This window comes from Podarcis pityusensis (assembly GCF_964106645.2).
Source record: "Podarcis pityusensis genome assembly, chromosome: 13".
Lineage (NCBI taxonomy): Eukaryota > Metazoa > Chordata > Lepidosauria > Squamata > Lacertidae > Podarcis > Podarcis pityusensis.
The window spans coordinates 55,572,017-55,685,601 of NC_138038.1; the positions used below are offsets into that span (position 1 = coordinate 55,572,017).

A 113,585-nucleotide genomic window follows, 5' to 3' on the forward strand; every position below is an offset into this window, starting at 1 on the left:
CGCTGTTCCAGTCAACGTGGGCGGAGTTTCTTCGTGGTCGACTCTGGCTGTTCAAACCACGTGGCCAAAGATAAGAATCTCTTTGTTCAGCTTGAGAAGCAAGAGAAAGAAATTCATCAAGCAGATGGGACAGTTCTCACGAGTATGGCTCAGGGAACTGTGTTCTTAAAGAGCCTGAATGCAACTATTAAGAATGTCCTGTATGCGCCTGATATTCAGGACAATTTGTTGAGTGTTTCCCAGCTTGATCGTCAAGGGTTTAAGGTGGTGTTTGCTAAATCTCGCTGTGAAATTCTTAGAGATGGCAAGCTCATTCTGTATGCAAAATGTGTAAATGGATTGTACCAATTGCCTTTTGTTTCAGGTACAGGCACTGCAGAAGCTACTGAGAAAAAGTGTTGCAATTTAACTGTAGATAAGAATGAGAAGTTGCATGACCAGTGTATTCATTATTACCATCGCGTTTATGGCCATTTGAATTTCCAGGCTGTGGCAAAAATGCCTGATATGGTTCAGGGTATGAAGTTGAAAGAATGTCCCTACCACATGAAATGTGTTTCTTGTGCAGAGAGTAAGGCAAGGCAAGCTCCCAAAGGTACAGAGTCTGGGAGAGAGGCCAAGAAACCATATGAAGTCATTCATGCAGACTTAGTGGGGCCTCTAGCGCTCTCTAGAGGCAATTCAAGGTTTTTCATGGTTCTGATAGACTCCTATTCGAAATATGTTTGGGTCTATATGCTGCAGAAAAAGGCTGAAGCCTTTACCAAGTTTCGCCAGTTTTGTAAATGGCTCAGAAATGTACATAATGAGAATGTACGTTGTCTTTTCACAGACAGGGGTGGAGAGTTTTGTTCAGAAGAGTTTGAGAGTTTTCTTTCTGAACAGGGCATTGAGCATAGGACAGCCACGCCCAGATCACCCTGGCAGAATGGTTTATGTGAGAGAGTAAACCAGACTCTGCAGCAAGGAATCAGAACGCTGTTACATGATTCAGGGCTGCCCAATCCTTTTTGGGCTGAAGCTCTTTCGTTTTTCTGTCATGTGTATAACAGGAGATACCAGTCTAGTGTAAATTGCACCCCATATGAGATGCTTCACGGAAGAAAGCCATGTGTAAAGCATTTTAAAATTTTTGGTTCGGAGGTTTGGGTGCACACCTCACAGGGTGACAAACTGAGCAAGCGTGGAGAACATGGTGTTTTCCTAGGATATGAGAAAGGGTCTTATCGTGTTCTGATCACAGACACGAAAACCATAAGGCTGACCAGGAGTATTGATGACAATCCACAATGGGACAGAGTTGGCGTTTTTCAGTGCCATCCCATTTGTGATGATGGTGCAAAAGGGGCAAAGAAAGTTAAGAGAGAGGCAAGTGTTGTTGGTGATAATCCTGATGCCAATGTAGTTCCAGATGATGGCACAGATTATCAGAGCACAAAAGCCTCAGGTGAGTCTGACGCTGACTCAGACTTAGCAGCTTCATATACTTTAGCTCCCCATTCTCCCAAAGAGGAGGAAGCACCAGAACAAGAGAATCAGAGAGTTTTGCGCAGATCCGAGAGAACAACCAAGGGTGTACCACCGAAAAGGTTTTCTGAAGAGTTTGCAAAGACTGCGGTCACGAGCAACTCTGGTGGGGTTTTCAAACCTAGCATGAAGTGTGCTGAGAGTAGTAGCACAAAACGCTTTATTTATTTCCTTACCTGATATTTGAAGGAAAGCGTGTATTTGAGTTCTGAAAAATGGTTTGTTCAAATCTGCCTAATTAGAAATGTCAATTTGTATTTGAGAGAAAGAAATGTGTGTGAAGATTTTTCCAGAAGCTGCTTATTCAATGTGTCAGGGGTTCAGGAGCAGAGGCAAGGGCAAGGGAGGAAACAGAGAGCGAGGGGGAGGAGGCAGAAGAAAAGATGAGTGATGACGACGACCCGAGATCTCCGAGTCTTTCCAGTGAATCAGAAGATTCACAGAAAGGAGCACCAGTGGCCAGGGCAAGGGGGGAGCCTAGGGGGACACCCCAGGAAGATAGAGCCAGAGGGGACTCAGAGGGGAGCAGTTGGAAATCAGGACCAGCGTCACCGCCAGAGAGCAGGGAAGAGGAAGGGCGCCAGGGATCAAGCGCTGGCAGTTCACAACAGGGGGGAGGGCACGAGTCAGGAGTGGCCACACCTCCATCGGGGAGCGAAGAAACGGTCAGACGGAAGGTGGAAGGTTGGGCGCGCGCGACAAGTTCAAATGCACAGGAAGGTGGCGCAGTAGGCAGCCCGGAAAGGGAGCCAGGTCCTAAAGCCCGCCGAAAGGAGGGAGAAGAGTCAGGGGGGTCAGCGTCAGCGTCAGAGGAATCCCGGAAGGAAGAGACCCCGGGGGGCAGAGGGACCCAGAGAAGAACAGTCAGGCGGAAAAGGTGGAGCAAGGCTAGGATATTAAGTTGGTGTGAGGTAAGGAAGAAAGACCACAAACTGTTCCAGTATGCAACAACGGCAGCAAGAGTTCTACTAGCCCAAAATTGGAAACAAGAAGGCCTGCCGACAGTTGAGGAATGGAGACTCAAATTGTTAGACTACGCGGAGTTGGATAAGATGACAGGGAGAATTAGATATTTAAAAGACCAGAGGTTCATTAAGGACTGGGAAAGCTTTACGAAATATCTGGAAAATTTAAGTGAAGGACAGACAACACTAGTGGGATTTAAAGGGGCTCTGTAAAAGGGAAAGGGTATTGTCTAGGAAAACTGAAAGAACTGTGGAGATTAATGGCAATACAAAAAAGGAAATGCGAAACTATACAAAAGATTGGTACGAAAGATTTGTGGAACGGCTGAAGGAAGTCAAACCAAAAATTCTGTGAAAACAAGATGTTGAATTTTTGTATTTTTTATTATGTAAATCAATAAAAAATTATGCATGAAAAAAAAAAAGGATATTAAGTTGGTGTACAAGGGGCGGAGACTCAGATGGAGCTTCGCCGATCTAACCATTAGACGTAGGGTTGCACGCAGCAGCTTGAGAATGGAAACTGTAACTCAATAAAGACTTTTATTTAATGATCGCTGGCTAGCGTGATCCTCTGTGAGCTAGGATCTGGAACCAACTCTGACAGTAAGCTCCATCTCTTAAATTGTGGGCATCTACAGCCTCACGGAGAGGAGAGAAAGCGGGTGCCTACTAGCGAGCTCACGAACGGCAGACAACATGACGGCCGAACAGCAGATAGTGGAACTCAGAGAAGCAGTGTCGCGCCTGAATGCCGAGGCTCTTGCATCCAGGAAGAGAGAGGAGGACGCAGCTGCCGCCTACAGGGATCTCCAGGTCAGGTTGGAAGTGCTTACGAAGCAAGGGCAACTGACACCCAAACCGGAGGGGATTGGGTTGAGGAGACGAACAGGCGGTTTGGTCTCTCACTTCGATGGGAATTTGCAACAGTACCCCAACTTTAGAGCAGATGTAATGTGTGCACTGCAACTGCTGAACAACGACTTTAGAGATGAGCAAGAGAAGGTGGGATTCATCATGTCCCATTTGCATGGAGATGCTAAAGCATGGCTGCGCAATTTGTGGAGAGATAAGGATCCGGCGCTCCAAAATGCGGATGCCTTTATTAAAGCGATGGATGGGTGCTTTTTGTCAAGCATTGACGTGGATCTTGCTCGGCAGCAGATACATGGACTGAAGCAAGGGAGGGCCAGCGTAAGGCAGTACCATGCCCGCTTTTTCGCTTTGGTCAGTGCTCTGGAATGGGACAGAGATTCGGCTCCTGTAAGAGACCTGTTTTGGGAGGGATTGCACGGCTCGGTTAAAGATGAAATTGCGAGGGGGGAGAGACCCCGGACCACGCAGGAGATCGTTCAGAGGGCGCTGGCGGTGGGGGTGCGGCTGGAAGGACGTCCGTGGAGCAGTGGCGAAGGGCGTGGAGGGCGCGAACCAGCCAGGGGCTCCTCCTTCCTTCCCAGAGAAGCAGCGCGTGCGCAATCCACGCCTCCGCCAGGAGGAGGAGCGGAACCTATGGAGGTTGGAGGTGCAAGGGCTCAGTCAGCAGCCAGAGCCCTAGCACCGGCAGCAGTGAAAGCGAAGCCTCCTAGAGGGAACAGGAAGTGTTACATCTGCGATGATCCACAGCATATGGCGAAAGAGTGTCCCCAGAGGCTCCACAAGCACACTGCAGCCTCAGCAATGGTAACTGCAGCAACGCAGCAAGGACAACCACAGCAGGGAAACGACGGAGTCTGGTTGGAGGAAGAGGCACTGGGGCCCAGCCAGACGTGTCAGTGAAGCAGTCCCCAGAGATTTTACAGCCCATGGACCCCCTCCCGCCCAAACCGGTAGTGAGGCTCACCGCGTCGCTCCAGCTGCCCAATGGAATCACCATGGACGTGCCAATCACCATTGACTCCGGAAGCAATGCGGACTTTATAGGGCAGGACTTTGTCGACCGGCACGCTATACAGTTGCTGCCTGCCACGCTGCCCCTGCAGGTTGTCACGGTGGATGGCAGGGAGCTGCTAGGGGGGCAAGTGGTGAAGCAGACGCCACCAATGGTGATGCGACTTGGGAATCACAGGGAAATCATCAGCTTCAATGTCACTCAACTATCGGACACGCCCATTGTATTGGGCATGAGTTGGCTGGACAAGCACAGCCCGACGCTGGCTTGGTACCAGAGGCAGCTGACCTTCGGCTCTTCCTTTTGCGCTGAACACTGCATCGTGCCCAGGCAGGAAGGAGGGGAAGAGGAGTCACAGCTGCAGCTAGGCACGCTGCAAGCGGTTCCCCACAAGTACGCGGAATTTTTGGAGGTTTTCTGCGAGAAGGAGGCAGACAGGCTACCCCCCCACAGACCATATGACTGCAAAATTGACCTGCTGCCGGGGGCGGCGCTGCCCAAAGGGAAGCTGTATTCCATGTCTGAGGACGAACTGCAGGAACTCAAAGAGTTCATAGATCATAATTTGGAGCGCGGTTTCATCCGAGAGTCCAAGGCAGCGGGGGGCAGTCCGGTATTCTTTGTTAAGAAGCGGGACACGCCCCAAAAAAGACTTGTAGTGGACTTTCGCATCTTGAACAGTGTGACCAAGCCATCGGACTTCCCCATGCCCCGAATCGACGACCTCCTCGCAAAGGTACGGAAGGGCAGATTGTTCACCAAGTTGGACCTGCGAGGGGCATACAACCTCATTCGCATGCGGGAAGGAGATGAGTGGAAGACAGCCATGTTCACGCCCCTGGGCACCTACGAATATAGAGTTATGCCTTTTGGATTGCAAAATGGCTCCCACGTTTTTCAAGCTTTCATGGATCACGTGTTGGCGGGGCTCCTCTACAAGACGTGCGTCTGTTTCTTGGATGACATCCTGATCTTTTCGGAATCGCAGCAGGAGCATGACAGACACGTCAAGGAAGTGCTGAGCAGGCTACAGCAACATAGGCTTTACGCCAAGCTGGAGAAGTGCCAATTCGACGTGACGGAGGTGGATTTCCTGGGCTACAAGTTGTCTGATAAAGGGCTCGCAATGGACAGCGCCAAGGTCCGAGCAGTGTTGGATTGGAAAAGCCCACGCAACCGGAAGGAGGTCCAACGGTTTGTCGGCTTCGCGAACTTCTATCGCAAGTTTATCAAAGGCTTTGCCATGCAGACAGCGGCCATCACGGACACGCTCAGCTCCAAGAAAAAGAAGTTCATCTGGACAGAGCAGGCGGAGCAGTCCTTTCAGGCACTCAAGCGTCTCTTCGCGTCGGAAGAGCAGCTGCTTCATGTCAACCCCAGCAGGCCGATGAGGGTGGAGACAGACGCTTCGGACAGAGCCGTGGGAGCAGTCCTGCTGCAGAAAGACCCGCAGGGGGTTTGGAGGCCGGGAGCGTTTTACTCAAGGAAGCTCAGCAAGTCCGAACAGAACTACACCATCTGGGACAGGGAGTTGCTGGCCATTCATGCAGCGTTCAAAGCGTGGAGGCACTTCCTGATCGGCGCCAAGCACACGGTGCAGGTCTGCACGGACCACAAGAATCTAGAGCACTGGCGCACGGCACAGTTCCTGAACCAGAGGCAGATACGTTGGGCTGAGTTCTTTGCGAATTTCGACTTCCGAATAGAATATGTCCCGGGGGACACCAACATCATGGCGGATGCTCTCTCCCGTAAGCCACAGTATCTGGAGGAGGCAACGCCAGCGGCCGCCATGCACATCTTCGCACCGACAGTGTGGGCGTGCGCGGCGGCAACAGTTGACCTGGATGCGGTGCGACGAGCGTTGCAGGATGACTCCTTCGCGCAAGCAAAGATGGCAGAGGTGCACAGGGGCACGGCAGCGACCGACGAGTTCCAGCTGCGAGATGGTTTGCTCATCCGTAAAGGGGCCATCTACGTGCCGGGAGACGAACTTCGCGCCAAGGTACTGCAGCAGCTGCACGACGCGCCCACTGCCGGGCACTTTGGCAAGGAGAAGACGGTGGAATTAGTAGCCAGAGACTTCTGGTGGCCCGGAATGAGAGGGGAAGTCGCGGACTACGTGGCGAGGTGTGACACCTGCCAGAGGGCCAAACCAGTGCACAGACCGCCGGCCGGACTGCTGGAACCGCTGCAAACTCCGTTCGAACCATGGGAGAGAGTGGCCCTGGACTTTGTCACGGATCTGCCCAGCTCGAGGGGCAAGACGGCTGTGCTGGTGGTGGTGGACTTGTTCTCCAAGATGGCACATTTCATTCCGTGTGCGAAGGTGGCCACGGCGGAACAAACCGCCAAACTGTTCATAGACCACGTGTTCAAGGTTCACGGTCTGCCGCGGTCTATTCTGTCCGACCGAGGGCGACAGTTCATCTCAAACTTCTGGCAGAGGCTGATGGGCTTCCTGAACGTCAAGATCAACCTGGCGTCGGCTAGACACCCGCAGACCAACGGGCAAGCGGAGCGGGTCAATGCCATCATGCAGCAGTACCTGAGATGTTATGCGAATCAACAGCCTGCGACGTGGGTGGATTACCTGCCTCTCGCCGAGTTCGCCTACAACAACACGAAGCACGTGTCCACGGGGGTCACGCCGTTCTTCGCCAACAACGGGAGGCACCCCAGAACCTTCCCGGGACTGGAAAGAATGGGGGAGGGGGAGCCGCAGACAGCAGATGCGTTCGCGTCGGAGTTGCAGGAGGTCCACGATCAGCTGCGGCGGCACCTGGAGCTGGCTAAACACGCATACAAGGTACAAGCGGACAAACACAGAAGGGTTGGCGAAGAGATCCATGTGGGAGACTGGGTCTGGTTAGCAGCCCACGCAGTGCCGGCCAGGTCGTTGGCGAAGAAGAAACTAGGGCATAAACAACTGGGGCCCTACCAAGTCGAAGAACAGGTCAACCCGGTGGCTTTCAGGCTGGCTCTTCCGGAGGGTTCCAGAATGCATCCGGTGTTCCACAGATCGGTGCTCACTCCCTACAAGGCACCTCACAGGTTTCAGGAACCAGGAACGGCACCGGGTCCGCTCCGAGAGAGAACCGGGCAAGGGGGAGTGGCACAGGAGGAGCGCATCAACGAAGTCACGGAGATTTTGGACTCCAGATGGGGGGAAGAGGGGGTAGAATACCTTCTCGCCAAGGAGGGCACCCCGGCCAGTGCCAACAGCTGGGTGCCGGGCTACGCTTTAGACGAACCTCTGCTCAAAGAAGAGTTTCATGCCCTCTTCCCACACAGGCCAATGCCAGCAGACTTTTTCGACGACTGGCTTTTCACGCCCACGCTTTCAGCCAGCACGTTCCGGGGGTTCGACTCGGACGAGGAACCGACACGAGACGCCCGTTCCCCGGAGGGGTCACCCTCGGGATCTGCTTCAGAACCCTCGTATTGGTGGGATGATCGACCAGAGGAGCAGTTCCGCAGAAGGTGGCTGGAGGGTCCAGGACGAGCAACGTCTCCAGAAGGCAACGAGGGAGAGACGGACATGGACGTTTTCGGGGACGACCCGGGTTTCGAGCACGGCGGCACAGAGATGGAAGCGGAGGTGACCGTCGTCAACGAGAGCAGGGAGGAAGAACCGGAAGACTTCGGATGGCGGCCCGCCACGGGAAGCGAACTGTATCCGACATTTGTCCCCCTGACACAGCAGCACCCAGATCCCGCACCGGAAGGAGGGGAGGGGGGAAGAGGGGGCTTCGAGGGGGGGATGGATGTCAGGGGTTCAGGAGCAGAGGCAAGGGCAAGGGAGGAAACAGAGAGCGAGGGGGAGGAGGCAGAAGAAAAGATGAGTGATGACGACGACCCGAGATCTCCGAGTCTTTCCAGTGAATCAGAAGATTCACAGAAAGGAGCACCAGTGGCCAGGGCAAGGGGGGAGCCTAGGGGGACACCCCAGGAAGATAGAGCCAGAGGGGACTCAGAGGGGAGCAGTTGGAAATCGGGACCAGCGTCACCGCCAGAGAGCAGGGAAGAGGAAGGGCGCCAGGGATCAAGCGCTGGCAGCTCACAACAGGGGGGAGGGCACGAGTCAGGAGTGGCCACACCTCCATCGGGGAGCGAAGAAACGGTCAGACGGAAGGTGGAAGGTTGGGCGCGCGCGACAAGTTCAAATGCACAGGAAGGTGGCGCAGTAGGCAGCCCGGAAAGGGAGCCAGGTCCTAAAGCCCGCCGAAAGGAGGGAGAAGAGTCAGGGGGGTCAGCGTCAGCGTCAGAGGAATCCCGGAAGGAAGAGACCCCGGGGGGCAGAGGGACCCAGAGAAGAACAGTCAGGCGGAAAAGGTGGAGCAAGGCTAGGATATTAAGTTGGTGTACAAGGGGCGGAGACTCAGATGGAGCTTCGCCGATCTAACCATTAGACGTAGGGTTGCACGCAGCAGCTTGAGAATGGAAACTGTAACTCAATAAAGACTTTTATTTAATGATCGCTGGCTAGCGTGATCCTCTGTGAGCTAGGATCTGGAACCAACTCTGACACAATGGTATTGTAAAAGTGTTTTATATGCCGGGAGAGAGATACCTGCAGATATGTTAACCAAGGTTGTAAGCAGAGAACAACTTTTGGAGTGTGTGTGTAAATTGCAGTTATGTTAAAGATTCTTGAAATGGTCGGATGAAATGGGGGAGGATGAGGAGATTTCACCCCTCCCATACACAAGAATCTCCTGATCATCTCCTGATGGTCTCTGCTGACTCTCCAGAGAGAAGGAGGCGTGTCCTGCCTATCTACTTATTCTGCCCAGCAACATATCTGTGTGTGTGTGTGAGAGAGAATCAGTTAGTCAGTGTATCGGAGAGAGTGAGAGTGTTGGAGATCCTAGAGATAAGATTGCTGTTAGAGCAGCTGCAGACTCTTTGTGTAGCATTGATTTATGCTTAGAATATTCAGCTCTGTATATAGCTTTGTATCATAGTTGTAGTTATAGAATAAAAGGAAGATATTTTACAGAGCTGCTCTCCGAGTGGTTTATACTCTGCAAGACTCTGCAAAACTCTGCTGCGCAACGACTGTATTATTGAGACAGTGAATCCGGTGCTCTCAGCTCTGAGCTGTGAGTCCACAGCACTGTGACCGTTTCCTGTGAGAAGGAGGTCTCTGGCGGTGCTACCCAGCTCGCCTAGCCCAGTCGGGGTTGAGGTGCAAGAGTCCAGTTGGTGCACTGGCTCTAGGGCGATGCTGACAGCTTAGTCATGCTGGCCACATGACCCGGGAGCTGGACGCCGACTCCCTCCGCCAATAAAGTGAGATGAGTGCCGCAACCCCAGAGAGGGTCACGACTGGACCTAATGATCAGGGGTCCCTTTACCTTTACTTAAAGTGTCTGGAACTTAATCTGATAAGTGGGGCAACTTGACAAACTTGGGTATCCTCACAACTCTCCACCCTCCTTGTATACCAGTATACCCGAAGGATACCTGAAGGAGCCCAGTATACCTGAAGGAGCGTTGCCACCCCCATCGTTCAGACCGGACACTGAGGTCCAGCTCTGAGGGCCTTCTGGTGGTTCCCTCCCTGCGAGAAGTGAGGTTACAGGAAACCAGGCAGAGGGCCTTCTCGGTAGTGGCACCCGCCCTGTGGAATGCTCTCCCATCAGATGTTAAGGAAATAAACAACCACCTGACCTTTAGAAGACATATAGAGGCAGCGCTGTTTAGGGAAGTTTTTAATGATGATGTTTTAATGTATTTTTAATCTTTTGTTGGAAGCTGCCCAGAGTGGCTGGGGAAAACCAGCCAGATGGGTGGGGTATAAATAAATTATGATGATGATGATGATGTTGTATCAGTGATGTATGAATGATGCTTCTGGAAATGCATTCTGGGTAGTAACCTGTGTTCAGGGTTCTTACTCCTTGCTGGGACCTATTGCGCAACAATAATGGTTGTGGTCTACGGACTGCTGTTTTGCTTTGTTACTTGGTTAGAACGTCCTTCTTTTGCTGACCGCAGAGACCTGCGGGAGACTTGCACCCCAACAAGCTGGTCTGCTGAGTATCCTTGCACCCCGGAATTTCCCCTAACATTTGAAAACAGAAACAGGAGGAGCAGCTTGTAGGAGAAATTGGAGCATGGAAAATGGAGCAAGCTGGTTTTCTCCTGCTGCAGAAGTTAGGACTGAGGCCATTGATTCAAGTAACAGGAAAGGAGATTCCAGCTAAATAGTAGGCATAACTTTCTGTCAGTAAGAGCGATATCACTGGAGCACATACTCCACCAGAAAGTGCTGGACTGTTATTGATTGGAGGTTTTTCAGCAGAGGCTGAACGGCCATCTGTCACAGACAGTGCTATTTTTCTAGAAAAATGGTGCCAGAACACACCACGAACTTCTCCCTTGTTCTTTGAGAATGGCAATGGCACCCACCTGAGAGGTGCCAGAGCAAAGCTCTGGTGAACTCCAGTTGAAAAAACCCAAACACCTTTAGTTGAGCTTCCTGCATTGCAGGGAGTTAATCTAGATGACCCTCAGAGTCCCTCCCAACACTATGATTCTGCAATTCAACTATTCTCCCTGCCGTGAGTTCTGGGATGGAAAGTGGGCTTGGTCCTCTGAAGCTCTTTCCACATTCCAAGCGCTGTTATGGTTTCTCCCCATATGAATTCTTTGATGGGAAGTGAGATGGTCCTTTCTGCTGAAGCTCTTTCCACAATCCAAGCACTGATACAATTTCTCCCCTGTATGGATTCTTTGATGGGAAGTGAGATTGTCCTTTCTACTGAAGCTCTTTCCACAATCCAAGCAGTGATATGGTTTTTCCCCTGTATGAATTCTTTTATGGAAAGTCAGATGGACACTTTTTCTGAAGTTCTTTCCACATTCGAAGCATTGATATGGTTTCTCCCCTGTATGAATTCTTTGATGGGAATTGAGACTAGCCTTGTGAATGAAGCTCTTTCCACATTTGAAGCACTGAAAACGTTTCTCCCCTGTATGAATTCTTTGATGGGATGTGAGACCAGAGCTCTGATTGAAGCTCTTTCCACATTCCAAGCACTGATATGGTTTCTCCCCTGTATGAAGTCTTTGATGGGAAGTGAGATAGGATCTCCGACCGAATCGCTTTCCACATTCTAGGCACTGATACGGCTTGTGCCCTGTATGAATACTTTGATGGGACTTGAGACTTTGCTTGTGGGTGAAGCTCTTTCCACAATCCAAACATTGATAGGGTTTCTCCCCTGTATGGATTCTTTGATGGAACGTGAGATTGCCCCTTTGACTGAAGCTCTTTCCACATTCCAAACATTGATAGGGTTTCTCCCCTGTATGAATTATTAGATGGAAAATGAGACTTTCCTTGCGGGAGAAGTTCTTTCCACATTCCAAGCACTGATGTGGTTTCTCCCCTGTATGTATTCTTTGATGGGAAGTGAGATTTGTCTTCCAACTGAAGCTCTTTCCACACTCTTGACATTGAAATGGTTTCTCCAGTGTATGAATTCTCTGATGGGCAGTGAGACTTCCCTTCCGGTTGAAGCTCTTTCCACATTTCAAGCACTGATATGGTTTCTCCCCTATATGAATTATTTGATGAGAAGTGGAAAGGGTGATAGAGCTCTCTCCACACTCCACATATTTATGTGGTTTCTGCACTGTGTTGATTTGTTCATGTTCTCCCCTGTTATTCATTCCCAATTCATCACCACCTGCGATGAAGAGACAAATGGATTAGAACCTCAGAAATAAATGGAATTTCAAAGCAGATATTATTATCCAACCCTGAGCCTTACCGAGGGAGGGCATGTTCCTAAGATTCTCCTCCATGACTTCCTTATGCAAAGCTCTCTGGTCAGGATCCAGCAACGCCCACTCCTCCTCCGTGAAACGCACAGCTACATCTTCAAAGCACAGAGGACCCTGAAAGGAAAAAGACAAGGGTCCTCCTCTAAGGCAGCCTAAAGATTATCTACTACACTTTGCGGTGGTGTTTCCTGCCTGTTCATTTCTGTGTTGTGTTATTTGCAATGGGGATACTCAAAAATGATGAGCAAAGGTCCACTAGGCTGTACCACTTGGTCCCTGCAGGGATGGCGCTCTGAGGGTTGGCCACCACTGGGTGTTTTTGGACCACAAACTGGTACACAAGTCTTAAATCTTGGACCAGCCAAAAAGGATCTGGGGTAGAATTCAAGGCTTCTGAATAGGTAAGAGGGAGGTGGTATCACTGACATGGCTTGCAATTTTTGGTATAGAAAGTATTGGTGTAATATGCGGAGATCGTTCCTATTCTATTGATTCAAGAAGGTTCTGGAAACTTGTCTGGGTCTCACAGGCTAGAAGCTACTACAAGCTGCAAGTGGCAAGTGACTAGCTGGTCAGCAATTTTTCCATTCTGCCTGGAAACAAGCAGAAGGTTCCTGATTTTTGGGTTATTCCTTCAGAGAAGCTGAGTACAGCTGGTTGATACTGGCCCTGTTATTTTTCTATCCCAAGGCCATGCTGCCTATAAACAGAGGCCAGAGGAAACCTGGGCTTCATCTTTCTCTATCTTTCTTCCTGGTGGGGTGATCTGTACATAGTATGTCTGATTGCCAAGTTCTTAGTCTTATTTTAAGTTTAAGATTATTATTTTTATATTGCGACTGGATTCTTAAGTACTATGCAAATCCGAAAGAGTTGAATTCGTGAATAGTTATGCTCATTTGCCTTCAGTAAATAATACTGAATGAAGCTCCTGCGCCTGGTCCATTTTTTGGGACCCTGCATTGTGTTTACTCTGCCAACAATTCGTTGAAGTCTAGTCTGGATCTTAGTCTGGATCTTTATGGGGCACATCCTTGACAATTACAAGGTGACTGGAAGGGTCACAAATGGAAGGATCTCCTCTCTCCTCACCCCATCTGCTATTTTTTTTGGGGGGAGGGGGGGATTATAAGTTCTTTGTGGTGTAAGTGGGCATTATTGTCTTGGAAGATGTTTACTAAGGCCAATTCATGCAGAAGCCTAGTTAAGGTGAGTTGGCTATTCCTTATTTTCAGCAGATAGACTTTACTGAATCACACTTTCAGCCTTTGTTTGGGACAGCTTTGACAAAAGCAAAGAGGAAGAGAGGGATTTCTTCATTCCCAGAGGAACCCTGGCTGTCCCACTGCTGAACCTCTTTCCCCACTAGGCTCCTCCCTCCTACCTGATCTGCTTCTACAGCTGCTGCTTCCTCTCCACCACCAGGAAAAGACGGGTGAGGAGGTCTTGCCGGCATTCTCCTTTCACCTGAGAGACAAAGGTTAGTTGGAAGCCAGGAGTGCATGCTTCTCTGAAATGTACATTTTGACGGGCGTACAAATTTCATAGCTTTGTTGTGCTCTTATGGGCCCAAATGTCTCCCCCCCAAAATTGAAAAAACTCACAGATTACTTTCAAAAGCAACAGAAAGACCAAACAGTGAAGAAACTCCTTCCTCCTTACCTAGTGAACTCTCTCTGATGTCCAACAGAGTCCTCTCTGCCTCTGAGTAATTGGAGCCCATTTCTGCAACCAGATCCTTTTCCTGAAAGAGCAACAAGAATTCAAAACTGGAGAGAATGTAGAGAAAGGCTAGAGAAGTAGCAGCAGAGGCAAAATCTTTAGGTGTATCAGATATCTTTCCTTGGGTTCCAAACAAGAAGGGCCATTAGTAGAGCATTTGGGGATGTTCTCCGTCCTCTTTGGAGCTCCTTGGGAGAATTAAGAGGAAAGTCTCTCTCACCTGCTTCTTCTCCGCCTGCTTCCTCTCCTCTGCCCGACTCAGGAGGAAACCTTCGGCCAGGGCCACTGCCTGGGAACTGGTCTCTGCTCCGCATTCCCTCACCCAGCTTTCTATCTCTGATGGAAGGACAGCCAGGAACTGCTCCAAGATCACCAGGTCCAGCATCTCAGCTTTTGTGTGCCTTTCTGGCTTCAGCCACTGATGGCAAAGGTGGTGGAGTTGGCTGCAAACCTTTTGGGGTCCTTTCGCCTCCTGGGAGCAGAACTGCCTGAACTGCTGGCTCTGCGCATCTGAGCGAAGGGCGTCCACCTCACCCAAGAGCTTCTGCACTGAGTTTTCCCAGAATCTCCCACTGCTCCCAGTTTCCATGGCATGGCCTCTTCCTCCTTCAGGGCCAGTTGAGCCTTGCTCAGCCATCTCAGGAACCCTGCAAGAGATCAGAAGAAAACTCTCTTATTTCTGCCATTTTCTATCCATCCAAATTAGAGGTGCTAGCAAATCCTACGAAGCAAATACATTTTTTTGCTATAAAACTGACACATTGTCAGTAGAAGAGAAATGTTCTCTGAGCAATTGTGGATGAGTCTTGCTAGGAACCAGGGCTGGACTGTACCAGAACCCAGGGTGTGAGTACCACAAGGTCCAGGTTCCAGAATGACAACATAGCGCTTGGCTCCAGGCTCCTTCTACAGCTCAGGAGCAAAGGGTCTACTCATGAGTATGCAGTCCTTGAAACTCCTCTGATGATGACGACTTTGGCTAGTTTCTGGTCTGGAAGGCCATATTGTATGAGATTATATGGAAATAGCACAGCTTTCTGGCTCCATGTTCCTGATATTACCTATGGAAACACAGGAGGGCCTTTTCTGGCTCGCCCCCCCCCCACCTGCAAGTAGTGAAGTCAGAGGGAAGCAGGCAGAGGGCCTTCTCGGTAGCGGCACCCTCCCTGTTAAACTTCTTTCCCATTGCATTCTGGAGGTCCTTTCTTAACCTGAAACTGTTCTTAACCTGAAGCACCACTTTAGCTAATGGGGGCTGCTGTTGCGCCGCTGGAGCACGATTTCTGTTCTCATCCTGAAGCAAAGCTCTTAGCCCGAGGTATTATTTCTGGGTTAGTGGAGTCTGTAACCTGAAGCGTATGTAACCCGAGGTACCACTGTATTTTCCTACCTGAGAAAAATTGCAAAATTTCTACATTCAGCTACCTTCCAAAATTCTGTTCCTGCTTCAGAAACTCGGCTATGATCTTTTCATCTGGTCAGTGCCTAGAATCCATCCAGTTAATCCATTTCGGGAAGCCGCGCCCCCCCCCCCCCCATAAACCAGCACTGCTGCTGCCAACGTCCAGGCCAAGCTGCGCTTGATTTCAGGAGCAGGTAGAGGAAAGAAAGTCGGCTCCGTGGAGGGAGGGGTCTCAGCTCCCCGGCACCGGAAAACGAGGGGATCCTTGCAATGCCCTCTCTGCGGAGATGCCCTGGAAGACGGGCTGGAAACGGGCCACCATCCCGCGGCCACATTATGGGCTGGGATCCCTCTCTTGAGTCACGGCATAGTTATACTCCCCTTTATTTCTTCAATGAGCTCAAGGGGGCATCCATGGGTCTATGGCTGCACACCTCCTGGGAACGAGCCCCCGCCCCGGCTTTGCAGAGATGGAGGGGGAGGACCCTGGGCTCCCTGATTTGGGGGTGGGTGGGCAGGGGACCCCTCTTCTCCCCAATGCCCCCTCCGGGGGAAGAGAGAGGAGACTCACCAGCGCGCAGAAGGCGCCGCCGAGGCAGCATTTGCAAAGGAGACGACAGCCCCCTCCCCCTCTTGCAGGAAGGGGGGAGGAAAGCGAGGACCTGCCTCCCCCCCCCCCCGCGACAGATTTATATCCCGTCCTCTCTAGGAATCCAGCTCAGCTCCTTTTAACCCTTGGCAAGCCGTGCGCAACCATCTATTGAGTCCTGCCACCTTTGTTCATAGTCGCAGAAGCACTACATTACACCATGGCCATAAACCCGTACGTTAAATCGATCAAATATACGCTCAATATATAACTTTGAAATTATGTCACTGGTTTATGTATGAACCCTGTGTTTTATGAATGGATCGGTATTTTGGGAATTACCAAATATCGACTAGCGGGCAGACCCTCGACCTCTACCCTACAGGAGGGACTTGCTGCCACAGGGAGAGTTCCAGCCTCCAAACTTCTGGGTCCTAAGGGAATTAGGACTGACTGACCGTCCACCTGCCCCCCGATATTCCCACAGACAGCCCACCCAGAGCATCCACAAGTTCACCTGGCGAGCCTCCCTCAGGTGGGCAGGTAGAAAGAAGGCAGATCCCCTAGCAGGACAGGTACTGGACCTCCTGCCCTTCCTGAAGGATGCCCTGGATCAAAGGCTCCCCTGCAACACCCTCCACACACACGTGGCAGCCTTGGGCTCAGGTGAGCAGGAGTCCCTTTGGGTTCCCACTGCCTGGTCCAACGCTTCTTGCAAGGAGGCAGCACAACTAAAACCGCCCACAGGGCACAGGTTTCCCTCCACACAGTACTGAAGGTGCCCACAGGTCCCCCCTTGGAGCCCCTGCAGAAGGTCCCCCTGAAGCTTCTGAGCTGGAAGGCTCTTTCATGGGTGACCATTAACCTGCAAGGAGTTAGGTATCATTCAGAGGGATCCTGTCATGCTGTGATGAGACCCCATCTTCACCCTGAAGGCTAATTTCATCTTCCATAGGGCTCAGGAGGTGGTCCCTGCTTTTCTCTAAGGCAAAGTCAGCCAAAGTCAGAGATGGAGGAGGAAGGGCTCTCTCTAGAGGGGTGCAAGCCCTCAGGCTCCACCTCAAGTGTGTTATGAATAAATGATCAAAGATAAGTGCATTCACACGTACACGGGTGCAGAAAGACCCACACACAGACTTTGGCTGCCCCAATATCCATTGTAACACAAACTCTGCCAAGAATGTAAGGTGTGACATTTTCCTCCATGTCTTGATGACAATTTCAGTTCCCAGAAGGTGGAAGAAGCAACAAGGGGACAATCTATTATTTATTAATATTTCTTGTTTATTGAATTTATGTAGCACCCTATACCCAGAGGTCTCAGGGCGGTTCATAAACAAGATCACAATATATAAAATCAAATTAAAAACCACAGCGTCTTGAAGCTACCAGCATGAGTTTGACCAAACTGCAGGAAGCAGTGGAAGACAGGAGTGCCTGGCGTGCTCTGGTCCAGGGGGTCACGAAGAGTCGGACATGACTAAAGACTAAACAACAACAACAAACCACCACCCAACAACCCCCCCCCCCAAAGAGCCACATTCTAAAAGGGTATTGGGTGTCAATAAGATCAACCAAAGGCCTGGTTAAAAAGGAATGTTTTTGCCTGGCACCCAAAGGCGTATAATCTGTCTTGACCCGGCCCTCACTAACCGGGAGGAACTGATCAACAAAGTGGAAGTATTCACACTTGGGAGGAAGTGAGCATGTTCTCCTGGGTTTCATGATACAGAGGAAAGAGAAATCTGAGTGTAGTCTGGACTTTAAGGAGGCCAATTTCAAAGAGGAATAAGTACGGGAGAGATCCCATGGTCAGGAATGCTGAAAAAGAAGGAAGTCCAAGATGGAGGGGAGTTTCTTGAAGGAGAAATACTGAAGGCCCACATGCAGACAATTCCAGCAAGAAAGAAAAGAGGGAGGCATAAAAGGAAACCAGTGTGGCTGCAGAAGAAGCTGACAGATGAGCTCAGATTTAAGAAGGGCATTTATAAGAAATGGAAGAAAGGACGTACAAGTAGCTAGCAGGGCGAATGTCAGGTGGACTAAAGCTCAGAATGAGCTCAGCTTGCAAGACAAGTTAAAAAAATGTCCAAAGTAAGAGGAAGAACAAGCAAGTGGTAGGTCCTCTGGGTGGAGAAAACAGAGAAATGCTCTTGGGTGACAGAGAAAAGGCAGAACGACTCAACACCTACTTTGCCTCTGTCTTCACCCAAAAGGAAAGTGGTTCCCAGCCTGGTGATGACAGAATAAACGATGCAAGGAGGAGCTGCAGCCCAAGAGAGGAAAAGAGGGGGGAAGGGAACTCCTCGCTATTTGAAATGAATTCAGAACTCCCGGGCCTGAGGGGCTGCATCCAAGGGTAGTAAAGGAGCTTCCTGATATAATTTCAGAGTTTCTGTCTATGATCTTTGAGAAATCTTGGAGAACAGGTGAGGTCCTGCAGACTGGAGGTGGGCTAATGTCCCCGTTCTCAAAAAGGGGTAAAAAGAAGACCCAGGTAACTACCAACCAGGGAAGGTCCTAGAGCAGATAATTCAACAGTCAGTCTATGAACTATTAGAAAAGGATGCTGTGACTATTAAGACCCAGCATAGGTTTCTGAAGAACAAGTCATGCCAGACGAAGTTCATTTCTTTCTTTTTTTATGGAGTTACAAGTTTGGTGGATCAGGGGAATGCTATGTACCCTGACTTCAGTAAGGCCTTTGGCCATGTCCAGTGTGATATTCTTGCAGAAAAGCTGGTAAAATGTGGTCTGAACAAGGAAACTCTCAGGTGGATGGACTGAACAAACCCAAAGTGTAGTCATTCATCGTTCCTTGTCATCCTGCAAAAAGGGACATGTGGGGGGGCACAGTGTACTGTCTGGGGTCTGCTGTTGTTCAGCATCTTTATACATGACTTGGGCGGAGGAATTGAGGGGGGATGCTGACCAAATGGGATGGGTAGTTAATGCCGCAGAAGACAGAATCAGAATTCAAAATGACCTTAACAGACTGGAGAACTGGTCCCAAACAAAAAATGAATTGCAATAGGGACAAATGTGAGGTTCTGCACTTAGGCAGGAAGAAACAAATGCACCAGTAAAAGATGGGGGACATGAACAGAAGTATGGTGTCCAGGTAAAGTCACATTACCCCTCTATTCTGCCTTCATCAGACCACACCTGGAGTTCTGTGTTCATTTATGGGCGCCTCGATTTAAGGAGGATATTGAGAAGCTGGAAGGTGTGCAGAGAAGGGTGAGCAAGACGATCAAGGGTCTTGAAACCAAGTCTCATGAGGAAAAGTTGAAGAGTTCGGGGTGTTTATTATGGAAAAGGAGACTAAGAGGAGATACGAGAGCCATCTTCTAATAGCTAAAGGGCTATGCCATGGAAGATGGAGCAAACTGATTTTTTTCCTGCCGCAGATGTTAGGACTGTTTGAAGTCATTCTCGAAAGAAACAGAAAAGATGATTGTAACTTTAAGAACCTTTTCTGTGAGTTCTGGGTTTGGTTTTCTGGGCTGATTAGACACAGCTGGTGATGTGTATAAAAGAAAAGAAGTCACGGTTTGAATTTCACCAGCAGAGAGAGAACAGCCACATGCTTTGTGTTTGTTGTTTTTGTATAGCTGCAATAAAACCTTTGACTGTTTTACACCGGTCTCATGGTCTCGTGGTTCTGTCGTCTGCCACCAGAAGAAACGCCCCCTCCCTAACAAGGACTGAAGCAATTGACTTCAAGTTACAGGAAAGGAGATTCCAGCTAAACAGTAGGCATAACTTTCTGTCAGTAAGAGCGATATCACTGTAGCACATACTCCACCAGAAAGTGCTGGACTGTTATTGATTGGAGGTTTTTCAGCAGAGGCTGAATGGCCATCTGTCACAGACAGTGCTATTTTTCTAGAAAAATGGTGCCAGAACACACCACGAACTTCTCCCTCGCTCTGGTGAGCTCCAGTTGAAAAAAAACTCTTAATTGAGCTTCCTGCATTGCAGGGAGTTAGATGACCCTCAGAGTCCCTTCCAACACTATGATTCTGCAATTCAACTATTCTCCCTGCTGTGAGTTCTTGGATGGAAAGTGAGCTTGCCCATCTGAAGCGCTTTCCACATTCCAAGCGCTGTTATGGTTTCTCCCCATATGGATTCTTTGATGGAAAGTGAGAGTCTTGCTGTGTCTGAAGCTTTTTCCACATTTGAAGCACTGATAGGGTTTCTCCCCTGTATGAATTCTTTGATGGGAAATGAGATGGTCCTTTCTACTGAAGCTCTTTCCACATTCCAAGCATTGATATGGTTTCTCCCCTGTATGAATTCTTTGATGGGAAGTGAGACCGGAGCTCTGATTGAAGCTCTTTCCACAACCCAAGCATTGATATGGTTTCTCCCCTGTATGGATTATTTGATGGGAAGTGAGACTGGCCTTGTGGGTGAAGCTCTTTCCACATTTGAAGCATTGAAAAGGTTTCTCCCCTGTATGAATTCTTTGATGGGAAGTGAGACTGGCTTTGTGAATGAAGCTCTTTCCACATTCCAGGCACTGATATGGTTTGTCCCCTGTATGAATTATTTGATGGGAAGCGAGGTAGGATCTCCGACCGAATCTCTTTCCACATTCTAGGCACTGATATGGCTTGTGCCCCGTATGAATACTTTGATGGGAATTGAGACTTTGCTTGTGGGTGAAGTTCTTTCCACATTCCAAACATTGATAGGGTTTCTCACCTGTATGAATTCTTTGATGAAACATGAGATTGACCCTTTGACTGAAGCGCTTTCCACATTCCAAACATTGATAGGGTTTCTCCCCTGTATGAATTATTAGATGGAAAATGAGACTTTCCTTGCGGGAGAAGTTCTTTCCACATTCCAAGCACTGATGTGGTTTCTCCCCTGTATGTATTCTTTGATGGGAAGTGAGATTTGTCTTCCAACTGAAGCTTTTTCCACACTCTTGACATTGAAATGGTTTCTCCAGTGTATGAATTCTCTGATGGGCAGTGAGACTTCCCTTCCGGTTGAAGCTCTTTTCACATTTCAAGCACTGATATGGTTTCTCTCCTGTATGGATTCTTTGATGGGAAGTGAGATGGCCCCTCTGAGTGAAGCTCTTTCCACATTCTAAGCACTGATGTGGTTTCTCCCCTGTATGAATTCTTTGATGGGCTCTAAGTGTGTCCTTTTCACTAAACCTCCTTCCACATTCCAAACACTGATAAGGTTTCTCCCCTGTATGAATTCTTTGATGGGAAGTGAGACTTTCCTTCCAACTGAAACTCTTTCCACACTCTTGACATTGAAATGGTTTCTCCCCTGTGTGAATACTCTGATGGGTTGTGAGGCTTTCCTTCTGGGTGAACCTCTTTCCGCATTCCAAGCACTGATATCGTTTCTCCCCAGTATGAATTCTTTGGTGGGAAGTGAGACTATACTTCCTGTTGAAGCACTTTCCACATTCCAAGCACTGATAGGGTTTCTCTAATGTATGAATTCTCTGATGGACAGTGAGACTTTCCTTCCGGGTGAATCTCTTTCTACATTCTAAACACTGATATGGTTTCATCCCAATAAGATTTATTTGATAGGAAGTGGAAAGGGAGATGGAGCTCTCTCCATACTCCAAATTTTTATACGGTTTCTCCACTGTGTGGATTTTGTTGTGGTCTCCCCAGTTCTTCATTTCCAATTGATCACCACCTGCGATGAAGGGAGAAATGGGTTAGAACCTCAGAAATAAATGGAACCCCAAATGATTGGACAATGCTGATTTACTCTTGTGATAGTGGAAGAATGGGAGGGGGTTAGACATGAAGTGTTACTACAGGGTTCACTGCCTGTGTTGACTGGTATTCATGGACATATTTGTGGGAACCTGATATGTGTAAAGCCTGGCTCTTTTCTTGAATGGATTTCGTAGGGCCCAGTCATGGAATTTTCTGCATCTCTATTGTCACTCACCTGTTTGTTGCTCCATTTCCAAGGCCCACGGTCTCTTTGGTCAACCAAAAACAGACGGAAGCAAAAACAAAAACTCAAATCCTGACAGAATCTACTTTCACTTCCCTAAAAATTATGAAAACTACAGTGGTACCTTGGGTTAAGTACTTAATTCGTTCCGGAGGTCCGTTCTTAACCTGAAACTGTTCTTAACCTGAAGCACCACTTTAGCTAATGGGGCCTCCCGCTGCTGCCACGCTGCTGGAGAACGATTTCTGTTCTCATCCTGAAGGAAAGTTCTTAACCCGATATACTATTTCTGGGTTAGCGGAGTCTGTAACCTGAAGTGTATGTAACCTGAAGCATCTGTAACCCAAGGTACCGCTGTACATTTATAAAGGCCTGGGCAGTTGGTTTTAAAGCAGCCTGATCATGGTTTTAAAAAGCATAACTGGAAGAGGAATTTTCACAGATGAAACAATCCATACCCTTCCATTTAAGGTGACCTGTGCTCTGCTAGGATACTAGGTGCAGTAGGTGGTTCTGTTGAGCTTCATCCAAATCTGGCAGGCTTTCAGTTTGCTATCTCTCTCTCTCTCTCTCTGGAATTTCAAAGCAGATATTATCATCCAACTGGGAGCCTTACCGAGGGAGGCCATGATCCCTCGATTCTCCTCCATGACTTCCTTATGCAGAGCTCTCTGGTCAGGATCCAGCAACGCCCACTCCTCCTCTGTGAAATGAACAGCTACATCTTCAAAGCACAGAGGACCCTGAAAGGAAAAAGACAAGGAAATTTTGGAACAAGACGGAGATAGACTGAAATTGCAGAGTTTTGAAAAACTAAAAAACAAAGTGCGAGACTGGCTTCATTATTATCAAATAATGGAGGTATTTAAATTAGACAGGAAAATTGGCTTCCAGGTGGAAAGATCCAAATTAGAAACAGAATTGTTAGAACCCAAGACTAAGAATTTGTCAAGAATGTATAACTTGCTGCTGAAATGGAATACTCAAGATGAAACGGTAAAATCGGCTATGATTAAATTGGCACAGGACGTTGGACATAACATTATGTTTGCTGACTGGGAACAGTTATGGACCACAGGTATGAAATTTACGGCATGTAATGCCTTAAGAGAGAATATTATGAAAATGATATACAGGTGGTACATAACCCCAGTCAAGCTTGCGAAAATCTATCACTTGCCCGATAACAAATGTTGGAAATGTAAAGAAACTGAAGGTACATTTTTTCACCTTTGGTGGACGTGCCCAAAGATTAAGGCTTTCTGGGAAATGATATATAATGAATTAAAAAAGGTATTTAAGTATACCTTCCCTAAGAAACCAGAGGCCTTTCTCCTGGGCATAGTCGGCCAAATGGTGTTAAAAAAGGATAGAACTTTCTTTATGTATGCAACAACAGCAGCAAGAATACTCATCGCAAAGTATTGGAAGACACAAGAACTTCCCACGCTGGAGGAATGGCAGATGAAACTTATGGACTATATGGAATTGGCGGAAATGACTGGCAGAATCCGAGACCAGGGAGAAGAGTCGATGGAGGAAGACTGGAAGAAATTCAAAGACTATCTTCAGAAACACTGCAAAATTAAGGAATGTTAAGAGTGATGATGGACTGAAAACAAGTGGTTTCCAGCTGCACAGGTTAAAGTTAAGGATAGATTAAGATTAAAGATTAAGATTAAAGAAGTTTAAAGAAATGGAAATTTGATTTTAAAAGGGGAAACTTTAAAGTTATATGATATTAAGATTAAAGGATTAGGTTAAAAAAAAAAGTTGAAGTTATATATTTTAACATTTTATTAAATTAAAGATTGGGATTAAAAAAGTGGAAAAGAAACTGCTGGACAAATAATGTGGATTGGAATACAAAAGAGGGAGGTATGAGGAAGTCCAGAAAATAAGTAACTTAAAATTGGAAATGGAAAAGAGAGTTTGTTTTTAATGGTTTTGTGTTTATATTGTTAAGTTTTGTATTGTTTTTTGTGTGTGTTGTTTTTCTTTTTTTGTTGTTTAAAACTTTAATAAAAAATTATTTAAAAAAAAAATGAAAGGAAAAAGACAAGGGTCCTCCTCTAAGGCAGCCTAAAGATTATCTACTACACTTTGCGGTGGTGTTTCCTGCCTGTTCATTTCTGTGTTGTGTTATTTGCAATGGGGATACTCAAAATGATGAGCAAAGGTCCACTAGGCTGTACCACTTGGTCCCTGCAGGGATGGGGCTCTGAGGGTTGGCCACCACTGGGTGTTTTTGGACCACAAAATGGTACACAAGTCTTAAATCTTGGACCAGCCAAAAAGGATCTGGGGTAGAATTCAAGGCTTGTGAATAGGTAAGAGGGAGGTGGTATCACTGACATGGCTTGCAATTTTTGTTATAGAACGTATTGCTCTAATATGCGGAGATCTTTCCTATTCTATTCATTCAAGAAGGTTCTGGAAACTTGTCTGGGTCTCACAGCGTAGAAGCTACTACAAGCTGCAAGCGGCAAGTGACTAGCTGTTCATCAGTTTTTCCATTCTGCCTGGAAACAAGCAGAAGGTTCCTGATGTTTAGGTTAATCCTTCAGAGAAGCTGAGTACAGCTGGTTGAAGCTGGCCCTGTTATTTTTCTATCTCAAGGCCATGCTGCCTATAAACAGAGGCCATAATTCCTCCGTCATGGATGTGAGTTTTTTATATATATATTGCAAGTGGATTGTTAAGTACTATGTAAATCCCAAAGAGTTGAATTCGTGAATAGTTATGCTCATTTCCCTTCAGTAAATAATACTGGATGAAGCTCCTGTGCCTGGTCTATTTTTGGAGATCCTGCATTGTGTTTAATCTGCCAACAATTCGTTGAAGTCTAGTCTGGATCGGTATGGAAGTGTCACAAATGGAAGGATCTCCTCTCCGCACCCCGTCTGCTTTTTTTTGGAGGGGGGTGCATTGGGGAATCTTGGGCACTGTTTTTATGATATGTCAATTGCTTAGAAGCCCATCGTTGCACTCAATTATAAATATAGAAATAAAACTGCAAATACTGATAAATAATAAAAGCAACATTCAGATTACTTAAGGTGAGGAGGCTGTTCTTTATTTTCAGCAGATAGACCTCCTTGAATGGCACTTTCAGCCTTTGTTTGGGACAGCTTTGACGAAAGCAAAGAGGAAGAGAGGGATTTCTTCATTCCCAGAGAAATCCTGGCTGCCCCACTCCTGAGCCTCTTTCCCCACTAGGCTCCTCCCTCCTACCTGATCTGCTTCTACAGCTGCTGCTTCCTCTCCACCACCAGGAAAAGACGGGTGAGGAGGTCTTGCCGGCATTCTTCTTTCACCTGAGAGACAAAGGTTAGTTGGAAGCCAGGAGTGCATGCTTCTCTGAGATGTATATTTTGATGGTTGTACCAATCATAGTTTTATTGTGCTCTTCTGTGCCCTTGGGCCCAAATGTTTTCCTCCCCCAAATTGAAAGAACGCAGAGATTACTTTCAAAAGCAACAGAATGACCAAACGGGGAAGAAACTCCTTCCTCCTTACCTAGTGAACTCTCTCTGGTGTCCAACGGAGTCCGCTCTGCCTCGGAGTAATTTGAGCCCATTGTTGCAACCAGATCCTTTTCCTGAAAGAGCAACAAAAATGGTAGAGGCAAAATGCCTTGGATACTTCCTAAAAAAGGATGATCAATTCATACAGTATTTTAGGATCTTCTCCCTCCTGTTCAGAGCTCCTTGGGAGCATCCAGAGGAAAGTCTCTCTCACCTGCTTCTTCTCCGCCTGCTTCCTCTCCTCCGCCTGACTCAGGAGGAAGCCTTCGGCCAGGGCCACTGCCTGGGAACTGGTCTCCGCTCCGCATTCCCTCACCCAGCTCTCCATCTCCGGGGGAAGGACAGCCAGGAACTGCTCCAAGATCACCAGGTCCAGCATCTCAGCTTTCGTGTGCCTTTCTGGCTTCAGCCACTGATGGTCAAAGTGGTAAAACAGGCTGCAAACCTCTCGGGGTCCTTTGGCCTCCTGGGAGCAGAACTGCCTCAACTGCTGGCTCTGCCCATCTGAGCGAAGAGTGTACACCTCATGCAAGAGCTTCTGCACAGAGTTTTCCCAGAATCCCCCACTGTTTCCAGTTTCCATGGCCTGGCCTCTTTCTGCTTCAGGGCCAGTTGAGTCTTGCTCATCCATCTGTGCTCTCAGGAATCCTGCAAGAGATCGGAAAGAACCTTTTTTTCTGCCATTTTCTGTAGGTTTGAATTAGAGGTGCTAGCAAATCCTACAAAGCAAACACACTTTATTGCTATAAAATTGACACATTGTAAGGAGAAGAGAAATGTTCTCTGAGCAAGTGTGGATAAGTCTTGCTAGGAACCAGGGCTGGACTGTACCACAGCCCAAGCTGTCAGCACCACAATCTCCAGGTCCCAGAATGACAACATAGCCCTTGGCTTCAGGCTCCAGAGTCCTTCAGCAGATCAGGAGCAAAGGGTCTACTCATGAGTATGCAGTCCTTGAAACTCCTCTGATGATGACGACTTTGGCTAGTTTGTGGTCTGGAAGGCCATAATGTATGAGATTATATGGAAATAGCACAGCTTTCTGGCTCCATGTTCCTGATATTACTTCCCCCGTCTTGCTGTGTTGTACTTCGTGTGAACCCCCAGTGGAATGACGCTTGCATTATTTTCTGACCTTGCTTTCAGTCAGGATGGGATCCAGATTGCCTGTGCTTGACCTGGTTGTGGAGTTTTGTTTTGTTTTTGGACTCTGCTGCAAAGGCAACTCTGCTCGCACAGGTGGGAGGCTGAGATGCCCCAAAATGCCCACGGAAGCAGGCCTTCTTGGTAGTGGCACCCTGCCTGGGGAACTTCCTTCCCAGCAGATGTCAAGGAGATAAAGAACTACACAACTTTTAGAGGATATCTGAAGGCAGCCCTGTATCGGGAAGTTTTCAATGGCTGCTGTTTTATTGTGTTTATAATATTGTGTGGGGAGGCACCCAGAGTGGTTGGGGCAATTCAGTCAGATGGGTGCGGTACAAATATTATAACCACCAGAACAGCATTGTTTTATTAATATACTGAGTGCAGTGTGCATATATCCTGGGTTTCTGATGAAAATATATTTTCCCTTATTTAAGCATAATTTAATTATGTAATTTAAAACAAAGTAACATTTATTTGTGACATCTGATGTCTGGTAGACTATTTCTATATACGGGGGAGAGTCCATACCACACATTGAGATCTCTTTGTTCCAATATTTCACCAGTTTTCTTTTTTTAAATTCATTTAGAAATATTTCTATTGTTATTATTATTTATTATATCTGTATACCACCCTACACCTGTAGGTCTTAGGGTGGTTCACAACACACAGTTACAATATAAAAGGCACAAAATACAGATTAAAAATAATTTTAAAAAATTATGTATACAAACTTGGGGTGGGGAATACACTCCCCAACAAAAGCCACAAATAGAAAAGAAATCTAAGATTCCAAATTAACACCCAACATTCAAAAACAATTGAAAACAAACCCACCCCCAAATAAAACAGAACCCTCCCAAGTTAAAACATTCATCACCACTATAACAACCTGAATTTCTATACCTATATTCATCATGTAAAGCAACCTAGGAGTGGACTACAACCATGTGTAGTCACAAGCAACACATTCAGGGGCCAAACAGTTCAGCCAGATTCCTGGATCAGGAGTAGGAGTAGTAGCAGCAGTAATAATAATATTTTCCTTTCTTATTACAAACATTTTCCCACAAGAGAAAAACGCACACTTTCTACATTCAGCTACCTTCCAAAATTCTGTTCCTGCGTCAGAAACTCGGCTATGATCTTTTCATCAGGTCAGTGCCTAGAATCCATCCAGTTAATCCATTTCGGGAAGCCGCGCCCCCCCCCCCCATAAACCAGCACTGCTGCTGCCAACGTCCAGGCCAAGCTGCGCTTGATTTCAGGAGCAGGTAGAGGAAAGAAAGTCGGCTCCGTGGAGGGAGGGGTTGCCCAGGTGGATCAGCTGAACACGGCGCCCTCCGTGGGGGGAGGGGTCTCAGCTGCCCGGCTCTGGACCCGAGGGGATCCTTGCAATGCCCTCTCTGCGGAGATGCCCTGGAAGACGGGCTGGAAACGGGCCCACCACACCGCGGCCAGATTATGGGCTGGGATCCCTCTCTTGAGTCATGGCATAGTTATATTCCCCTTTATTTCTCCAGTGAGCTCAAGGGGGCATCCATGGGTCTATGGCTGCAAACCTCCTGGGAAGGAGCCCCCGCCCTGGCTTTGCAGAGATGGAGGGGGAGGACCCTGGGCTCCCTGATTTGGGGTTCGGTGGGGGTGGGCAGGGGACCCCTCTTCTCCCCAATGCCCCCTCCGGGGGAAGAGAGAGGAGACTCACCAGCGCGCAGAAGGCGCCGCCGAGGCAGCATTTGCAAAGGAGACGACAGCCCCCTCCCCCTCTTGCAGGAAGGGGGGAGGAAAGCGAGGACCTGCCCCCCCCGCGACACTTTTATATCCCGTCCTCTCTAGGAATCCAGCTCAGCTCCTTTTAACCCTTGGCAACCCGTGTGCACCCTGTTGGGTTGAAATAAAGCAATTCTTTAGCATGCTCTTTCTGGAATTTAGTCAGTTCCCCTCCCATACTCACGAAGTAGCGCGCTGAGACTTTTCCAGTCGAGTGAAGTATGAGGGCTGGCTGCGTAAGGGATCTGGCACGTCGGGGTCACCAGATGTTGGGTAGAAAATCACGACAGACGAGTGGCAGGTGTCATATGAGAGGCGTCTGCCGGAGCAAGCCCCGGGAACTCTCTTTTATTGAATATTACAAACATTGCCACAGGTGTGCTTGTGGCTGATTGGTTGATACAAACACAAAGCATCTTGTTGCTGATTGGTTAACATAGGTACAAGGCGGGAATTACATATAACCATTTATCACTGATGGATCAAAGGCTGAGAAACGGAGCTGGAACTAGACAGGCATGAATCCTCCTAATTAAATTATAACTAAAGATTAATATTGAGAGAACATAACATGAAAGAATACAACAATCACGTTCCGTAGATGTGGTCAGCAAAGCATTAAGAACAGGTCAGGGTACACTGTTTCATGAACTCAATGGGAACTGTTCAGAACATTCTCAGACTCTTGTGCAGAGGCAAAAACTTCCCAGCAGCACCCAGCTCACACTTCTCTTCAGAGCAGGAGCCCAGCAGGAGGCACGTCCGTTGCGCACAGTCAGAGAAGTTTTCTTGAGGGGGGGCCCCTCTTGGCTGACGTGCTAAGCTGCTCCCTCCCTTGTGTTACGGAAATGAAGGGGGGGGGGCAAATCTTAGATATCAGTTTTCCGCCTCCCTTCCAAACCCCTGGACGATGAGCCCAGCCACCTTTGTCCATAGTCGCAGAAGCACTACATTACACCTTGGCCATAAACCCGTACGTTCAATCGATCAAATATACGCTCAATATATAATATTGAAATTATGTTGCTGCTTTATGAATGAACCCTGTGTTATATGAATGAACTGCATATTTGTGAATTACCGAAGATCAGTCAATCAGGAGCTCTAAAATCAGAAAGCTAGCCAATCGGGTATTACCAAACAGTCACCCCTAGGGTGGAAAGTAGGTCAGCAGCAGGGGACGCGGCAAAACCTTCAGCTAAACAGCTCAGCCCTTGCACGGTCTTCTTTGTAAAGCTGGTAAATTGTATCTCTTCTGGTTTCGATTGCCAAAACCTCTTACATTGTTGCTAGAAAGTGTCAAATTGTATCTCTTTGTATTTAACAGTGCTTTGAAAAAGCATATAAAATCCATGCCTTAACCAATTCTCCCCATTTCAATTACATTTTGCTCCAAAAGGGCAGGCGGACTTCGCCATCACCTTCCTCCATAATCCTCTAAGCGAGAGGTCACATACGCAACTCAGTAATGCTTCTGGAAATGTATTCTGGGTAGGGAAGAAAGGTCTTATAAGAGCGTGTAACCTATGTTCGGGGTTCTTACTCCTTGTGGGGATCTCTTGCACAACAATAAAGGCCGTGGTCTACGGATCGCTGTTTTGCTCCATTCCTTGGCTGGAACTTCCTTCTTTTACTGACAGCAGAGACCTGCGGGGGACTTGCACCCCGACAAGCTGGGCTGCTGAGTATCCTCACACCCCGTTTGGAAACAGAAACAGGAGGAGCAGCTTGCAGGGGAAAAGGTGGATCAGACCAGTGACTCATACCCGCCAACATTAATCCCATGATGATAATTTTACTATTTATACCCCACACATCTGACTGAGTTGTCCCTGCCACTATGGGCTGCCTCCAACATAACAAAATATTAAACATAAAAAACCACTTCCCTATGCCGTCTGATGGTGTGAGGGTGCTGATAAGCTAGTAAAGCAACACTCCGGGCTTCACCCCATCTCTTCACAAGATTTATTGTTCAGCTTCAAAGCCGTTTACGAGAGAGTAAACACATCCATCCATACTCAGCCATCCAGATGAGTCACCTGACTTTCGTCTGTGACGCTGCCAACATGCCCATTCCCGGAAATGACGCTTCCTTTTCGTTTTGCCCTGTGAATGGCTGGGTCCTGCTTTAGGCTCCCCCCTGCCAGTCTCCCCCTCTGACGAGGAAGAGACACTGCTGAATACCGCCTTGGGCTCTCTCTATATTTGTCTCCCTCCCTCGTGGTTTCCCCTGCAGCCTCCAATTCCCTGACAGATTGCCTTCACGTGGCTCGGGGGTAGGATAACTCCATACCCTCCAACATTTCTCCAATGAAAATAGGGACACCCTAAGGGAAAGCGGGACATTCCAGAATCAAATCAGAAACCACGATGGCTTCTCTAAATCAGGGACGTCCCTGGAAAAGAGGGGCACTTGGAGGGTCTGGTGACTTCCTTGCAAGCTTTGTGCAAACAAATCCAGAAAAATACTCTACACGCAATCCTCAACCTCCTCAGTTGAAGGCAGTGATGCTTCTGAATACGAGTTTATGGAAGCTGTGGGAGAAGAGAGGACTCTTGCGCTTGGGTCCTCCTAGTGTTCTTTCCCACAGGCATGAGTGGAAGAGAAGAGAACGAAAGCGAAGAGACACATATATGAAACGATTAATGCGTGAAATAGCTAAAGCAGAAGGAGATAGGAGAAAAGCAATGAATTCTATGGGCGAAGCATAATCTTCTGGGAACTGCAAGGAGATTCACTCTGGGGAGAGATCATTGTAGCAGCTCCACTCTGGCCAAGGAGGGTCTGCAGAACTCATGGCCCTATCTGGGGCAGACCCTTGACCTCTGCCCTACAGGAGGGACCTGTTGCCACAGGGAGAGTTCCAACCTCCAGACTCCTGGGTCCTAAGGGAATTAGGACTGACTGACCGTCCACCTGCCCCCCGATATTCCCACAGACAGCCCACCCAGAGCACCCACAAATTCACCTGGCGAGCCTCCCTCAGGTGGGCAGGTAGAAAGAAGGCAGATCCCCTAGCAGGACAGGTACTGGACTTCCTGCCCTTCCTGAAGGATGCCCTGGATCAAAGGCTCCCCTGCAACACCCTCCACACACACGTGGCAGCCTTGGGCTCAGGTGAGCAGGAGTCCCTTTGGGTTCCCTCTGCCTGGTCCAACGCTTCTTGCAAGAAGGTAGTGCAGCTACAACCTGTCATTGAAATGCTAAACATTAGTAATCCAGAGTAGATTCCAATGTATAGGTAGCAGAGTAAAAACTTAAATGTTGCAAAATTCCAAAAAAAATTGACCAGAGGCAATTAATATTTCATTCAACAGAGCTTTACTGCTACTGAAGGCAAATGAGCATAATGGTCACAAATCCAATACATTCAGAAATCCAGTTACAGCACGCTTAACTTAAACTTCAATAAAACAAGAAGATTATACTTTAACACAATATACAGAACACCACACCAGAAGGGAGAGAAAGAGAAAGTGAAACTTGGGCTCCTTCTGGCCTTCCTTTTTTAGTCAGCATGACCTTGACAGAAAGAGATACGAGAAATGGTTTAAACCAGCTGTACTCAGCTTCTCAGAAGGTATAACTCAAACATCATGAACCTTCTAGAAGCTTCCAGAACCCTCTAAAATTAAGTAGAATAGGAAAGAAAAGGAGAGATCTCTACACATCAGATCAATACTTTCTGCACTAAAAAATGCAAGCTGACACACCCACCCACAGGGCATAGGCTCCCCCCCATACAGTACTGAAGGCACTCACAAGTCCCCCCCCCCCCGGAGGGGGAAGGTCTGGCTGGATCGCTGTCAGTAGTGTCTGGGATTGGCATGTGTGTGTGTCCTTCTGCACCCACATACATGTGAATGTACCCTCAAAGTCCCTTCCAATACTATGATTCTACAATTCAACTATTCTCCCTGCTGTGAGTTCTTGGATGGAAAGTGAGCTTGCCCATCTGAAGCTCTTTCCACATTCGAAGCACTGTTATGGTTTCTCCCCTGTATGGATTCTTTGATGGGAAGTGAGATGGTCCTTTCTACTGAAGCTCTTTCCACAATCCAAGCACTGATAGGATTTTTGCCCTGTATGAATTCTTTCATGGAAAATGAGATGGTCCTTTCTAATGAAGCTCTTTCCACATTCCAAGCATTGATATGGTTTCTCCGTTGTATGAATTTTTTGATGGCAAGTGAGATGGTCCTTTCTACTGAAGCTCTTTCCACATTCCATGCACTGATATGGTTTCTGTCCTGTATGAATTCTTTGATGGAAAGTGAGATGAACGCTTTTTCTGAAGCTCTTTCCACATTCAAGACATTGATAGGGTTTCTCCCCTGTATGAATTCTTTGATGGGAAGCGAGATGGTTGCTGTGACTGAAGCTCTTTCCACATTCCAAGCACTGATACAATTTCTCCCCTGTATGCATTCTTTGATGGGAAGTGAGATTGTCCTTTCGACTGAAGCTCTTTCCACATTCCAAGCACTGATATGGTTTCTCCGCTGCATGGATTCTTTGATGGGAAGTGAGTTGGGAGCTCTGACTGAAGCTCTTTCCACATTCCAAACATTGATATGGTTTCTCCCCTGTATGAATTCTTTGATGGGAAGCAAGATGGGAGCTATGACTGAAGTTCTTTCCACATTCCAAACATTGATATGGTTTCTCCCCTGTATGAATTCTTTCATGGGCAGTGAGACTTGCCTTCCAACTGAAGTTCCTTCCACACTCTTTACATTGAAATGGTTTCTCCAGTGTATGAATTCTCTGATGGGCAGTGAGACTTTCCTTCTGGGTGAAGCTCTTTCCACATTTCAAGCACTGATAGGGTTTCTCCCCTGTATGAGTTATTTGATGGTTGGCGAGTGTGGAGCTCCGACCGAATCTCTTTCCACATTTTAAGCACTGATATGGCTTCTGCCCTGTATGAATTCTTCGATGTAAATTGAGAGAGGCGCTGTGACTAAAGCTATTTCCACATTCCAAACACTGATAGGGTTTCTCCCCTGTATGTACTCTTAGATGGGAAATGAGAATTTTCTTGTGGGTAAAGCTCTTTCTACAATCCAAACACTGAAATGGTTTCTCCCCCATATGAATTCTTTGATGGGAAGTGAGATTTGACTTCCATCTGAAGCTCTTTCCACACTCTTGACAGTGAAATGGTTTCTCCAGTGTATGAATTCTCTGATGGGCAGTGAGACTTTCCTTCCGGGTGAAACACTTTCCACATTCCAAACACTGATATGGTTTCATCCCAATAGGATTTATTTGATAGGAAGTGGAAAGGGAGATGGAGCTCTCTGCACACTTCAAATATTCATATGGTTTCTCTACTGTGTGGATTTTGTCATTATCTCCCTTGTTCTTCATTGCCAATTCAACCACACCTGCAATGGGGAGAGAAATGGATTAGAACCTCAGAAATAAATGGAGCCCCAAATGATTGGACAATGAAAATTAACTCTTGTGATAGCGGAAGAAGGGAGGAGGGTTAGGCATGAGGTCTTACTACAGGGTTCACTGCCTTTGCTGATTGGTATTCATGGACGGATTTGTGGGAACCTGAGATGTGCAAAGCCTGGCTCTTTTCTTGAATGGATTTTTTTTGGCCCAATCATGGAATTATCTGCATCTCTATTGTCACTCACCTGTTTGTTGCTCCATTTCCAAGGTCCATAGTCTCTTTGGTCAACCAAAAACAGACAGAAGCAAAAACAAACATACAAATCCTGACAGAATCTACTTTCACCTCCCTAAGAACTCTGAAAACTGCATTTATGAAGGCCTGGGCAATTCAGAGCAGCCTGATCATGGTTTTAAAAATAATTGGAGGAGGAATTTTCAAAGACGAAACAATCCATACCCCTCCATTTAAGGTGCCCTGTCCCCTGTTAGAATCCCAGGTGCTGTAGGTGGTTCTATTGAGCTCCATCCATATATCATTTCCTTTTCAACTCTGGCTCCGGCCTGGTGGAACGCTCTGCCTCATGAGACCAGGGCCCTGCAGGATCTGATTTCTTTCCGCAGGGCCTGTAAGACAGAGTTGTTCCGCCTGGCCTTTGGCTTGGAGCCAATTTGATTCCCTTCTTCCCTCTCTTTCTTTTTTCTTTTCCTTCTCCCCTGCGATGAGGCTATATTTTAATATTTTAATGTTCCATTATTTTAATGTTGTATTTTATTTTTGTTTTTAAGTTGTGATCATTCATCCTGCTTTTATTATTGCTTGTAAGCCGCTCTGAGCCCGGCCTTGGCTGGGGAGGGCGGGGTATAAATAAAAAATTATTATTATTATTATTATATATATATATCTATGGAATTTCAAAGCAGATATTATGATCCAACAGGGAGCCTTACCGAGAGAGGCCATGATCCCACGATTCTCCTCCATGACTTCCTTATGCAAAGCTCTCTGGTCAGGATCCAACAACGCCCACTCCTCCTCCGTGAAATGCACAGCTACATCTTCAAAGCACAAAGGACCCTGAAAGGAAAAAGACAAGGGTCCTCCTCTAAGGCAGCCTAAAGATTATCTACTACACTTTGCGGTGGTGTTTCCTGCCTGTTCATTGCTGTGTTGTGTTAATTGCAGTGAGAAGACTCAAAAATGCTGAGCAAAGGTCCACTAGGCTGTACCCAGTATACCTGAAGGAGCGTCTCCACCCCCATCGTTCTGCCCGGACGCTGAGGTCCAGCGCCGAGGGCCTTCTGGCGGTTCCCTCATTGTGAGAAGCAAAGCTACAGGGAACCAGGCAGAGGGCCTTCTCGGTAGTGGCACCCGCCCTGTGGAACGCCCTCCCATCAGATGTCAAAGCAATAAATAACTACCTGATGTTTAGAAGACATCTTAAGGCAGCCCTGTTCAGGGAAGTTTTTAATCTGTGATATTTTACTGTATTTTTTGTTTCTATGGAAGCCGCCCAGAGTGGCTGGGGAAACCCAGCCAGATGGGCGGGGTACAAATAATAAATTATTATTATTATTATTATTATTATTATTATTATTATTATACCACTTGGTCCCTGCAGGGATGGTGCTCTGAGGGTTGGCCCCACTGATGTTTTTGGATGATGAACTGGTACAGAAGTCTTAAATCTTGGACCAGCCAAAAAGGATCTGGGGTAGAATTCAAGGCTTGTGGATAGGTAAGAGGGAGGTGGTATCACTGACATGGCTTGCAATTTTTGATATAGAAAGTATTTGTCTAATATGCAAAGATCTTTCCTATTCTATTGATTCAAGAAGGTTCTGGAAACTTGTTTGGGTCTCATGAGCTAGAAGCTACTACATGCTGCAAGTGGCAAGTGACTAGCTGGTCAGCAATTTTTCCATTCTGCCTGGAAATTAGCAGAATGTTCTTGATGTTTGGGTTATTCCCTCAGAGAAGCTGAGTACAGCTGGTTGAAGCCGGCCTTGTTATTTTTCTATCCCAAGGCCATGCTGCCTATAAACAGAGGCCAGAGGAAACCTGATTTTCACTTTCTCTCTCTCTCTATTTCTGGTGGGGTGATCTGTACCTAGTATGTTTAATTGTTTAGTTCTTAGTCTTAAGTTTTTTGTTTTTGTTTTTTTACTGCAACTGGATTCTTAAGAACTATGCCAGTCCTGAAGAGTGTCTGGCTTCAGGAAATCGGCTTCCTCCCCCCTTTGGCAGTAGATAAGCAGAATACATGGAAAGGAGACTTCCTACCAGTTAGAACAAAGAATCCATTTCCTAGGAATGAAGGTGCTCCCAATTAAGGGTTCCGCCCACTTCCGCCCTAGTCACCCACGTCACTACCACATCTTCTAACCTGATCTCCTAACCACTGTGCTCTCTGTGCTGCCACTTTATCTGCTCTTCTTGACTTCCGGCTGAGTAGATGAACACTTTCCAGTGACAGTGAGTCTGTTAACTCTCTCTCTCCAAGTGCTTCTTCTCCTAGCTGTTCCCCATCCAGTATTTCCCAATTTCTGCCTTCTGAACTATGTCCCTCTGCAAACCACTTTTCCAAATCTACCGTACTTTTTGCTCTATGATTCACTTTTTGCCTCCTAAAAAGTAAGGGGAAATGTGTGTGCGTCTTATGGGGCGAATGCAGGCTGCGCAGCTATCCCAGAAGCCAGAACAGCAAGAGGGATTGCTGCTTTCACTGCGTAGCGATCCCTCTTGCTGTTCTGGCTTCTGAGATTCAGAATATTTTTTTTCTTGTTTTCCTCCTCCAAAAACTAGGTGCGTTTTGTGGTCTGGTGCGTCCTATAGAGCGAAAAATACAGTTATGTTGTCCCACTGCTCCTGGGAAGATTCCTGATCAGGAGGAGGGAGAGGGGGAGGCTCCCACCATTCCTCCTCAGTGCAGCCCATCTCAGCACGGTCCCTGACAGAGAGTTGGATTCATGAACTGTTATGCTCACTGGCCTTCAGCAAATAATACTGGATGAATCTGCTGCGCCTGCTTCATTTTTTGGGATGCTGCATTGTATTAGGTCAACTGCACAGAAGCCCAGCAGAGCACTCAATCATAAATTTATTAATATAACTGCAAATGCTGATAAATAACACTACGGACATACAGAAGGCTAGTAAAGGTGAGGAGGCTGTTCCTGATTTTCAGCAGATAGACCTCCTTGAATGGCAAGGGGATGAGGCTGGGGATGAGGATCCACTCTGTACTTTCCCCATGCTCTGTTTTGGGGTGGGGGAACCTCACAATGACCAAAAGTCAACTTAACGGGTCATATGGAGGCAAAAATGAAAGGACGTCCTCTCTCTTCACCCCATGGTCTGTTTTTTTGGGGGGAGGGGGTATTGGGGAATCTTGGCCACTGTTTCTATGATATGTCAACTGCTTAGAAGCCCATCGGAGCACTCAATCATAAATATATAAATAAAACTGCAAGTATTGATAAATAATACTAGCAACATACAGAAGGCTAGTTAAGGAGGGGAGGCTGTTCCTGATTTTCAGCAGATAGACCTCCTTGAATGGCACTTTCAGCCTTTGTTTGGGACAGCTTTGACGAAACCAAAGAGGAAGAGAGGGATTTCTTCATTCCCAGAGAAATCCTGGCTGCCCCACTGCTGAGCCTCTTTCCCCACTAGGCTCCTTCCTCCTACCTGATCTGCTTCTACAGCTGCTGCTTCCTCTCCACCACCAGGAAAAGACGGGTGAGGAGGTCTTGTTGGCATTCTTCTTTCACCTGAGAGACAAAGATTAGTTGGAAGCCAGGAGTGCATGCTTTTCTGAGATGTACATTTTGACGGTTGTACAAATTTCATAGTTTTGTTGTGCTCTTCTGGGCTCTTGGGCCCAAATGTCTTCCCCCCAAAAATCAAAATAACTCACAGATTACTTTCAAAAGCAACAGAAAGACCAAACGGAGAAGAAACTCCTTCCTCCTTACCTAGTGAACTATCTGTGGTGTCCAATGGAGTCCTCTCTGCCTCAGAGTAATTTGAGCCCATTTCCGCAACCAGATCCTTTTCCTGAAAGAGCAACAAAAATGGTAGAGGCAAAATGCCTTGGATACTTCCTAAAAAAGGATGATCAATTCGTACAGTATTTTAGGATCTTCTCCCTCCTGTTCAGAGCTCCTTGGGAGCATCCAGAGGAAAGTCTCTCTCACCTGCTTCTTCTCCACCTGCTTCCTCTCCTCTGCCTGACTCAGGAGGAAGCCTTCAGCCAGGGCTACCGCCTGGGAACTGGTCTCTGCTCCGCATTCCCTCACCCAGCTCTCCATCTCCGCTGGAAGGACAGCCAGGAACTGCTCCAAGATCACCAGGTCCAACATCTTAGCTTTCGTGTGCCTTTCTGGCTTCAGCCACTGACGGTCAAGGTGGTAGAACCAGTTGCAAACCTCTCGGGGTCCTTTGGCCTCCTGGTAGCAGAACTGTCTCAACTGCTGGCTCTGCACATCTGAGCGAAGAGTGTCCACCTCACCCAACTGCACTGAGTTTTCCCAGAATACCCCATGGCTTCCAGTTTCCATGGCCTGGCCTCTTCCTGCTTCAGGGCCAGCTGGGTCTTGCTCATCCATCTGTGCTCTCAGGAGGCCTGCAAGAGATCAGAAGACAACTTCTACAGCTCAGGAGCAAGGGGTCTACTCATGAGTATGCAGTCCTTGAAACTCCTCTGATGATGACGACTTTGGCTAGTTTGTGGTCTGGAAGGCCATAATGTATGAGATTATATGGAAATAGCACAGCTTTCTGGCTCCATGTTCCTGATATTACTTCCCCCGTCTTGCTGTGTTGTACTTCGTGTGAACCCCCAGTGGAACGACGCTTGCATTATTTTCTGACCTTGCTTTCAGTCAGGATGGGATCCAGATTGCCTGTGCTTGACCTGGTTGTGGAGTTTTGTTTTGTTTTTGGACTCTGCTGCAAAGGCAACTCTGCTCGCACAGGTGGGAGGCTGAGATGCCCCAAAATGCCCACGGAAGCAGGCCTTCTTGGTAGTGGCACCCTGCCTGGGGAACTTCCTTCCCAGCAGATGTCAAGGAGATAAAGAACTACACAACTTTTAGAAGATATCTGAAGGCAGCCCTGTATCGGGAAGTTTTCAATGGCTGCTGTTTTATTGTGTTTATAATATTGTGTGGGGAGGCACCCAGAGTGGTTGGGGCAATTCAGTCAGATGGGTGCGGTACAAATATTATAACCACCAGAACAGCATTGTTTTATTAATATACTGAGTGCAGTGTGCATATATCCTGGGTTTCTGATGAAAATATATTTTTCCTTATTTAAGCATAATTTAATTATGTAATTTAAAACAAAGTAACATTTATTTGTGACATCTGATGTCTGGTAGACTATTTCTATATACGGGGGAGAGTCCATACCACACATTGAGATCTCCTTGTTCCAATATTTCATAAATGAGCACTGCTGCTGCCAACGTCCAGGCCAAGCTGCGCTTGATTTAAGGAGCAGGTAGAGGAAAGAAAGTCGGCTCCGTGGGGGGAGGGGTTGCCCAGGTGGGTCAGCTGAACACGGCGCCCTCCGGGGGGGGGGGGCTCAGCTCCCCGGCTCTGCTTCTCCTCGGATGGGATCCTTGCAATGCCGTCTCTGCTCTGCTCGCCCTTGAAGACGAGCTGGAAACGGGCCCACAATCACGCGGCCAGATTATGGGCTGGGATCCCTTTATGGCATAGTTCTACCCTCCTTTATTTATCCAATGAGCTCAAGGGGGCACCCGTGGGTCTGTAGCTGCAAACCTCCTGGGAACGAACCCGCGCCCCGGCTTTGCAGAGATGGAGGGGGACCCTGGGCTCCCTGATTTGGGGTTCGGTGGGGGTGGGCAGGGGACCCCTCTTCTCCCCAATGCCCCCTCCGGGGGAAGAGAGAGGAGACTCACCAGCGCGCAGAAGGCGCCGCCGAGGCAGCATTTGCAAAGGAGACGACAGCCCCCTCCCCCTCTTGCAGGAAGGGAGGGGGAAGGGAGGACCTGCCCCCCCCCCCGCGACACTTTTATATCCTGTCCTCTCTAGGAATCCAGCTCCTTTTAACCCTTGGCAAGCCGTGCGCACCCATCTCACCCTTCTCTCCCTCTCTGCGTTTTCGCCTCCAGAGCAGGAGCCCAGCAGAAGCCGCTTGCGTTGCGCAGTCCGAGAAGTTATCTTGGGCGGCGGGTGGGGACCCTCTTGGCTGACGTGCCAAGCTGCTCCTTCCATTGGAAGCAGAAAGAGGAGCAGCTTGCAGGGGGAAAGGTTCATCAGACCAGTGACTCATACTCTCCAAAATTTCTCCGATAAATTTTACTGTTTATAACCTATACATCTTACTGAGTTGTCCCAACCGCTCTGGGTTGCTTCCAACATATATAAAAACATAATAAAACATTAAACATTAAAAAATATTTCCTTGTGCCATCTGATTGCCTTCAGACGGCTCGGGTGTCAGATAACTCCATACCCAACAACATTTCTCCAATGAAAATAGGGACATTCTAAGGAAAAGCAAGAAGTCCCATGGACTGCAAGAAGTCCGTGACTCCCAGCTTGGGGTGTGTGTGTGTGAGACAACAAAATTCCACACCCGGGTACCACATGGCCTTGCTACACCTCTGAGTAAGGGAACTCCTAGCTATTTTAAATGAATTCAAATCTCCAGGGCCTGAGGAGCTGCATCCAAGGGTAGTAAAGGAGCTTGCTTATGTAACTTCAGAGTTTCTGTCTAAGATCTTTGAGAAATCTTGGAGAACAGGTGAGGTCCTGCAGACCAGCGTTCTCAAGGGGGGGAGGGGAATAAGACCCAGATATGTACCAACTGGTGAGCTTGACATTGATTCCAGGGAAGGTCCTAGAACAGACAATTCAACAGTCAGTCTGTGAGGAGTTAGAAAAGGATGCTGAGACTACTAAGACCCAGCATGGGTTTCTGAAGAACAAGTCATGCCGGACGAATCTCATTTCATGGTCATTTGAGGCTCAGGTGACCTCAGTGACTAGGAGTGCCCATTTCCAGCTCAGGTAGTTTGCCAGTCAGTCTGTCAGGCTTCAGGGAAACAGATCCCCCACCCTCACAGCAGGCTGCCAGTAATGGAAAAACAAGAAGCTCTTACCAAAGTCTTTTATTCAATGCTCACAGAGAGAGATGCAGGATGCCGTTTCTTGGATAATGGCGTTGCTCTGCGTAATCTCCTCCCTCCCCCACTTTCCTCTCAGTCGTCAGCAGCTCCACCCTTTTACAGTGGCTGCATAAGGCCCCTTGCCTATTCGCTTTCTGCTCTCCCACTTTCACTGCTCTCTGGGTCCTGGGGGAAGGGGGGTCTGGAATGCTTTCTAATGATAACATGTCAGCCAGCTGCTCCGGCTCTGCTGCTCCCCCCCCTTCTCCCATTATCTCCCAGCTTTGTCCCTCTTGTGTCTTAGAGTCATGACCTTTTGCAAACCACTGTTGTACATCTATACTATCCTCCTCTTCTAGGAAAGGTTCAGGAGAAGGGGGAGGACGGTCACCACCATTCCTCCTCTGATGTCCAGTCCCTGACACAGTCCATTTGGGACAGAGAGTACTTGACCATGGTATTCCATGCTCTGGATCAGATGGGATCATTGCAATGCCCTCTACATGGAGCTGCCCTTGAAGACAACTCAGAAACCGTTCCAAAATGCAGCAGCCAGATCATGGGTTGGGTTCCCTCTCTTGATTCACGGTATTTCTATCTCCCCCTTTTCTCCAGGTGGAGCTCCAGGTGGCATCCATGTGTCTCTCCCTCCTCACTGAATCCTCCAAACCCTTGAGAACATATCTAATTCCTGTCTTAAAACAGCTGCCACAGATGTCCATTCATTTCTGGGCACAATTCAAGGGGCTCACAGGAGGGGTCCACTTAGGCCTCCCAATATCTGAACAACCGCCTCCTTCCCCACAGACCCTCTTGGGGGTTAAGGTTGGCAGAAGGGGCGCTCTTGGCAGTTTGGGGTGGCCCTAGAGCGGCTATCCTGGGGCCAGTAGTTCGGTTGGGGAATTCCCTCCCCACAGAGGGGCGCCTGGCCCCTTCCCCTCTTGTCCAAGGCCTCTGACTCTTGCCTTTCCAGGACCTACCTTCCTATGGCTGTCCTTCGTTCTAGCTCCTTTGAATATGGAATGTTAAAATGCTTGTAACCTGCTCTGGGTAATAAATGTATTGTCATTATTATTATTATTTATTTAATTTGTATTCCACCCTTCATCCGAAGATCACAGGGTAGTTCACAACATAAAAAAACAGAATGAAAACATAAAATGCAAAACAAAAGCAAAACAAAAACAAACCAAACCAATAACCCCCCTTCCCACAGACACATCTAAAAGGCCATTTGACGTGGATCAGGCAAATGTTGCCTGAAGATTTGTAACAAAGGCGCCAGGTGGGCCTCCCTGGGGAGGGCATTCCATAAAGGGTATCAGTAATAAGAGTAACAAGGATAACAACCAGAACAACAACAACATAAAGCCTCAAGCCTGAGGGTGGAAAATTAAGCCTCAAGATACACACGGAGCCTCAAGGAAGCCAAGCATCTTCAGTGCAGGATCAGACCACTTCAAAGAGCCATGGCTTCCTCCAAAGAATCCAGGGAACTGGGAAAGCTTTACTTCTAACTGAAGGGCAACAGAGGACTTGCATCTGGAGGAGCTCAGCATCAGAGCAGGAGAGGAGCCCTGCAGGATCAGGCCATTGGGCCCCTCTGGAGTCTCCCCACCCCCGTTCCCAGTGGGGCCTCAATGGGAAGCCCCCCAGCCGGACTGGGGTGCAAGAGCCCCTCTCTCCCCCTGCGCTCCTTCCAGCAACTGGGATTCAGCAGCATCTCTGGGGAGACAAGAGCTCAGCCCTCGAGGATGAAGCCACCAGGAGCCTCTCCTCCTCCCTGCCCTGGTCCCAGCCTCGCCTCCTTTGGCAGGGAGTTCCAAAGGTTTAACTCTGCATTGCACCAAGAAGTGCTTTCTTTTCTCTGCCCTTCATCTTCCAATGGACTTTATTCACTAAATGTATAGGTCAGGTTTTCCTTTTTATTTCTTGCGTTTATTTTAAGTCCAAATGTTTCTGTTGGGCTACAGCCCCTGTTAATAAATGGGACTTATTCATTAATCTGAATTGAGTTTATTTGCATTACTGATATATCCACTGAGAGAGAGAGAAACTTTGTATCAATGTAACATTTTTATATGCAACTGTGTCTTTTTGAAATGTGTATTTGTTTACATTGTTGTTGCTGCCATTTCCTGTGCACCGTTTATATTTATAATATATTAAGTATATAATAATATATTATTATATAAATTAATATAATATAATATATTAATTTAATACTATACCAATACTGTACACAATCCCCCCTCTAAGCCAAAGACCCCTCCCCAAAATGTCAAGCAGCAAATGGATCCAAATGAAGTTGCAGATCTCCTGCGCAGGCAAAGGGCGGGGATTTCAGCTGCCTGACTTGGGGGTCCCCGCATGCACCTCGCCCCCCCCCCGCGCGCGCATGCACCCTTTCCTGCAGCCTTGGGACGCGCTGCCTTCTCCCCAATGCACCCTGCGCTATCAGAGAAAGGAGACTCACCGGATTCCAGAAGGCGCCAGCAAGGCAGCTGGTGCAGAGAAGAGAGAAGAGAGACGAAAGCCCCCACTCCCCTTTGCAGGAAGGAGCTTCGGAGGAAGGACTCCCCCTCCCCTGGCCTCTCTAGGAATGCAGCTCTGTTCCCTTTCACCTTTGCAAGGCGGCGCCCCCAGCTCAAGGTGCGTCTCCCTTGGCTTTCCTCTGAGCTAGAAAGAGGCAACCGCTGCAGCCTGTCTTCATAGGCAAGACTAACACACACACACACACACACACACACACACACACACACACACACCCCGCCTCGATCATTCGGGCGGCCCTTTCCTAAGACTATTTCTGCTCTGAGGCGAGGGGACTAGAACTGGACACAGGATTCCCGGTGTGGACGCCCCCTCGATCCGTAGAAGGGCATTCTGGTACTGGAAATGTAATGTTCAGTTCCTTTCCTAATGTTACGGGCAAAGCGGAGAGGGGCGCATCCGCCCGCCTGATCGGATCAGCCTGACCGGCAGCGCGCAAAGGCCGAGGCGAAAAGGCTGCCCAGCACAGAACAAGACTTGCGCAGGCACAAGCGCGTCAACTTTGGGGAGCAGGAGGGAAAGACCGCCTTTTCTTTATCTGGAGCGGTGGACCGACCAGGAGCCGTCCTGTTGAACAGCTGACCAATCACAGCCTGCAGAACAGACCTTGGAACCTTAATCCCACTTGCGAATCAGCAGCCCCATAGGGGAAAATGGGAGGCAGGCCGAAGAAAAGGCTGAATCGCCTCTGTCAAAGTCTGCAAGGAGCCGCCAAGGATCACCTCGCTCGCACTCGAAGGGCAGGAGGTCCCCAAGGGACGCGCGCCGAAGCGCCAGCCTTTCTCCTCTATATTTTGAATGGAAGAAACACAGAAACTCATTAGAAATAGCCGAATAAATGTTTTTACTTGGTTCCAAGGCAGAGGCAGAGGGGGGCTGAGTCATGAGGTGAACTGGGCAGGCAGGCCCCAATCCTGGGAGCGTGGCCCAGGATTACACCTTACCAAGGGCTAGACAGGAGCCCGGCAGACTTTTAAGTGCAGGAAAACCCACCTCAGGGTGGAGATTCACGAGGTGAAAACCCAAAAACTCATGATGCTTTTGCAGATGCATGCTGGGAAACTCTGGTTTTTTTTAAAAAAACGGAGGTAACCTTTGATCTTGGTTCTTCTTTGCTTTGCTTAAAGTTAGAAACTTTGTGGCAACAAAATAAACGATTTGGCGTGGCTGCCGCTGTTTTTCTTGGCTGTGGTCCCTTGCTTGAACATGACTGACTTGGGACCCACAGAGCCAGACCTATTGAAGTTGGAGAACTCCTCTCGCTGGGGCTCACAAGTTTTGTTGTTTCTTTTCCCCTTTAACACAAACAATTCCTAACACTAACATGACACCTTAAAATGTACGTATTATGTCCTGATACCTAAGTACTTATATAGAAAACCCAAAAACTGATGTTGCAGCAATGGAGCACTTTTTTTTTTACGTCAACAACTTCAAAGTAAATTCAAGTATGGGGTGTGGGGGGAGGGGGGAGGGGAAGAAAGGTGCTTTAAATGTATGGAGGACAAAGCCTCAATGGCTCTCCAGGTTCTCCAGCCTCAGATTTCTTGAGCTAAAGAACTGGAACACCCATCTCTAAGCAGGATAGGATTTCTGTGACCGGTTGTTTCACTGCGGTTTCGAAGCTGGGTGTCTTAGTTCAGGTTCAGGGACTCCTCTCTGGAAGCAGGAGAACCTGGCCCTCTCGCCTCTGTCTTTGGAGCAATGCTCCATCCTTGCAGGAACTTCTGAAACATTTCATTTTGATTTCATGTGGTTGTTTTGAAGACTGTGCTCTAGTTTGGTCTTGCATTCAAATGCAACCGTGGCCATTGCAAAAAGGAATCCTGTTAGTTTTGCGGCATAAACCATCATTTGTATTGATGCATTTATTTTAAAGATTTTGTGATTATGGGTCATATTAAGCAGAGAGGGAGCTGGGAGGGGGGGAAAGAGTGTGTCACCACTCAGCCACAAAGCTCAGTGTGCGACCTTGGAGCAGAAAGTCCCTGTCTCTCAGCCTAAAGTATCTCACAGGATTGCTTGTTTGTATGTTAATATTTATGGACAGCTGCATCAGAAAAATATGCCAGTGGTTTACAGCAATATAAAAACATAAAACCAAACAAAAAAATCATTAAAACTTAACAACAGGTTAAAAGCAAAAGGAAATATCTAAAACACAAGCATCAATAGACTCTTGTGAGGGATGTTCTCTTAATGGCCTGCAGGTGTTTAAAAGCTGGCACAGAAGGCGCCCCCTGAATCTCTAGTGGCAGGGGGTTCCACAGGACTGGTCCATGACACCCAAGGCTTGAGATCAACACTGGTAAAAGGAGACCCATGAACACCTCTCTGAGCAACTTGCAGGAGAAGTGGAATAGGTATAACTGCAATGCAGCTAAAGAACCACAAAAATGTAAGAAATGTGTCTCCAGCCCACATCCTGATTCTGAAGTGTGTGTGTGTGGCCGAGAATGGACTCATGAAAAGCCCTCCCTAAAAACCAAGCAAAAAAGAACCTGGACAAGCCCAGGATATTCAGGGCTACGGACTTGGGACCTGGGAGAGGTCTGCCTGCCCATTCTTCCTGGCAACTCCCTTTCCTCTGCTCCAGACTTAGAGCAAAGTCACAGCCACCTTTCCAGCTCAAGGCAGCATACCTAGCTCAATGCCCCTTCCAAAACACCCCCACTTTGAAATCACAATTTAAGAAAGCAATAATTATGAAACCCTAAAACTGGTTCAGCCAGTGCCGGCTGTGTGTGTGTCCAATACAGATGTCCATAAGCAACACAATTCAGAGTGGATTTTGTGTGTGCAACTTGCAGAGAACAGAGTCTGTGATTCGAACCCATCTCCACTCTCCATCCCTTCTCTCAACTTCCTGCAATACTGGAGAAATGCTGCTGGTCCACCTTATAGGGATACTGAAGGAATGTCTTTGTGACTAGCTTTGAATGCTTCAGAACGCCCTATGCAGAGGTCTAGTTTGTCTCCCAATGTTCTGCCGCCGCCGCCGCCGCCTTCTCTGAGAGGTGCTCTGGCACCATCCTGGCACCACCTTCCCACTGTATTCAAGAGGCACAGAGAAAGAAAGGAAATTCAAACATCAGGCAGAACTTTCTGGTGGTACGAGCTGTTCAACCGTGGGATGGACTCCATCAGAAGATGGTGGGACTTTGCTTCATTGGAGGTTTTAAGCAGAGGTTGGATAGTCATCTGTCATGGATGCTTTAGCTAAGATTCCTGCACTGCACAGGGTTCAGCTAGATGCCTCTCAGTGCCCCTTTCAACTCTACAATTTTATGCTTCTATGGTTTCTCCCCTGTATGAATTCTTTGATGGGAAGTGAGATGGGCGCTCCATCTGAAGCTCTTTCCACATTCCAAGCACTGAAAGGGTTTTTCCCCTCTATGAATTCTTTGATGATATGTGAGACTTTTTTTCCAACTGAAGTTTTTGCCACATTCGAGGCACTGATATGGTTTATCCCCTGTATGAATTATTTGATGGGAAATGAGACTGGCCCTCTGACTGAAGTTCTTTCCACATTCCAAGCATTGATAGGGTTTCTCCCCTGTGTGAATTCTTTGGTGGGAAGTGAGGTTGGCACTGTGACGGAAGCTCTTCCCACATTCCAAGCACAGATATGGTTTCTCCCCTGTATGAATTCTTTGGTGGGAAGTGAGATGGATGCTCTGTCTAAAGCTCTTGCCACATTCCAGGCACTTATATGGTTTATCCTCTGTATGAATTCTTTGATGGGCCCTGAGATGGGCTCTCTCACTGAAGCTCTTGCCACATTCAAGGCACTGATATGGTTTATCCCCTGTATGAATTGATATGGCTTCTCCAATGTGTGGATTTTGTTGTGGTCTCCCTTGTTCTTCTAATTCATCACCACCTGAAACAAAGACAGAAGCAGATTAGCACCTCAGGAAGAAATGGACCACCAATTATTGAACAATGCTAAAGACCACTTGTGATAGAGGATGAACTAAGGGGAGTTAAATGTGAGCACTTACTACCTTCACAAACATATTTATGGGAACAGGAGATCCAAAAAAACCTGGCTCTTTTCTGGGATGAATATTGTTTGGGGCAATCATAGTATCTGCTCCACCTTGGTCAGTCACCTCCTTGGTCAACCAAAAACAGACAGAAGCAGAAACAAAAACACAAAACCTGACAGAATCTACATCCACTTCCCTAACAACTCTGAAGACTACATTTAAAAAGGCCTGGGAACTTCAGACCAGCCTGATCATAGTTTACAAAGGCATAACTGGAGGAAGAATCTTCACAGACCAAACAGTCAATACCGCTTGATTCAAGGTGAGCTTTAGGGGTGTTAGAATCCTAGGTGCTTTAGGTGGCGCTGTTGAGCGCCATCCAAATCTGGGACATTTGTCACATAGAGATACAGTATTATGGAATTTCAATACATATATTATGATCCCACAGGGAGCCTTACCAAGAGACTCCATGATCCCATGATTCTCCTCCATGACGTCCTTATGCAGAGCTCTCTAGTCAGGATCCAGCAACGCTCACTCCTAATCCATGAAACGCACAGCTACAGCTTCAAAGCACACATTACCCTGAAAGAAAATGGGAAAGGTCCTCTTAGATAATATTACTGAAAACACATTGTTCTTTTCTTTTCTACCTATTAATTGCTGTGTCCCTTTAATGGGTTGTTTTGCTGGACATTTTAATTATGGATGCTTAACATCTTAATGGAATTCTTTTACTGTGTATTTTAATGAAGCCTATTTTAGTCTTCAACAATAAACATAGAAATAAAGATGCAATGGCTGATTTAAAGAATCATAGAATTGTCGAGTTGGAAGGGGCCCTGAGTGTCATCTGGCCCAAGTCCCTGCAATATAGGAGTCTCATCTGTGGCAGAAGGCCACCCAGCCTCTGCTTAAGAACCACCAATGAAGGAAAGTCCACCACATTCTGAGGGAGTCCCTTCCACTGTCAATCAGCTCTTAGCATCAGAACAATCTCCAAGATTCAGACTCTCCCTTCTTGCAACCAAGAACTTGAAGCCATTAGTTCGGATCCTCCCACTGAAAGCAAGAGGAAAAAAGCCTGCTTCGTCCTCCACGTGTAAGCGCTTTAGACAGTGGCTCTTGGCTACAGCTGGGTTCCTCCTCCCGGGTCTTCAAGAGCTGCTCTCCTGCCAACCCAACTTCAGGGCACGTTTGTCTCATTTTCTAGCACCTAGAATCTCCAGCGCTCTCAATCCATACCCCTGAGGTGGGCCACTTTTTATTTGTTCTGAGGGCCAGATCCTGATCCCAACCCCCCTCCCCAGATGTAGGGCCAAGTGGGAGGGGCCAAAGTTCATGTGGGTAGGCTCAAAAGACAGCTATCAAAAGTAAGTAGGACTCACCTTCTTTTGTGATTGTTAGTTTTTAAAAGATGTTTTTAATGTTGTGTTTTTATGTCATCTGTCCTGGGAACTTAGGGTGAAGGCAGGTAAATAACAATAACAATAGCAATAATAATGTGACACACAGCCATATCTGCTTGCAGCTAGTCCTATGGGATTATTGCAATGCCCTCTATGTGGAGCTACCCTTGAATTTGACTTAGAAAGTGGTGCAAAATGCAACAGCCAGATTATGGGCTGGATTCCCTCTCTTTACTTATGGCATTTCTATTCCCCCCCCCCTTTTCTCCAGGGATCTCAAGGTGGCATCCGTGGGTCTACCCCTCCTCAGTGAATCCCCACAACGACCCTTGAGAACAAATTTAATTCCTGTTTCAAAACAGCTGCATTGGTTGTCCCTTCATTTCCGGGCCCAGTTCAAGGAGGTCTTCACTTAGGTCCCCCAACAAAAGAACCTGAGGAAAGCCGGGGGGGGGGGCTGTTGAAGAAAAGAAGCCCCCAGAACACACACACCATCAGCATTTGGCTCAATCTGGTTGATCTAAATTTAAATTCACACATGAATTACTTTGTTCACTTTGAAGCTGACTCCCATGGTCATTAACAGACCAATACTTTATATGGTTTCATAGGTGACATAAGAGGAAAAATAACTATTGCACAACCACAAGGGCTGCTGACTTGGCTCTGCGGTGTTGGCTGTTCTCTGTTTACTCTGCTCTATCCTGCTCCCCCTTTTTCTCTTTAAACCAATTCATGAACCAAAAACCTACCGCATACACTGACCACTAAAAATGAACCACACAATGTAGATGTTCCTGAAAAATTGTTGTGATAGTTTTCTAATATACAAAGGACATGAGAAGACTCCATCTATTTCTTTGTATCATGATCCTTGTTTATTTAATTCTGTAAAAAGTTATTCTAAAAACAAAAAAAAGGCAACACATGCACCCAGGCCCTGTCCGCACTGTCCAGAACATTTTAAAGAGCCACGGCTTCGTCCATGTGATAGTGGGAACAGTAGTTTGTTAAGGATTCTGAGATTTGCTAGGACACACACACACACACACACACACACACACAGAGAGAGAGTTTAGTTCTTGCCAGGGAACTAGGACAGGTGCATAGGCTGTGGGGAGAGGGTCTCCCAGCAACTCTAACCACTGGGGGGGGGCTGACTTTTTCACCCCCTCCCACAGCACAGATTTGCTTCCTTTTCACCAAGGCCTCTGCTGCCTCGGATGGGAAGACCTGCAGTGCTTTTCCACAGGGCTTCCTCTTCAGTCTCCAAAGATCCTCTGAAGGCAGGGTAGGCAAACTAAGGCCAGGGCCCAAATCTGGCCCAATCACCTTCTAAATCTGGCCTGCGGACATTCCAGAAATCATTGTGCTTTTACATGAGTAGAATATGTCCTTTTATTTAAAATGCATCTCTGGGTTATTTGTGGGGAATAGGAATTCGTTCATTCCCCCCCCCCCCGAAAAAAATTAGTCTGGCCCCCCACAAGGTCTGAGGGAATGTGGACCAGCCCTCTGCTGAAAAAGTTTGCTGACCCCTGTCTGAAGGCTTGCATGCCTGAGCTGGAGCAGGTTTATCAGCCAGGAGTCTGAATAGCAACCTTGTCTGATTCATATGGGGCGGGGGGGGGGGGGAGCTTTACTTCCAAGTGAAAGACAACTGAGGAGTCTGTTGCATCTGGAGGAGCTCAGCACCAGAGCAGGAGAAGAGCCCTGCAGGATCAGGCCAGTGGGGCCTCCTCTGGAGTCTCTCCCCCCTCTCCCGTTCTCACAGGGGCATCAATGGGAAGCCCCCCAGCAGGACTGGGGCGCAAGAGCCCCTGTCTGACCTGCACTTACCAGAAGATGGGAAACAAGTTAAATATGTATACAGCACCGTCCTTCATGGGAAGATGAAAAGAGCACTTTGAATTGGGCCTGGAAAGTAACTGGCAGCCGGTGAAGTCAGGCCAGGATTGGTGTTAAATGCTTAAACCGTCTTCCTCCTCCAACGGTGGGGTCAGAGCACAGCCCACGTGGCCAGGATCCACGCACCACCCTCTCCTCCTCTGTGCTTTGGCCTCATTCTCCCGTTAAAGGCTGGCGGCCTTCTTGCCTCCTGCGGGAGGGAGTTCCGGAGTTTTCTCTCTGCACTGCAGGAAGAAGCACGTTCTTTTCTCTGCCCCCCCCCCCTTCAACGCACTCTGTGCATTTACTGCGTAAGCCAGGGTTTCGTTTTTATTTTAGGTCCAATTGCTTTGTACGGCTACAATCTCTGTTAATAAATGGGACTCGTTCCTCAGTCTGAATGGGGTTTATTGCCATTCCTCTTTTTTTTCTCCCGAAAGGGAGAGTCCAAAAGAGGACACAATTGCAGACCACCCACGAACTACCACCTAGGTGGCTTAACAGAGAGGAAGGGGGCAGGTCCCTTTGCTCCCTCACTTGGGGGTCGCCCCCATGCACGAGCTGAGCAGGACCCCCCTGCATCCTCCCATGCAGCCCCGGGACCCCCCCCCCTTCTCCCCAGCGCGCCCTAAGACTGAAGAGATGAGACTCACCGCATCCCAGAATGCAGCCTCTCTCCTCTGGCAGGAAGGGACGCAGGGGGGAGCTTTGGTTCTGGAGGACCTGATTCCCCCCCCCGCTCTTTTATTGCCTGTCCTCTCTAGGAACCCAGCTCTGTTCCGTTTAACCCTTGGCAAGCCGATTGCACCCAGCTCACGCCTCTCTCCCTTTCCAAACAGGAGCCCGGCAAGAGCCGTGTGCATTGCGCACCCCCAGAGAGGGTTTAATGGGGGGGGGGCTCTTGGCAGACGTGCTGAGCTTCTCCCTCCCTCCAGAAACAGGAGGAGCAGCTTGGGGGGGGGGGCGTTGAAGGCTCTGCAGGAAGCAGGAAAGCCCATCGCAGAATACGAGAATCCTCCACGATTTGCGAGCATACCCAGAGCGCGCCTGCACCCGCGCCCATCCTCCTCCTCCTCTTAGCCCAGAGGATCGCGAGGCGAGGAGGAGGAAGGCAGGAAGACCCCCTCCCCCGGCTCCTTTCCCAGCCCCTCGCGCGCGCACCCGCCACTCATCCTCCCGACGAGCCCCGGCAATAGCCCCAGGCACGCGCTTTGAGGCACAATGGCTTAAGGTACTCTGGCATGGAAGTTATTCTACACTATTCCTGTATTGTACCGGGGAAGCATGGCCGGAGATTTCCATGGAAGCCGAGTGGTTAATCCGGAGGTTAATCCGGAGTGGAACTGGTTAATCCGGAGTGGACCTGTATCACGGGACTACGTTAAATGCAAACGAAGTATCCAGAGGCACCTACCTATTTACAGAGGATGCTTTCACTTAGCTCCGTTATCCCGATGAAAAACACCTTCTTGGTGAAATATCACTTTAACCAGTAACACCTGCACGGAACAAGTCCTTTCCAAGTCCTTTGTATTCGTTTTGTAGCCCCCCCCCATGAGTAATTGGTCCTCAAACAGGTCCTAGGAATCCTCTCAAGGCCCAACATAGTCCCTTTCACTCTGTCGTCATATTGTGGGGGTTTCCAGTGAAAATCCCATATTTGGCAGCACTCCCTAAAATTGATTTCATGCAATGGAAACCCCAAAAAGCACAGGAAGTCCTCTGGGCTTTTAAAATATGGAATCTGTGGAAATAAAGCTTCCACCCCCCCCCCCCGTCTATTCTGTTTTCATTCACTCATCGCACATCTACACTTCTGGAATTTGTGGAGGTCAGTTTTTGCTGTGCTGCCAAATGTTTCGAAAACAGGGTTTGTGCTACAAAGCACCTCATAATAATTGCAAAAATTGCAAAACTGAAATTGGAACTGTAAAAGATAAAATTATTACTACAGTCAAACCCCGATTGTTGGCTGTTGGGTTGAAAATGAACAACAGACGAGCAGATAGGTGTCATACGGGAGGCGTCTCTCGAGCAAGCCTCGGAGACTCCCTTTTATTGAATATTACTGCGTTTGCCACGTGTGTGCTTGTTGCTGATTGGTTAACATAAGTACAAAGCAAGGGTTGCATATAAGACATTAATTATTGCATATAAGACATTAATCATAGACAGGTTAAAGGTTGGGAAAAGGAACGCGGAGTTTGCACAGGCATGGTTTCGGACTGCCCGGACCAGAGTGGTACGAAAAAGGAATGTACAAGGAGGGGTAAGTACAGATTGATATGGTGTGAACTCAAGGTGAACAGAACGTACCAGGGTGATGATGGAATGTCTTAGCATCAGCACGGTTTGTGCAGCGTGAGCAAAACAAAGCTTAGAAGCAAGACTTCCCATCATGCCACAGTTATGTGCAGAAGCAATGCTTCCCATCATGCCATAGTCATGTGCAAAAGCAATGCTTTCCTTCAGTTGGCAGCTCCATTCTCTCAGCCCCACGCCTGATCTCCAGCTTCAGAATCAGAATTTTATTATTACGGTCACAGACCAGTTCCGGGGTCCAGTTTCAGACATTCTGATATATTGGAATACCATGAGGTTTAGCTGCTGATACATCACAATGCTGAAAACCAGATATCACTCAGCCCAGTCTGTTTTTTAGTAGTCACACCTCGGCTCCCGAACACCTTGGGAATCGTACATTTTGGCTCCCAAACAACCAAAAACTGGAAGTGAGTGTTCTGGTTTTCGAACGTTCTTTTGGAAGCTGAACGTCTGGTCCTCTCCAGGAATCCAGCTCATCTCCTTTTAAACCTTGGCAACCCTTGGCAAAATATGGTCTGAAGCTCAACATTAAAAAAAAAAAATTAAAATCATGGCCACTGGTCCCATCACCTCTTGGCAAACAGAAGGGGAAGAAATGGAGGCAGTGACAGATTTTACCTTCTTGGGCTCCATGATCACGGCAGATGGTGACAGCAGCCACGAAATTAAAAGACTGCCCCAGACAGACCTCAATATCTCGCCCCCCCCCAGGGAGTGACGGCCAGGAGAGAGACAGGCAGGCGGAGCGGCACCCGCCCCAGGTTGCCACTGCCGAGTGCATGCGCAAAGCGGGAGCTGGCGCTCTCCAAAGAGGAGACGCGAAGTGCAGGCACCCAGGGAGCCCCCGGGAGGAGGAGGCGGCGGCGGCGACGGGGGCAGGTTGTGGGCTTCTTCATCGCTCCAAGCCCCGCCACACAGTCCGACCGGGGGGCGTGGGGCCACGAGTCTCCTGAGCTAATATTCCCCAGGCTTTCCACAACGCGTGTACTTCTGAGCGCACGCAGAGCGCACCTGCATCCACACACATCCTCCCCCCCTCCTCCCCGGGCCAGAAGATGGCAGGGAGGCAGCCAGCCCACCCAACCGCGGCTCCCCTCGCGGGCCCACCCGACACTCAGCGCCCGAAGAGTCCCGGCAGAAACCTCAGGCACATGCTGATAAGTAGAATTGCATTGAATGGGCGATGCCATTGTTATAAGAAATTTAAATGACCGTTATATGATTTATAAAGTCTCTAGGTCCTCTTGTTTCCATTGTATCATTTCGTATCATTGTATCTGTGTTCTTATACTGTATCACTGTATTCCTGTATCTTTTATTACATTCCTGTATCTTTTACTTTATACTGTGTCCAAAGTGCTTATATCTTTACATTGCATCCATGTATCTACAAGTATGTACTGTATCACTTTAACTACTATATTTTACCTGCTAGTGTATGCAGGCTCCCTCAGCCAGTAAAGTGAGATGAGCTCCGCAACCCCAGAGTCGTCCACGACTGGACCTTTACCTTTACCTTTAAGCCAGGTGTTCCCCATCCTTTTTTGTGCATCTGGTTGTTCCTGCCTAAGTAAAGAACCTGACATTTTTCCTATTGAAATTCATTTTGTTAGCTTGCACCCAGTTCTCCAATCTGTTAAGGTCATCTTGAATCCTGATTCAGTCTTCTGTGGCATTTGCAGTCATCTGCAGATTTGATGAGCATCTCCTCAATTCCTTCATCCAAGTACTTTATAAAGTTATTGAGCAATGGGCCCAGAAGAGAACCCTGCACTTGTTACTTTCCCCCAGGATGACGAGGAACCATTGAGGAGTACTCTCTGGGCTCGGTGAGTCAACCAGCTACAAATCCACCTAACGGTTACCTCATTCAAATCAGATTTACCAGCTTCCTTGCAAGAATATCATGAGGGACTTGGTCAAAAGTCTTACAGGAATCAAGATACACTGTGTCCACAGCATTCCCACTCCACCAAGCTAGTAATTCCTTCCAGAAAAAGAAATGAGATCCTTCTGGCAGGGCTTGTTTTTAAGAAACCCATGCAGGCTCTTATTAATCACAGCATCTTTTCCCGAGTGCTCACAGACTGACTGCCAAATTATCTGTTCTAGGACCAGTGCTTTTTTTCTAGGGAAAAAGGTGCAGGAACCTTTTCCCCGCAGTGGGGAGCTGTGTGCCTCAGCTACTCCTCCATTTCACTGTATGGCCTAGCAGCTCTCAACACTTCGCCCCCTCCCTTTGCACAAGGCAAACCTCCTGATGCAAGGAAGGTGGCAACCCTGCGCCCCAAATGCCTTCAGAAGAGGGACAAAAAGTAAAAGAGTGCCTTGCACTGCGCTTTGCCCCTTCCTTGACGTATCAGTTACTGTGCCTTTTGGGTAGCACTGCCAAACATGGGGCTTTTGCTGCACAAAAGGACAAAAAAAAAAATGGGCACAGGTTGGGAGTGAATCAGACAATGTTGGGTTTCTGGGGGGATACCTATGACCCCCAGTTTGAAGCTATTATCAGGTATCTTGACAGACAGGAGACAAGTCATACTGTCAAACTTCTGTTGTAGACCACACATGTATGATGCTTTTGGGTGGTCTTTGGCAAATCTCCAATGCCTTTACAAGTTGATACACACCTTTGCTATCAGGGTAAGGACTCCAAGATCTCCTGCAATGACTTTGCAAAGCTTTTTCCAGATAGAAGTGCTCAAATTTGGAAAGAGGGAGACTCCACCATGGCAGCAGGGCTGGGGTGAGAAAGTGCCAGAGCTCTGTCTAGTCAGGTTGTATGGGATCAGTTTCAACCTGTTATATCCAAGGATGTGGACAGACGCTTGGATGAGTGAAACTGACCAGTCTCCTTGATCCTTACCCATTCCGGCTCATGAAAGGAAGCTAGACAGGGCTGGGCAATGGGCTCTGTGTGGTGGTGAATGCTTCCCTCTGTGAGGAAGGTCTTCATGGACTCACTTAAAGAAGCGTCTTAAAAATATATATTTGGACCTGGCCATTATGGCCAACTATCACCCAATCTCAAGTCTTCCATACCTAGGCAAGGTGATTGAGCAGGTGATTGCTGAACAACTCCAGACATGTCTGGAGGATGTGGACCATTTTGATCCCCTCCAGTCGGGATTCAGGCCACATCATGGAACAGAAACTGCTTTGGTTGCACTCGTCAATGTTCTCAAACAGGCTAGGGACAAAGGTGAAAGCAGTTTCCTGGTTCTGCTGGATCTCCCGGCGGCTTTTGATACCATCAACCATTGTATCCTTTGGGACCACTTAAGGGGGTTGGGAGTTGGGGGCAATGTTATGCAGTGGCTCTGCTCCTTCTTCCTGAACTGTCCAGAAAGTGGTGTGGGAGGATGAGTGTTTGGACCCCTGGGCACTCACTTGTGGGGTGCCTCAGGACTCTGTCCTCTCCCTGACACTTTTTAACATCTACAGTATATGAAGCCACTGGAAGCGATCATCAGGGGAACTGAACTGGGTGCTCACCAGTATGTAGATGATACCCAGCTCTACCTCTAATTTAAATGAGAACTAGAGAAGGCAGCAATGTCCTGTGTGAGTGTCTGGAGGATGGATAGTGGTCAACAGATTAAGGTTGAATCCCAACAAGACATAAGTACTGTTTCTTGGAAATGGGACATCTGAGTGTGGGGGCTCCCTGGTCCTGAACGGGGTATCAGTGCCCTTGAAGGACCAGGTGTGTGTGTGGCCTGGGAGTCATTTTGGACTCACAGCTGTCCCTCATTGCCATACATGAGGTTACAGGGAACCAGAGGCCTTCTTGCTAGTCATGCCCATCCTGTGGAACACCCTCCTATCAGGTGCCAAAGAGATAAATAATTACTGTATACCATCTTTTGTAGACATCTGAAGGCAATCCTGTATCGGGACACTTTTCATGTGTGATGTTCTGTTCTGTTGTGTTGTTGTGTTTGTATATATTATTTTGGAAGCTGCCCAGAGTAACTAGGGTAACCCAGTCATATGGGTAGGGTACAAAACAGTAAGTATAATTAACTAACTAACTAACTAACTAACTAACTAACTAACTAACTAATTAATTAACCAATCAATTTAGATGTTTACATTAAAGTTAATTATTATATCTGTTGCCTGGAATCACAGGTGGCAGGGGGAGTGTTGTTGCTCTCAGGTGTGTTTCTGGGCTTCCTCAATGGGCATCTGGATCCAAAGACAGGATGACGCACTAGGTGGGCCTTTGGCCTGATCCAGCTGCAGAACTCTTCTCATGTTCTAACAAACAATGGGGCATTTTTCCATGGGGGGGGGGGAGATTCCCCTTGGGAGGTTCAAGTAGAGAAGCTCACACCAGATTCTCCATCAGCCAGACTTTATTCAAAAAATGCGAGAGCATTTCCACTGGGGCTTTTAATGTTTAATAGGTTATTGTATTTTAGTGTTCTGTTGGAAGCCGCCCAGAGTGGCTGGGGAAACCCAGCCAGATGGGCGGGGTATAAATAAATAATAATAATAATAATTATTATTAGCAAATGGATGTCTTATTAGCTATCCATCCTCCACCCAAGCACCTTCTGGCAAAACAACCCTTTCCCAGCCCTTATTTAACCACAGTCCATGATAAACAGCTTACGCTGTATGTGTCAGAACCCTCCTTAGTGCTTTTCACTGGGCAATTCACCACGAGGTTCCTCTTCAACTGGTTCTTGCCAGTCTTGTGGTCAGGTTTTATTCTTGCATATGTGACAATTGGCTTCACTAAGAATGGTTCTAACATTAATTCCACCTCACAATGAATGGAGAATAGTGGCCAGAGACCACTGTTTATTTGTTTGTTTGCAGCTACAACAGGTAGAACTCAAACCAGTGGCTACAAGTTTTAAGAAACAAGATTTTGGGAGATTTTGACAAAACGTCAGGAATAACTTTCTGATGATAAGAGTTGTTTGACAGCAGCATGAACTGCTAAAGACATTTAAAGCAGAGGTTGGATGGCCATCTGTCATAGGTCCATTCCAACACTATGATTCCGTGACTCTATGATTTCTCCCCAGTGTCAGTGCTTTGATGGGAATTGAAATGGGAACTCTGTCTGAAGTCCTTTCCAAATTCCAAGCACAGATATGGTTTCTCTCTTGTGTGAATTCTTTGATGGGAAGTGAGACTTCCCTTTTGACTGAAGCTCTTTCCACATTCCAAGCACTGATATGGTTTCTCCCCTTTATGAATTCTTTGATGGGAAGTGAGAGATCCATTCTGACTGAAGCTCTTTCCACATTCCAAGCACTGATATGGTTTCTCCCCTGTATGAATTCTTTGATGAGTAGTAAGATTACTCTTCTTACTGAAGTTCTTTCCACATTCAAAGCACTGAAATGCTTTTTCTCCTGTATGAATTGTTTGATGAGAGATGAGAAAGGCACTCTCGTTAAAGCTCTTTCCACATTCCAAGCACGGATATGGTTTCTCCCCTGTATGAATTCTGTGATGGGAAGTAAGAGCGCGGCTGTCCCTAAAGCTCTTCCCACATTCCGTACACTGATATGGTTTCTCCCCTGTATGAATTCTTTGATGGAAAGTGAGATGGCCCCTCTGAGTGAAGCTCTTCCCACATTCCGTACACTGATATGGTTTCTCCCCTGTATGAATTCTGTGATGTGACGTGAGAGTGGCGCTGTGACTGAAGCTCTTCCCACATTCTAAGCATTGGTAGGGTTTTTCTCCTGTATGAACTCTTTGATGGGAAGTGAGACTGTTCCTTTGACTGAAGCTCTTCCCACATTTCAAGCACTGATAGAGTTTTCCGCCTCCATGAACTCTTTGATGATAAATAAGACTGTTCCTCTGACTGAAACTCTTCCCACATTCTAAACACTGATACGGTTTCTCCCCTGTATGAATTATTTCATGGAAGGTAAGATTGACCTTCTGTGTGAAGCTTTTCCCACATTCCAGGCACTGATATGGTTTCTCCCCTGTATGAATTCTTTGATGGGAAGTGAGATTTTCCTTCCGAATGAAGCTCTTCCCACATTCCAAGCATTGGTGGAGTTTCTCCCCTGTATGAATTCTTTGATGGAAAGTGAGATTTCCTTTCTGACTGAAGCTCTTTCCACATTCCAAGCACTGATAGGGTTTCTCCCCTGTATGACTTCTTTGATGGGAATCAAGAAGGCCACTCTGACTGAAACTCTTTCCACATTCCAAGCATTGGTATGGTTTCTCCCCTGTATGGATTCTTTGATGGAAAGTGAGATTTCCTTTCTGACTGAAGCTCTTTCCACATTCCAAGCATTGATAGGGCTTCTCCCCTGTATGAATTCTTTGATGGGAAGTCAGAAGACCACTCTGACTAAAGCTCTTTCCACATTCCGTACACTGATATGGTTTCTCCCCTGTATGAATTCTATGATGGGAAGTGAGATTGACTTTTTGACTGAATCTCTTTCCACATTCTAAGCATTTATAAGGTTTCTCCCCAGTATGAACCCTTCGATGAGAAGTCAGAAGACCACTCTGACTGAATCTCTTTCCACATTCCGTACACTGATATGGTTTCTCCCCTGTATGAATTCTTTGATGGAAAGTGAGCGTTTCCTTCCGAATGAAGCTCTTTCCACATTCCAAGCACTGATGTAGTTTCTCGCCTGTATGAGTTTTTTGATGGAGATTGAGACTGCCCTTTTGACTGAAGCTCTTCCCACATTCCAAGCATTGATATGGTTTCTCCCTTGTATGAATTCTTTGATGGGAAGCGAGATTAACCCTGTGCCTGAAGCTCTTCCCACATTCTAAGCATTGATAGGGTTTCTCCCCTGTATGAATTCTTTGATGGGAAGTGAGATCAGTTCTCTGACGGAAGCTGTTTCCACATTCCAAGCATTGATAGGGTTTCTCCCCTGTATGGATTCTTTGATGGGATGTGAGATTGCCTTTTTGATTGAAGCTCTTTCCACATTCTAAGCATTGATAGGGTTTCTCCATTGCATGAATTCTCTGATGGGAAGTGAGATGGGAGCTATGTTTGAAGCTCTTTCCACATTCCAAGCAGTTGTAGGGTTTCCCCCCTGTATGAATTCTTTGATGGAAAGTGAGATTGCCCTTTTGATTGAAGCTCTTCCCACATTCCAAGCACTGATAAGGTTTCTTGTTTGTGTGAATTCCTTGATAAGAAGTGAGATTGCTGCTCTGATTGAAGCTCTCACCACACTCCAAATATTTCTGTGGTTTCTCCACTCTGCGGATTTTGTTGTGGTCTCCCTTGTTCTTCATTTCCAATTCATCACCACCTGCAATGAAAAGAGAAACAGATTAGCGCATCGGGAAGAAATGTAGCTCCAAATTATTGAACAATGTTGATTAATGCTTGTGACAGAGGAAGAACTAAAAGATCTTACATGGGAGATCCTACTAGAGGATTCATATCCTTTGTTGATGTGCATTCATGGATGTATTTATGGGAACCTGAGATTTGAAGAGCCTGGCTTTCCTCTGGAATGGATTTTGTTTGGCCCAGTCATGGAATCCCCTCCATCTCCAAGGTCAGTAGTCTCTTTGGTCGACGAAAAATTGACCACAGCAGAAGGACAAGCACAATGCCTGACAGAAGCTCCCTCAACTTCCCTAACCACTCTGAAGTCAACATTTAAAAGGGCCAGGGCAGTTCAGGACAGCCAGATCATTCTTAAGAAAGGCATAACTGGACAAAGAATCTTCACAGACAAAACAGTCAATAATCCTTCCATTAAAGGTGGCTTGTGGGGGTATAAGACTTTAGATGCTGTAGGTGGTGCAGTTAATTAAAATCTTGGGAGTTCATTACATATGGAATTTCAAAACAGGATGGGTGGCAGCTAACAGATTGAGGTTGAATTCTGACAAGACAGAAGTACTGTTTCTGGAGGACAGAAGGCGGGTGGGTGTGGAGGACTCCCTGGTCCTGAATGGGGTAACTGTGCCCCTGAAGGACCAGATGCGCAGCCTGGGAGTCATTCTGGACTCACAGCTGTCCATGGAGGTGCAGGTCAATTCTGTATCCAGGGCAGCTGTTTATCAGCTCCATCTGGTATGCAGGCTGAGACCCTACCTGCCCACGGACTGTCTCACCAGAGTGGTGCATGCTTCATTGTCCAGAAAGTGGGAGAAGCAACAAGAGGAACAGCCATTTTAGATCTGGTCCTAACCAATGTTGATGACCTGGTTAGTGGGGTAGAAGTGGAAGGATCATTAGGCGCGAGTGATCATGCTCTTCTGAAGTTTACTATACAGCGGAAAGGAGCAGCCGAGCATACTAGGACTCAATTTCTTGACTTTAAGAAAGCTGACTTCATAAAACTTAGGGAAGTGCTGGGTGAGATCCCATGGACAGTAATACTAAAAGGAAAGGGAGTTCATGATGGCTGGGAGTTTGTTAAGAGGGAGATAGTAAAAGCACAACGTCAGGCAATACCAATGAGACGGAAACATGGAAGGTGCCTAAAGAAGCCAGGGTGGCTATCTAAAGAACTTTTAACTGAGTTAAGATTAAAAAAGGATGTGTACAAAAAATGGAAAAGGGGGGAAACCACCAAAGAGGAATTCAAACAAATAGCCAGCACGTGTAGACACAAAGTCAGAAAAGCTAAAGCACAGAATGAACTCAGGCTTGCTAGAGAGGTTAAAAGCAACAAAAAAGGCTTTTATGGGTATGTTCGTAGCAAAAGGAAGAACAAAGAAACAGTGGGGTCACTCAGAGGAGAAGATGGTGAAATGCAAACAGGGGACACAGAAAGGGCTGAACTCCTCAATGCCTTCTTTGCCTCAGTCTTCTCCCATAAAGAAAACAATGCCCGACCTGAAGAATTTGGAGCAAATGATTCAGCAGAGGAAACACAGCCCAGAATAACTAAGGAGATAGTACAAGAATACTTGGCTAGTTTAGATGTATTCAAGTCTCCAGGGCCAGATGAACTGCATCCAAGAGTATTAAAAGAACTGGCAGATGTGATCTCAGAACCACTGGCAATCATCTTTGAGAATTCCTGGAGAACAGGCAAAGTCCCGGCAGACTGGAGGAGGGCAAATGTTGTCCCTATTTTCAAAAAGGGGAAAAGAGAGGACCCAAATAATTACCACCCAGTTAGTCTGACATCAATACCAGGGAAGATTCTGGAGCAGATCATTAAGCAAACAGTCTGTGAGCACCTAGAAAGGAATGCTGTGATCACCAATAGTCAGCATGGATTTCTGAAAAATAAGTCATGTCAGACTAACCTGATCTCGTTTTTTGACAGAATTACAAGCCTGGTAGATGAAGGGAACGCAGTGGATGTAGCCTACCTTGATTTCAGCAAGGCATTTGACAAGGTGCCTCATGATATTCTTGTAAAGAAGCTGGTAAAATGTGGTCTTGACTATGCTACCACTCAGTGGATTTGTAACTGGCTGACTGACCGAACCCAAAGGGTGCTCATCAATGGTTCCTCTTCATCCTGGAGAAGAGTGACTAGTGGGGTGCCACAGGGTTCTGTCTTGGGCCCGGTCTTATTCAACATCTTCATCAACGACTTGGATGATGGACTCAAGGGCATCCTGATCAAATTTGCAGATGACACCAAATTGGGAGGGGTGGCTAACACCCCAGAGGACAGGATCACACTTCAAAACGACCTTGACAGATTAGAGAACTGGGCCAAAACAAACAAGATGAATTTTAACAGGGAGAAATGTAAAGTATTGCACTTGGGCAAAAAAAATGAGAGGCACAAATACAAGATGGGTGACACCTGGCTTGAGAGCAGTACATGTGAAAAGGATCTAGGAGTCTTGGTTGACCACAAACTTGACATGAGCCAACAGTGTGACGCGCCAGCTAAAAAAGCCAATGCAATTCTGGGCTGCATCAATAGGAGTATAGCATCTAGATCAAGGGAAGTAATAGTGCCACTGTATTCTGCTCTGGTCAGACCTCACCTGGAGTACTGTGTCCAGTTCTGGGCACCACAGTTCAAGAAGGACACTGACAAACTGGAACGTGTCCAGAGGAGGGCAACCAAAATGGTCAAAGGCCTGGAAACGATGCCTTATGAGGAACGGCTAAGAGAGCTGGGCATGTTTAGCCTGGAGAAGAGGAGGTTAAGGGGTGATATGATAGCCATGTTCAAATATATAAAAGGATGTCACAAAGAGGAGGGAGAAAGGTTGTTTTCTGCTGCTCCAGAGAAGCGGACACGGAGCAATGGATCCAAAGTACAAGAAAGAAGATTCCACCTAAACATTAGGAAGAACTTCCTGACAGTAAGAGCTGTTCGACAGTGGAATTTGCTGCCAAGGAGTGTGGTGGAGTCTCCTTCTTTGGAGGTCTTTAAGCAGAGGCTTGACAACCATATGTCAGGAGTGCTCTGATGGTGTTTCCTGCTTGGCAGGGGGTTGGACTCGATGGCCCTTGTGGTCTCTTCCAACTCTATGATTCTATGATTCTACAGTGGTGCCCCGCAAGACGAATGCCTCGCAAGACGGAAAACCCGCTAGACGAAAGGGTTTTCCGTTTTGGAGGTGCTTCGCAAAACGAATTTCCTATGTGCTTGCTTCGCAAGACGAAAATGTCTTGCCAGTTCCTGCAGGTTTTTTTTCCTTTTTCCCTTTTTCCCAAGCCGCTAAACCGCTTATCAGCTGATGGCTAAGCCGCTTAACAGCTGATGCTAAGCCGCTTATCAGCTGATCGTTAAGCCGCTTATCAGCTTATCGTTAAGCCGCTTATCAGCTGATCCTTAAGCCGCTTATCAGCTTATCGTTAAGCCGCTTATCAGCTGATCCACTAAGCCTGCTAAGCCCTGTAGCACTAATCCGCTAAACTGCTAATGGGCTTGCTTCGCAAGACGAAAAAACCCGCAAGACGAAGAGACTCGCGGAACGGATTCTTTTCGTCTTGCGAGGCACCACTGTAGTTATCTCTCGCTTGGACTACTGCAATGTGCTCTATGTGGGGCTATCTTTGAAGGTGACCCAGAAACTACAACTAATCCAGAATGTGGCAGCTAGACTGGTGACTGGGAGTGGCCGCCGAGACCATATAACACCGGTCTTGAAAGACCTACATTGGCTCCCAGCCCATTTCCGAGCACAATTCAAAGTGTTGGTGTTGACCTTTAAAGCCCTAAATGGCCTCGGCCCAGTACACCTGAAGGAGCGTCTCCACCCCTTTCATTCTGCCCGGACACGGAGGTCCAGCGCCGAGGGCCTTCTGGTGGTTCCCTTGCTGTGAGAAGCCAAGTTACAGGGAACCAGGCAGAGGGCCTTCTCGGTAGTGGCATCCGCCCTGTGGAATGCCCTCCCACCAGATGTCAAAGAGAAAAATAACTACCAAACTTTTAGAAGACATCTGAAGGCAGCCCTGTTCAGGGAAGCTTTTAATGTTGGAATAGGTTACTGTATTTTAGTGTTTTGTTGGAAGCCGCCCAGAGTGGCTGGGGAAACCCAGCCAGATGGGCAGGGTATAATAAATTATTATTATTATGATCCAACAGGGAACCTTACCGAGAGAGGCCATGATCCCACGATTCTCCTCCATGACTTCCTGATGCAGAGCTCTCTGGTCAGGGTCTAGCAATGCCCATTCCTCGTCTGTGAAATGAATAGCGACATCTTCAAAGCACAATGAACCCTGAAAGGAAAAGGTCCTCCTCTTAGACAGTATAAAATGAAGTACTACACATTGTGCTGTTGTTTTCTGCCTGTTAATTGCCCTGTTGTTTTCATGGGATTGTTTAATGGGATTGTTTGCATTTTAATTATGGATACTTATCTTAACATCTTAATGGAATTCTTTTATTGTGTATTTTAATGCTAGTTATCAATCTTTGTGCAAATGGATGGAACTCCAATATTGTCTGCTCAAGCTTTCCATTTGCCAGATGGAAGAGTCCATTCCCTTCTCTCTCTGTCTGCTATTGGGGATGAGGTTAGGGGAGACTTTCAGGGGGTAGAAACAGTGGGAGAAAGCCCTATTGTGCAGCTGATGGGGCTGGTTAGGTTAATCCTGATCACTGAAGAAATGACTGATAAAATAATAGAATTCTTGAACTGGAAGAATTGGAAGCGACCCTGAGAGTCAGATAATCCAAATCCTGCAATGCAGGAATCTCAACTAAAGTATCCCTGACAAAGGACCATCCAACCTCTGCTTAAAGAGCTGCAATGAAGGAGAGTTCACAACCTCCCAAGGGGGTCAGTTCAACTGTCAAACATCTTACTGTCAGAAACTTCCTCCTGATGTTTAGTTGGAATCTCCTTTGTAGAATCCATTTTTACTATGTTATCTCCTCTTGGTCTCCTCTTCTGGAGGCTAAACATACCCAGCTCCTTCAACCATTCCTCATAAGGCATCGTTTCCAGGCCCCTGATCATCTTGGTTGCCCTCCTCTGTACACCTTCCAGCTTGTCAACATCTCTCTTAAACTTTGGTGCCCCAAACTGCACACAATATTCCAGGTGTGGTCTGACCAAGGCAGAATAGAGTGGGACTATTACTTCTCATGATCAGGACACTAAACTTTTGTTAACACAGCCTAGAATAGCATTAGCTGATTTTGCTGCAGTTCTGCCTTTTGTCTGTCATCCAAAAGCATTTCTCTGTATTCTCTATGCATGGGAACTACTATTTTCTTTTTCTTCCCCTTGCTTCAAACATAGCCAAATAAAACTTTTAAAATTTATTTTGAACCTCTCTTGAAAACCTGAGCTTCATTCTGAGCTTTGGCCCACCAGACCTTCTCCCCACAACTGTTGCCTCCTCTTGTCTACTCCTCTTTTGTGGCCTTCTTACTTTTCAGCTCACCTGTAAGCTCCTTATGTAACCACATCAATTTATCTAGATGCCTCCCACTTTTTTTTTTTGTTGGACTTGTCTGTATTTGTGCCTTCAACACCTCACCTTTAAGAAACTCCCAGCAACCTGGGAAACCCTTTTCTTTGACTATTTGTGACCATGGGATCTCACCCAGAAGCTCCTTAAGCTTTTTGAAATTGGCCAGAGTGCATGTCTGAATATACTCCATTTTCAGTTGCCTCTGAATCATGAAATCCAGGAGGACATGATCACTTCCTCCCTCATTTCCCAGTAATACAACTTTGTAGACACAAGCCTAGAGGAGAGACACTTGTTTGGAACCAGAGACACCCTGGCTACCCCACTCCTCAGCCTCCTACCCCCTACCTGATCTGGTTCCACAGCCACTGATTCCCCTCCACCATCATGAAAGGATGGATGAGGAGGTCTTGCCGGCATCATTTTGTCACCTGCAAGAGACAAAGTTAAGTCAGAATCCATGAGTGCATGATGCTCTCAGGGGTGAAGCAGTGCTTATCTAGCTACAGATAGGCCTTAGAGAAATTATCCCCTGCTGATGTTTGTACCCATTTCATATTTTCATTGTGCAAAGAAACATCTGACCTCCAAGTGTCTTACCCCAAAATATGAAAAGAATTTACAGATTAGTTTCTAAATCCACAGCATGTGACCAAATGGAGAAGAAACTCCTTCCTCCTTACCCAGCAGCCTCTCTCTGGTGTCCAACGGAGTCATCTCTGCCAAATCAGGGCCCATTTCTGCAAACAGATCCTTTCCCTGAAAGAAAAACAGGGATTCCAAACAGAGAATGGGGAGAAAGATCAGAAAGCGAACGGCAGAGATAAAATCTGGGGGTATCATATATTCTTCCTTGGATGCTTTCCAAAAAAGGATGGGCCATTAGTAGATGATTTTAGGAGACTCTCCCTCCTGTCTGGAGCCCCTTGGGAGCATCCAGAGGAAAGTCTCTCTCACCTGCTTCTCCACCTGCTTCCTCTCCTCCGCCTGACTCAGGAGGAAACCTTCAGCCAGAGCCACTGCCTGGGAACTGGTCTCTGCTCCACATTCCCTCACCCAGCTCTCCATCTCTGGTGGAAGGACAGCCAGGAATTGCTCCAAGATCACCAGGTCCAGCATCTCAGCTTTCGTGTGCCTTTCTGGCTCCAGCCATTGATGGTCAAGGTGGAAGAACCAGCTGCAAACCTCTCGTGGTCCTTCAGTCTCCTGGAAGCAGAACCACCTGAACTGCTGGCTCTGCACATCTGAGCGGAGGGTGTCCTCTTCTCTCAGGACCTGCTGCACAGAGTTTTCCCAGAATCCCCCACTTCTCCCAGTGCCAATGGCATGGGCTCCTCCTGCTTCAGGACCAGCTGAATTTTGCTTATCCAGCTCTGCTCCCAGGAAGTCCTCCAGAGATCTCAAGGAATCTGTTTTTCCTTTCGTCATGTTCTGTCTGACGGTCTGAATTAGAGCTGCCAGCAACTTCTAAAAAGCAAATATATTGTTCCATTATAAAATTGTCACACAGTTAGGAGAAGAGAAAGGTTTCCTGAGCAAGCGTGGATGAGTTTTGCTAGGAACCAGGACTGGATTCCACCACAGTCCAGGCTCTGAGCTTTCTTTAATAAAGGAAGGAAGGAAAAGTAATCCTCTAGCCCTCCTGTAAGGAAAATGACCATAAAAAATGTGCAGGCAATAGAAGGGATTTCTGTGAGTTGAAACGGCCTGATTGCTTCTACCTTGCAATGTTTTCAGTCAAGGAAGGACGTCAGAACTATGAGTGATGAGTAAGTCATTTGTGGGGGTGCTAACCAAGGGATTTTCAAGAGCTGCTCTTCCTCCCACTCTGACTTCAGGGCATGTTTTTTCCTGCTTGCGTCTCATTTCCAACCTTCTCAAGAAAGACTCCTGGGATGGGGTCCCCCTTTCTTTATTCTGAGGGCCAGATCCTGATCTGCCCAACTCCTTGAGGGCCAAGTGGGTGAAGCCAAAGCACAGCATTTAACAGCAAGCAGAGCAGGACTCACCTTCTTTCTGTGATTGTTAAGCTTTTTTAAAGCTGTTTTTAATGTTGTGTTTTAATGTTGTTACCTGCCCCGGGAACTTAGAGTGAAAGGCAGGCTAACAACAACAACAACAACAACAACAACAACAACAACAACAACAACAACAGACCTTAACCCCCCCCCCAGCCATATATGCTTGGGATACTCCTATGCTAAGGGATCGTTGCAATGCCCTCTGGGTCGAGCTGCTCTTGAAGACAACTTGGAAACTGGTTCAAAATGCAGCAACCAGATAATGGGCTTGCTTCGCTCTCTATTTATAGCATTGCCATACCTGCTTTTTCTTCAAGACAGGAGCAAAACTAGGTTTTATTTCACCCAGGTCAAACAGCCAGTTTGCCAACACAGAGACAGGCTGGGAGCCTTAATGGCTTCCCTCTGGGGGCTCCACTTGGGGCCAAGAGGGCATCCTAATGCCAATTCCTTGGTTGGGGAAGGCCTGGTTTCCCCCCTCTCCAGATTCTGCGCCTGGGACCATGGCCCCCCGGCCCCCTCCACTGTGCCACTGCTTTCTACACCACCACGTGGGCTTCCTTTCTAGCAGGGCCTCTCCTGCCTTGGATGGTGATGTTAAGCATAACTGATTTAATTCACACTGAAATGGGAATGTCTGTGTACTGCCAAGAAGAGAACAAGCCTTTTCTGTGGTGGCTCCCAACTGTGGAATGCTCTCCCCAGAGAGGCTTGTCTGGCACCCTCATTACATATCTTCAGGTGCCAGGCAAAAACATTCCTCTTTACCCAGACCTTTGGCTATTAAATAATCTATGGCCTGTAAAAGTATGGGGGAGAAAACTCTTACGATGACGACTATTTTATTATTAGGCTATTTGTCAGTATGCTTTTTACTAAGTTATTATTATGTTTTTATCATTGATGTTCTGTTATGATTTTTTAATGTTGTACAGCACCCTGAGATCTTTTGATAAAAGGTGGTATATAAATTGAAGAAATAATAATAATAATAATAATAATAATAATAATAATAATAATATATTGGTGAAAGGGTTTAACTGGAAGATTCCATTGACTTCAGACAAGCAAGAAGAGCGGTCTCTTGAGCTTTAACTAGTTGATAATTAACTGGTTGTTGTTCTCTAGCCGCCAGGGAGTGACCTTAGATCCCATGGGAGGCTATTGAATAGCAAATTCGCCATCTTGGCAGGGTGGTGACTGAGTCTTTTGTTTTCTCTGACTCACCTGAAGTGAGAGAAAACGGCTCCAGAGAAAATGGAGGCTGTAGGAAGAGACAGACCTTTGCTTATGTCTGTTTGGAATGTGCTTTGTTCTCTCCCAAAACCTGATGGAAGGAGGATGTAAAGGAAGTGCATTCACCTCCACTGTGCCTCTGAGCATGTGCAGAGTGTCTGCTCTCCTATCTCCATATCCGAATATCCCAGTGGGCATGGAAGCGGCTAAAAAACAGCTACTGCAGAATGGCAAGAAAAAAGGGAGCAGGAAGCGTAGGTGGGCCTCCCAGCACCGCCCCCCCCCCGCCCCGCGTTGGCCTCTCCCTCCTTTCAAGCCAGCCAGGCAGGCAGCCCAGCCTTCCTCCTGCAGGAGGGAGTTCCCCAGCTCAACCAAGGACAGAGGGAAGGTCACTCTTTCTTTATTCCTTACGTCAGGCTTTTGTTTTTTCCTTGGTGTATATTTGTGTCCGGCTTCAACCTCTGTTGATCCTCAGTTTGAAGGGGGTTTTCAGATCTGCTCTTTTCCTCTCCCCCAAAGGATACAGTTGCAGCCTCCTGCGAGCTGGCCCCTCCGAGGCTTTGCAGAGAGGGATGGGGACGGAGTGCCCAATTTACCAAGTAGGCAGAGTAGGCACCGGTCTAGGGGCCCCACGCCTTTTGGGGCCCCACAACAATGGATCAAAAGAACATGGATTTGATCTGGAAAGAAAATGACAATCAACCCAAGGCAGAAGCTTCGAAATAATCTGCAGGTTTAACCCGGCACTGGATTTGAGGGTCCCCCCCCGCCCCCTCCCCCGGAGAAGAGAAGGGAGACTCACCAGATCCCAGAAGATGCAGAGCCGAGACAAGAGCCCCCCCACTTGCACGAAAAGCCTTGGGAGGGAGGGGCTTTTTCTCTGGAGGACCTGACACCCCCCTTTTTAATACCTGTCCTCTCTAGGAAGGCAGCGCCCATTTCTTTTAACCCTTGGCTAGCCGAGCACACCCAATTCACCCTTCTCTCCACCATTTCCCCATGATTGTAGGCTGTTTTGAACTGTTCTTTAATATTGTGCTTCTCTGTTGTCATCTGCCCTGTGAACTTTAGGTGGGTAATTGAAAATAATAATAACAATAATTATTTATTCTATGCAATAATATTATGATTCTATGATGACTGGGGAACTGGTCCAAAATGCAGTGGGCAGGCGAGAGTTGTAGTCCAAAGCTCCTGGTCAGCGTCAGGTGGGGGGAGGCTGGTGTGGGACTAGGGCAGGAGGGCCCCTTTCCCTTCTGGGCAGACATCCAGGCGCCGCTGTCACGGCTGTCAAGGGCACAAAGGAGCCTAGGCAGACTTCTGTCTCCTGCATGAATTGGCCTCATCCCCTTTTGAAAGCCATCTCGCTTGGTGACCATCCCTGCCTCCTGTGGGAAGGAGTTCCATAGTTTCCACAGTGCGCCGCATGCAGAAGCACCCCCCCCCCGCCCTCAATCTTCCAAGAGTCTTTCTTGATTTACTGCAGAGGTCAGATTGTCGTTTTTATATTACGTGTATATTTTATGTCCAAATATTTCTGCCTGGCTCTGTTAATAAATGTGACATCTAAATGGGGGTTTGTTTGCATGCCCTCTTCTTCCCAACCCAAAGACCCCTCCATAAAGTGGCAAGCAGTACATGGATCCAAAGGAACAGCAGACAGGGAGGAACCTCTGCTCCCTGATTTGGGGGTTGTAGGGGGTCCCTCCAGGGATTAGCTGAACAGGTTCCCTGCACCCTCCCCTTCAGCACTGGGCCACCCCCTTCCTGCAAATGCACTCCATGGCAGAAGAAGATAGACTCACCAGGTCCCTGGAGGCATCACTGATACAGCACTTGAACAGGGTGAGGAAGGGCCTCGGAACGAGGGACTTTTGCTCTGGAGGACCTTGTTCCACCCCACTGCCTTCATTTCCTGTCCTCTCTAGGCATGCAGCTGTGTTCTTTTTACAAAAAGCTCACCCTCTCTTCCCACTCTGCATCTTCTCTCCAAAGCAGGAGTCAAGGAGGAACCTCAGTCACTCTGCACACACTCAGAGGTGCTTTATTTGGGGGTACTCTCTTGGCCATGGATAGGCAAACTAAGGCCCGTGGGCCGGATCCGGCCCAGTCGCCTTCTCAATCTGGCCCGTGGGCATTCTGGGAATCACTGTGTTTTTACATGAGTAGAATGTGTGCTTTTATTTAAAATGCCTCTCTGGGTTATTTGTGGGGCATAGGAATTTGTTCATTCCCCCCCCCCCAAATATAGTCTGGCCCCCCACAGGGCCTGAGGGACAGTGGACCGGCCCCCTGCTCTAGGCAGTGTGATGCAGCAGCATAAAAAAAGCTCCTGCTCTTTCAGGCTGCATCTCAGAAGTCTGGTGTCCAGAGCAAGCTCAAGGATGTTGACAAGCTGGAACATGTGCAGAGCAGGGCAGCCCAGATGATCAAGGGTCTGGAAGCCAGGCCTGATGAGGAACGGTTGAAGGAGCTGGGGATGTTTAGCCTGGGGAAGAGGAGACTGAGAGAGGAGAGCCATCTGCAAGTATCTCAAGGGCTCAGGAACCAAACCAATGGATTCAGGTTCGGCTAGATGACCCTTGGGCTTCCTTCCAACACTAGGATTGTGGGACAGGAGAGTCATCTGGAAGAACTTTCTCTCTTTTGGAAATGCTTTTCCATCTGCTCTAGGCAGGCCCCACCCAAGTCTTCAGGCTGGCTTGGAGGTCTAGAGCGGAAGACGCTGGGCTTCCACCGTTTCGCTGCAGAATCGGGCGGCCCCTCTGCCTCTCGCCTCCCCGGCTCCTGGCTGTTCCCCCAAGGGCTGCGCTCCCCTCCAGGCCCCCCACTCCTCTCCCGCGGCCTTCGGGACAACGGCGCTGCTCCTCTTCATCTGGAGCACGAGAAGCCCCTCAGCTCCCTCGCTGCTTCTTCCTCCTCGCCGTTCCCTTCAGGCCTCCTCCCTCCTCCCCGTTTCCCGCCCCGCCCGTTCTCTCCCCCGGGCGCCCCGCCCCCTCAAGGGGAAAGGCGCGCTTCGGAGCCCCGCCCCCGGCCCGGCCCAGCGTCGCCCGAGCGCCTCCCCCGACCCGCCGGCCTTCGCCATGGAGACGCTTCGGAGGACTAGAGTGGCACTTCCCCTCTAGTCCGCTGGGGGGGACAGAGAACGACTGCAGGTCGCTTCCGTCGGAAGTCGCGTCTTGGCGATGCGTTTGGGCGGAAGAGGCTTTGCTGGGGGAAGCGGCCGCCCGGGGGGAGGCTCCCTCCTTCCCTCCTTCCCTCCCTCGGGCTCGCCCCCAGCCCCCCGGACCCCCCTCGCCCCCCGGCGGCGCTGACCTGCGAGGGGCAGGAGGTCTTTCCAGGGCCCCCCCGCTCAGTCCGAGGGGAAGGGCAGCGCGGCTCAGTGGGCGGAGCTCGCAGCTTCCAGCTGGGCGCCCGAGAGGCCTCTCCAGCAAGTGCCCCTCAGAAGCCGCCTTCTCTCCAGCTGTGGAGGCAGAACCTCCCGGCCAGGAGCCCCCGCCAGCTCCCTCCTCCTGCCCAAATTGGTTTCCTCCTCTTTTAAAGCCATCCAAGTCGGAGGTCCTCATGGCCTCCTGCAGGAGGGAGTTCCGCAGCTCAACTCTGCGGTGTGAAGAAGGGCTTTTTCTAATCTGTCCCGAATCATCCACCGTCCAGCTTCATTGGGCGTCCGCTAGACGTCCTTCCTTGGAGGAATGTCTCTCCCCACGCCTGGAACACCCCCCAAAACACACCAACACTTTCCCCAGCCAGCGCAGTTTATTTGCAAAACACACAACGTGGAGTCGGAGATGCTTTGGAGGCAAATAATAATACAAAATATATAAATAACATAAAAATTAAATAAAGTGCAATGGAATGGGGCCCTTTGGCCTGAGATGGCAGGAGGGGCTGGGGTGGAGGCCTGCCCACCCCTCTCCCGTGGATGTAGCAGCTGCCAGTGTGAAATGGGGTGGGGGGGTAAGAGAAATCTGCCCCCTTCCCAGTCCTCAGAAGTGGCACAATCCAGTGTGATCCAGAAGATCCGCAGCAGCAAAGGTACCCCTCCACCAGCAGGGGGCAGCACAGATTCGTCCCATAACCATAGACCTGTAGCGTTGGGAGGGACCCCGAGGGTCATCTAGTCCAACCCTCTGCAATGCAGCTGTCCAGTGGGTGTACCGTCAAGCTCCAAGGTTTAGCAGCAGCAGCTGAGTCCAGATCCTCAGCATGGGGCAATTGGGGGAGCTGCCCCCCCCCGACGCTTGGCCTCATTTGCACACACCGTGGAGGACGAAGTCAATGAGGTTGGGGATATGTGCCCCCCATTTTGAAGGAGCAAATGTGGGGAGGGGGAGCAGCCAAAAACCCCAGAAGGAGAATGGGAGATGGCACAGTGAGAGGGGTGTCTCATGGGGGGGGGGGGCTGGAGCTCTGAGCCCCCGCAAGGGAAAGGGAACAGCAGAGAGAAGTGGAAGGTCCCCCCACATTTATTGGGTGTGCTGAGATTTTTCCTGGGGGGGTCACATGCGCGGCTTTTATTCCATGGGGGGCAGCACTGGGGCGTTTGCAGGTTTGGGGGCGGGGGAGGCAGGAGGTTTGTTCCCTTGCAAGGCAGGAGGCAGCGTCTCCCTTTTGGAGGAGGGCAGGGGAAGGGGGTGGGGTCTCTGCCCCCACCTCACGTGACGGGGGCCACCACCAGCACCTTGCACTCCCGCTTGGCAATCTTGTCCAGGGAAAGAGCAGCCTTGTCAGGGGGCAGGTAGAGGGGGCGCCCCACGGGGGAGCCCACGGGGGGAGTGATTGCTCGGCGCTCCATGACACTGCCTGACCTGTGGGGGGGGGAGAGAAAGAGAGGCCTCAGTGGGGGGCAAGTGGGGGGCCTTGGCCGACCCCCAGGAGAACCCAGGAGCCCTGCCTCTCTTGTCTGCCCCCTTCAGCCCACCCTCCTCCATTACCCTCCCTTCCTGTTCCCTGAAAGAGTGAGAATCATGGATTGTAGAATTGGAAGGGACCCCACAGGGCCATCTAGCCGAACCCCCTGCACCCACCTCATGAGGTGGCCCCTGGCCGGCTGCTGGTGGGAGAAGCTCTGCGAGCGGCCCAGGCTGGCCTGGTGACGCTCCACCAGCTCCCGGACAGCCGGGCTGCCTGGGCTGCTCTTGCGGGAGACGGGCCGGGCCTCGGGAGGTGGGTTCGAGACGCTGGCGGTGAACTGCAGCTTCAGCTTCATGTGCTGGGAGAGCTTCCGGGGAGCAAAGAACGAGGAAGAGAAAGAGAAAGAGAAAGAGGTCCATTCCTTCTGCAGCTTGGCAGTGCCAAACAGAGCGGGAGCCCAGGAGGGCAGCAGCAATAGCAGTGGACTGTGGAGTTGGGAGGGAGCTCTGAGGGTCATCCATTCCAGCCCCCTGCAACTCAGCAGGTCCAGGTCCAGAAGGAAGGGCTTGGCTGCCCATCAGCACCACCCTGAGCACAGACACAGCAAGGTCCTCTACAGAGCCCCACAATCCCATCTCCACTCTGCCAGAAGGGCCAGCTGGGCCAAAGGGGCCCATCCAGCCACAGACCCTTAGAACCATAGTGTTCTAGGGCTGAAAGGGACCCTGAGGCTCCTCTAGTCCAACCCCCTGCAATGCAGGAATCTCAGCTCAAGCAGCCATGAGAGATGACCAGGCAGCGTCTTCTCTCAGTGGCCAACCTGATGCCCATTGTGAGATTCCTGCAAGCAAAATCCAAGCGCAATAACCACTCCCTCCCCGCCTGTGGTTTCCAGCAACTGGGGCCACCTTGCAAGAGTTGAACTCTGGAACTCACTGCCACGGGAAGCAGAGCTGGCCATCCACTTGGATGGCTTTAAAAGAGGGTTGGGCAGATTCATGGAGGGGGCTGTGACAACTACCAGCCCCTGGGAAGATTTGGGACAGATGAAGGAAAATCCATCTTCCTGCAGGGTCCGATCCTCTCTTAATGCCATCCCTCTTGTGGGAGGGAGTTCCACAGGTTAACTGTGCTGTGCGGAGAACGTCTTTCTTTTACCTTTCCCAAATCTGCCCACATTCAACCACAGCATTGTCAAGAATCCTCCAAGGAGCCCCAGAGCCCAGATGGAAGCATGTGCTGGTGCACAGGGGCTTCTTACCTCGTACAACCCGGCGCGCAGCGCCTGGAAGGTGACGCAGAAAGTCCGGGCGCTGCCCTTCCGGGAGAACCCCAAGTTGTTGAGCGGTGTGTGGCAGACGATGGCGTCCTGGGCGTCCTGGATGGCGCGCCGTTCCTCGTGGGACAGCTTCTTGCCTGGGGGGTGTCAGGAAAAGGAAAGGGCAGCAGCCTGGTCCCACCTGAGGTGCCCCAGAGAAGCCCACAAGCGAGAACCACCAGCTCCTGCTTTTGCGGGGAGACTGCCCCTGAGCTTGGAGGCTCTGTTCCCTGTGAGCACGGCCCAGGAGCTCTTTGTCACCCACTTCCTCATGCTCCAGCCCACCCCACCCCCCGGACCAAGAGTGGCAAGGCTCCCCCCACAACTCTTCCTGGCTGGAGAATCGTAGAGTTGGAAGGGATCCCCACTGGTCATCTAGTCCAAAGCTAAAGAATCCCTGAGAAATGGCTCCCCAGCATCTCCCTAAAGACCGTCCAGCACAGTATTTCCAGGCAGGACTCATAGAATCATGGAAACTCAGGGTCATCTAGGGATCGCAGATAAGCCCTGCCTCTCTCACCCACCCCGTCAGCCTGCCTCCTCCATTGCCCTCCTTCCCTGCTCCCCAAAACAGGAGGGAAGAATCATGGAATCATAGACCCCAAGGGTCACAAAAGAATGCCTGACAGATGGTGATCCTCCAAGGAAGGAGAGACCGCCACAGAATTATGGAATGGTTGGGCTGGGCAGGGGCCACCAAAGGTCATCCAGCCCAGCCCACCATGCTCTCACCAGCAGCTGCACTCTCCGGAGTCCACACCAGGCGCACGGCCAGGAAGTCCTGCAGGTTGTTGATGAGGGTGTAGGTGACGGTGAAGCGGCGGTGAAGGGCGACCGGAGACTCACACTCGGCTGTCATGACGAATCGGGGGCGGGCCAGGCGGATGCTGGGGAGCCTAAGAAGAAGAAGAAGAAGAAGAAGAAGAAGAAGAAGAAGAAGACCGTGCCCATCTGGCTGGGCTTCCAGCACATATAAAAACATAAGAAAGCATCAAACATTCAAAGCATTTAGCAGCTTAAGGGAGGAAGGGAAGCTGCGCTGAGTGTCAGGGCAGGGAGGCCCAGGAAGGGGGCAGTCAGGGTCCTGCCCCACCGCACCCCACCTGGGGGGGGGTAGGACCCCTTCGTCCCTGGGAACGTGAGTGGGAAAGTAAAGATGTGGCAGCAAGATGGGCAGCCAGCAGCGGGGAGGCAGCGTCCATCGTCCTCATGGAGTCATGGAACTGAGAGGGACCGCCAAGGGCCATCTAGCCCACCCACCCCCGGCAGGGCAGGAATTGCAGCTCAAGATTTCTGCATGACTGAGAGAAACACCTTTTGGACGAAGTGGGTGGAGGTCCAGCCAATTGCGGGTGGGCCTGGCCCCCCTTTGCTGCTGTCACTCTGTGACGTGACCAAGTCCAGTAGCCCTGTATTTCCCTCTCTTCTTGCAGGGCTATGCCTGATCCTCTTTTCTTAACCATCATATGGAGGTTTTGTGCAGACTTCCCAACCTTCCCTTCCATGGCATTCTTAATAAACCTAGTTTTTGCTGCACCCTAGTTTTCTCCTTGTAGTCCTTCATTATATTGTTTATACACCCCTACTTGTAGATTGATTTTAGCATCATATTTTTTTTAATATTTCCCAAAGCTGTCCCATCCCTTTGCTTCCCCCCATCTCGGTTTTTTATTCTGGCTGTGAGATTTGCGAGTTCCGCAAATTCTATTAGTTTCTGCAGCCATTGTTCTTTAGCTGGAATTTCTTTTCCTTTCCAACTTCTGGCATATTCTAGTCTGGCTGCAGCCGTCACATAGAGGAATAGGTTATGAACCTTTGTAGGGATCTCATCTCCAATCATCACTAGTAGAAAAGCTTCCGGGTTTTTTGGAAATGTGATCCGGAAAAGTTTTCTAAGCTGGTCATAGACCATCCCCCAGAACTTTGGGGCAAGTTTACACTGCCCTCATATATGGATAAAGGATCCCTCAACCTCTGAGTATTTCCAGCAGAGGTTGGACCCTCATCTGTAAATCTTAGCAAGATTATTGGGGGTCAGGTACCACCTGTACAGCATTCTTTGTATATTTTCTTTTATCAGGCCGAAATATTAATAGTTTTGTTCCACAGCTTCTCCCAGGCTGAAATTTCAATGTTGTGTCCAATATCAATAGCCCAGTGTATCATTACTTCCTTGACCATCTTGTCTTTGATCTCCCATTCCAGTAAAATTTGATAAAGTCTAGATATTAGTTTTTTTATTATTTCCCAATCCCGCTTTCCCGAATTCTTTCCCTTCCAAAAAAACCTTTGTCTTTATCTTTCCTAAAGACCTAGTGCATTTGAAAGTACTGAAACCAGTTTGGAATCCAGCTTTGCTCCTCTTCTGTTTTTTAAAGTCCTATAGAGTTCTCTTTGATTTCAAGGAGGTCCCTGTATGTACCCCAATTCTTACTCAGCTTTAGTTTCTTAACTGCAACTGTCTCCATAGGGGAGATCCACCAGGGGCGTCTTCCTTTCTAGGAGGTCTTTCTATCTCACCCACACTTTATATAGATTATTCTTTATCACGCAAATATGAATTCTCTTATGAACTTTGGCTTTGTCATAGCACAGGCAAGTGTGCCATCCATACATCAGGTCGAATCCTTCTAGGTCCAGAAGATTTGTGTTTTTCAACTCTACCCACTCTTTCATCCAACATAAACAAGCCTCTTCATAATACATTTTCAAGTCTGGCAGCCCAAATCCACACCCCTTATTCTTTATGTCAATTAAAATTTCATATTTAGTCCAGGGCTTTCCCCCCTGCCAGATTAAATTAGCTACGTCCTTTTTCCATTGCTTTAAGCAGTGAGTGCCACTAAATACTAGAAGGCCTGAAACAGAAAAAGCATCTTGGATAGAAAGTTCATTTTGATCGCAGATATTCTCCCTAGAAACGAAAGCTTCATTCGGTTCCATTTCTCAAGGTCTTTTTATTTATTTATTATTATTTAATAAATCAGGGAGGGGTGAGGAAAACTTTTCGAGGTCTTCTTAAAATTTCAACCCAAGTCTCTACATACTTAACTTGAAATAGCTTCAAGTTTCTGGGTTGAACCACACTCCCAAATATTTGACTTTCTTTTCTAATTTGATATCATGTCTGATCCTCTTTTCAAGTTCCCTTACCTGTAGTGGGTGTAGATGCTGGCGGTGAAAGGCAGCTTTGGGGTTGACCACTGGACCACGGCGATGAGAGGGACTTCCAGGCCCTGCGATTAAACCAGAGAGCCATAGGATGGTCAAGTTGGAAGGGACCCCAAGGGTCATCCAGTCCAACCCCCTGCAAGGCAGGAATCTCAACCAAATCAGGAGGGCACGCTGCATTTTTCAACTTGCAACTTCCAAAAATGAGGGGCGCTAAAAAGTTGTGACAGGACTTAGGAATTCAAGAGATATTTTGGTTAAATTAAAGCAATTTAGTTCTGCTTGGTTAGTAAAACATGTAAAATGCCCTAGAGATAATTAAAAACGAGTGTCAAGTACTTGCAGTTATATTATATACTAAAATTATTACTTTTATTTATATAATATGCATTGCATATTTTATATTACCTGTTGCCTACCTTTCAGAAGGCAAAATTAAAATTATTTGGTTTTCTGAGAACAGTTTATGTGCTTCTTAATCAAATATAGACTTACCAAGCTAACTGTCGCCCAATCACAAAAATAATAGCAGATATGGATTCCTCGCACCTAAATATATTTTTAAGACCCCTCACTACAAAAATTAAGTTTCACCCCTTAAAATTATTGCAGGCAGGAAATGATTGGCAGACATGCTGGCCCCACCCACCCCCTGCAGCATATCCCACCTCTTCCCCTCATGGCCCCTCCCTCATAGAATCCCAGAAGGAAGGGATCCCCAAGGACATCTAGTCCAATGGCTCTCAGACTTCTTTCTCTGGGTCAGACGTTCAGAACAAAAATGTTCTTGCACTGCACTGAATTTTTTATGGATAAGAAATACAAAAAGAAGCAGCTCCAGGCAACTACTTTATAGTACGATCACGGGACACCCAGAAAGCATAAAGCAATGGAGCTAGAGAAAATACATGCATCCTTCCCAAAATATATTTATAAATGAGTCTCTTCCATTTGTACCTTCAGGAGGTATACAAAGTCAGTGAGAGGCGTGAGCCTGCCTTTGCTGGGCAATCTCATTTATATTAGGCTAATTTGAGACAAAGAAGCCTTTCTCTTCTCTGATCTTTCATATTTGTCAGAGTTGAAGAACAGCCAGTGCTCTCGAAGAGAGACTGGGATACTGTTTCTGGTCGTATATCCCACAAGAGCCCAGAGGCATGCTCCCGTGTTGCATTTCTCATGTTTTGGCAACAGAGAAGCTGTCCATGTTTCTCATTTATATGCGGTCTAATTTAAGGTGGACAAACTTTCATCTTGTCAACACAAAGAAGCCTTACTCTTGCTCTCGTTTTGAAAATATACCTATCTATATTCTGCAAATAAATAAATAAATGTTTTCCAATTCAGGTCTTGCCTTGTTATCATTAGGCTCAAATTTAAACAATAACTGTCAATGCAGAAATTGATTGTTTTTTTAAATCAGCAGTGCGATTAACACTAGCCTGATACTGGTAACAATTTATGGAATTCCCCCTTGAAGTCTGGCTAAATAATATTTGGAATGGGGCTGTATCAGAACGCCTGCAGGGAGACCTGCTTTCGGCGAACTTTGCTTCCTTTCTTTTCCTTTATAAATGAGACAGAAGATACTTTTATTCCACCCCCAACACCAGAACTTGTGGAGAGGAGAGCTGAATAGATAAGGCATCAGTAAACATATTGCTTGTGTAATGCCTACGGAACTTAATAAGAAGGTACCACTGGACCAAAGAACCCCTTATTTTCTTCATACAAGACTATCCTATCCTGCTCTGAAATGTGAGGTGCTTCTTGGAGAAGCCCCTCTCTAGCCCCACCCCCAGTGTCTGCCTTGAGGAGGTTGCAGCAATCATGGCAGCAAGACGGACCCCCCGATCCCCCCTCCACCGGGTGCCAGTGGGGTGGGTCCCCGCCGGGTGGGCAGACCCTCACCTCCTTGGTGCTGTCTGGCGGGGGTTGCTCGGGGGCCTGCAGCTGGAAGAGGAAGTTCTGCTCCTCCAGGGCCCGCAGGGAGCAGGGGCAGGAGGCTGTGGCCGAGGGCACCCGGGAGAAGGAGGCCATGGACACCTCACCCGACTGGTGGCTGGAGAGAAAGGGGGAGAAAGAGGGGTAAACGGGGAGGAAAGAGGCCCCACCTCCCAAGACTCCTGCCTCCATCCCTCCGACTGCCCCGTCCCTGTAGAATCGTAGGATTGAAGAATTTGGAGGGGTCCCCAAGGGTCATCCAGCCCAACCCCCTGCAATCCTGAGTAAGCTGCGTCAGCAGCACTGAAGTGACCTCCCCAAGGCTGTGTGTCTGGAGGTCCTGGGCTTCCCAGATGACAAGACCCCCTTCTTGGCCTGGCTGATGGGCTCCAAAGGAAAGCAGAGCAAGATGTTTGCCACCAGCTGGGCTGCAGGAGTTGCCAGAAGGAGGCCTACAAAGTGCCAGTGGTCCTGGGGGTGGGGAACGCTGCCTGCAGGGGCATGGCGCGCGTCCCAGGGATGTGGTGTGCTGCCTGCGGGGGCGTGGCACCCAGCGCGTGGAGGGAGGGGCAGCCACGATGGCACTCCACGGGGATCGTGCCGCCAGGGTCGGTGCGCTCCCCCTGCACCCCTTTCCTCCGTCAGTGCAAGGCGCCATCCAAGCATCTTAGGGACTCTGGATTTGCATAGGGTTTACTCCTTAGCCATTTCTCCCCTCTCAAATATCCTGCAAGGCAGCAGAGGTTTAGGATCAGCGTTTTCCTTCCCTTAGAGGGGCTCCCTTCCCAGACGGACAAGCCCCACCTGCCCCTCACTTTCTTCATCCACAGCAGGAGCAGAAACTGTCTTCTTGACTGCTGAAGCCCTTCTTGATCCCATCTGCTCAATCCACCAGAGCCTGACCACACACAGGGGAAGCCCCTAAGTCTCTGGGGGTTTGAGACCCATTAGCAACCTCAGCTGTCTTAGCTGGCCAGTCGAAGACACTCTGAGTGCAGGGTGGGGACCAAAGGTCAAAAGCCCCAGAATGAAGTGGAGGCCTTTCCAGGCCACAATGGCAGATTGGGGGGTCACCAGCTCCAGCTGACTGCCCACCCACAAACTGTTCTCTTACCAGACATCATCAACGAGCAAGACGGACCCATCTGGCATCATAGGAAGGTAACTGGTGTTGAAATTGGGCAGGATCCGCACATCCCACACAGAGAGCTCCTCCTGCGAAGCTGCGTTCAAAACTGGAGGTGGGGGGAAAGAGGGTGGGTGTGCAAAAGATTAAAGGCAGGGGAAAGGTCCTGGGATCCAAAGAGACAGGTGCTCTTGCAAAGGATGGCGTGCATCATTAATCTATGGAACTCCCTTCCACAGGAGGCAGCAATGGCCGCCCACCTGGATGGCTTTAGACAAGGACTGGACACATTCATGGAGGAGGAGAGGGCTACTGGTGGCTTCTAATCAGGAGTTCAACTCCTCCAAGGGAGTCCCTGGATCATCAGCCTGGCGGCCCCCATCATCACAGCAGGAATGTTGGGGGTGGAGAGAGAGACCGTGATCAGCTGGACTTTCCAGGACACCTGTGTGCTTGATCAAGCAGCTTCTTCCGATGATCCAATGGAACCTCCAGGCAGGTCCAGAGACAGTCTATCTGGATTTCCTGGTTCCAAGGGGCATTTGGCCACTGTGAGGACAGGGTGCTGGCCTAGGTGAGCCCCCCCAGACCTGATTCAGCACGGCTCTCATTATGATCTTGTGAGGAGGAACCTAGAATGGGGCCCTCCTTTCCCTCTCTCCCATATTAGACGCCTGGTTGGTCCAGCGTGAGAAAAGGAGGCTGGACTCCAGGTGGGGTGCCGGACCTTGCGCCTGAGCCTGCAGGTGCTCAGCTCTCCTGAGGTTCTTCTGCCCCCAGCCTTCACTTAGAGACCCTCCAGTTGGTGAGGGAGAGGATGTCGGTCCCCCAGCCCTGCTTACACATATGGGGGGGCACCACCCACAGGAAAGGGCAGAGCATGGCCATTGGCAGGTCCCTGGAAGATGGAGAGGCCCCCTGCCCCCATCATGCCCCTGCCCCAGCTGCTCCCCACATTCCCCCCAAATGCCCCCATGTTGGCTCTCCCCCCTGCTCCAGCCATCCACGCACCTTTTAGTACTGTCAGGTGTTTCCCCGACACGTTCAGGGGTTGGCACTTCAGCTCCGGAGGGGGCAGGACGGTCAGCATGGTGCTCACTGCAGGGAGGGGGTCAAAGGTCAGAGGGTGACACCCGCCCCATGCAGCTAATTTTTTGGTAGGCAGGTGGAGAGAGGGGGTGTTTGGAGGAGACCCCCACGCTCCTCTCAATTCAGAGGTGCTGGGGGGAGTGGGTTCTGGGTCTTGAGCGCTCACCTTGTGCCTTGAAAGCCCCCTGCTCTTCCCGGAATGTCTGCGAGGGGGCCCGATCCTGCAGGATGCTGAGGTAGCCGCGCTCCCGCACCTCCGCCTTCTCCTGGTCCCGCTTCCAAACCGTCACCACGATCTGGGGGCGCAAAAACGATCCGTGGGTGTTTCGTGGGGTGGGGGTAGGGTGTCCCCCCAGGTGAGCCTCCTCCCCTCCCTTTCCCACCCCACCGTACCTGCCCGGGTCTCACCTTGGCCTTGACGGTGGTGGGGGGCAGCTTGTCCAGGCAGATGGTCAGGGGGAAGATGACCTCGTCCGTGGACACGATGGGCTCTTCCATGGGCACCTGCGCGGGCCGGGAGGGAAGCGTCAGCGGGCCGGATCCAGATTCCTCCCTCCCGCAAGGCACTCCGCCTCACCGCCCCGCCACCCGCGTCCGCTCCGGGCCTTACTCCTGCGGCGGGTCTCCCGGGGGTCCCCTGGCCGTGGGTCAGCAGCGCCCGGCAGTCGCGGAAGAGGCTCCCGGGGGCCGTGTCCTCGTCGTCTTCGCGGGTCGGCTCGGGCTCTCCGCCCAGCGTCGCCTCGCCGCCCAGGCTGGCCCCGGGGCTAACGCTGGCCAGGGCAGAGAGGGACCCGGCCAGCTCCCCCCAGGGCGCCCTCCCGCCACCCTCCCCACCGGCGCCCCCCGGCCGGCAGCGAAGCACCAGCAGGAAGCGGACCGTCTCGCCCAGGTAAAGGTGGTTGCGCCGCGGCAGCGCCCGGTAGCGCCCGGGCTCGCCCAGCAGCACCTCCCGCGCCGGGAAGGGCACGGCAGGGAAATACATGAAGTAGTCGCACTGGGACTCCATAGCAGGTGCGGGGGGGTGTGCTTCACTCTCGGAGGAGCGGGGGGGGGGGTCCACATCCGAGGGGGGCGGAGGAGAGGGAGCCCCACAGATGCGGGGAGGGGGGCGGATTCCCGGCGGCGGGGTGGGGGGTGGGGGAGAGATCAGCAAGCAAGAGGGAGGGAGGGAGAGAGAAGGAAGGGAGGGGGGTTACGCTCGGAGGGGCGGGGGGATCCGCCTCCGAGGGAGGTGGAAGAGATGCGGAGCAGAGATGAGGAAAAGGGGGCAGATTCCCGGCGGCGCGCGGAGGGGGGGGCAAAGATCAAGAAGGAAGAGCGAGAGAGGGAGGCGCCGGTGCGGCGTGGGGGGGGGCGGGGGGAGGCCGGGCCAGGCCGGGCTGTGCGGCGCGGCGGGGCGGAGCGAGCCAGGAAAGAAGGAAGGAGGAAGGGAGAGAATGAAAGAAAGAGGAAGGAGGAGGAGGGAGGGGGGAGAGGGGATGCGCTCCCCTCCTCCTCCTCGTTGGCTCTGTCGGCCCCTCCCCCACGACAATGCTGCTCCCTCCAGGGACCCTCGGCCTCGGGGCTGGAGTCTCTGAGCAGGTGCCAGGGACTCCCCGGAGGCGGGTGGGCGAGCGCGGCCCCGGGTGTCTCTGCAACATCCCCTTTTTTGCGACCGTAGCTCATTCCTGTATTCTTCTGGTGCATTTTAATGGAGAGACGCATTTGGCCTCAACGTCGCATCCACGCAGGTATTAATAATTGCGTTCCTCTGCGGTTGATATGATCGTGAAGGTCAAAACAACGGCAATAAAGGCAATAAAGGAGATCTCGCATTCGCGGTGGATTCCTAGCGGGCGGTCCATGCCTCCTTCCGCTTCGTATAGGCTCCTGGACCCCTTCTGCCCCCTGGAGGGTCATCTGCGGGGTGGGGGATGGGGCAGAATGCCAGAATATTTGCCGCATAAAAACTCCAGGATTTGAGCGGGGCGTTGCAGAGGGTCCCAGAGCGGCAGCTTTCAGAGGCAGAGATCCTGGGGGTGCAATAGTGAGCCTAGAGGCTCTTCCTGACTTGAGCTGGCCAGACACCTTCCTGGAGGCAGCTTTCGCACTCATGGCCTGCTGGTGGGCTTCCCTCTGCCTGGTCACAGGATGCCTGATTCAATGCATCCTGGTGGTCGCATCCAGGTGTTGTAGGGCTCTTCTCCTATTGCCCTAGTCCAATGGGGCTTCCTCAGGTGCCCTTTTCCAGCCCTCACTCATGTGGGGTTGGCATTCTGGGGGTGACCCCCACCCAAATTGTGGGATGCTCTTCCCAGGGTGCTCCACCCGGCACCTTTCCAGGATCCACCAAAGACCTTTTGGATAGTCCCAGGCCTTTGCAGGGAAACTGCATCTCTCCTACATTCAAGCGCTGCTGCTCTCATGACCTGAGCTGTTCTGCATTTTAACGCTCTGCATCTTTCTAGGGTTGCTTACAGATTCATAGATGCACATTCACTTGTGAGGGAACGAAAATATATGAGTGTGCAGAGCAGCCACAAAAAGTCCAAGGAATGGACACTTTGTCATCCTCAATTAGAGGTCAAAGGGCTTCTGCGGATGTCTTCTAAAATCAGAATAAACTTATCCTGTGCGTGTCTGTACCACACACAAACACACGTTTATTAACAACATACAATCTCAATGAGAACTGCATAGCACCATCTGTTTCATTAAAAGCAGCCATTTCCCCAAAGCCCGTTGGAACAAGGTCTTCACCTGCCAGCAGAAGGACAAGGAGGGAGCCAGTCTGGCTTCTCTAGGGAGAGAGTCCCAAAGTTGTCTGGCAGCAGCCACCACGACAAAGCCACCTGCCACGTCCCCACCAAGGGTACCTTGAGGGTGGCAGGAGCAGGAAAAGGGTCTTCCTGGAAGATCTCAAAACCAGGGCAGGTTCCTATGGGGAATAGGGTCTTTGAGACAGCCTGCTCCTCAGCTGTGTAGGGCTATTTAGGTCAAAAGCAGGACTTTGACTTGTGCCTGGAAAAACTGTAGACCGGTGGCCATTGGGACTGTGGCAACCCAGTAACCAGCCCTGGTCAGCAGTCTGGCTGCAGCTGACGTGTCTGAGGCAACTAAGGCAAGTGCTGCTGTGGCCCAGTCGGGCATCTCAAGGACCCGGCGCAGGTGCCCCACTGGCTTTAAGTGTGCAAATGCGCTCCTGATGCAATACATACAGTGCATGAAATGCTGGGACAAAGCGACGGGAGCTCACCCTGTCATGTGGATTCGAACTGCGGACTTTCCGGACCTTCCGATCGGCAAGCCCTAGAGGCTCAGTGGTTTAGACCAGTGCCAGTCTCGTCCTGCTCACTGGAAGGACAGATCGTGAAGCTGAGGCTCCAATACTTTGGCCGCCTCATGAGAAGAGAAGACTCCCTGGAAAAGACCCTGATGTTAGGAAAGATGGAGGGCACAAGGAGAAGGGGACGACAGAGGATGAGATGGTTGGATGGTGTTCTTGAAGCTACCAGCATGAGTTTGATCAAACTGCGGGAGGCAGTGGAGGACAGAAGTGCCTGGCGCGCTCTGGTCCATGGGGTCACGAAGAGTCGGACACGACTAAACGACTAAACAACAACAACAACAAGTCTCGTCCCTCGGCCTGAAGTAAGATGAGCACCGCACCCCATAGTCCCATTTGTCTGGATTTAACTTTTAGAGCTTCTGCTGCTTTTACCATCACATTGCCACACACCTGTGTTTTCCCTGACATTTTGCCAATTCAGCAAAATTCCCCCCGACACCATTTTTGCACCCGGAAACCAGGACCTGTCAGGAATGGGCAAGCCTAGCCACGATGCTCCCTGGGTGTCCCTGCCTTTCGGCCTAGCCTCCCTCACAGGGGGGTTGTCCATCCCCTTGGGCTCCTTGGAGTGGCCACCTGTCAGGGATGCCTTGAGATGAGATTCCTGCATTGCAAAGGGTGGGGCTAGATGACCCTTGGGGTCCCTTCCAACTCTGATTCTAGGAATCAGATGCAGTAAGTAATAATAAGCAAACAAACTCCAGGTCACTGGTGAGCAACTCCAGAAATGCAGGCAGGAAGGACGGAAAGAAGATGAAACATGGAACACACCAAGTGGCCAATAGCATTTCAATCTATTGAAAAAGGACCAAAAAGAAACAAAAAAGGATTTCCCCCTTTTTAAAAAAATGGTTAAGAGTGACATCATTGAAAAAGAAAACAAAAAACACCAAGCCCTAAACTGCCTTGTGGTGGGATCTGTGGACCCAGCCGTGTCATAAGAGCCCAACAGCGCCCACCGCTGGTGGGAAGAAGCTCCACAGTCCCCAATCGAAACTGATCAATGGTGGCTTGGGTGGGGGAGGGGAGGTTGGGTTGGGGGTCTTCCTCTCCCTCCAGCCCAGCTAGCAGCTCTTTGTATGTGGCCTCCTTGGCTATGGAGAGAAGGGAGCAGCCTTGGCCAATCTGGTGCCTTCCAGACATTTTGAACTATAACTCCCATCATGGGAGCTGTAGTCCAACGTGTCTTGAGGTCACTGCCTGGATGAAGGCTGGGGCTGATGGCAGCTGGAGCCTAAAAGGCCAAAAGATACCTGCTGATGGGCAGCCTCTCGCCTCCAAAGGATGTCTTGGGACATAGGTGCCAACTCCCTGGGGCCTGGGTGCCCAAGCACCCACAAAATTCCCCACGAAGGGGCTGGGCACCCACACATTTTGGTGCCAGGGCCCTGCATGCTGCACGGCACCCATGGCCCTGGGCACCCATGGTCATAGGGCCAGGTTGGCACTCCCGCCTTGGCATATAGGACCAGGTGGGCATCTGTCACCAGCCCCTTGGGGCATGCTGGGGCCTATGAACACTTCTGCCCTCCCCCACCCCACCTGCAGGACCAGCCTCAGCCCCCAGCCAAAGAGCCCCCCCCATGGCCAGAGCATGCCTGGCTCTGCCCTCTAACCAGCACCAATTTAAGCTGCTTCCCTCCACACACCCCACAAGTGTTTAAGGCCCTTCACATGAGTTGCTTCAGTGCTCCACACAACAGCCCTACAAGGTGGGTGGGGCAGTACCATTAGTCTTCCATTGCAGATTGTGGGTGGGGAGGGGGGAGAGAGAGACCCCATCTCCTTCCCCATCATGAGTCTGCGGCCAACGCAACAAAATGAACCCGGGACTTTGAGGCTCCCATGCCAGCAGGCTGCCCCTGCAGAGTCACTCAGGCCCACTGTGGCTGAGTCCCAGGTCAAGAGGTGTGGGGTCGCCCCCCCCCCCCGATGCAGGACCCCACTTCCTTGTGCAAAGTCAGGCCTGCCTGAGGATGCTGAGCTGAGTCACACGGCAGGATCCAGTGGCTGCTCTTGAGTTGTGCCTGAAAAGACATTGTCGGGTCCACTTTTCATTCCGTCCTCACTGACAGGAAGGCCTCTTGAAGCTGATGACCCAGCAGTGGCCACATTTAACTATGGGCTGTAGTGGCATAGCATGTGGGGGTGCTACCGGGGCAACTGCCCCAGGTGCAAAATACTTGCCTTGCCCTGGGCGCTGGCAACCCATGCTATGCCACTGATGTAGTTACAGGTAGGTAGCCGTGTTGGTCTGCTGTAGTCGAAACGAAACAAAATTAATAAAATAAAATAATAAAACAATTCCTTCCAGTAGCACCTTAGAGACCAACTAAGTTAGCTATTGGTATGAGCTTTCGTATCTGAAGAAGTGTGCATGCACACGAAAGCTCATACCATTAACTAACTTAGTTGGTCTCTAAGGTGCTACTGGAAGGAATTGTTTTATTTTATTTATTTTATTTTATGCCATTGATGGGCTGCATAAAGTCCCTCCTCTCCTTTGGCGGTTTCTACGTAGAGGTCGGATGGTCATCTGCCACGGATGCTTTAGTGGTGATTCCTGCATTGCAGGGGTTGGACTGGATGACCCTTAGGGTCCCTTCCAACTCTATAGTTCTACAAAGAAGCCCTTCCTTCCACGTAAATCTCCCAGCATCCAGAGGGAGCTTCTTCTGGGAATCCCAGAAATGTGGGAAGAATGAGATTTTTCGTGGCACCTCTGGTCCTCTGTGCCTTCAGCACACAGCCCATGCCAAGCCTGTTGGGGGCCAGTTGGTCTTTTTGCACCCCCTTCCGCTTGCCACTGCTACCTCACCCCGCCGGTCTGAGAGCCGTTGCCCTGGGGGGGCGGAGGAAACTGTTTGGCATCCAGAAGGTCCTTGTACTGGAGCTCGGGGGTCACCATGCGCTGGCACAGCGCCTGCCATTCGGGGTCCAGGCTGGGCCTCAGGACATAGCCCAGGATGGGGGCCTGCCCAAACTGGAAGGGGCGGATGCGCTCGTCCACAATCTGCCCCGCCTCCAGAGGGCCCCCTCCCCGCAGGCACTGCTGCATCCGCTCCGCCCGCCGCTTCCGCAGGGCATCCACCTCCCGGGCCAGGCGCGCACGGCCAAAGCGCTCTGCACGCTCCCAGAAGCTGCGGTTAAAGTGAGTGTAGAGGTGCCAGTCCAGGTTGTTCCAGGCCTGGAGTCGGGCAGCCTCTGCGGGCGTCAGTGGGCGGACGGACTCAGGGCTGCGGAAGTTGTGGCGGAAGGCCAGCATGTCCTCCTCTCCCCAGCAGAGAGCGTCGCGCAGGAGCACCAGCGACTCGTCCATGTGATCCGTCAGCAGGACCAGGTGGAAGGTGCGCTCCAGCGTGGTCAGGGCAGCCTGGATTGGGGCCAGACCAGGGGCTGCTGGTGGGTCCAGGCCAAAGTCGAACCACAGCAGGTTGCGGGCGTAGTGGTTGCCCCTCTCGCTGGGGCGGTAGAAGCGCTGTGGCGAGGCCAGGAACTGGGGCAACGTGCCGGCACGGCGGAAGGCAGGGACAACGCTCCGGTAGTAGGAGAAGGCTGACTCGGCCAGGGAGACGGGGTGCCTCACAATGGAGAAGTAGAAGCTGTCCGGGGGCATGACTTTCTGGACCTGAGGAAGGAGAAGGAGACATGTTGGAGGGAGCATGTGGGGCAGAGTCTGGTCCTCCAAATCCCCCAGCCTCATGTGTGTCTGAGGCCCAATTTGCCCTTTGGCAACAGACAGGCTCTCGGCACTTGCTCAGAGACACATGTCTGCAGTTCTATGAGTCTATGAAATGTCCAGTTTTGCACTTGGGTAGAAAACCAAGCTGCATTTACCAATATAGTGGTCCCTTGGTTTACGAACTTAATCCGTTCCGGAAGTCCATTCTTCAACCAAAACAATTCTTAAACCGAGGTGTGCTTTCTCTAATGAGGCCTCCCGCCGCCGGTGCCCTTCCACCATTCGGATTCCATTCTTATACAGAGGTAAAGTTCTCAAACCAATACACTGTTTCCTGTTTTGCAGAGTTTGTAAACCAAATTATTCTTAAACTGGACTGTTCTTAAACTGAGGTACCACTACAGTTGTACCTTGGTGTTGGAATCTCCACTCGGCCAAGCTGATAAAGCTCATCTTCCAGCACAGTCCTTCGGAATCTCCCTCTGACGAATAATTAACGACCTGAGCCTTTGATGAGGCTTCCAGGCACGTTCCGATTCAGCAGAGAATCAAAGCAGCACGCGGAAGTGATGAGATTTATGGCTATATCGCTATGCTTTATTTCTTACTATGCAGAAAGCAAAGAAATATACCGTATTTTTCGCCCTATAGGACGCACTTTTCCCCCTCCAAAAATGAAGGGGAAATGTGTGTGCGTCCTATGGGGCGAATGCAGGCTTTCGCTGAAGCCTGGAGAGCGAGAGGGGTCGGTGTGCACCGACCCCTCTCGCTCTCCAGGCTTCAGGAAGCTATCCGCAAGCCTTGCAAGCCCGGCTGGAGGTCCTGCGGGCTCGCAAGGCTTGCGGGCAGCAGCCTGCAGCCCACAAGCTCGGGGGACAGCAGGGAGGCACAGCGCCGCCACCCCGCTATTCCCCGACCTGGTCTGGAGGCTGGGGGAGGGGGGGAGAAGCAAGCTTGCTTCTCCCCATCGCCAGCCCCATAAGCTCAGGGGACAGCGGGGCACGCCGCTGCCCCACGGAGGCTAGAGAGGCTGTCCCTAAAGGCAGAAGAGGGAGACGGAGCGCTCCGTCTCCCTCTTCTAGCTTGGGGATGGCTGCGCAAACCTGGGGGGGGGGGAAAATAAATTTCCCCCCCTTGATTTCCCCCCCAAAAAACTAGGTGCGTCCTATGGGCCGGTGCGTCCTATAGGGCGAAAAATACGGTACATCCTCTCTCTATGAGAGCAACTCTCTCTCTATAAGAGCAACTGAAAGAAAGGAACAAAGGAACAGAGAAACCAGTACGTCACATCCGTCTCCCTTCTCCTGTGAGACTTCCAACAGTCTGGAAGGTCTCTGGAATGTAAGCAGAGTCCTGTGACTCTAAGCAGCTGCTCAGTGGCAAACAGAAACTAACACATGGATCCCGAACACCTTGTAAGTTGAACATTTTTGCTCATGAATGCTGCAAACCCGGAAGTGAGTGTTCTGGTTTGCAAACATTCTTTGGAACCTGAATGTCCGATGGAGGAGCTTCCAGCAGCCCATCGGAAGCTGCACTTGGTTTCTGAATGTTTTGGAAGTAGAACAGACTTCTGGAAAGGATTCTGTTCGTACTTCCAAGGTATGACTGTGTATGTGAAAAGGATCTAGAAAAGAAATAAGCCAATGCTGTACCAGCAGAAGTCTAGTGTCCTGATCAAGGGAAGTCATAGTACTCCCACGAGTTTAAGAGGGTGCATTACAGAGGCACTGGTTCAGACACCAGCCTCCAAATGATAATAATAATAATAATAATAATAATAATAATAATAATAATAATTGTATCCCACCCTCCCTGGCCAAAGCTGGGCTCACAGCAGCTAACAAAAAGTAAAAATAGCACAGTGTACATAAAATCACACAGTCAATTAATTAAAATACGTTCCAAAATCAATTCAGAATCAAATTACCTTAATGGCAACCATTGGGCTAGAGTTCTATGAGGATTACCAAAGGAGAGAGAGGATCAAACTGTGCCTTGGCCAAAGGCCTGGTGGAACAGCTCCATCTTGCAGGCCCTGTGGAAAGATGTCAAGTCCCGCAGGGCCCTAGTCTCTTGGGACAGAGCGTTCCACATGCCCCCACATGCCCCCAGCCCCACCCTTTGAGCCCCACCTAGTCTCACCTCAGGCAAGTTGAAGCGCATGTGGTGGCAGAGGATGTCGAAGGGGCGCCCTCCGGGATGCCACCCTTTGACCCGCCGTGCCTGGAAGAGGTTAGGGTAGCTGAACTGGTAGCGGGTGGGGAGGGCAAAGCGCAGACCCCGGGCGTCCCCAAAGCGGTGCAGGAGGTTGATGATGGTGCTGCTGCCCGTCTTGTGGCTCTTCAGGAAGACCAGGTGGCGTCTCGGCTGGCAGCGGGGTCCTGGCCGCCCCTCTGCCTCCTCCTGCCCCGCTTTGGGCAGAGGGGGAGCCCAGGGGGTCGGGGGCAGCTGGGACAAGGAAGCCCTGGAGGAGGAAGAGGAGATCAGAGAAGCCCTCACTGGCCAGCCTCGGTGTCACAGGGGGTTGGGCTGGATGACCTCTGGGTGTCCTGCCTGACTTTCCAATTCTAGGATTCTATGGCATTGCCTTGAGTGGCCACCGGGGGCACTGCTGAGCATTGGGTGGTGCTGAAGGCCAGGAAGGTGGAACAGTTACCTCTTCTGAAAGGAGACCCCGAAGAGCTGGATGGTGAAGCCGATGGTCATGGAGACAGCCAGGGCGGCCCACAGCACCTGGAAGCGGCAGCAGTGCCCATAGAGGACCCTCATGGTCCTCTGGCCTCTGGGTGGCAGGGCGAGAGAGGGGCAGGCCAGGAAGCCACAACCCTGGAGGGGAGGAGGAGGTTTGTAAATGGAAGAAAACAGACCCACAAATCATGCCCCTCATTTGTCTCAAGTTCATAGAACTGGAGAGCTGAAAGGGACCCCTGGGGGTCATCCAGTCCAGCCCTCTGCAATGCAGGAATCTCAGCTCAAGCAGGTGGTCTCCGCTTAAAAAAAAAAAACCCAAGGAAGGAGAGTCCACCACCTTCTGAGGGAGCTTGTTCCTCTGCCATTTGTCCGTTTCTTCCTTGTCATCTGAATCCTGCAGTGCAGAGGGTTGGACTAGATGACCCTCAGGATCCCTTCCAACCCTATCATGCTACAAATCCATTGGTTCAGAGCAGTGGAAAAGAAGCTTGCTCCATCCCTCCCAGGCATGGGCAACAACCTCTGCTCAGCCTCACCCACTGGGAGAGCTCGCCTGAGGACCATCCAGGGCTGCAAGAGGCAGATTCTGCGCTCAGTTCCTGGAGGTGCCTGGCCTGTGGGGGGCAGTCAGAGGATGGTCATGGGGCTCCTCCCCAGAGCTCCTTCTGGCCTTCCTCGTGCCACACCCGTGTCACACTCCCCACAGTTGCATCCTGGAGCCCAGCACAGAAGAAGAGGCAGCCATCTCTGGGGTGTGCCGGAGCGACACCTGGCCAGCGCCAACACTGGCCCTCCCCGCCCCACACCTGGCCTTCCCTCTCACTCTGCACACATCTCAGCCCAACCCAGCGCCCAACCCAGCTGCTGCTGCGGTGCCTGGAAGGATGAGGAAGCAGCCAGGCTGTGCTTGTGGCATGAAGGAAGCCCCCTCCCTCAAAAGAGCAAACCTCCCAGCCCCAGACAAACCAGGTAGATGGGTAGGCTGGCATTCCACTGGGCAGGAGAGGCTCCACTGGGTCAGGGGCTCCATGTCCCTGGGGAAGGACGCCTGGGAGAGCCTCCCGGACCCTCAGCCACCCCATTGCTGCTGCCGCCTCCTCTTTGGCGCTTGCCCTTTGCCTTCCGCCTGCCACTCCTCATTAAGGACTAGGAGGATTAGAAGGCCTGGAGCAGCCTGGCAGATGGCAGCAGCCCTGCGGAGGAGGCTTAGGCGGCGCCAGGGGAGGAAGGGGCCTCTGTGGGTCGGGACTGGGACAGCCCAATGGGCCCTGCTGCTGCAAGGAAAGTGGGAGGGGATCGCATCCTCCACCCTCCCCTCCCAAGGCTGCTCCTTGGTCCTTGTGGCACCCGAGAGAGCCAGTTCCAGGAGTGTCTTTGAGGGCCCTGGCATGGAGAGAATGGGCAGAGAAGCAGTTTCCTCCCTGGTGGGCAGCCAGCGAAGCCCCATGTGGGAAGATTCAGGGCAGACAAGAGAAAACCCTTCTTAGTTAAACTGGGGAACTCCCTCCTGCAGGAGGAAACAATAGCCACGACCTGCTTGGCTTTGCAAAGAGGGCTATGGAGGGCTAGTAGCCAGGATGGTTTGGCCCAGATCCTGCTTGCAGGTTTTCTGAAAGGCTCTTCTGAGGTTCTTCTGAATGTCTTCAGTCCTTCCAGGGCTCCCCAAACCAGCCCTGTCTGGAGCAATTGTCTGCCCCCTGCCCCGGTCTCCAGTGGGGTAAAGGAGGGTCTGCTTGTGGGGAGACTGATAAAATGTCCAGGAGATCTAGAAACCGAGCAGAGTGAGGAAGGCTTGAGGGAGTTGAGGATGTTTAGCCTGGAGAAGAGGAGACTGAGAGGAGATACGAGATAGACACCTTCAAATATCCCAAGGGCTGCCACATGGAAGAGGCAGCAAGCTTGTTTTTCTCCTGCTCCGGAGGGGAGGACCCAAACCAACGGATTCAAACGACAAGAAAGGAGATTCCGACTCAACATCTGACGGTAAGATCCCTCTGGAGGTTGCGGACTCGCCTTCTCGGGTGGTTTTTGAGCAGAGGTCGATTGGCCCGCGTTCAGGGATGCCTTAGCGGTGACTCCTGTGCTGCCGGAGAAGACCCTTGGGGGTCCCGCCCAGTGCCACAGTTGTGTGACTCTGCGCTGTCGCCTCCTCGCCGTGCGTCCGCCCTCTCCCCCCGCAACCCCTCTCGGAGCGCCCCGGGGGCGAGGGCCGGCTTCCCCCACGTGGCTCCCTTGGCACCCGCAGCGGAGCAGCTGCCGGCCAGCTGTCCCGGGGACACACGCCCTGCCCGGGGGCCTGGCGCCCCGCCCGTCCGCTTCCACCAGTAACTCCGAGCCGAGGCTTCCCTCCGGAAGAAGGCGAAACACAGCGGCTTCTGGGCACGTGCAGAGCGCCTTCTCCCTCTCTGCGCTTTAAACTGCCCCTGCTCCCCAGCCCCCCCCCCCCAGCTCCGGCTTTGCTTTTGCTGCCCCGGACTTTTTTTTCCGGTGTGGGGATCATCTGTCCATGCAGACTAGCTGAAAATGCATGAGATTATTGCGGGGAGGGCAACCAGCCGGGAGGGGAGTTCCAACCACCGGAGATGCGGGGGGGGGGGGCTCCCTCCTTCCTCCGCCTTGCCCTCCGCTGCAATGAATCAGACCCATCCACCCCCTCCCGAAGCGCAGCTGCCCCCGCCTCACCTGGGAAGGGCAGTGTGTGTTTGGGGGTGTCGCTCAGAGCCGCCCCCCGCGGCTGCCCGGGCGCCTCAATTCCATCCTGGGGGGCTGGGGAGAAGAGAGCCTGATCCGAGCCTCTTCGGGGGAACCCCTCGTTCCGAGGGTGGGGGGCAGACTGGCTTGGCGGAGCTCCGCCACCTCTCTCCTTCCCTCCCTGCGTTGTCCTTCTCCTCTTTCTCCTCCCGAACTTTTTTCTTCCCTCCTTCTCTCCGCCCCCTTCTGCCTTCCCAACTTTTCTCTCCCCTCCCCCTCCCCCGCCGCCGCCCCGCCGGCCGTCTTTTGTCTGCGCCGCCCCAGCCCCTCTCCGGCCCCTCTCCCCGGCCGGCGGCCGAATGGCGGGGGGAGACGGAGCTGCGCACGATTCTCCCCCGCCGCTTCGAAAAGAGCAGCGAAACGCCGCCGCCGTCCCGCGCCCTGCAAGAGGCTCGTCCCGCGTCCCCTCCCCTTCCTTGGGCACGCTGCTCCCAGAGCCAGTCTCCTGCGGGTCCTCAGGGGGCAGGAAGCGCACTCTGCACATGCTCTGGAGTCTCTCTCTCTTTTGCTGGATTTCGGGGCTAAATGCTGCGGTGCGTGGGTTCGCTTTCTTCCCGGCTCAGTGCCTCCTCCTCCTCCACCTTCAGCAACCCAGACGCCCCTTCCCTGACCTCCCCCCAGGATATTTTAGGATTTTTAATCTCATGGTCATGGGTTCCAGCCCCACGTGGGGCCAAAAGATTCCTGGATTGCAGGGGGATGGACACGTGACCCTCGGGGTCCCTTCTATGATTCTATCAGCTGCTCTTTGGGCCCTAAATGTTTGGAGGCTCCATGGCCTGCAAGGTGAGGGGCAAAAGTGTCCCCACCCCAGAGGCAGAAGATTCCTGCATGGCGGAGGGGTCAGACTAGAGGACCCTTGGGTACCCCTTCCAACACTACGATCCTGCAACTGTCTTTCTTTCCCCTCTATAGGGCCTGCTCTGGGGAGGGACACACAGAGGGAGACCCACTCCGAGGGAAGAGGTTGAGCTTCCGCCTTGCAACAGGAGGCCTCAAGTCCAACACCGCCCCCCCCCCCATCTCAGGTCAGGGTTAACACAGCAAGTCAGAAGAGCCTGCAGCTGCATCATGGCCGTGGCCCCTTGAGTCCAGCTGCCACCCAGGTGCCTCAGTGGGGGTCCACCAGGCAGGACCTGGGTGCAAGAGCAGCACCCTCCCCTGTGGCCTCATAAACCCCGAGGAGCTGCTGTTGCCAGTCAGGGCAAGTGGGATGGACCCCAGGGGTCTGACTCCATCTCAGTCTGGAGGGGGCACCCTCTTGGCCTCCCCCCTCAGGCAGCTGGGCCTGAGCTCAAGAGGCAAGGCCACCCCCACCCATTGCCTGTCCCAGGCCTCTCCTTTACCCCCACCCCCTCTCCCCTCCCCTCTCTCTTGCACAAACAAACATCACCCCCAAAACAACCACCTTTGGCAGCAAATTATACCTGGCAAGCAAAGTCTGACTGTCAGCTGTGGAGATGGCCTGCTTGCTCTGCCTCAACACCCCCCCACTCACTCACCCCCCCCCCCACCAATGTGCAGGGCTCATCTCTCTCTCCCCCAGCACCTCCAGAGGTGGGACTCTGGCTCCTTGCCCTTGCAGGCTCTTTCACAACTCTCTGGCTCCTTCCTAGGAGCTGGCTGCCTCCATCCCCGCTCTCTCACACACAGGCACACCCAACAGCTGGACAAAGTTTGGCCCAGGAAGGAGGGGAGCCAGCCCCCTCACTCCCACCCCTGGGGATGGTATCTCATGGCGCAAAGCAGATGCGGCCAGTGGGGAGGGGCAGCTGCTCTCCAGAGCCCTTTCGCAGAAATGATAAATGTAAGAAGAGCCCTCCTGAATCAGCCCAGGGTCATCTGGCCAGAGCCCAGGAGTGGTGGGAGGCACCAGCTGGGGAGCCCTCAGGGGAAGAAAGCGCAGAACTAGAGGACTGGTGGTGGGACAATGATGAGAGGTCAGAGGGAGAAGAGGGGCAGCCTGGGAGGAAGAGGTGTCAACTGCTGGAGAGGCAACAGAGTTCAGTGAGCAGGAAGAGGCTGGAGCAGAGAGCAGCTCAGATTCTGAGGCTGAAGCAGAGGCTGGAGAGGAGGAAGGCTGCTGAAGAAGCCAGAGTGTCTCCTGCTCCTGCTGCAACCACCTCCCCTCCCCTGCTGGTCTCCCAGAGCCAGAAGAGGTATGAAGAGGGTGGAGCAGAGACAGAGTGAAAAAGTTTCCAGTTGCTTGGGAAGGACTCGGGGAGGAGGAGACCACCTCATTGGGGGGAAGAGTTGCTGTGCTCACTAGGCCTGGCCTCCTCTTGGAATAAAAAGGGTTAACTTTGCTGACACTGTGAGTTATTGCTGACCTGCTCCTGACCCCCACCCTGACCCCCAGCATCCTGACCTCACAGTGGCTGAATAGTTGCCTGCTGTGGGAAACCAGCAAGCAGAGTCCAAGCAGAAGAAGAACTCGCCTCTCCTGGGGTGTCCAGCAACTGGTGTTCAGAAAGATGGCTGCCTCCAAGCATGGCCAGAGCCTTCTTTCCTCCCCATAAATTTGTAGAATAATCTTTTAGAGTCATCCAAGTTGGTGGCCATCACTGCCTCCTATGGGAGGGAGTGCCGTAGTTTATGTGCTGCATGAAAAAGCATCTCCTTTTAGGTGTCCTGAATCTTCCAAAATTCAGGTTCATTGGATGTCCATGAGGATCATAGAATTGTAGAATTGGAAGGGACCATGGCGGTCATCTGCCTGGCGTGCTCTGGTCCATGGGGTCACGAAGAGTCGGACACGACTAAACGACTAAACAACAACAACAATGGCGGTCATCTAGTCCAACCCCCTGCAATGCAGGAGTCTTTTGCCCGACTTGGGGATGGAACCTGTGACCTTGGAATTAAGAGTCTCCTGCTCTACCAAGTGAGCTATCCAGGATGCAACCAAAAGGCTCAAGGGGGTGGAGCAATTCCCCTATGAAGAAAGGTGGGCTGTTAGAATCATAGAATGTAATGCAGGAATCCAGAGAGTTTAGAGAAAAGTCTGGTAAGAAGCAACGCAATAGAAGTTGTGCATGGCTTGACGAATGTGGGTGGGGAGACATTTCCCCCCCCCCCACTCCTAATCACAGTGGGCTCACCCAATGAGTATGTACATCTAAAACTCTGTGGTCTGTTGCCCGGCTGCCAACTTGGGTGGCTCCATCATCTGGGGATGAGGGGCATGGTGTCCTCAGTGTGTATCTGCTCCTCCCTCTGAACCAGGGGAGGTTGTGCAGGCCTTGAGTCAATGCCCAGAGGCAGCGATGAGCTGGAGTGGAGTCAGCAGACGGAGTCTGGAGCCAGGAGGTGGTTCTCATGTCCAAGGGATGGCCTGTTGTGGGAGAGGCTGTGCCCCTGCTGCAAAGGAACGAGTCCCTGATTGAAATTTGTGGCTGGAGGTTCATGGAACTGTAGCCTTGGAAGGGACCCCAGGGGTCATCTAGCCCAACCACCTGCCATGCCAAATCTCAACTGACAGATGGCCATGACAGACGGTTGGCTTGGCTTGGGTGGTGTGGAGTGCTGACGCCCAGGTATGAGACTGGTACACTACTCATGGTCTTTCCTGGGTGCAGACAGTTTGGCCCTGCCCACCCCATGCCTTAATGCAGCAGTTCCCAAAGTGGGTGGCAGAGCCCCCTGGGGGCCTGGGGGATTCCCTAGTGGGGTGCGAGTGTATAGGACCATCAGGCTTTGCAAAAGGTGATATCCCTCAACCAAGTTCACCCATTTGGCTGACTTAATTAAACTAGCTTTAACTGGGTTTTGAAGAAATGTGCAATTAATCATTTCTGTTCCAAATTTGACTGTGTTGTTATCTTCCTGAGCAGCTTGTGCAAACTGCACTTCTGAATAATGCTTTTTTATAGGGTAGGGAGGCAGCACCGGAGGTGAGTTTATGGAACTAAGCCGGGAGCAGCCCAAGGAAGTCTGGGGACTGCTGCTGTAATGTCCTCCTGCTGAGACCAGGCAACATGCTCTTTGTGAATCGGGCGTCTGGTTGGCTGCTGTGAGAACAGGACCCTGGAGCAGACGGGTCATTGGCCTGATCCAGCCTCAGGCTGTTCTCATGTTCTGATGAAGTTGCCCTGGAAGCTGCAGCTGGTGCAAAAGGCCGCTGCTGAGCTCTTGCAGGGGGTGGGCAGGGAGGGGATCCCATGTGCCAGCAGACCCCCAAGCACTGTGCTGCCTGCCTGGGGGCTGCCAGGCCCCACCTGAGGTGCTGGTGATGCATGTGCAAATCCCTGAATGGCCAGGGGACTCTCAGTGCTTTAAAGACGGCATCTCCCGGCCTCCACCGCTGGGCATGGGAGAGAGAGACAAGACTCAAGTTCTCCTTCTTGGAGGCTCCATGCTGACGGATTCTTCGCATTGCAGGGGGTTGGACTACATGACCCTTGGGGGTCCCCCCTTGGTGATGCGTGTTTGTCACCAACATTTGGGCATGAAAGAAAGGAGATTTTGACTAAACATCTGGAAGAACCTTCTGATAGCAAGAGCTGTTCAACAATGGAAAGGTCTCCCTCAGAAGGCGGTGGACTCTCCTTCCTTGGAGGTTTTTAAGCAGAGGCTGGATGGCCCTCTGCCTTGGATACTGTAGTGAAGATCCTTGAATTGCAGGGGGTTGGACTAGATGACTCTTGGGGGTCCCTTCCAACTCTACAATCCGATGACTCTATAGAAGCATTCCTGTTCACCCAGGTCTGTAGTCTGAGGTGCGGACAGAAGGATTGCTGCACAGAAAATGTGTTTCATTTTCCTTTTTTTGTATTTTTCAAATTATGTTGTAAGGCTGCTCTGGATTCTTTTGGGAGGAGCAGCAGGGTGGGTATTGTAGAATCACAGAATTGTAAACTTGGAAGGTGCCCCGGGGATCATCTAGTCCAACCCCTGCAATGCAGGAATTTCTGTTAGATGATGCTGACTGCATAGAAGCCACAATCGATGTCCAGGAGGGGCTGTTTGGGTTGCTCAGAAGTACTCCTTTTTTTGGTCACTGCAAATCTTCCCAATGTTCTTACATTTGGCTCATTTTGGGAGTGGGGGCACAATGGGATCCACATTTTGGGAGGAGCCTGTTGCAAGAGCCCTTGGAGAGTCTCTGTCCCCCTGGGTCAGATCAATGTGCAGAGCAGCTGTAGCCTGACACCTCCCAGGTGCAATCCTGGCTGGAAAAGGATCTGGGGCCAGGGCCCCCACCCCTGTTGGCGGGAGCGAGGAGGAATTCGGTGTCTCACCTGCTGAGTCACGGTTCCTCCTGACCCCAAAGGACCTTTCCTGGCAGGCACCCACTCTGGACGCCAGGTGTCCTGGACGGAGCCCAGTCGGTGCCTTTCCATTCCCTGAGCAGGGAGCCTGGCGCCAAAGGGACAGAGGGACCTTCCAGGCCAAGTCCCCACAAAAGAGTGCCAGCCTCCATTTTCCACGGCAGCCCAGAGAGAGAGGGGCTTCCGCCTCCCCCAGCCAGTTTAAAAGAAAAAGGAAAGGGTTGTATCTCAGTGGCAGAGCACTTCTTTTGCAAAATGGTCCCAGCTCAAACCAGGTAAGCTCTGGGGTTGGGCAGGCGAGGGGCAAGGAGGAGCCCCTGCAGACCTAAGGATGCTAGTGGTGTTGTCATAAAGTGGGTGCCTACAGAGGAATGGCGGGAGGAACCAGGTGGGGAATCCCCAGCGGAAGAAGGCACAGAGCCTGGAAAGGGGTGGTGAGACAACAATGAGGGTCAGAGGGAGAAGAGGGAAAAGACAGGGGTGAGGAGGTATCAGAAGCTGAAGGAGTAACAGGGTTTAGTGAGCAGGAAGACTCTGTGGCAGAAAGAAGTCCAGAATGAGAGGCAGAAACAGAAGCAGGAGAGTAGGAGGACAAAGGCCAAGAGGCAGCGATGAGTGGGGCTGGTGAAGACTCGCAGGTGTCTCCCCCTCCTGTGTGGGGCAGTTCCTGTCCAGTTGCTTTCCCTGAACCAGAAGAGGCATTAAGAGGGTGGAGCAAAGACAAGCAAGACAAAGGAGCCTCAGATCGCTTGGGAAGGACCATGGGGAGGAGGAGACTGAGGCAACTGGGGAAAGACCTTCAGTCCTTGCAACTGGATCTCCTTTCTTGAAGCCTTGGGTTCGAGTCCTACCCTCCAGAGCAGGAGAAAACAACCTTGTTCCCTCTTCCATGGGATAGCCCTTGAGATATTTGAAGATGGCTATCCTATTGCCTCTCATACTCTGCTCCTTCAACCGTTCCTCATCAAGCTTGGTTTCTTCTGCTCTCCAGGGTAAGGGGAGAGTCCCAGCACCTGGCTTGTCTGCCTCAGTTGCCCAGCGGTGTTTGGTTGACCCAGAGGGGTCAAGCCTTGGCTGCGTGGGGGAGGGGGAAAGCAGGTGGCTGCCCCAGGGCGAGTGGAGGCCTGTCGAAGCCGCCCAGACCCCCGCCCGCCACCCCAGTCAGCAATTTTGCAGGCGGCTGACGAGGCATCCGAGAGAGAGACAGAGACGCAGAGGGAGAAACAGGCCCCGGCAGGTTCACCGTCTGGCCCCGGCGGGAGGCCGCAGGGGCACCGGTTGCTTGCCGGCCCCTCCCTGGGGGTGGGCGCCGTTCCTCCCCTTGCAGCTCCTCTTCTCCCCTGCCCCATCCCAGGCTCCAGGGCCGCCTCCCGCTCCGCTGGCACCGAGACACAGGCTCCTTTGTCCGCCTTTGTCCTGGGAACGGGATCCGGGCGGGCGGGAGGGAGGCGGTGCCGCTCATTCATCCGCTCTGTGTGTGTGTGTGTGGTTCCGCTCCATATAGGATCGTAGAGCTGGAAGGGGACCCCAAGGGTCATCTAGCCCGACCCCCTGCAAGGCAGGAATAGCAGCGAAAGCCTCCCTGGTAGGGGGAAGCTCCAGTGACGGAGAGCACCAGCCTTCGAAGGAGTCCCAGGAAGGGCCTCCTCCTCCTGCCCGCCTTGGGCTCAGCCTCCCGAGACTTGATTTAATCCTTTTCCCGGCAGGGCGTCGGATGGCGAGTCTCTTTCCGATTGTCCTCTTCTAATCCCTCAAAGGGATTATAGCGCTGAGGGGTTTGTCTGCTGTGGGGCGGGGCGGGGGAGCAGGAGAGGAAGATCAGGGCACAGATGGCTCCAGACAGGCCTTCTAAGAACATAAGAACTTTAGAAGAGCCTGGCCGCTGGATCCGGCCAAAGACCCATTTACCCAGCATCCGAGCACAGGCACGCTCTTCCTTCCACTCCTGGGGCTTCCAGGAACTGGGATCTGGAAGCAGAGCCGAGCCATGGCCTAGCAGCCCTCCTGAGCCCCTTCCTTCTGCATGGATGTGTCCAGTCCTCTGCTAAAGGCACCCAAGGCCTCCTGAGGGAGGGAGTTCCACAGTCTAACTCTGTGCTTCATGAAGAAGTCCTGCTTCTTTCAACCTTCAGCTTCACTGGATGCCCACAAGGAAAACTTTGTCCTCTTTCTCTGTGCCAGGCATCATTTTACAACCTTCTGTTGTGTCGCCTCTTATTCTTTTCTCTAAACTAAAAAGTCCCAGACGCTGCAACCTTCCTTCTCAGGGAAGTCACTTCATTCCCCACAACCCTTTCAGTGGCCCTTTTCTGAAACTTTCCCGGCTCCAAAATATAATTCTTGTAGCCAGGGGACCAGAACTGCACACTGCATTCCATTGTAGAACAGCCTCATGATCTCGGCAGCTTGATTTTCAGTTCTTTTCCTACGAGCTCAGTCTTCTCTGCTCTCCAGGGTTTGGGGTGGAGCCTTTTCCCACCGGGAAATGCCAGCGGTGGTTGAACTGGGGCTTTCCTCCCGGAAAGTGGGTGCTCTGCCACAGTGGGTGGTGAGGTCCTTCCCCAAATCGCCCACCTCTGCTGCTAAGAGCTGAGAGCCAGTGTGGTGTAGTGGTTAAGAGCGGTAGTCTCGTAATCTGGGGAACCGGGTTCGCGTCTCCGCTCCTCCACCTGCAGCTGCTGGGTGACCTTGGGCCAGTCATACTTCTTTGAAGTCTCTCAGCCCCACTCACCTCACAGAGTGTTTGTTGTGGGGGAGGAAGGGAAAGGAGATTGTTAGCCGCTTTGAGACTCCTTAAAGGGAGTGAAAGGTGGGATATCAAATCCAAACTCTTCTTCTTCTTCTACTAAGAGGAGCCTCCGCAAGGAAGACCTCGCAGTCCTTTCCTTGGTGCTGCTGGTGGGAGACCAGCCTCTCCGCAGGGGAGGGATCTGCTGACTCGCTTCACCAAATGTCGCTTGATGGTAAAAGCAAGCGCCTCTCAAAGCAGCTTGCAAAAAGAATAAGCATAAAAATAAAAACAATAAAATATAAAACAGTGAAATTGGGAAAAATTCACATTATGTTAAAGCTTACAAAAAAGTTAAAATACTAAGTTTCACACCATCATTTCTTTCTTTGTATGCTCTATTTTATTTTGAAAAATGATATCTAGGTACAGAATAATAAGAATGTCTCCAGGAGTACAGATATTGGTTATTTCTGAGTCAACAGGAAATATAACTTTTAACCCTGCCCTGACTCCCACATACCAGTAGTTATTTTTTGTTTGCAATCCACACACAGTGCATTCTCTAGAATAACAGCATAACTCTATTACAAGTGAGACAAAGTATAAGAATAAGACCAGGAAAATAATATTTAAACACATCATTAACCATCTTTAGGTGCCCGGCAAAAATGCTCCTCTTCAACCAGGCCCTGAAATCTTTTGATGAAGAATATAAAAGGATAAGATCATCGCCAGTAAATGCAATGAACAAGATGGGAATAAAGTACTGAAATATAAATACAGGTGTTAAGTGTTCCACAGTATGAGGGAAGATGCTGTGTATAGTCTTTATTAACACAACCAGGGGTGCCGACTTGCCACATTGGGGGACACATCGCATGATGTCACAGGATGCGTTCTGCCCCCACCCAGCGTCTGAGCACTTGTGCGCTGGGCCAGGTCAAGCCACACGGGCGTCCTGCTCCTGCCACTGTGATGCCGGCACTTGCGCACCAGGTGGGGGATGGGGATCGCGGAGATGGGCTCTGTACTCGGCCTTCTTCTCCCTGAGGCCTGAATACCGGGCTCCGGTGAACACAGCTAATAAAAGAGCTCCAAGCTGAAGCACAGCAGCATTTCTAAACATTTGTCTAACAAGAATGTTTTTAGCAGGCGCTGGAAAATAATAATAATAATAATAATAATAATAATAATAATAATAATCCCAGCTGGTTGGGTTTCCCCAGCCACTCTGGGTGGCTTCTAACAGAATATCAAACAGAATAAAACTTCAAACATTAAAAAAACTTCCCTAAACAGGGCTGCCTTCAGATGTCTTCTAAAAGCCAGGTAGTTGTTTATTTCCTTGACATCTGGTGGGAGGGAGTTCCACAGGGCAGGCGCCACCACCGAGAAGGCCCTCTGCCAGAGCAAAGGCGCCTGCTCTGTCTCAATTGTCAGGGAGTTCCAAAGTGCAGGTGCTGCCGCACTAAACAATCCAATGCTTTCAACTGTGGAGTGGGGACTGCTGTGTGGCACCAGCAGGAGTAGGTAGGGCTGGACACAGTGCGTCTCCCAGCTGCTCTGTGCAGAGTTTGCTCCTCTTCTCCCTGGCTGGGTCTTCCTGCCCTCAAATCCACCGGATGGAGAGCTCACCCCCCTTCTCTCCCCCCTCCCAGAATACTCTAATTTTGATGCCTCAGCTCATGGCCACCAGGAATAGCAGTGGCTGGCCTGGGAAGGCCACAGGAAACCAGCGGGAGGAAATTCTGCTTTGAGCTGCATTTGTCCCAGGCAAAAGCACCCAGCTGGGCTCAGCCTTTGGAAACAGTTTGCCGCAAAGCCATCACTAAGGAGACTGTGGCTTGGACTGCTCTGAATAGCCATAAAGAAAACAAAACACGTAGCGAAGACTTCCAAGCAGAGCCCAACGTGGCTGTCCCCCCCCCCCCCACTTGGAAATGTCCTGGCAATACTTCGCAGGGATGCCTCAGACTCCTGGCCACTTCGAAGTTGCAAATTGCTTTGAATAAAATAAGGAAGGGAAGTTTTCTTTGAAATTGTGGGTCAGTTTCTGTAGGAAATGTGCAAGTTTTCAAGAAACCAACCCACACAGCTTAAGACGAAGAGTTCTGTATAGGTCTTTAAGATTATGGTTTCTGATTTGATTTCATTTTGATGTAAGCTAGGACCCATCACTCCACATTGTTGTGAGTTTTTTGGGGGTGGAGATAAAGGGTGTCAGTCTGCATGGTGTTCTGATTCCTGTGGTTCTTGAAAAAAGGAGATTGAGAGGAGAAATTATAGCCCTCTTCAGATCTCTCAAGGCCTGTTGCATGAAGGAGGGAGCAAGCTTGTTTTTTCCTGCTCTGGAGGGTAGGACCCAAACCAATGGATTTGGGTTACAAGAAAGGAGATGATTCTCAGATCCAGCGAGGGTTAATATATAATGGAGGATTCCATTGCTGGGCTCATCAGTTAAGTTTCCTAAGCCCTGCTTGCCCCCTAAGCATTCCCTTTGTCTAGACAAAGGCTGTTGGCCAAGGAGTTAAGCATCATGATCAGCCTCCCAAAGGAAGGAACTGGGTTGCCAGGGCTGCAGTTAACTGATGGTGGGCTAATGGGTGGCCAGGATACTGGAAGAAACAGTGTGTGAGTGAAGCTGGAAGCAGGCAGAAGCGGACAGGCAGAGACATGCTTGATTCCTGCTTGATGCAAAGGCTGTCTATGGGAGAAGATATACCTTTTGGGGGTCTCTATGCTATGAGCCCCTCCATCCTATGCTTAGGTTGTATATTTTGTTGTTTGTTAGTCGTGTTCGACTCTCCGTGACCCCCATGAACCTGAGTATGCCTTGGAAACTCTCACTCACATATAAGCTACGGGACAAGGATAACTGTGACTTTAAGGATGAATGGGAACCCTTTATGAAGTATCTGAAGACGCAACAAAGTGAACTGGACTCCTTGGCAGGTTTTGTATAAACATTCACAAACCTTTTATTGATAATAATCAGCTAAATAGTTTGAGGATCTATACAACTTTGTAACATGCAGAAAATAGCATTCTTAGAGAAACCAAAGACTGGAACTGAGGGAAGTCGGGGGTGGGGGTGGGGTTGTGTGGGAGGGAGGAAAAATGGGGGGGGGGACAAGGATGATATGTCTTGTTATAATTTTGAATAATAATAAAAAAAATATAAAAAAGGAAACTCTCACTCAAAGCTTCTCCTTTTTTATGTCCATGGAGTTTTCTTTTTCTCCCCCCACCCCCAATTTTTTGTATTGGTTTTCACAGAATTATAAACAAACAAACAAACATAAAACAAACAGACATAAATCATAACCTTATTAAAAATTACACTTATTAACATTGTTAAGTGACTTCCTCACTTCCCCTTGGTTGAATTTCAATGCATATCCTTTTAACGGTTTTCCAAATTACAGTTCTTATAAAGTTTAACTTGAACATTAACATCCTTAGATCTTTTCGTTTTGAAATTAAACATTTTAATTCATCACTTAACTTATATAAAATCCTAAGCCAATTGAGTAACTGCAAGCTGTTTCCAGTTAATTTAACTTGACATATTTAACCAAGTAATCATTAAATTTAGTCCATTCTTCCTGGTACTCCTCCTCCTCCTGGTCGCGGACTCTTCTGGTTAGGTCGGCTAGCTCCGAAAAATCCACCATCTTTATCTGCCATTCTTCCACCGTTGGTAATTCTTGTGTTTTCCACTTTTTAGCTAGTAAAATTCAAGCAGCAGTTATGGCAGACAAAAATAATTTAACATCTTTCTTGGGCAATTCCAAACCTGTTATTCCAAGAAGAAAGGCCTCTGGTTTCTTTACAAATGTATATTTCAACATTTTTTTTCAGTTCATTATAAATCTTTTCCCAGAAGTCTTTCACCTAGGGACAGGTCCACCACATGTGATAAAAGGTTCCTTCCTTTTCTTTACATTTCCAACATAGATTATCACAGTTATGATATATCTTTGCTAATTTTACAGGAGTCAAATATCATCTGCACATCATTTTCATTATATTTTCCTTTAACACAGTACATGCAATGAACTTGACCCCTTTCTTCCACATTCTTTCCCAATCCTCAAACATTATATTATGTCCTACATCTCTTGCCCAATCTATCATGACAGATTTATCTTGTTCATTTTTTGTATGCCACTCCAACAATAACTTACACATTTTAGATAAATTTTTACCTTTAGTATCCAACAACTCCATCTCCAACTTAGATTTTTCAGATGCAAAACTGTTTTTCTTATCCAATTTGTACAATTCATTAATCTGGTGATAATGTAACCAGTTTAATTTATCTTTAACTTGATCAAATGGTTTTAATTTGTAACCTTCTTCATATTCCACTAATAAATCAGAATATCTCAGCCATTTGGAATCCATATTTAGTTTTTTCTGGGCCTTTGCCTCCACTGGTGAAAGCCATCTGGGCGTCTTTCTTTCTAAAATATCTTTATATTTTATCCAAAATTTATACAGCGATTTCCTAATTATATGGTTTTTAAATGCATTATGAGCCTTTACCTTGTCATACCATAAATATGCATGCCAACCAAACACATTGTCAAATCCCTCCAAATCTAATAGGTCTGTAGCTTCTAATTGCATCCATTCTTTAATCCAGCAAAGTGCAGCAGCTTCAAAATAAATTTTTAAGTCTGGCAGGGAAAATCCCCCTCTTTCTTTAGAGTCCGTAAGTAGTTTATATTTAATTCTGGGTTTCTTCCCCTGCCAGATAAATCTAGGTAATGCTTTCTGCCATTCTTTAAAACATCTCACATTGTCTATAATTGGGAGGGCTTGAAACAAAAAAAAGCATCTTTGGCAGCACATTCATCTTAATCAGAGACATCCGGCCCATTAATGACAATTTTAAATTTGACCATATCTCCAAATCTCTTTTAATTTCATTCCATAATTTCTCATAATTTTCTTGTTTAGTTGTGTCCGACTCTTCGTGACCCCATGGACCAGAGCACTCCTGTCTTCCACTGCCTCCCGCAATTTGGTCAGACTCATGTTTGTAGCTTCGAGAACACTGTCCAACCATCTTGTCCTCTGTCATCCCCTTCTCCTTGTGCCCTCAACCTTTCCCAACATCAGGGTCTTTTCCAGGGAGTCTTCTCTTCTCATGAGGTGGCCAAAGTATTGGAGCCTCAGCTTCACGATCTGTCCTTCCAGTGAGCACTCAGGGCTGATTTCCTTCAGAATGGATACGTTTGATCTTCTTGCAGTCCATGGGACTCTCAAGAGTCTCCTCCAATGCCATAATTCAAAAGCATCAATTCTTTGGCGATCAGCCTTCTTGATGGTCCAGCTCTCACTTCCATACATCACTACTGGGAAAACCATAGCTTTTACTATACGGACCTTTGTTGGCAAGGTGATGTCTCTGCTTTTTAAGATGCTGTCTAGGTTTGCCATCGCCTTTCTCCCAAGGAGCAGGCGTCTTTTAATTTTGTGACTGCTGTCACCATCTGCAGTGATCATGGAGCCCAAGAAAGTAAAATCTCTCACTGCCTCCATTTCTTTCCCTTCTATTTGCCAGGAGGTGATGGGCCCAGTGGCCATGATCTTTGTTTTTTTGATGTTGAGCTTCAGACCATATTTTGCGCTCTCCTCTTTCACCCTCATTAAAAGGTTCTTTAATTCCTCCTCACTTTCTGCCATCAAGGTTGTGTCATCTGCATAGCTGAAGTTGTTGATATTTCTTCCGGCGATCTTAACTCCGGCTTGGGATTCATCCAGCCCAGCCTTTCGCATGATGAATTCTGCATATAAGTTAAATAAGCAGGGAGACAATATACAGCCTTGCCGTACTCCTTTCCCAATTTTGAACCAATCAGTTGTTCCATATCCAGTTCTAACTGTAGCTTCTTGTCCCACATAGAGATTTCTCAGGAGACAGATGAGATGATCAGGCACTCCCATTTCTTTAAGAACTTGCCATAGTTTGCTGTGGTCGACACAGTCAAAGGCTTTTGCATAGTCAATGAAGCAGAAGTAGATGTCTTTCTGGAACTCTCTAGCTTTCTCCATAATCCAGCGCATGTTTGCAATTTGGTCTCTGGTTCCTCTGCCCCTTTGAAATCCAGCTTGCACTTCTGGGAGTTGTCGGTCCACATACTACTTAAGCCTGCCTTGTAGAATTTTGCTAGCGTGTGAAATGAGTGCAATTGTGCGGTAGTTGGAGCATTCTTTGGCACTGCCCTTCTTTGGGATTGGGATGTAGACTGATCTTCTCCAATCCTCTGGCCACTGCTGAGTTTTCCAAATTTGCTGGCATATTGAGTGTAGCATCATCGTTTAAAATTTTAAATAGCTCAGCTGGAATATCATCACTTCCACTGGCCTTGTTATTAGCAGTGCTTTCTAAGGCCCATTTGACTTCACTCTCCAGGATGTCTGGCTCAAGGTCAGCAACCCCACTACCTGGGGTATACGAGATATCCATTTCTTTCTGGTATAGTTCCTCTGTGTATTCTAGCCACCTCTTCTTGATGTCTTCTGCTTCTGTTAGGTCCTTTCCACTTTTGTCTTTTATTATGGAAATCTTTGTACAAAATGTTCCTTTCATATCTCTAATTTCTCATAATTATCTTTATACAAATTCAAATTTTTCCCAGACAGGTTCACCTATGTCCATGGAGTTTTCTTGGCAAAATACTGGAGTGGCTTGCCAGTTCCTTCTCCAGGTGGATCACATTTAGTCTAAACTCTCAGCTATGACCTGCACGGCACAGCTCACAGCTTCTTGGAGTTATCTAAGCCCTTTCGCCACGACAAGGCAGTGATCCATGAAGCGGTAGGTTGTACAGTGGTACCTCGGGTTAACAACTTAATTCGTTCTGGAGGTCCGTTCTTAACCTGAAACTGTTCTTAACCTGAGGTACCACTTTTGCTAATGGGGCCTCCTGCCACCGCCGCACGATTTCTGTTCTCATCCTGAAGCAAAGTTCTTAACCTGAGGTACTATTTCTGGGTTAGCAGAGTCTGAAACCTGAAGCTTCTGTAACCCGAGGTACCACTGTATATATGTGAAAATAAATCTCTATATCCTAAAGATGCCATGGTGTCCACTGACCTTCCTTTCAAGGAAGCTGAATTCAAGGTCAGTGCTTGGAACTCCAGAGTCTCTCACTGCTCAGAGATTGGCATGTGACAATATTTATTTCTTAATACAGAAGAAGAAGTGATACACACCTCTGTGTTTCACTCAGTCATGGCTCTGGTTCTGTTTTTAAAAAAAATCCTTTGATTGATTTGTACATCTTATCTGAAAGCGATATTCTCAAGAAACAAAAAAACGCACATATATTTTAAAAGTTTGCATAGCCCTAATGAAAAGTCTGGCTTCAGAGTTTATTTTCTCTTTGTTTCCCCAATACAAACAGGGCAGTGAAGGTCTCTTGTCATTTTTCAGCACAGGTGCTGGGTAATTATTTTGTGGTTGAACTTTGGATTGGCAAAATGTCCCTGGAAATTCCACTGGCAGGGTGGGGGAAGAATGAGGGGTGGGGTGACAGCAGCTCACTGAATGGTGCTCAGAGATCACAGAATCAGAGAATAACAGAGTTGGAAGGAACCCCCAAGGGTCATCTAGTCCAGCCCTCTGCAATACAGGAATCTCAGCTCGAGCAGCCCTGACAGATGGCTACCTGACCTCTGCTTAGAAACCTCCACCAAAGGAGAGTCCTCCACCTCCCGAGGGAGACCATTCCATCGTCAAACAGCTCTTGTCCGCAGAAGGTTCTTCATAAGGTTCAGTCGGCATCTCCTTCTTTGCCATTTGAATCCATGACCTCATCCACCACCAGCTGGCCCCTGGCAAGGCCAAGCAGGTCCCATTGAGCTGCGGCCTTGGCACTGTTTGCAGGAAAAAATGGGCAGACATACGTAGATCAGGCATGCAGAGTGTTGGCTCTGGTTACCTTTTCCTCCCCTGTGGATGTGTGAGACAGAACAGCAGATGGGGGGGGGCGCTAGTGACCCATGGCTGAAAGTGGAAGGAGGGCCCAACATTTTCCTGGCTGCACAGGGCCTTGCTGGTGGGGCCATGCGTGGACAGAAGGCCTCCCTCCTCCTCCTCCTCCTCCTCCTCCTGAGACGTTTCTTCAGGTCAAGGCAATGCTGTGCCCCCCTCCCCTTGCACAGTGCTCAGGACAAAGAGATCCCTCACATTGCAGCAAGGAGGTCCACGTAAGCATGAGACAGGGTTGTGGGTTGGAGCCCCACGCTGGGCAAACGATTCCTAATTTGCAGGGGGGTTGGACTAGATGAACCTTGGGATCCCTTCCCACTCTGTAATTCTCTGGTTCTATGAGCCTGACCTTACAGAGAATCATAGAAACCTAGTTGCAAGGGACCTCTAAGGGCCATCTAGCCTACCCCCTGCAATCACAGCTAGAGAATCCTTGACAGGCAGCCCCCCAACCTCTGCTCCAAATGACCCTCTATCACTAGGCCTTTGACCTGTAACTCTCTGTGGCCTTTTCAGTGTGTGTCTGTCAGGTGGGGGTGTTATTGCTGTGTAGTATCATGCTGTGCATTTTGTGTTGTCATTCTGTAAACTGCCCTGTGATCTTTGGATGATCAGACAGCATGACTCTGTTGCACAGTGCACTGCATTCGAACCCCAGGAAATCTACACCCCCCATCTCTCTATCCAGGCTGGGAAGAGGCAGTCACCTGCCAAGGCTCTTCCCCTTGACAGCTGGTGCACAGCAGGGCTGGATCCGGGTGGGGGGGGGCTGGTGAGAGTCCTCAGGAGGGGCTGGGCAGAGAGGCCTGGGAGGCTGCATGTGGGGCCTGCACGGAGGCGTCTCTCTCCCCCACAACCCTGCTCACACGAGTGCTGGAAAGGAACCTCTCCCTACCACATAAGGAAGCCAAAGGTGGGGCAAAGTCCTTCCCGGATGCAGGAGAAGCCAGGCAGTGATGAGTGGCGTGTGCACCTCAGAATGGGACCTGGACGGCTTCCAGGGATGGCATTTGCTCTGCGCAGTCACTGCTGTAGGGTCTGCGACTCTCTTTCCTCATGAAAACAACCCCCAAAGTATCCAGCCTGACTTAGTTGTTCAGTCAGAATCTCCTTTTTTGCTGTTTGAATCCATTTGTTCAGCTCCTACGTACATATGTATGTATATATAGTGGTACCTCTGTTTACGAACTTAATCTGTTTTGGAAGTCTGTTCTTAAACCAAAACTGTTCTTAAACCAAGGCTCGCTTTCCCTAATGAGGCCTCCCGCTGTCAGTGCCCTTCCATCATTCGGATTCCATTCTTAGACCAAGGTAAAGTTCTCAAACAGGAACATTACTTCAGGTTTTGTGGAGTTTGTAAACCAAATCAGTTGTAAACAGGACTGTTCGTAAACTGAGGTACCATTGTACAGAAGAATGTAAGAAGAGCCTGCTGGGTCAGGCCAGTCCAGCATCTCCTTCTCACAGCGGCCAAAGAGTTGTTCACAAGGATTTGAGCTCAAGAGCAACTCTCTCTTGCTGCGGTTTTGAGCAACTGGGATTCCGAACACAAGATCCCGACCACCGAAGGTGGAGGCAGAGCAGAGCAATTGCGGATAGAAGCCATTGATAGCCATCTGCTCCATGAATTGGTCTAATCTTTTATGACCACCACTGCCTCCTCCTAGGGGAGGGAGTTTCACATTTTAATGGTGTGCTGGGTTAATGGTTAATGCTTTGCGTGTCTGGTGGTGCTGGGGTGTGTGTACTGGGAGAAGAGACCCCCCAGCCCCCCAGTGAGATCACATGTTCCTTCCATGTCAGTGGCCCCCACGTGGGCACCTCGCTTCCTGGCACAGTCACAACATACTTCCCAGAGCATTGGATACTGAGAGTGCTGCAATATATGGCCACTGCCCCACACTTCCATGTATGAAAGAGTTAAGCGGATATAAGACCTCAGGCTGCAAGGGGCTTAGTCGGCTCTCAGCAGCCTCTGCGCCCTGCTTCTCAGGGAGATTTTAAAGCCTGCATCTTTGCTAACCCTAATATTGCATGATCTTTTTCGTAAGGAAACTCAGTACTTTTCTTTTTAAGTCGTTTGGAGCCTCTCTTTTTTGTTCTTTGTTTTACTGCCAGCGAATAGAGACGTGTTTGCTGTAACTTCTGGCAACTCTGTGAGTAAAATAATGCCTTATTTGCAAAGTTAAGTGTGTGATTTATTGTAGCCTAAGCGTTTGTGAAGCTGAGGCTCCAATACTTTGGCCACCTCATGAGAAGAGAAGACTCCCTGGAAAAGACCCTGATGCTGGGAAAGATGGAGGGCACAAGGAGAAGGGGACGACAGAGGATGAGATGGTTGGATAGTGTTCTTGAAGCTACCAGCATGAGTTTGACCAAACTATGGGAGGCAGTGGAAGACAGGAGTGCCTGGCGTGCTGTGGTCCATGCGGTCACGAAGAGTCGGACGCGACTAAACGACTAAACAACAACAGCAAGCGTTTGTTTAAAGGCAGGTGACGAAATCTAACCAAGT

General features: G+C 49.6%; 5 protein-coding genes across 8 annotated transcripts; all 5 read right to left on the reverse strand.

Moving 5' to 3' along the window:
- Window positions 1-10,084: 10,084 nt before the first annotated feature.
- LOC308460979 (uncharacterized protein) lies at window positions 10,085-43,551 on the reverse strand. Of its 3 annotated transcripts, XM_080977519.1 has the most exons (10): window positions 43,323-43,551; window positions 37,902-38,329; window positions 37,680-37,761; window positions 37,393-37,475; window positions 34,653-34,779; window positions 25,587-26,020; window positions 13,840-13,921; window positions 13,562-13,644; window positions 12,165-12,291; window positions 10,085-12,080 (listed from the first exon to the last, which is right to left on the reverse strand). In XM_080977519.1, the coding sequence occupies exons 2-10, from the start codon at window positions 38,310-38,312 to the stop codon at window positions 10,936-10,938; spliced, it is 2,574 nt and encodes an 857-aa protein (XP_080833645.1). In that variant the 5' UTR covers window positions 38,313-38,329; window positions 43,323-43,551; the 3' UTR covers window positions 10,085-10,935. The 3 variants fall into 3 exon arrangements, with proteins under 3 accessions (XP_080833645.1, XP_080833647.1, XP_080833646.1); XM_080977521.1 differs by lacking the exons at window positions 10,085-12,080; window positions 12,165-12,291; window positions 13,562-13,644; ... (4 more) ...; window positions 37,902-38,329; window positions 43,323-43,551 and adding exons at window positions 17,424-21,575; window positions 22,462-22,588; window positions 25,080-25,162; window positions 25,365-25,446; window positions 27,627-28,384; XM_080977520.1 differs by lacking the exons at window positions 10,085-12,080; window positions 12,165-12,291; window positions 13,562-13,644; ... (4 more) ...; window positions 37,902-38,329; window positions 43,323-43,551 and adding exons at window positions 17,424-21,575; window positions 22,462-22,588; window positions 25,080-25,162; window positions 25,365-25,446; window positions 28,227-28,383.
- Window positions 43,552-45,232: 1,681 nt separating this feature from the next.
- Window positions 45,233-51,288, reverse strand: LOC308461010 (uncharacterized protein). Its single transcript, XM_080977587.1, has 3 exons — window positions 50,646-51,288; window positions 47,856-47,982; window positions 45,233-47,285 (listed from the first exon to the last, which is right to left on the reverse strand). The coding sequence occupies exons 2-3, from the start codon at window positions 47,887-47,889 to the stop codon at window positions 46,693-46,695; spliced, it is 627 nt and encodes a 208-aa protein (XP_080833713.1). The 5' UTR covers window positions 47,890-47,982; window positions 50,646-51,288; the 3' UTR covers window positions 45,233-46,692.
- A 6,511-nt stretch (window positions 51,289-57,799) lies between these two features.
- On the reverse strand, window positions 57,800-69,320 carry LOC308460981 (uncharacterized protein). 2 transcript variants are annotated; one of them, XM_080977524.1, is made up of 6 exons: window positions 69,234-69,320; window positions 66,820-67,317; window positions 66,534-66,609; window positions 66,199-66,281; window positions 64,521-64,647; window positions 57,800-60,295 (listed from the first exon to the last, which is right to left on the reverse strand). In XM_080977524.1, the coding sequence occupies exons 1-6, from the start codon at window positions 69,303-69,305 to the stop codon at window positions 58,044-58,046; spliced, it is 3,108 nt and encodes a 1,035-aa protein (XP_080833650.1). In that variant the 5' UTR covers window positions 69,306-69,320; the 3' UTR covers window positions 57,800-58,043. The 2 variants fall into 2 exon arrangements, with proteins under 2 accessions (XP_080833650.1, XP_080833649.1); XM_080977523.1 differs by having other exon boundaries at window positions 66,808-67,317.
- Window positions 69,321-72,844: 3,524 nt separating this feature from the next.
- On the reverse strand, window positions 72,845-83,889 carry TRAPPC14 (trafficking protein particle complex subunit 14). The gene is made up of 12 exons (XM_080977572.1): window positions 83,670-83,889; window positions 83,220-83,635; window positions 83,018-83,113; window positions 82,776-82,905; window positions 82,532-82,618; window positions 81,509-81,629; window positions 80,362-80,512; window positions 78,433-78,515; window positions 76,012-76,175; window positions 75,223-75,377; window positions 74,135-74,328; window positions 72,845-73,915 (listed from the first exon to the last, which is right to left on the reverse strand). Exons 2-12 carry the CDS (start codon window positions 83,613-83,615, stop codon window positions 73,762-73,764), a joined length of 1,731 nt encoding a protein of 576 aa, XP_080833698.1. The 5' UTR covers window positions 83,616-83,635; window positions 83,670-83,889; the 3' UTR covers window positions 72,845-73,761.
- Window positions 83,890-88,230: 4,341 nt separating this feature from the next.
- Window positions 88,231-95,257, reverse strand: GAL3ST4 (galactose-3-O-sulfotransferase 4). The gene is made up of 4 exons (XM_080977574.1): window positions 94,996-95,257; window positions 92,279-92,448; window positions 91,765-92,086; window positions 88,231-89,565 (listed from the first exon to the last, which is right to left on the reverse strand). The coding sequence occupies exons 2-4, from the start codon at window positions 92,389-92,391 to the stop codon at window positions 88,747-88,749; spliced, it is 1,254 nt and encodes a 417-aa protein (XP_080833700.1). The 5' UTR covers window positions 92,392-92,448; window positions 94,996-95,257; the 3' UTR covers window positions 88,231-88,746.
- Between the last annotated feature and the right edge of the window lie 18,328 nt (window positions 95,258-113,585).

Bases quoted from the DNA above. Each gene is read 5' to 3' on its own strand.
- GAL3ST4 (XM_080977574.1), bottom strand. From the start codon at position 92,391: ATGAGGGTCCTCTATGGGCACTGCTGCCGCTTCCAGGTGCTGTGGGCC. The intron at 92,087-92,278 runs GTAACTGTTCCA...TTCCTCCTCCAG, and splicing joins GGGGTCTCCTTTCAGAAGAG to GGCTTCCTTGTCCCAGCTGC. The intron at 89,566-91,764 runs GTGAGACTAGGT...CTCCTTCCTCAG, and splicing joins TGCGCTTCAACTTGCCTGAG to GTCCAGAAAGTCATGCCCCC.
- LOC308461010 (XM_080977587.1), bottom strand. From the start codon at position 47,889: ATGGAGGAGAATCATGGGATCATGGAGTCTCTTG. The intron at 47,286-47,855 runs GTAAGGCTCCCT...TCTTTGTTTCAG, and splicing joins TGGGATCATGGAGTCTCTTG to GTGGTGATGAATTAGAAGAA.
- LOC308460979 (XM_080977519.1), bottom strand. From the start codon at position 38,312: ATGGATGAGCAAGACCCAGCTGGCCCTGAAGCAGGAAGAGGCCAGGCC. The intron at 37,476-37,679 runs GTAAGGAGGAAG...TTTGTCTCTCAG, and splicing joins CACCACAGATAGTTCACTAG to GTGAAAGAAGAATGCCAACA. The intron at 13,645-13,839 runs GTAAGGAGGAAG...TTTGTCTCTCAG, and splicing joins CATCAGAGAGAGTTCACTAG to GTGAAAGGAGAATGCCGGCA.
- LOC308460981 (XM_080977523.1), bottom strand. From the start codon at position 69,305: ATGCCCACTGGGATATTCGGATATGGAGATAGGAGAGCAGACACTCTG. The intron at 66,282-66,533 runs GTAAGGAGGAAG...TGTCTCTTGCAG, and splicing joins CACCAGAGAGAGGCTGCTGG to GTGACAAAATGATGCCGGCA. The intron at 60,296-64,520 runs GTAAGGTTCCCT...TTTTCATTGCAG, and splicing joins TGGGATCATGGCCTCTCTCG to GTGGTGATGAATTGGAAATG.
- TRAPPC14 (XM_080977572.1), bottom strand. From the start codon at position 83,615: ATGGAGTCCCAGTGCGACTACTTCATGTATTTCCCTGCCGTGCCCTTC. The intron at 82,906-83,017 runs GTGAGACCCGGG...TTGCGCCCCCAG, and splicing joins CCACCACCGTCAAGGCCAAG to ATCGTGGTGACGGTTTGGAA. The intron at 80,513-81,508 runs GTAAGAGAACAG...CTTTCTCTCCAG, and splicing joins TTGCTCGTTGATGATGTCTG to CCACCAGTCGGGTGAGGTGT.